Source organism: Epinephelus lanceolatus, chromosome 8, assembly GCF_041903045.1.
Source record: "Epinephelus lanceolatus isolate andai-2023 chromosome 8, ASM4190304v1, whole genome shotgun sequence".
Taxonomy (NCBI): domain Eukaryota; kingdom Metazoa; phylum Chordata; class Actinopteri; order Perciformes; family Serranidae; genus Epinephelus; species Epinephelus lanceolatus.
This window is the reverse complement of record NC_135741.1, coordinates 39,081,364-39,195,000: the sequence shown is the minus strand read 5'-3', so window position 1 is coordinate 39,195,000 and position 113,637 is coordinate 39,081,364. Positions and strand designations below refer to the sequence as shown.

General features: G+C 42.5%; 4 protein-coding genes across 8 annotated transcripts in view; all 4 read right to left on the bottom strand.

The window, feature by feature from the left end:
* bcl2l1 (BCL2 like 1) overlaps window positions 1-13,371 on the bottom strand; it is a 38,959-nt gene extending 25,588 nt beyond the window's left edge. The window contains exons 1-2 of one of the 2 annotated variants that reach the window (XM_033628939.2): window positions 13,236-13,371; window positions 6,944-7,696 (exon numbers count right to left, since the gene is read on the bottom strand). In XM_033628939.2, the coding sequence (XP_033484830.1) occupies window positions 6,944-7,498 (555 nt within the window). In that variant the 5' untranslated portion in view covers window positions 7,499-7,696; window positions 13,236-13,371. Of the gene's footprint in view, window positions 1-6,943; window positions 7,697-12,093; window positions 12,259-13,235 lie in introns of those variants that run through there. The other variant, XM_078170278.1, reaches the window with a different exon arrangement.
* Window positions 13,372-15,788: 2,417 nt separating this feature from the next.
* On the bottom strand, window positions 15,789-55,564 carry arfgef2 (ADP-ribosylation factor guanine nucleotide-exchange factor 2 (brefeldin A-inhibited)). Of its 3 annotated transcripts, XM_033629032.2 has the most exons (39): window positions 55,099-55,558; window positions 53,142-53,172; window positions 52,544-52,667; window positions 51,064-51,210; window positions 49,962-50,141; window positions 48,067-48,379; window positions 47,775-47,906; window positions 47,500-47,621; window positions 46,550-46,683; window positions 45,219-45,453; window positions 44,924-45,023; window positions 38,134-38,273; window positions 37,172-37,280; window positions 36,892-37,081; window positions 36,649-36,760; window positions 36,349-36,554; window positions 36,092-36,176; window positions 34,120-34,291; window positions 33,814-33,965; window positions 33,563-33,691; window positions 33,254-33,412; window positions 31,049-31,196; window positions 30,795-30,891; window positions 30,633-30,673; window positions 30,371-30,540; window positions 29,272-29,423; window positions 27,958-28,130; window positions 27,554-27,714; window positions 27,274-27,404; window positions 25,259-25,388; window positions 24,999-25,134; window positions 24,211-24,349; window positions 22,493-22,550; window positions 22,191-22,299; window positions 21,922-22,061; window positions 21,437-21,614; window positions 20,175-20,313; window positions 19,225-19,342; window positions 15,789-17,541 (listed from the first exon to the last, which is right to left on the bottom strand). In XM_033629032.2, the coding sequence occupies exons 1-39, from the start codon at window positions 55,283-55,285 to the stop codon at window positions 17,377-17,379; spliced, it is 5,544 nt and encodes a 1,847-aa protein (XP_033484923.1). In that variant the 5' UTR covers window positions 55,286-55,558; the 3' UTR covers window positions 15,789-17,376. The 3 variants fall into 3 exon arrangements, with proteins under 3 accessions (XP_033484923.1, XP_033484922.1, XP_033484921.1); XM_033629031.2 differs by having other exon boundaries at window positions 21,922-22,299; window positions 47,775-47,891; window positions 55,099-55,564; XM_033629030.2 differs by having other exon boundaries at window positions 21,922-22,299; window positions 55,099-55,562.
* A 5,102-nt stretch (window positions 55,565-60,666) lies between these two features.
* pard6b (par-6 partitioning defective 6 homolog beta (C. elegans)) lies at window positions 60,667-85,178 on the bottom strand. Its single transcript, XM_033629425.2, has 3 exons — window positions 84,850-85,178; window positions 83,209-83,431; window positions 60,667-63,577 (listed from the first exon to the last, which is right to left on the bottom strand). Exons 1-3 carry the CDS (start codon window positions 84,910-84,912, stop codon window positions 62,637-62,639), a joined length of 1,227 nt encoding a protein of 408 aa, XP_033485316.1. The 5' UTR covers window positions 84,913-85,178; the 3' UTR covers window positions 60,667-62,636.
* Window positions 85,179-100,736: 15,558 nt separating this feature from the next.
* adnpb (activity-dependent neuroprotector homeobox b) lies at window positions 100,737-113,437 on the bottom strand. Of its 2 annotated transcripts, none has more exons than XM_033629588.2 (4): window positions 113,313-113,437; window positions 107,394-107,510; window positions 106,145-106,237; window positions 100,737-104,823 (listed from the first exon to the last, which is right to left on the bottom strand). In XM_033629588.2, the coding sequence occupies exons 2-4, from the start codon at window positions 107,499-107,501 to the stop codon at window positions 101,830-101,832; spliced, it is 3,195 nt and encodes a 1,064-aa protein (XP_033485479.1). In that variant the 5' UTR covers window positions 107,502-107,510; window positions 113,313-113,437; the 3' UTR covers window positions 100,737-101,829. The 2 variants fall into 2 exon arrangements, with proteins under 2 accessions (XP_033485479.1, XP_033485478.1); XM_033629587.2 differs by lacking the exon at window positions 113,313-113,437 and adding an exon at window positions 112,703-113,171.
* Window positions 113,438-113,637: the final 200 nt, after the last annotated feature.

The following is a 113,637-nucleotide window of genomic DNA, read 5'->3' as shown; positions in this document are numbered from 1 at the left end:
AAAAAAAACACATAAACTTTCTAGTAAACAAACACAACGTGTGACGCTCTTCCCCCCTCACACCTTTCCTGAAATTTGATCACCTTTGAGTCGCCAGTGCTCAGCTCAGCAGTAAACTGCACACAGCCTGTCAGATACCAGTGGCTTTATTAGTACTTTAACTTTTTTTTTATTCAACAAGCAATTTATGGTATTTTTGCAGCAGTCTTGGCTGAAAGTAGCAGAAGGACAGAACTGAGTACACTTTAATACCTGTTTAGTTATCGTAAATAATATTGTTATCGCAATATTCAATATTATCGCATATTTTCTTGATATCATGCAAACCTAGTAATTCCCTGAAACAGCCAGGCACTGTTGTGTCTAGTAAACATCACTGAAAAAAAAGTTTAGTATATCATTAAAGAGCAAAACAGCATGTACTGTATGCAGCCATAAGTGGCAGAGGTGATTAAAAAAAAAAAAAGCGAAGAAATATAGGCAGTAGGCTATAGACAGACTTTACTGCTAGAGGACATTTTTCTTGTAGTTAACTTTTCCTTGACCTTACCGAGACCATCGACAGCACAAAGCAGAACAACTGGGATAATGGTTTGTTTTTTTCACTCGTTTCTCTACTGGAACCCCCCCCCCCAATCCCCATCCAGCTCCAGCCAAGCATCCCCAGACCGTGGCAGTGTGGTTCTTTTAAATGAGTTTAGCCTTTATTAGTCTGTCAGAGGGAAAAAAAAACATTGTTTCCCCCAGTAGCAGGTCGAGATATTATTCATCTATAATTGGTAATAACCCCGTACCCCCACCCCGAGGCGGCTCAATCTCCACTGAGTAATCACTGCCATCGCCTGCTCTGCTGGAAACAGCATTATTAGGTCGATGGCACTGTCTCTACCTCTGCTGCCTGCCAAGGTTTATTATCTGACAATATATGGCTTATACTCCTGCGCTTCTTTTAACACCACAGGCTGTGGCGAGAGAATCTGGCTGAGCGTATTTATCTCACATCCTGAGCTGCTATCAAATATCTCAGCATCCTGGACAGCGGAGGCTCCAAAATAAGCTCTGGCGGGATCATTTAGGCTGAGGCTCTATCAGTTTTTCTGACAGCGAGGTTTGCTCTGTTGTGCAAAACACCTTTCACTTTTCAATATGCAACTGTCGCCTCAACTATTTCACCAGTTCAAGAGACTGTTTCACTGTTTCTTTGTAATTCTGCATTGAAAATTGATGTGAAAAGGCAGAATCTGGGCTACAAGTTATGGTTACTTTCAATTTTTATCTATGAAATGTTAGAAAATATTAAAAAAAATGTTCATAAAATTTTCCCACAGCCTAGGCCTAAACTGTTCTGAAAAATATCTAATAGCAATTATTTTGACTGAGACTGCAATAGCAAAATGATTTGACATATTAAAGGGAAAGATTATTTTTACATCATTATTCTCATTTTCATTAAAAAACATATTGATATGGTTATGGTGTGATTTTTGCGGGGATCTGTACTGTAGAAAATGATGTCTAAGCCAGGACATCTATGCCGCATGACAATATTCAATTGTATTTTGACACAAGTTTTGCCTTTAATAAATATTAATATAATTCAATAAAATTTCAATTAATTGTTCAGCCCTAATGGAGATGTATTTACTGTAAATAGCTTGTTTATCTGACCAAATACCCAAAGAGGTGGCGTTTACTATCATATATGACAAAGACAAACATCAAATCTTCACATCTGAGAAGCTAACACCAAGAAAATGTTTGCCAATTTGCTTTATCTACTCATCAATTAATCACCTAATTGTCTCAGCTCTAAACAGAATGGGGCACTCATCTGCAGTATTATTAAGAAAAAATATATCTTCTCTAATAACAGGGTTCCTGGAGCTTGATGCAAGTTAAATTTAACATTTTTACGGAGGAATGTGATTTAAGACCAATTTTACAATAACCAAATTATAAAAAAGAAAAAATCAAATAAAAATAAAACCACCATCAGGAACAATTTTGGCCAAATGTTTTTGGTAACATAAAACATGATTTTTTTTTTTGCAGATTGCCTGGTGTTTGTTGGTGGGGTTTCTGTAGGATTCCACTGCCTTAACTCTCGTTATCATCCTGAGTTTGAAAGACTTTTTGCATAAACACACTGAGTGTCGTATGCATTGCCTTGTAGCAGTGTAAGCCATACCCCAAAATCTTGGTTGTGTTGAATTTACACATCCTCAATTGATCTGGGGTACAGTAACAGCTAGCTTACAGAAAGTGAATCCTCTCTGGGCATCCCAGCTGGAAACAAAATTTGAGTGTTGTTGGCTCTGCTATCCTAATCTGTGTGACGTTTATGTAAAGAGGCACTGGTATCAATTTTTCTGATGTTTTACAATGCAATGTCAAAAAGATAAAATCCTACTTCCCATGTCGTCGCATTTTCAAGACTTTTGAAAAATTAACTTGAGACATTTTAATACCAATTAAGGCCTTATTTTTGGATTAAGAAGTTCAATGCATTTTAAGACTTGGATCTGTAGGAAACCTGAATAAAGTGTTGGCTTGTGAATGTAATGCTGTCTGTGAGTCTATTCTCAAATGTCAGATTATGGAGTTTAGATGACCACAAAAACAGTAAATTCACAACTTTTTGGAAACACTCCTGAACTGAAATAACCAAATTATGCAAACACTACAAAACACTACTGCATTACTTTACCTTAAGATTGACTCCAAAAGACTGATTTATATCATCCATTTACATCATATTTTCTATTGTGTGAGCATCACCTACACACAAACTGTACATTTCCTCTCATTTTTTTCCCCTCTACTTTCTCTATCACAATCCTTGCAAACAGGAAATATTAAGAGATTTGATAGGCAACAATAAAATTATGAGACAGAGTGATTGAGCAACTGAGTGAAAGTGACCTTGCGCCTGCTTAGAGCAGACTAATATTTCATCAGCTAACACTCAGGGCACACCTGCCTCACAGCTATACTCAGGTTCCCACATCTGCCAACGGCTTCGTGCTTCATCCCTGTGAGGAGGTGTCAGGGGATTGAAGGGAGGAAGAAAGAGGGAAATAAAAGACAGAAAGAAAGAAAAACAAAGTCTCACGTGGGTTTACTCTGAGACTGGTACATTTCAGGGAAAGTGTAGGTTGACTTTGAACAGACAAACCACAAAAAGAGAACGCAATGAAATTGTGACAAAGAGTGAAAAAGCTATAGAGTGATTAGAAGAAATGATATGACTGTGACGGTAAACCACCCACTGAATTGTGTATTTTCGTTCGCCAGTGCAGCTTGGGACTATCCCTGAGGCAAGTGTATCTACTTGTGAATAACTAACATGGGACACATATCAAGCCAACGCTCTCTCCCCAGCACCAGACAATAAAAAAACAGAATAAAAGTGAATTATGCACAGCTAAGACGGGAAGGAAGTGGCATCATGTGTTTGAGACAATGTTATCCGGCAGCAGGAGAAGTGAAACCATACCAGTGGATACTCTCAACACAACGTTCCATTCAGCATTTCAGATGAAGTCATTCACTTCTCTAAGTCAAGGTTAAAGTGACATGTTGCAAGTCAGCTACGGCATGCAGCTAAAGCAAACTGATGTCATTAGTTACACTTGTTGCCCAGCAAACTGTCTTGTATGAATTGTGTTTATGTGTTTGAGTGAGTGTGTGTGGGTGCTTGGATGATTTTGACTACATGAGATCATAGAGACCAACCACAGATGACAGATGTGTCGATTACACTGTGCTGACGACAGCGGTGGTGAAAATATTTATGAGTAATGAGGAGGAAAAACTAGATAAGCCATTAGACCAAACTCTTCATGGTTGATCTATTTTCATCCTGAGTGTGCCTCTAGTTTGTGAGTGCTTACTGTAACTCTACAAACAGCTGTTTAGGTATCAGAACAAAGGATAACAACACAATAATAATCAAATCAACAAATAATTATTTTTTTGCCATACTGACTGTCTCCTGGGAACCTGCCATCATACACAGAACCAACAAGACTGGAAGTCTACAGCTGCTCTGTGAGGCTGTACTGAAGCACTGCGGTGCTTTGAGCATTCTCACAATTCAATGCTAACATGAGGATAGTAAGCCCGTGATGTTCATTGTGGTCACCATCTCTGTTTAGCGTGTTAGCATGCAACATTTGCCAGTTAGCAAGTACAGCTGAGGCTTTGTGTTTGGTCATAAACCAAAGTAAAGGACAGTTAATATTTTGAAGTTGTGGTGCTGCAAGACGAAAAGTCAGGGCTCATGAATGTGACTATAATTCACCCTGAAAGGGATATGAATGCATGTACAAACTACCATTGCAAACCACCCAATAGTTGTCGCAACATTTTTCTCTGAACCAAAGATGTCAACTTGATGATGTTGCTAGAAGAAAAGTCAAGGGATCACCAAAGTCATAGGATTCATCCTCAGGGGAACATAGGCGTTTGCTCAAAATTTAATGACAATCCATCCTGGAGCTGATGAGATATTTCAGTCTGAAGTAAAGTGGTGGATTGACAGACCTACCCCTTCTCCACCAAATTAGCTCTGGTTCTCGAACTGGTTTCATTTATGGGTCCTGGAACCTTGGTGCTATCTGGCAAAACAACCTGCGTTTTCACCAGTTCTGAGCAGAACTACTGTAATCAATGCAGGGCGCTGCAAAATGCATAGCAGAAGTAAACAGTAGAAACAAAATCGCCAATTACATTGGTTACCTGCAAACTTTTGCTTTATTACAAACTTTTGTTTTTACCCCGCCAAAATCACCTCATGAACAAAGACCATTGCACTCTTTTTTTCTGATGATTTCTCACTCAACTTCTCCATCGTTGACTTCTCCATCCTCTCTTTCCTCTAGACACACCCACTTTTCAGGTTCTGAACCAATTAATTTTTGGTCAAAATGCTCTGAATGGTTCAAAATTAAGTGCGGTAACCAGTACAGAACTGGTTCCATGTCGGTGGAAAGGGGTAACTGACAGCACAACATTAAAGAAACCCTTAAAAAGCTGTTAGCGTGGCTAAAAACATGAGCAACAGTAGTGGGGTAGTTGTACATTTATGTGAGCAGACCTCTGGGAGCTGCTATGGAGGATGCTGCAGAACCTCTTCAACAAAGGAACAATTACCACTAGTATGTTGCAAAGCTTTAGCCTTTACTTTCACATATGTCACCTGTTTCCATATCATCAGGCTCATCCTTGCTATCCCCCTTACCTATGTTATATCTAGTCCAACACTGAAATAAATAAAGACATTCTGGGTCTGCAGTGCAAAGAACAGCAAAGCCACTGTCTGCCCAATGGGATTTTCTTCTAGGTACGCTGATGTCAGTTTCCATAGGATCGACCTTCAACCTGGAGTTCTACAGCGCTGGAGTAAATATAAACAGCCCCTCCCCTCACCCCGCTCTCCTTCATACCATCAAATGGCCGGCACAAAGGAAAAGACTGGGATGTTCACCACACACACACAAACACAAACACTGAGATTTTCAGTACCGGGACAACACTACTTTCCATCTAACCCCAGAAAAAACAAGCTTTCATCTGCATGCAGCTGTCTTGCTGAAGAACATAAGAGAAGAGAGGACAGGGCAGGGGAGAAAAATGAACAGATAGTGGAAGAAGAAAGAAAAAAAAACAAAGCACAGAGCCAATCAACTGACCGGAGTAAAACAAAGGGCTATCTGTAAAAGCCCTGGACTTCATCCCACCCTGTGATGAGAGAACTTCGATCCCAAGGCAGAGAGGCTGCAGAGAGCTACAAAGCCCTGATGTAGCCTGTTAAGCTCCCACTTCGATTCAGCTCATTGAGCCCCGTGCTGCTGATCAATTAGAGAACAGCTGAACCAGCTGCTGACCACACAAACATTCTGTTTTTACTGTTTTTAAGCACAGATGGGTTTTTATACCTTGAGTGCTGCCTGTTGTTTTGGTCTTGTCTGTTTTATCTAATCTTAAGTCTTTTCTTCTGCAATGGCCGCAGAGTCAACCCCACCCCTGTGCCATGTCACAATCTCATGGAGGCTCAATGTTCTGGTTTGTCTTTCTCAGCTCACCCCAATAATATATTCTCACTGAAGGTCAGGCCAGGCAGATTAAACACACAGCTGACCAACTGGCAAATGATGCATACAACACACTTAATCCTGTCCTTTAAATATTTAACAGAGAGCCACATGTGAAACAGCACATACACCCCAAATGCTTTCATTTTAAAGGTGTACTCTGGAGGATTGTTATTTACTGTTTGTAAACACACGTGCCAGTGAAAGTAAAAGTGAAAGCCAACCCTAGATTCACTCATTTGGCGTTTTGCCACACCATATTTGTTTTTCTGGGCGCTGTGTCTTTTGGATGCCTGCTGCTCCCTACCTTTTTATAGACCCCCGACCTCACATGAGTGCTGTGAGGATACACGCCCATACATGAGCAAACACAGCAAAATAATAAGAAATCAAGAAAATACAGGCAGAGGACAGAGTCTCTCCAGAAAATATATACCACCACATACTTCTTGTAGGTGATAAGATATGATTGTGAGGGATTACTTCTGTATGAGTCTATGTTTTTTAGGAAAATTCTTCACAGTGTATCTTCAACAAAAGCCATTGGCTTCAATACATATTTTCCAGGGCTAGTTGGAAAAAATAAGGACATGATTTATCCTTATTTATTTCCCAACTGACTGCTATTCTCCAGTGTTGCTGCCAGCAGTGGTGTGTCGAAAAAGTGTCAACATGGACTCTTTCCATACAGGCGACCTCAGCTTACCTTATCCATATAATTGTAGCCAGTTATGTTGAAGAGTATGAAAGAGGCTACACAGTACAAGCACACAGGGTCATACCACAAGCTCCTAAACAGACTTGTCTCTGTGTATGTTTTTGTGATTCTGTGTGTGTGAGAGACTCACCCATCCTCCTTGGCTCTGGATCCAGGGCTGAATGTGGTTGTCCAGATAGACCGTCATCCACTCTATGATCCTGCCCACCAACGGACTCATCTCCTTCTCGACGCACTCCACGCACAGCGCCCCGCCGAAAGCGAAAAGCCCTACGATGCGGCCCCAGTTGACTCCGTCCCGGAACACCTCATCCATCACGTTCTCGAAGCTTTGGTAGGCTGTGGCCGGCGTGATGTGCAGCTGGTGGTGCAGATCGCTGAAGGCGCGGGCGTATCGCAGCTCAAACTCGTTGGCTGAGTCCCGGAGGGCCTCTTTCACCGCGTCCAGGCTCGTCGTTGATGGCAACTGTTGCTGCCGCAGCGGGGATGCTGGCGGGGTCCCGGGACTCATGCCGTTAAAAGTCCCGTTGGCGTGTGTCGCTACCCGCTGCTCCTCACCTAACCCTGCCTCCCCCCCATCAGTCCTGTTTGGAGGCTCTATGAGTGCCATGTGGTTGAGAGGATAGTTTCTCTGGGTGAGTTTATAGTTTATGTAGAAAACCACCAGTTCTCTGTTTTGAGACATGTTGTGTTTAAATATGCTTTTTCTCTTTGCTCCTGTCCGTCTCCTCTCCTGCTCCTCTCTCGGTCGAGCCTTGCCGTGTTAGAGTGAACACACACTGTGCCAGGCTTTCCTCTGTTCAGACCACCATGGTCAGCTGATATCCAGAGGACACTGGAGTGAAAACCAAACCTATACAAGACTGACAAATCAGCTCAGGCCCTGTAGAGAGATAAAAATGAAAGGTCAAAGTCTGGATAGCCTATAAGCATGCTGCGATTATATGTGTTTGTGTGTGTGAGGAAAGAGGAGTGTGCGGGGATGGCTGTAGACTTTCAAATTAAATGTGGACAGGTAGGGTCAAAGTGCATCTCTCTAATTGGCCTGTTACATATGGAGCAGATGGCAATGATATTAATGAGACAATAGTAGAGCGAATGTGTGTATGTGTGTGAGTGTGAGAGCGAGAGGACGAGAGATAGTGAAAGAGACAAAGGGAGGGGGTGGTGTGAGGAGGGTGAGCTTTAGGTGAGGAGAGATCAGAGGAACACAGTCTGGCTTGAGGGTCTACGGAGACAGTCGCCATCTCTTAATCAGTGACCTCCAACCTTCAGACTGAGCTTTTAGGCACTTTGTTTGTCTCAGCTCCAGACTATCTGCTACGTACATGCTGATCTGCATACTGTCACACTTACGCATGCCCTTGAATCTCCATACAACTTTACCCCGATACATCCAGCGTCCAACAAGTCATTACCTCATTATCAGCGCTGGATGTTGGTCTGAATGCATAAAGAGACATCATCCATGCTGGCTTTATATCACTGCTTCTTCTGCTCTGGGTTTAATACCAGCCTGACACCACTCTGCTTTAGTATGAAAGCACAGGTGTCTGAAATACAACACACATTATAAGATTACGTTAACAGTAGAGGCTGGCTGCCACTGATGGCATTCTTAACTATAAATGTACCTGACTGTATAACAAGTTGTTGAATTATGTTTCCATTACCAAATAAAATAATCCAGTTAAGTTAAACTGTTTTCCTTACAATATCATTGGATTTCCAGTGAGCGCAATGAGGTCCACTCTGAATGAACTCAAAGTCGGGAACTCTATTAGCAAACATATTTTACAATATCCTGAGTAAACCTGTGTGTTTACCATTGATGTACGAAACTACAATTGCACTCATGCGTTAAGAGTAAAATACAGGAATTAACACTGTGTGTCTGTAAAATACAGGTTGAGCAAGTGTTTGGTACTATTGTTAAACATATGGGAGCTCCTCTACTGATAATGTAAATAAAATCACAGTTATACTACAACTGTTCAAATGTAAAAGCATTACAAAATATGTGGCTTAACAACAGGTGAGTTATGATGGTAAAAATGCTTAAAGGGACAATTCACCCCAAAATCCACAGTACATACCCCCTACCTGAAGTGCTATTTATCAATCTAGATTGTTTTGGTGTGAGTTGCCCAGTGTTGGAGATATTGGCCATAAAGATGTCTGTCCTCTCTCCAGTGTAATGAAGCTAGATGGTACTTGGCTTGTGGTGCTCAAGGCACACGCACACACACACACACACACACACACACACACAAAAACAATTTGAAAAACTCAAGCACAATGTCTCTTTATAGAAATCATAATCCAGTTACTCAAGCTAATCATCAGCCCTTGTTGTGAGCAGTTTCATGTAGGAACTATTTTCTTCCTTGCGAACTACACCTGCCAACTGCATCACCACGCAGAGGGAAGCATACATCTCCTGCTAGCTCACCTAGCACCACTAAGTGAGCTAATGTTACAGCTCATGTGAAGAAGACGCCATTAATGTTTACATGTAGCACTGTCATGATTACCAGCCTCTTGTCTATAAGTAGATGCAGCTTCGTTCTGCGTAGTGATACACTTGGCAGGTGTAGTTGAGCCGAAAGAAAACAGTTCCTAGATGAAACTGCTCGCAACAAGGTCTGAGGATTATCCTGAATAATGGGGTCATGATTTCTGGAATGAGACATTGCTGTTGAGTTTTTCAAATGTATTTTTTGGCACACCACAAGCAGAGTGAGATCAAGTTCCATATACTGGAGAGAAGGTAGACATCTCTACAGCCGATACCTCCAACACTTGGCGACTCACAACAAAACAATTTGGGCAGATAAACAGCACTACAAGTAAGAGGAAAAATATGTTTTTTTGATTTTGAGATGAATTGTCCTCTTCATTGCTATATATACACACACAAATTTATATTAGGGCTGCAATGATTAATCGATTAATTGCTTGTTGATTGACAGAAAATTAAATTGGCAACTAGCCTGATTTCTGATTAACTGTGTCAGTCATTTCTCACACAAAAATGACAAACATTCTCTGGTTCCAGCTTTTCAGCTGTGAGCATTTGATGCTTTTCTTTGTCATATATGCACAGGTGTAGATTTCTATAGGGATGCAGGGAACACATCTCCCTCAGTATTAAGAACATGTGCATTTGTCCCACCCAATGAAAACATTAAGTAGCTGAGGACTTTTATTTTGGTGAAATTAAAGACATTTCCACAACAAATTGACACTGAAAAGGCAAAAATTGGTGGATAAATAATTCACCAGAATGCAGGAAATAAGTTGTTTGATGCTCAATCTTTAATCGGGGAGGACCTCAAAGCCCCAGCTGACACAAAATCTATACCCTTGCATATATAATATTGAAGTGAATGTCCTTGGGGTTTGAAATGTTGGTCAAATAAAACAAGAAATCTGAATATATCTTCTTGCGATGGGGAGAACTATGACAGGCATTTCTTTAAAACTATATTCAGGGATGAATGATAATATCAGCAAAGGCATAACACCTTTAAAATGAAATATCAGCCTGAAATAAACATTTGAGCCAATATCACAGGGCGATAAGATGGCCTTTTAATTCTGCAACTGTAGTTAGTCGAAGTAGGTCAAATTTGGCCTGGTTTTGGCTAATGTCTAAGGGAGAGTGTCATCCAAGCCTGTGAAAGTAGGATGAATTTTTTTTGCAGTTTGTTTAAAAATGTAAACATAAAATATATCTGGCAAGCTTAACATGTAACCTAAATTGAAGTATTTTTCTTTTTTTTTTGCCCAAAGAATGTGTACATTCTGAAAAGCATTATGTTTTATGTCTACGTCTGCCACAAGTGGGCCATCACAATAATATGTTAATTCCACTACAGGAGAGACTTGATGTTCTCTGCAATTAGGTGGAAAAACACATGTGCATATATTAGTGTCATCCAAAATGAGCACTGGCATGTCGTACATCGGCAAGAATCCAATATCGTGCATCCCTAACTATTTTCTGACAGTTGTGACAAAACATTTAATCAAGAAAATAATCTTTATAGATTAATTGAATATGAACAGAACTGTGAGTTGCAGCCCTGGTTCATATGTTAAAAAGAGACAGGCAGAAAATTACAAACAGCATATGTATATTACTGAGGAGTCACATGGACACGTGTCCGTCAACACAATGCTCCCGCCTGCCTTCTGACACTGTCACAAATATCCTGTTGTTGAGTCCAGTGTTACAGTTATTGATAAAAACTCGGTGCACTATTGTTAGCTTTGGTTACGGTGCTATAAAACGTATTTTCACACAGCCTAATATTACTGATAGGGTGTATAGAAATTTATGTCAATATCCTGCAGCCAGTAAATTGAGTCTAAGTGCTCCTATATCCCTGAAACAAAAGACAATCTAGCCGTTCCCTCATCTTCTGCTGTCGCTATCCTATTAACTGGTGTATACAGGCACACAAAAAGATGTGGGAGGAACGTGACCTCCTGATGATCCCAAACGGCTGCTGCTTATCATGTGGGAACCTGACCTTTCTCATAACAATATTGACATTTTAGCTGGTAAGTGTTTGGACCTAATAACTACTGTATGAGGCGGATGGAAGGGGAGCTCCATGCAAATAATGCTGGTGACATTACATAATACATAAGCTACTCTACTCTTCCTACCAGCACAATGGAAGCCCGACACAGTCTCTACTGGTTCATGGCCAAACAGGCAAAGTGCTGTGGTTTAATCAAGCCCCAAAACTCCAACTTCTCACAAACACACGTCCAGCAGACTGTTTGGGCCCTAATTAGTAGTCAAAGAAACAGAAACAGCCTGTTAACGCAGATAAAGAGGCACAAGGCAGCAGTGTTTACAACGGCCACATGGTCCCAAGCTACCAGCAGCACGTGGCTCGGGTTTTAATAGTCCAGCACTGATGTAAACACCAAGCAGCTCCTACAGGAATACCAACGAGTAGAAGCGAAATGTTGCACCTGAATGCAACATTTGTGATGACAATCGCTTACATATTAACTCACATAAAGCAAACCGGAGGCTGAGTCCGTGTTTATTACGGTGGAATCTGGACTGTAACTTACAGATAAACCCACCAGGACATGTTAGCGATACTGTTCTGCCTCTGTAGGCTGCGTGTGCTTGTTGTGCGAGCCCCGTGTGTGTTTCGATGTAAATGTCCAGATTAAACATTAATTCATATTTCGATCGCAGTCTCAGATATGAAGACCTCATATAAGATACATAGACTAACATTAGCGTCTTACCAGCAGTAGTGAATCAAATTGAGTTATCCTCGGTTCGTTGCGTGTTTCTCTCTGTCAAAACGTCCCGACTCTGTCAGTCAGTCTGTCTGTACAAAAGCTGTCAAAATCCAAGAATGTAAAAATGCCACTGCGAGGGAGCGTGTGTGTTTGCACGCATCCTCCCACGACTCCCCCTCCACTCTCTATATGCCCAGCCCTCCTCTATTACGTAACACGACGCCTTCAGAGATGTCTGAATATCTGGATCACGATCATGCCGAGAATAGTCGTTTATAATGGCCTTTACACCCAAGAATACTCATATGATAAAACCTCATATGTCTCGTATGTCACTCGCCGTTAATGTTTTATCTGCTAAAGCTTATTGTGTTAATTGTATTAACTGAAATATAAATGACGAGACTAATGCACTTCTCTTTTCTAGCTCTCTGGTCACTGCAGATAAAGTGAACTACATATTATTGCGTTGTTCAACAAATATTTTGGTGTTTCCAATTAAAGGCACACTTTTAAAACTGATTTTACTGACGGATGACCAGGTTTAGTGGGAGTCCCTGAAGGCATCACAGGCCATTCCATTCTCCCGTCATAAACACTGGGCTTGGACCTTTAATCGCAACACATAAAAATGCCTCTTTGCGACACCAATCTCTGTCCCAGCTCTAAATAGACTTCACCACACCAGCAATCATTACAAAACTAATTCTTAAGCAAAGCATTACAGACATACACACACACACACACACACACACACACACACACAGCTCCGCCTGTACTAACGATACTGTAGGCAGCTACTGAACATGTAGGCTACTGAAGATGGCTGTCACTGTCATATACACAGTCTTGGTGTAGTCGCGCATTCGTAGACCGTAAACCCAAAATGTGTATTTACAGTGATAAATCGTTCACCACAGTTTGCAAGTATACTTTGCATTCAACTGAATGAGATTTGACGGGAAAAGCTAGCAGGAAACAAAATGATGGTTACGCATTCTTCTAAATCTGTCGACCTCCTTCCTCTAAGTAGCTGCATTCAGAGAGGAAAATCCACCCTCTTTACTGGGCTTTCCTTCATAATTTCCCCATACAACTACCGCAGTCGTTAAAATTACATTTGTCGCTTGTGTAGAAACTCTTACTTGTAGGGTGGTCTCCATAAAATCATGTCTGGTGGCTCACAATCCAGACCCCGGCAGGAGTAATCCTATCCGTCATTGCTAGCCCGTCTGGCTAACGTCGCCGACGGAGATCTCGTAGCCAGCTACTGGTCATCACAGATCCGCCCACAGCTACGCTCTCTACGTAACTTCATGCCAGCCTGCCTCTGTTCAATCCAGCCAGGTAGTGGCAGCTTCATCTCAAGAGAATGCAACAATTGCATTAGGATGCAAAATGTACTCCTCTCAACGGAGAGTGGTATTTACGAGTCACTTTCCCGACTTTACGTGAGGGCTAGCTGAACCGTCTAGCAGCAAGAAAGTCCTAGCTAGCGTTAGCACCAACTAGCTAAAGCTGTGCTAGTTTATGTTCGTTGGGGTGTCTGACCCCTACGTGAGTTATGAAACTTGATAGTTGGGCGCAACACTCCTCATTGTTTGCCTCTCTAGTTACTGGTTTAAGAATAAATAACATGAGGGTTTCCTTAGTAGGGCTCCATGTAGCAGCTGTTAGGTAGCTTTCCGCTTTCCTTGCTAAAACAAAGGATGTGACAGGTCTCCATGGTAACCTTTGTTACCCCAAAATGTAGCGCACTTCAGGCCGACTACCAGTTTGAGCACAGTGCCACCCTGTGGACATCTTTATACAGAAACGCTGGAAATCCCTGTCCGTGCTTTCAACTCTCATAAAATTAACTAAAACTAACTTAATGACTTATCAAGCAAACATGCAGGGCTAAAACTGAAACTTCAGTGCCCTTGAGCAAATCATATTTAGTCTCCTCATAGCAGGAAAACACAGGTCTAACTACTAACATTAATGACAGCTCCATTCTGTTCAGTTAGAGGAATACTTCACCCACAATATGACCATTTGTAGATCAATTGGTCATGCCGTGTTTCCTTGAATTCTGAAGACAAGTTTTTCTCACATGCCTCCAGGAAGACAGCACACATATTGATTTAGTGATTGGGGACCAAGTTTAAAGCAAAACTGTATCAAACATCTGTTTACAAGCTCTTACACAACTCATGCAGTATAATCTAAGTCTCATTTATCCAGTCATATGCTCAGTACATCTCAAACACATGCATTTTGTCTGGCTTTGAAGAGAGCATAGATATGTTTTACATTCAGTTCAGTTTTAAATACTATGGTTTTTTTTGAAAATACATGTGTTTGGGAAGTAAAGAACAATGTTTTGAATGTGAATTCAAGGAAACAGCATGAAAAACTGATTTACAAATAGTTTTGTGGGTGTATTCCTTGAAGCTATACCAGCCAGCAGAGGTGTGGACTCGATTCACAAATGAATTCGAGTCAGACTTGAGTCACAAATTTCATGACTTTAGACTCGACTTGACAAAACCAAGTAAGACTTGCAACACGATTAGACCTTAAACACAAATGAGTCCTGACTTCACTTGGACTTGGGCGTTTTGACTTGAAAATACTTGAAACCTTCCGCCAAACCAACCTAGGGAGAAAAAGTTAAATACACCTCTCCAATATGAGATAAGTTAAATACAGCAAGACAGGACAGAAACAGATGCAATTCGGTCTGTTGAGTTATTGGTTAATGATGCTATATGAAAGTGCATTGGCCCTTTTTTCAGAGTAGCTTCAGGTGTACTTGTTTAACAAATAAATACAATTTTTTAAACACATTCTATTTTTTGTGTTGTAAATTTAATCTTATTACTTAATTGAATGACATTTAATTGGGCAAAGAGTGTGTAATGGCTTGTTTAGGACTTGAAACTCAAAGTTAAGGACTTGGGACTTGACTCGGAACCTTTCTTGACCCGGGACTTGAGTGCAAAGACTTGACTGACTTGTGACTTGCAAAATAGTGACTTGGTCGCACCTCTGCCAGCCAGTATGCAAATTACCACAGCCCTAGAACCAGCCAACCTTTATATCTTGTTAGTATCAGCTTTGTCTGAAAAGTCAGCGTTATTCCTTCTCACTCAACAAGGAACAGGTTCCGTTTCAGTTCCCACATCCAATTTTAATCCATTCTGAGTATTGTGACCAAAAATAAATTGGTTCAGGACCTGAAAAGTTGGTTCCCAGGTGGAACCAAAAACGAGCAGGTTTTCCTTCACCTGAAGCCGAACCGTGACGACATCAGTGGGCACATCATATTCTACAGGTTGGATGGAGAGGATGGAAAAGGCAATAATTAAGAAATCGAGTGAGAAATCATCAGAAAAAGAGCTTGCAGTGGTCTCATTAATAGGCAGTCCATTTTATTTTTGGTTAAAAACAAATATCTATAATTGCAGAACAAAAGTTCACGGGCAATCTATGTGATCTGCCATCTTGCTACTACTGTTTGCATCCATTGTGCATTGTGCAACGCCCTCCACTGATGACAAATCCTTGATTACAATGGCTCTGATCTGCTTCGCTGGAGAGCACCAAGTTTCCAAGAGGCCTGAACACAACCGGTTCAAGATTCAGAGCTGATTTGGTGGAAAAGGTTTATGTGAGAAAGCTCTAAAGCACTTTCAAACTGAATCAATAGTCACTAGAGTGGATCAGAATTCGGGTTTATTGATTACTTCACCAAATGTTTGGAAGATTACATCACAATATTATGTATAGAACCGTATAGCACTTTCATTTCTATGTATCTTACATTGAAAACTTTACAGTCTGCTTTTTTTCATTTACTGTATATATATATATTTATATATTCCCTAGCATTAGGGAAGAAAAGTAGACATCCATAGTTGCGAGGGAAGGAATGCTTCTCAAAAAATATTTAAATGCACTTTAAATAATTACATACATCCTTCTTTTTTAAAAAAGGCATGGAATAACCTATGAGGGATCCAGAGTTACAGAGATTCCTGTGTCTCTGTAGATGTGTGTTTTGGTTTCGCTCTGTTCCTGAACCTTTCTGTGGTTAAACTCTACTGTTGAATGTGACAACACTGACAGGCGTTCCAACCATCCAGAGCAAGGTGATGCACTGGCTGGTATTAATACATGAGAAAACTGTCGGCAACGGATGTGCAAAAGACTGTGGGAAATGGACAACCACTGTGTCACCTTACAGGGCCAACTGATGGATTAGTGGGGGGTTTTATGAGCCAGCTATAATTCTAAAGCCAAGAGGAGTTGACTCCATGTTAAGTCCTTCAGTGTAAGGCTTACTGGGTCAACACAGAGGAATGCATGGTAGAGGGAAGTAGCAAGTCTTTCAACCAACCTTTCATTGTAAACCAGCAATCATGCTGAAAAATAATCATAAAACAAATTAAAGCAAGTGAGCAAAATAAATAAGTAAAATCTCTTTAACAGGCAAGGAATTATAAAGATGACAGGACGGTTGTGTCACAGAGAGGGGACGCGTCACAAACAAAGCCGCATTACATCTCCCATAGTGTTGTAAGAGATGCAGATTGTTTTCTCCCGCAGCTGAGAGTTTCAGCCTCTCGAGCCCACTACCAAACAATGCAGACATAAAAAGGAACATAAACATTAAAGTGGCAAACACTACTTTGTGATGGGCATCAACATGTGAGATATCACAAGATATTTTGATTAGATCACCAAACTCACTATGAGGGCGAAACTGATGATGTTATAATTTTATAACAGGCACAGGCGGCCAAGAGATTTTTCACAAAGGGTAAATGTAAGGTTCCTCAAATTCAATGCTTCCGTTCATTTGCTTTCAGCATGTAGACACACTTTTTTTGTTAAAAAAAAAACAAAAAAAAACAACAGAAAAAACAAACCATCAAAATCAGGTACAATATCAATAAATTATTTGTTTACAGTTCTTGGGGGATGATGAATGACAACAGTCAGCAGAGAGTGCCGGTCACAGTGCTGTTCATCCCCGAGAGAAAAAAGGGAGGAAGGACAGGGTGAAACTTTTCTGCAAGCTGAGTGCAGTAGAAAAGCCGAACACTTTAATGCAAACTCCTGAACTGAGACAGAAAAGCTACAGTCTTGGTTGTCTCCCTCCTGCCGTTACAGCCCCTCCGTAATCTGTTCCAGTCCAGAAGAGGGGGAAAGTCTCTTATGTGTCCACCTGTGATCTACTCATCAGTGTCATCTCCGTTTCTCCATCCGTCCCTCCACCCAACCCTGCACCCACTCATTCTAGGATGTGGGAGTTCTGGCGGGTGCCACCTCGGGAGCAGCGATGTGGAAGACGAGGCCGATGCGCAGGAAGAAGCGCCTGAGGACTGCTCGCAGCTCGGGGATCAGGTCAAACTGCATCATTTCACACAGTTGGGGGTAGTAGCAGGAGGCATGGGGCTTGAACTGAAAAAGAAGAACAAAGTGAGAAAATATTAATTAGCACCACGATTCAACCAAGTGACATTCTGTATGTGCTTTAAATCCCCGCTAACCAAAGGAATTACCAAAGACGTACCCAGGGCTATCCCCCTGGCTTGGGGCAGTATTAAGCTATTAAGGTATAATGGGGTACTTAGAAATCCCGGGAATATGATTAGCAATACAGTAAAAAAAATAACAGACACTCCTGTTTCCGATTTAACTGGTGGAACAGTTTGCTGAGAAAAATGGCGACTGTGAGTGGTGGGGATAATGTTACAGGACTTAAAATAAAAAGAAATGTGTCTCTGTCCCTGTTTGGGAGTATTTTCGATTTAGTTCCAATGATAAAGGTGAGCCAGCAAACATGGACAAAGCTGTGTGCAATATTTGTCCCGAGACAGTTGTGGTTTAAGTATGTCAAATCTCCCCTCCAGCAAAAATCTAAGAAAGAAGGGCACTTATTTTCTTTCTGTTAAAACCTGAACTGAACATGACGCAGCACACACAAATTAGATGCAGCACTGACGGATAGGGATGCACCGATCTGATATCTGGATCGAATATTGGCCCTGAAGAGATGGATTGGGTATCGGAAAATGCAACCTATACCTGAGGCGATCCTTTCCCTATAAATCTATTGCGACGCGAGCTACGTCATACGTCATGGAGCGAAGGAGAGAATCTGCTGTGTGGAGGTATTTCACACTATTTCAACTGCTGTTGCACAATTGTTTATTTTTGTTTGTTGAATAATATTCTTAAATAAAACAAAACAAAAATATCCAAATCCCAAACTTGAAAACTGAATACCTCCCCAACGAACAGGTATCCAAATAGTTGAGTATTTGGGTCCAGCCATACACACTGACAGTGTATTTGGAAGTCTTTAGAATATCCACAGCAGAGAGAGGAAGGGCGGTTGCCCTGTGTTGTGTGGGCACTGCTGGGAGGCCACAGAGTTCACAGCAGGGCATTGAATTAATATGCTGAGAGGCCATTTCTGTCTTCGCTGATGCATGTTTTTGCTGTACTTTGCTTCTTTTAATGGCAATTTCACTGAATTACGAAATAACATTCAGGCAAATAAACACAATATTTAGTACTAAGATTTGTTTTACCAACTTAAAATTCACAGCAGGCCTTGCACAAGAGGCCGGTGCCAGCCAGTCCACTTTAACAATACTGTAGTATTTTTTGTTGATGCAGTGGTTTGTGTGGTATTGGCTTTTTTTCTTCCAAAGTTGGCTGCATGGCGCCAACATTTCTTGCTGCTTGGAGATGCATGATAGGTTGTTTTCATAAGTAAAAACTGATATAGTTTGGGTCTAAAATGCCCTGAAAAGACACCCTGAGTCATGGGCTCCCGTGAGTCATCAGTGAATCATGCACTCACACTGAGAGTGCATGATTCATAGGTGACAACTCACAAAAGTGTTTATAATCACAAAAATATGAAATAAATAAAAAAGGTAATATAAAAGGAGTCATGCACATTATTGGTTTCTATCCTTTTTCACTAATGGATGTTATAAGTATCTTTGACCCCGGCCTGTCTTCAATTTCTGATCCTGGTTCAGATTTAGAGCTCCATAATGTTTGCAAAAATAGGTTTAGATTTGGAAGTTTGCTCTGTGCATGTGTGTGTTTGGGTGTTTGTGTTCCTGCCTTGTCATCGGGCAGCCGTAGTGTCCTGGTGAGCAGTAACATCAGCAGGCTGTTCCAAGCCTCTCTGTGGCTCTCTGAGGTCAGACTGATGAAGTAGGCCAGAGCTTCACTACACACGCTGAGACAGACAATGCAACATATATATAGAGGATTATAACCAACACAACACTGATGTAGTGCATCTCTAACTACCAGAACTACTACAGTACAATTATTATTTTTTTTTATTATTGTTATCATAGGAGAGCAGACCAACACTACTAAAGCACAAAAAACAGTTATTAAATGAATATCACCACACATACGTATTCTTGATGTAATACATGAGTCAACTGCTCTGGTGCAGCTGCTCAGTGAAAAACAAAAGGTGATTTGTACCAGGCTCTAGCACGCCAATATATTCTACAAAATCCACACACAGCGTACAGTTCATAAATATATTATGAGGTATGAGCCATGTGTCAAAACAGCTTACACAACAAGTAACAAACATCAGTGCTGCACTTTTCTGCAAGTGACACAGATTATGGGGCGTCGGTGGCTTAGTGGATAGAGCAGGCGCCCCATGTACAAGGCTGCGGCTCGGGTTCGAGTCCAGCCTGTGGCCCTTTGCTGCGTGTCTCTCCCTCTCTCTCTCCCCCCTCTCACACTTCACTGTCCTATCAATTAAAGGCAAAAAATGCCCTAAAAAATAATTTAAAAAAAAAAAAAAAAAAAATTACACAGATTATTTATCTACACTTCAACGTTTAACCAGGCAACAACAACCTGGTGACTTGCTGAAGGAGTGGGCATCAAATGTATTTTCTTAAATGCATTTTCAGTCTATTAGATTGGAAAAAAAAGGAAAATATAAAAAAAATTTAAGGACAAGTCTGGTGATGCTGTGTTGTTTTATTGTCAACAATTCCCACAAAAGGACTGACGCTATTGTCGTCAGTTGTACTCACAGCAGCAGGCGTGTCTGGATGTCAGGCCAGGAGTCCTGCAGCTGCAGGTCAGAGTACATCCTGAACAAGATCCTCAGGCTGCAGGCAAGACTGCTGGTCTCCTGCTTCAACAAGTTGGGCTTAGATTTCCCTTTAAAGCCTGAGGGCAAGACAGAGACAATCACTGGTTAAAAAACATCACCAGAGGGATTTGCAGGGCCTAGTGGTTAGGACATAATGCAACATCCCTTGTTAAAATCTGGCCTTTGTTGGATGTCATATCTCTCTCCTTTAATGTCCTCTCTGTATCTCTAATGTCCATTAAATAAAGGCCTGTCTGGCCTTAGGGTTTAAGGCCCTGGCAAAGAATGACAATGTCTCTGGTCCAAGTTTGGCCCGGGACCTTGGTTACATATCATTCTCTCTGCCTCTCCTTAAGACATTGTCATATCTCTGTCATCAACTCTCTAATAAAGGCAGAAAAAGCCCCCAAGAGGTAACAAGAAGTCCGTAGGTTTCTGGTAAGCAGGAAAACTTTCAAAATATTTTCAGCGTGGCCTTAATACTCAAAGCACAAAGAAATCATTCTCTCAGCAGAGAGGTCATCCAACAATATAAAGTTTACAGGTTCATCTGAGGCAAAAACACAGCATTCTCCTGAATGTTTATGAATCAGACTTTGCACTGGCTATAAAGTTTAACATTACTTTGTAAACTGTAAAAACCTGTAAAAACATGTTATGCTTCATTTGAGACTTTTTAAAGGGACAGTTCACCCCAAAATCAAAAATACATATTTATTCTCTTACCTGTAGTGCTTTTTATCAGTTTAGATTGTTTTGGTGTGAGTTGATGAGTGCTGGAAATTTTAGCCATCGAGATGTCTACACCTGCCAACTGTATCACCATGCAGAAGGAGCTAGCTATCGTTACAGCTAAGCTGAGGAGGACACCATTAATGTTTACATCTTTCACTGTCACGAGCCTCTCAGCCATGACTAGATGCATGCTTCCTTCTGTGCAGTAAAATGATTGGTGGGTGTAGAGTAACCACGTAATGATCGCCAAAATTTTTGATTTTGGGGATGAACTGCCTCTTTAAGGCAAGGAGGTTAGAAAATATATTTAAGACATCGTCTTATAACAGACGGACTTTCCATGACATGTTTCAAAGACATTCTACTCTAAGTCACACTAAACAGAAGAAGTGCAAAGGATAAGGATACAATTTTATGAATTTTGTCATAAATTAATATCATGGAGGACTTTTGCTTTCTATTCACCTGCCCTCCAGAGTGCTGTCCTCTGTTCGTTGTTGGAGTTGAAGTCCTTGGCGAAGGTGTGCGACTCAAGCAGACAATCCAGCAGCTTGAAGAGGTGCGCAGAGGTCATGTGTCTGTACATACCCTGTTCTGAGCCTGCGTAGACTCCCTCAGCCTCCGACTCTTCCAGAGCATCTCGCTAAGGAGAGGACAGTTTGAGACTTTAACAAAATATATCTGACAATTTAAGATCACACAGGGTTGTACTATTAAGATTTTTTTGTGTACGTAGGTCTGATCTGACAGTTGATCACTTCCCCCTATAGTTCAGATTAGTGCGCAGCATTTCATAGAAGGTCAGGAGTAATATATGAGCTTTCACAACCCTTTCTTCCTCTCTTTCACCATTTCAACTGCAACAGTTTCCTCAAATATATTAAAAAAAGTGATGACAAAAGGGCAATGTTGGGGTAAAATCTATCCATATGGTAGCTGTTGTAACGTACTTGTGCAGCAGCCATGTTCTCAGCATCCTCCTTCTTGCTGGTTGCTGGGTAAAAGACAATGTTGTCTATTGTCTGGATTAGTTCAAGCTGTACCACGCATTTGATCAGCAGGCCTGCAAACAGCTTCTGGTCTGAAACTCCTGGAGAACAGAAAAAAACAAGTGGTGTAGAGATGTGAGCATTTATGAGGGACAAGACTGACAATGGCAGTCCAATGTTACAGTGACAGTCAGCGACAGGGTACGACTGTGTGAATGCTGTGTACTCACTAGCATTGGACTTGCTCTTCCAGGTGTCGTCACTGGACATCTGGCTGTGTCCTCTCTCAGATAGAGCTCTGTCGTAGCTGCTCTGGGACAGGCTGTCAAAATCAGCATCCTGGAATTGGACAAAAACAAAAATCATGGACATCACAGGTTAGTGTCACACTTCTGATGTGACGGGAAGGTTAGAAGGAAATATAACAGTACAGGTACTCATCATGTTTCAGACCAAGTATAAAGCATCTGCTGTTTTAAACACTGTAAATGTTTTTAAGTTATATGAGTGTAATTGGGTTTTTTTTGCTTACAAAATGCTTGCCATCTGTGGTTTCTTCTTCTTGTCCAGCCGGTCGCCAAGTCAACAAACTGAAAAGAAAACAAAATGACAGATCAGAAATCATTGTGATAACATCCTGTCACAGAAGCACAATAATGTTTTTAAGGCTGGCCCACGCTAAAAGACTTTTCATATCTTAACAGATGTTGAAATTGTGAGACCCCACACATAAGAACATGTAATAATCGATGTAGTAGTTTTGTTGCTATACTGTGTGGAGGGCAACAATTTGGCCAAAACAGCCACACACTAACAGATTCCATTCACAAACAATCAGAGTCCCGACTTTCAAAACCGCAAATTTCATAAATCTCTTGCAATCAAACGTGACCTTAGGGTAAACAAACATGGCGGGCAACAGATGAGGTCGTTTTTGCACTGCCATTTCTAGAAATTTCATCAAGAAAAAAGAAAGAAACATAGACAAAGTCATGGGGACAGCATAAACATGGACTATACATATCCCAGTGCAAGCTGAGTTAAATTCCATTTCATATTGTGTTAACACTGAAGTTTGTCATTTTTATTAAATAATTTTTGTCGTATTTGCCGAAACTGTCACTATATCCACATAGTAGTACATGAGACAGATAGTCTGTGGAAAAAAATCATGTTCCTCTGCCTCCTCGTAGTGCTTCTAATGGCATTTGCAAGAATCCACCGTGGCTGAACGAAAACCAATCAGAGCCAAGGAGTCTCTAACACAGCTGTCAATCATGTCAGTCACTGCTTGTGACCTGGGAACAAACAGTCACACTAGGCAACACTGATCAAATATGAAACAAGATTCTGTTACTGTATTGTCTATTTCTCACCTCAAGTGTTTTTTTTTTTGTTCTGTTTTTTGGTGCTTTGTTTTGGCTCATCTGTTTTAAATATGGCGACTGGGGATACAAACTTTTACACCTAAAGAGAAACTAAAATATATTTCTGAAAATGTCTGAGATGAGACATTGCCAATACAGTAACAGAATCTTGATTCATATTTGATGAGCGCTGCCTAATTTGACCGCTGTGATTAACATGATTGACAACTGCATTAGAGACTCCTTGACTCTGATTGGTTATTTTCCTTCAGCCACAGTAGACTCTAGCAAATGTAATTAGAAGCACTTGGAGGAAGAGGAGGAACGTGACTTTTTAACGGACTATTGGTCTCCTGTACTCACACTGTGTGGATGGAGTGACAGTTTCAGCAAATGTGACAAAAAAAGTTATTTTCATAAACATTACCAACTACAGCTATAACACCCTCTGACACCTTCAGGACCACAGGTGATCCTCAGGGGTCCCCCCTCATAACAGGATATCAGATTGTAGATGCTGAACATGTTGAATATTTGTGATGTGAAATCGGTGGATGATCTTTAAAACCATCAAAAAAATCAGGGCTTTGCTGACAAATGTTGTGAGGGGGAAATCTGACCCAAAATCAGCTTAATTATTGTGCAGTGTGTACCTGGCATTAACCCCATTTGCCCCAGTCTTAATGTGACTAGTAACTACCTCCTGGAGTGCTTTATTTGACTGGACAGCTGTGTTTTTTGTCTTCAAAACCGTTAATTAACTAACTGTATCAACACTACTATCAAGGAGTTCATGTGCAGTTTCATCAACATTTCTCAGCTGAGTGAACTGAAACTAAATATACTTGATCTCTGGCTGAAAGTGCAGTGGTTCAGGACTTACGCATGAGGGCTGGTGTTTTGGAAGATCTCCAGCATACAGGAGCAGGTGATGTTCCAGACCTCAGGGCTGAACTTCTCCCCATTAAGAATCACCAGGTTCTCCAGACAGTTTGTCCCTGACCGAGCCAGCTGCTCGTTGTCTGTAGAAGGAAGGTAATGACTTCAGAGCACATCTGACACATACAAATGTTATTAACTTCACTGAGGTTTCACCTGTCAGGGACTGAAAGCTTTGGATGAAAGAATCTTGTTACAGTTGCTGACTGTTTGGATAAAGGTCTAGTGCGTAGGATTTAGTGGTATCTAGTGGTGAGGTTGCAAATTGCACCCAACTGAAACTTCCCCTGTGTGCAAAGTGTGCTGGAGAACCAAAAAATAGTTATGAATGTTAGATTCCATTTATGCCAATCGATGCCCGTAAATCCTATGCACTGGACCTTTAAATTATTCATAAGCTTCTCCTTACTTGTAGTCAATTGTAGCAATTCAGTGTTTTTGTTTTTGTTTTGTTTTGTAAAGTTGAAACATGTTTCAGCCCCCCTTCTTTCCCCAGTAATTTTTGTTAGTCCCTCACTGATGTCCCTAACTAGAAGCTAGCTGTTCAGCCTAAATAGCTGGCCAATAGCAGGCTTATAGCTACAGTCTACATCTAGTGAGTCAGACTGGCACAGCACCAAAACATCTAATCTGTAAAATATTACAAAGCACAGTGAGTGTTGACCTCTCGGCCTCATGATGAGAAGTGATGAGTGTTCTGCTTTACCTGTCTACATGAATTTGAACACCCACCTTGCCTGACACACCACTGTAGCTGTGTGAAAATGTCAGCCAGCAGGATTTCACTGAGAGGCTCATAAAACTGGGTGAACACGTCACAGATGGCATACAGAGCGTGGTTACATGTTGTCGTCATCCACTCGGTTTTCTGGGGGCAAAGCAGACGTAACAGGTTTTAAGGTCTTCTGCCTCTCCAAAACACTAAAGAGGACATCCATGTTAAAACATAAACAGCCATGGGACTTGACGGCCTGCTGGCAGTGACCTCTGACCTCTGTCTGCTGCTCGGGGAGCTTCATGTTGTCAAAGATGCGGAAGACGATTCTGAAGAGGTCGTGCCACCAGTGCTTCTCGAAGGTGTGACCGTAGCTCTTCATGATCTCAAACATGACTGTGAGACCTCTGCGAGAAGGAAAGACAAAGAGCTGACATGTCAGTCTTGTTGCAACCAGCAAGAAGGAGGGGACAATGTGCAATCACGAGCACAACAACGTGAGTGAGAGGCTTTAGTCCTGCTTCTCTCCACTGTCCTGATGTCTATTAGTCCTCCATGCTTGTTTAAACACTAATAAAGGGTTAGAATACCTACAATTATTAACTCTGCATGTCAACTTTCACTAAAATCTGTAATGTAGCAAATGCTCAGGTGTATTTATGATAATAATAATGTTAATAACATTTTTATATAGCATTTATCAACATCAGCATTACAAAGGGCTTTACAATTACCATCTAAAACACAACAATAAAATAAAAGGTAATGTTTTACCACAAGGCAGGTACCAGGAAAACAGAGGAAAAAATAAAAACACCAGATGATAAAAAAAGATCATATAACACTGAGGAAAAAAATCAAAACACAATTGGTGAATGAATTAAAACTTGAGATAGAGCAGCGCATTGCATAAGTGCAACATCAAGAATAAAGTGCAGTCTATCTCAATAATTAAGAATAGAAATAATGCTAAAAATTAAAGGAGAAATGATAAGAAAGCCTTTTTATAAAGATAACTGTAACCTTTCCTATTAAAGCCAAAAAGCCAAATGTTACTGAGTGTTAGTAGAAAATGTTACATTTGGTACTTTGTTTTATACCTGTCACTTATTCAGTCTCTTTCAAAATCAATGCAGACTAATTTAAACAATGTTCTGAGCGTCTCTTGGATGGAGACGGGTGGTTTTGGTGGTGGTGCACTGCGCCGCAAAAGGGTGAAAATTAGTGCGTCCAATCAGGTGTCATGCTTCCATCACTGCCATTGGTGCTGCAGCCAATATATACCTGTGACCACCATAGAGTTATTTGTCCAGGGAATGAATGCCAATTGTAACTTTTCCCATTAAATACAAAATGCTCAGCCCCGTTTAGTCTTTAAGTGTGAGGTGGGAACAGTCAGCAGCTTCCTGCTTGAGGATGTCAGGTTGCCCACTGGTTGGTAAAGGGACAGCAGGTCAGATATATATTCTGGGGCCAGGCCAAGAAGAACTTTATATGTAAAACACTTGTAAGGTCATTAAAACTGGTTTTTGGTAGGAGTCTCGCTGCCGCATTTTGCACAATTTTCAGTCTAGTAATCAATTTCTGATTTATACCTTTTAAGAGCTCATTAAATTAGTCCAACTGTGAGGAAATAAAAGCATGAATGATGGTATGAGAGTCATTAAATTCAGCATTGATCCTCACCTAGCAATATTTTTCAGATGGTAGCAACATGACTGGATGACCTTGCGTGTGTTTCTGAAAAGTGAAGGTGAGTTTCAAAGAGCTACAGTAATGACTGGGGCAGCCAGGACCACTATGGAAATTAGTCCTGTTTAACGTTCAGTGCTTTTATCCAGTCATGCTTTGACACTTTGTGTTGGATCCTATGATGTTTGTTTACTTCTATTTCTTTTTCTATCAGGGTGTCTAGAGGTATCTGACATTGACATTTAATGCTTCTTAAGATCCTTTCAAAAAGATTTTTAACCAAATGTAAGACTGATTTTTGGACCAATTATATTTTTCTTAGTCATGAAATAAGTTCAAATTAAGACTTCACAAAATCAAATTTAAGGCTATCTAATAATTTAAAGGCCTAATAAATAAAGATTTGACTGTAAGACATTTTGAGGACCTGTAGACACCCTGTATATTTTTTTGTCTTTGCAACAACTAGGGGAAGGCCAAGCACCAGGGGCGACAACAAGTTTTGGAAGACACATTGCTGAAGCTTAATGATGTAGTTAAAAGTGTGCTACAAGTTGAACCATGTCCCTAGAGTGAAATGACGAGGAGCTGTTTGTCTACCTGGTCCGGACGTCCAGCTTGCAGCGGTTGATAATACAAGAGAGCTCAAAGAGAATGGGAAACCAGCCACGAACCCACACCCGATCTCCAGGGGCAACATTCATGTCATCACTGGTGTATTCCCTCAGGGCCTGGAGAGAGACACACCAAGTTAAACATTACATAATTCATTTTGAAGAAACCACATAGTGCTATTTACACATGATAAAAAATATCACTACTTTGTCACACAATAACCTTTCTTATTAAAGCGGTATAGTCACGACTCAGTTGTTCCCACCTGTGGCCTTTCTGAGACATATTTAGCGCAGTGTCGTATGAGTCTGATAGCCTCCATGCTGGTGTCAGGAAAAGCTGCGTTGCACACAAACTCCGACAGGCACTTCACTGCATCTTGGAACGAATCAATAGCAGCTGCAAAGTGCTGCTGGAAGGTGTTCACTAAAGGAAGAGGGATGAAGACAGGGAAAGAAAATTAAAAAACAAGAATAACTTGATTTGTTTATGAGATCTTAAATCGTTCCTGTCATTAATTCTCAATCTTATAAAAGCTGATTCAGGACTGAGGATCTGTCTCACTGTCAGCTGAGCGGTTTGACACAACACAACCTCTGTCACTTATTTATTTTGAAATCACCTGAGCCAAAATGGCCGCCCTGAGCAAAGAGCTGCAGTCATACTTACTGACAATGTGCCCAGTGGTCTGGAAGGCAAGCTCCACTATGGTCTCATCGTGGTCGGAGGCTGCCTGATGAAACACTGAGAAGATGTTCTTCCAACCTGAACGAATGTTGGCCGCCTGAGAGTTCACCATCTGAGCCACACACCTGATCACCATGTCTCTGATAGTTGGGGACCTGGGGGGAGGGGAGGGGGTTACTATGGTGCAATACTGGGTTGCTTTAAGACTTAAAATATCATCAAACACATAAAACACCCTATATATACACTGCATCTGATATTTTACTGTGAAAAAGTATCTATCAACTCTACATAACCTATCTGTGCCACAGTAGTGAATCAGTGATGTCAATGTGTTAGTAAATATATGTATGTCTGTGTTTATGTGCATGTGTTTGTGAATGTTCCGTAAGAAAAAAAAAATTAACAGCAATTAACAAGTAATGATAGCTGGGATGAAAATTCGGTGGATGTGTTAATGACTATATGTATGTTTGTGTGCATGTGTGTGTGTTTGTAAATGGAGTGTATGAGAAGTCGAGGAAAAAAAACCAAAACGCTGTTTACTTTTCTGTCTTCAGAACACACGATGTAATATTACTTTTCTCTGATCTGTATATATTTATCTATACATGTATAGATGCCTGGATCATGCCAGCTGTTTGATCGAGGCTGAGGTTTAGTTGGAGATGATGGTCTGATGCTGCTATGCTGTCTGACTGCACTCCAACAGATTCCCACTTAAGCTAACCTTAACCTGTCCATCAGTAATAATTGTAACCAGGAGCATTTAAATATTTATCACACTGTCTGTGAATATTCTGCATCTTATGTGCCTCAAATCTCAGTGTGAAAGCCTAAGCGTTTGGCTAATACGCTACACAGAAGCTTTTCAGTATTTTCTTGTTCCTCTCTTAATGTGACAGCGCATTTCTTTCCCCAAAAGGGTGTACACACCCTTTTGCCAAGTGTCATTGTCATTGTCATTGTCATTTCCAAGGCTACAGCCTTGGAAATGACAAAATGTCGGTCTGTGTCATGTGATACTGGTGACATTTCGACGGTTATGCAATGCAGCACTAGATTTTAAGATAGTATTAAGAGGAACAGAATCTGTGTAACGTTAGATATGTTTTGGGATTTTTATGAACATATTTTTACCAACAGCCAAAACATTATACATACAGTATATTCAAAACCTTTCCAAAACACTGTTAATTCCAAACCATTTCTAGGCCTGTAAAGCAGTTTTTCTAATTTCAATACTCTTCCAGGAATTTCATAACCATGGAAACCTAGTATAACAATATCCTCTACCTGTTCTTCTTCATGATGTGCTCAAAAGGCCTGAGGAAGTCTTTCTGGAAGCGGAAGTTGGCCAGCTCTCCTTTCTCCAAGAACTTCATGGAGAGCTGCCTCAGTGAGTCCACAGCAAAGATGGCTACATCCTCATTGGGGTTACAGCCCACCTAGAGGAAGACACAACAGTCATCAGTGGAGCTCAGAAGTGAATCTAGTTTCCTCTGGTTTATTAAAAAAAAATCATGATGAATTGTTTCTTTAGTCTGAAATGTGTATTGTATACTCAAACTTAATTTAATTAATTAACATTTATTGATTTATTTTTTATCCACTTGCGGGCAATGCAGCCAGCTTTAAACATGACGATGACATATTATCACTTTCTCAGAATCAGCTGTCATAGTCAAGTATGCAAACAAGTAAAAGGAATTGGATGGTTTCGTACTCAATGTACTCAAAATACACAGACATATGCATAACAGCTAAGAACTAGGACAACAAAGCTGGACAAGGTAAGAAATAGACAAGACTATTATTAACTCAAGTACGTGAATGAATATGTGTATATATATATATAGGCACCAATGACCAACAACAAAAATTAAAAAAAAAAAAAGGAGTCATATTTTAAGTTGCAAACTATACAAATAGTGCAAAGAAATAAATAATGAATGAATATACATGGACTGGATGATTGTGCACTGTATGTGCATACATATATCCGAGAGCATGAAGGATTTATCTTGACAGTACACGTTGATGCGTACATGTTAAAAAACGGTGCATTTTAAACTGTTTAGTTGATATGGCAAACAGTTGCTTATTTACTTAACCAGCAGAACATAAACATTCATTTAGAGTTGTGTTTCTGGCAACTTGGCAAATGCAAGTCCAATATTCACTCTGATTTGATAAAATAATCATATAGTGACAGCTCTAAAATGGCTTTACTGATCCACTGTTGCACCCATTATAACCAAAGGAACACTGTGTCATCTCACTGCTGCCTGCCACACATGTGCCACACACAGGAGCTCATACCTCTTATTAACAGGAGCTTATATTCTTTAGGTGACACATTTTTAGAACTTTGCAAAACCTTTAATCCACTGACCTTGTTGAAGTGGTCTCCTATGACCTGCCAAATGCGAGACCACTGAAGCCTGATGCGGTTCATGTTATAGTATGAGATTTCCACAATCTTTTGCAAGCTGAACATCCTCGGCTGGTGTGCTGAGGCCAGCTCGTCCATGGACACCGCGCACAGCCACCGCACAAAGTCCACTGGAAATGATTAAAACAGCATCACACGATGAATGAATACCTTCTCTTTCTTTGTAACGACCACAAACAGAGATACTGTACAGAACACTCACCAATGGCATTTCCATCTAGTCTGGTGGAACCAGTGAAGATCCTGCAAAAATATAAGCAGCATTCATATTTGTGGGGAAACTAAATCATCATAAAGGACTGATATAGATTATTACGTCATTAATATCCTGTATCTGAGTACTTTTATGGGTATTTTGTCTTACCTGTCCACAGCTACCACAACACTCTGAGAGCTGGTCTCTCCTACTGACTCCTGGATGTGAGCCATCTGTCTCTTGTCCTGACTTCCCACCAAGTTACCTGCAACAGCAAACACATTATACACAAGCTAAAGTATACAGTCGGGCATCAGACACAGACAGCAAATGTATGTGACTTTTCAAAGCAAAGAGGAAAAAATGCACGATTTATGTGTGCTATTATATGTAATTAAGACGCCTTATTGTGTGTGTCATACCCAGCCCCAGGGGCATGAACTCCTCTGTTCCGGAGGGTAAGCCCTTGATGCTGACGTCCCTGTCCCGGACCACCCCCGAGATGTAGCGTGTCTTTACCCCTGTGCCGATCAACTGAGCAAGCTCCAGCTGACTGATACACCTCAGGATCTATAACACACATACACAACAAGTAACTTGTAACTGTTGTTTGTTTTATTCATTTTAGAATAGCTATGATGAGCTGGGGACAGTTTGGATCCAGTATATAAATGAAAAATATATCCTTGGTAATCATAACAAATAATTTTAAAACAGTTGAGGGAATATTCCTTGGGTGGCAAGAACATAATTTACCAGGGATCCTATGAATGAGTCATTTCAGGATCTGTCCTAGAAATTGCACTAAAAGTTCACCAAAGATTAAAAGTTCTCCAACTTCAGGATAGGTATTCAAAGTAACTTACAATGCTTCATACATTCCCGACTACTCCTAGGAGAGAGTGTGACATCATTATTTTCAGACACTCAGCAGCAAAGTAGAAATCCCGGTCATGTTCTGTAGTTCTCTGTCCTTGGCATTTTGAAATATTTAGTGGTAAAAAAAACAACTATGCTCTCTAGGTTATGTATATGATAAAATAAGACAAAATAAATCAGTATTTTCAGGTCATTATCATATTTGCCAATAATCCATTTGCAGTAGGCTGTAAGCAATGTTGTAGTACTCTAATCGATCTTGGTCTCGACACCAATTCTTGTCTTGTTGCGGAAAAAGAGGCCTCAGGATTTATTGAGACCATACAAGACTACAACTGCAGGGATATCACTAAATTGCTGTGAAAAAAAGAAGTGTTGAAAAGACATGGTTAAATTGTTGTCAGCTCCTTGGTGTTTGTTTGCTCACAAAAATCAGAGGAAAATTACAAAATTCACCTCTGCAATGCCTTTAGATTTTTTTATCCAGACATTTCTCATGGCACACTTATGAATTCACACATATAGACAGTGTAACAGTAATGAAGAGGAATCTTCATTTGTTTTCAGAGGTTGTTTTTATGAGAATGTGGATCTTTCAGATCAATTTGAGGAGTGCCGGTGGTTTGCATGTTTCACATTTTAGATTAAGTGTGTCATACAGTGTGGGAGTCGCACTGGTCTGGTCGTGACTCAATCTCGTCTTGCCTTGGTCTTTGTCTTGACTTGGTCTTGACCCTTCTAAATCTTGTCTCTAATCTAAGTCTCCATTGAGGTGGTCCTGATTACAATACTGGCTCTAAGTTAACGCTTCAACAAAAAATATATATTTGAAGCATTGCGTTAGTTTATGCAGGACACCGAAGTCATACGCCCCAGCTGCAATCAGCTGACAGCTGCTGACTGAATCATGGTTTCTTGTCAGTCACACACCAATCAAAGCCCACTATCGAAACAAGGCAGTCCATTTAAATGACTCCCTCCTCACTGATCCCTGCTACATGCATGCTGCCGCTCTCACCGCTGCTGCTGCTGGCAAAGCTTTGTTCCGCCACAGCCTCCACCATTCTTTCTAGTTCATAGTATTAATATAGTTTAAAGGTTAAAATTACATTCAATGTCTTGATGTCCGTACCCACTCTTGTATAGCCATGGGGAATTTTCTCCATTGTGCTCCTTGTTTGGCTAACCTGCTGCTACGCTACTCCAGGGAGCATCTTAAGAGTGGAGCCATCAGTACCAAGCATAACTGTATTTCCATTTGTTGCAGAAAGTGGTTAAATATGCCTCTGTATGACGAGTGTTCCTGACTAAAACGTGAGAAGAAGCTATTGGTTCTGACAAACGAACCCAAATTGTCACTGTTACAAAGCTGTAGTCCGTGGTGCTGTTGAATTGTATTACATGACACTGAGATTATATTGAGTGTGTTTCTCATACCTTGTCTGTACAGTACAATTCAACTAAACTACTAACTACAGCCTTCAAAATGGCCTTACATTTAAACCAACACATCTTGAAAACTGTTTCAATTAAAAAGGGAACATCCATGAAGGCTGCAGGTTTTATTGTAGTGCTGTTGTATTAGACTGCACTGCATGTAGTATCTAGGTGTACCTAATAAACTGGCAACTGTGTGTATTTGCAATTTATCTGTATTCTATCAGTCTTTACAGAAGTAATTTCTGAGAATCAGTAACAGTTTATCTCTTTGCAACTATTCTTAATAAATCCTGTTGGTAGGGAGTCACCTCGTGCCAAGAGTTTCCCAGGTAGTTTCCGTCAGTGTGTGCCACTGTGATCAGGGTCTTGATGGTGTCAATGTTCTTCTGCTTCATCTCTGTGATACTGGAACTGGCTGTCAGCAGGGTGAATCTGGCCAAGGCTTGGACATAAGCGTCTCGCTCCAACTACGGACAGGAAGGCCAGTTACTACACAGTTACAGTTGAAGAAGACAGAGCCACTTTTAAAATAAAACATTACTGACAGGTAATGTGACCAGCTGAAAAAAATCCCCCATAAATATTTGGCTCAATGTGTGTGTCAAAGATCAGCAGACCTGCATGTTGAAGATGCAGGCGATCCTGATGGCGCATCGAATGCCCTCCAGACACAGTGACGCCACCTCTGGGTCGTCACAGTCCTGCAGGCCCACACTGAACGCTGCCAGCAAGGGCGTCCAAGCCAGCTGCAACATACAGCGTACATTTCTACTGTGTTCACAAACTGTTGTATTGGTGTAACATCCCACTGTTTAAAGATGTGGTTCAATCTAATCTGGAATGTTAAATTAAAAAAGAGAGGTAATACCTTGAACATGGGTCTCACATGCTCCAGGTGTGTAGCGCTGAAGAAAGGGGCCTGAGCGTGGCTCACAGCCTCCATCAGAGCTTTGGCAGTCTTCGCCATCTGCTCCATCTCCATGTTGTACAGCAGACGCCGCTGCTTTTCACTGGCTACACCTGAACGGAGGAGGACAGAAATCTTTCTCTTGTTTTTTAGCAAACAGTAAATAGTGTCAGGGAGATCCTGAACGTAGATGACACTATATTGATACATCACTAGTCTGTTGTCTTTTTGTCACATGCTGGCTGGTAAAAAAACTTTCAGACTCACTCTGCTTGGTGGACTTTGGAGTGATTGAGAACTCTTTGCTCTCCTTCATGGCGATCTTCTTGCCTGCAATCTCATCGTATATGGAGGATAAATACTCTTCAGGCAGGTCCTTACTGTCATTAATACCACGATTCATCTTGATGTACTGCTCCTTTGTCATCTTGTTTTTCACCTACATCAACGAAAAAGATCAAGAGAGGCAGCTGGAGTGATTAAAATGGAGGAAATCCACAGTTCTTCTGCTTTGCTGTTTTGATGTGCACTGCACATCTGCAAAGTTAGGGAGCTAAAACAAAGTGTAATGTGGTGGACTGTGGTTTGTAACTCCTTTGACTTGATTATTTCTGTGGACATCAACATTAAAATATATGAGGCCAACACTGGTCTGGATCAGTTATTAGGTCAAGTTGTATGTCTCTGCGAACCAGTGAAGTTGCAGTTACAGTTCACATGCATGTCTGCCCAGACTCATGTGTAGCCATCACAGCTGACAATGCTTCAAATGTTGCCGCAACAAAGCAAGCTACAAATTCTAAAAGGTGGATGCCTCACAAACATCTTCAACCCAGCATCTCAGAAGATCTATACAATCAGCACAGTTTCAAGATGGACACCAGAGATTAGTGTCGTCAGTTCAGTATCTGACCAAATGTCTTCCTTTCTGTTCCTAAGATATGACATTTAGTTATGGCCAGAGATGTGTTTATGCAGAGCATTATGATGTCATTGTGAAGATGACCTTTGACCACCAAATTCTATTAAGTTTATTCTGGAGTCCAAGGTACCGTTTGTGCCAATTTTGAACAGACTCCCTCAAGTCGTTCCTGAGGTAACAGAATTATGAGAACGGGACCGACAACCCCAAAACATAATGCCTCCCACCCTTGGTTGTCACCGACACGTGGCACCATGGCTTAAAAACATATTCAAGCAGAAAGACACTGAGACAAACAGTAAGGTAAAATTGCAGGAGATAAAAACAGTGTTGTTGCTGCTGGTTTGTGATGTGCTATATAGAGAATACTTGAACTTTTAATTTACTGCAGCGGTCTTAACTGTGTTCAATAAAGTGATTTCATTGTCTGACATTGTCTCATCGTCTCTCTCTTTTCCCCCCTGGCTATAGTCTTTCTGTGTTTGGGTGTGTTTGTCACAGTGTGCCATAATTCACACCTGCTTTTCTCAGACTTTAAATTTCAGATGAAATTTCCTCTGTCACGGTGGTGTGTCTGCAGCAATAAATCAGGTGCAGCAGCTATTTGTAGAAGGCCGCGCTGCCACAGATATATGGGCCCTGGACTCTGGTGAATAAACGCAGGGTCGTCCAGCAAAAACGTTGAGCCTTTTTGGGCTTTTGCCAGAATTGAACACAAAGTCAGGCAGCAAGGCGCCGCTTTGTCCAATCTAATACATGCGAGCTAGATTACTTTGTGCCTTGTTTATCTTGCAGTTGGAGTGCCAAAAAATGAAACAATTGCCACTGTGATAATCATCCTGAGTGTTGTGAACTAATGCAATGAATTTTGGTGTCTGATAAGCCTTCAGGCTCATGGACCTGTTACTTAAACTGGACTTCATTTCCTTTGAGTCACCAAAACAACACAGCCCTACCAAAGCACTCCCTTTTAGTTTTTTTAAACACAGGGCGTCTCACATACAAAGGCTATGTTCTTGCCGCAGCGGCTGCAGGTTCCATTCCAACCTTCCTGTGATCCCTTCTCTTTCTTCCCCTTTCACGCAAAAGCTGTTCTGTCCAATAAAGGCTGAATGCTTGCAAATACAAATTGCACCTTGGTGTAATTTTTCAGTAAATAACAACAAACGCATTGTGAGCCTGAAGAAAAGCCACCAATCCTTAATAAATATTCCATAGAGAGTGGCGACACAGTTGCGTCCAGGGTGAATAAAAGGCCTACATACGGAGATCATGGTGATGATAGTGACAAGACATAAAACAATCTACAGTTCTCACCTGAGGACTGTGCAGGTCAGTGGTGAGCATAATGATTGAGTATGCCAGCACGTAGGCAGTGTCTGCACTGGCAAACAGAGTCTGTCTGCAAAAGAGGACACATATCAGCGCAACAGTTAGTACTTTGTATTTGTTTTATTCAAATATGAACTCTTGTGACTAAAAATATATATTCAAAAAATTCACTTTGGTGCAATGTGACGCGCACAAATATTTTAGTCTTTACATTTTAATGGGAAATCTAAGGTGGGCCTTACCCCTGGTTGCACTCTAAGTATCGAGCAGCAAACTTTTCCATCAGCCTGTCAATCTTCTGGGCCTCACCAGGCAGCCTGAAGCCTTCCAGGAATGCTCTTAGTGCTGAGACAAAGTCCCGCCCACAAAAGTCCAGCTGGTCCACGTAGCAGTACATCACCTCTTTGTTGAACTTGATGTTCTCGCCCAGGAATTCTCCCACCTGGGTCTGTGGATACAGAAATATAGCAGTTGGGGGGCAATTACTAACTTGAATAAACAGCTTTGTTGTTTGAGAATACAACAAGTGTGTAATGTCTCACAGTGTCCAGTCTATCCTCCTGGTGTAGGAACTGGGCGATGTCCTCAGCTGTGGAACCCAGCATGCCCTGGTCCTGCAGGTACTGGATGCCTCGCTTTGGCTTCTTGTTGAAACTGGGAAGAGAACGGAGGAAAACATCATCACTCATCTTCTCTAAACAAGAACAAAAAGTATAAAGGTTAAAATATTCCACACACTGTAATCTTAATGTAAATCCCAAAAAGGTTGAGAAACAAGGACTCACAGTTCGATGCCGTGCTCAATAATGTCCTTCTGCTGTTTGATGACCTCATACTGCTCCGGATGGTCCGCCTGGGAAACCGTGACGCTGGAGGAGACAGTGGAGTCTAGAGAGCTGATACTGTCTCGACGTCCCACCAGCTGCTCTGGGAGCTTCAGCTCTCCTCCCTCACTGTCAGATGGATGCTCCTGGCCTGCACACGCGCACACACAACAATTATATGTTTTGGTCCCACTCTCCCTCTGTGCAGTGTTTAGATATTCACTGTAGACTACAAACTTACCCAGGTTAGCTTGAAGGTTTGGGTTGACATACATATCTTTGCTCCACTCCACCATACATTTAAGGATGGACACCAGACACTCCAAACCCTTCTTTCGTAGGCTCAGCTCCTGTGGATATCATAGAGCCACCAAAGGTCATTTACACACTCACACATGCTAAAAAATAATATCTTGATATTTTTAGGGTATGTTGCATAATGCAATTTATTTCTTGTTTGTTTTTCATATTTTCTCTACATTTACGTATCAGTTTGATTTAAACCTTTGATTTATATGATCATACCACTGTGAACATTCAAGTAAACTAATCTGAATTTTGAGGAAACACAAAGGGCTTTAATTTTGAAATTCCACAACAGAATGTCCAGTTATTGTCTGAGTGACACACAGAGGTGGTCTATCATTCTGAAGTCTAGGTCTTTGGAAATCTATTGTTTATTGTTAAGTTTTACCAATTATTCACACAATTAAAATTCTATTTTTTTTCTAAAATATAGTTTGCAGGCAGTAATTGTCCTTTTAAATGATCATTCAATTAATTTATGTTTATTAATTGTGTTTATTTATTATGTATACATGTATGCATTAGTATTTTTTTATTTCTTTTTATTATTGATAGATAGACTGACTGACTTATTGACTGAATGTGAAATTACCTAACATGTTCACCAGAAAGTGGCTTTTATTTTGAAGTCTGTTCTTAAACTCTCTCACTGTAATGCCTTGTATATTAACGTACCACAAAACAAGGTCGAGGCTGGTTTGAGTTTTACATCTGCCCTCCTAAACCGAACCACCTCAAGATGATAGACCCTGCTGGACAATCTTTCTCCATTTTTGATGTGAACTCAATACAATGATGGATGTTTAACTGGTGGGCATGGTTGATCAGTTTGGGGTGTTTGTTTGTGTGCCTGCTTTTAATGCATTAATAGATAATAGATAATAGATAATAGTGTACCTGCAGTGGAGTCATCCCGAGCTCCTGACCACTTCTGCCCTGAGCGATCTTAGACAGGTCATTGACAAGGCGCTCAAAGATGTTGGCTGCATTCAAGTCACAGTCATAGTTCACGTAAATGTCAACCACGCACTGGGCATCTGCAGGGGAAAGAAATGTTTTACAAAAACTTTTAATTTATATCAATTAAATACCTTTCTTAAGAGACAACATGGAGATACTGCACTGTTGGCTGAAGTGATCAGTGAAAACTGTAATGACTGGAATGCTGGGCCCCTTTAACCAAAACCTGACAATAAATTTTATTTCAAGGTCTTTGTGTTAAGTGCATCTTTGCCAAATGAGGTAACAGCAGAATCACTCTAGAGCTGCATGAGAAGAAAAGATGACAACATTGGATGATGCTCACAAACAACTACCAACACTGCTGTGCTGGTGGTGTGAATATGGCTCATGCTACCCAAGCACAAGAATTTTTAATCAATTCTAGCAATGACGACAAATCGACAAAGTCATGGGATGATATGAGAAGCAGTCACAACCAGGAGGGTCAAGACCCTGTCAGTCATGCACCTTGTTATGTAAATGGAATGGCAATTTAACATGTTACATGTCTGCATAAGTGCCCAAGTCACTTCAATGTTAAAGATCCAACAGCACTTGAAGTATGTCTGTCCTGTAATTCCGCTAAGACTTCAACTACCATTAAGTCTGAATCTAATGCTGTCTGATTCACATAAAAGCTGAAGTAGAACAAGTTTATAGAATTAGATTAAATGCATACCTTGTTCTACCATAAGAAACTGGCATAAAATTCTTACATAACTATCATCTCCTTTGCTGAAAGAAAACAAAATCTGTTTAATTAAGTATTAAAAACAACCAAACGAGCAAATTTTAAGCTGTTGAGATTATGTTCATGTCAGATCAGTGTATAAAAAGAGTCATTAACTCCTGCCATGTAAGGGGGGGAATGTTAAAAATAGCACTTGTGTACAACCACAGTAATCATCAGACCAGATGTCTCCCCCCTCATGTTTACAACTTGGACTCATGCAAATTGCATGGATGAATAAATGAGTCCCAGCGTCACAGTATTCTAAATGTGTGCGCTGTCGGACATTATAACACAGGCAGCAGATTTCTCTATCTACAGTACGTAATGATTAAACTGACATGAAACATTTTTTGATTCACAGAAGAGGCAAGCTTAAAAACAAAATCAGCTTTCTTGCATCACATCACAAAATTTCGACTCCTCTCGCACACCAGGGGCCTCCTTAGAGAAACTTCTTAAGTCAGAAATCCTATTTCATCTTAGTTTAGAATGACATTGAGGATTTTTGGTATTACGGAAACATGTATCCGAACTGTATTTAGAAAAAGAAATCCTACCTTAGCATAAGGATTTAGCTATTACAGAACCATTCTAACTTAGTTATTTACCAAGGTAGGAATCCTCAGTTAGGATATAGGGTATGGACCCCGTCAATAATTCAAAATAACTGACAAAAATGTGTATCTACAGCAATGACAATGACTACGGGGAACAACATGAACATCAAAATTTAATGACTGAAAGGCTGCTGAAATCGTGTGATGATGCTTTAAAGGGCCAGTGTGTAATATTTGGCATGGTTTATTGTCAATCTGAATCTGAATCTGAATATTCTACCCATTAATATGTTTATACAAGTGTATGATCGCTATAAAATAAAATTTGTTTGGTTTTCGTAGCCTTATAATTATGCTTTTATATATATATATAGCAAGGGCCTTGCTTTAGAGAGGTCGCCATCTTGCGCCGCCATGTATGTACGGCAGACCGAGTGGACAATCCAGCCAGCCAGAGAACGCGTTTCGCGTGTATAAATGAACCAACGAAGACAGCGGAAGGAAGGAAGAAGGAGGAGGAAACAGCAGAGTGTTAGTAGTTCGTCGATAGAGAGTAGTGACAAGTTTTTTTTAGTTATAAAGTTTGCGAATGGACCACACTTACCACGCAACAGGAGAGAATGAACCCGAACCGTCATCTGTGAGGAAAAGAAGACGCAACTTCACTCCTTGTGATGCACTCTCTGGCGCTTTTCCTCCTGGTGATATATCTCCCCAACAATGGCAGCAGTAGCACCGAATCCCATTCTGTGCATTCAGCCTCTCTTTTCACCCACTCAGCATCAAACACGTGGAGTTCCTCATCTGTGTGCTCCGGCTCAAACAGGTATGGCTCTGGGTCTGTGTCCGCTACAAGAAACTCTTCAAAATCGCGTTCAAAGTCGTCCATAGCTCCATAGCTACTACAGTCCGGAGATATTGCTAGGCTAAATAAACAGCTGAGCACTGTTTACCGGCTACGCTGTCAGTCAGTGTGCGGGCTGGAGATTGGCGGAGCAGAGAGGGGAGGGGGGTCCCCACTTAGTATGGTAAACGAGTATGTGTGTAAAGTTATGAAGTGTGTCTGTTATGCCAGAAGAGTCAGAGTTTGGGACGGAGTGGAGTGTTACCGGAGTTTCTGAAGTGCTCAAATAAACGGGCCTTTTTCCCGAACGCTCCTCTGGTCTCCTGCTCGTGAGGGATTCATTACAATATCGTAACATGGTTTAGATTTCTAAATAAACATTCACCTCGTCGCTAGATAGACCTACTCCTGAAAAACTCGTGCGCAAGGCTTTTTGTCCCTACGAGGCCACCGTCATTTACCCAACGGGAGGGGTGAGCGAGTGAGCCCTGCAATCTAGAATTTGACCACTGATGTCACTGTTTCCAACGGTTTTCAACCCATTTTACCTTTAAATTTCAATAAAAATTTCAAATTAATTGACTAATTAATTAATTTGAATTAATACGTAATTCAAATAATTTTGAAGAAAACCTCCCTAAAAAGGTGAGGTTTCTGCTACTTCACTGGCACAATTAGTGCCTCCAACTCAAAGCTAAAACTGAATGCCTGTCTCTTGTGTACCACGACGCAAGCTAGCTTGCCAGTGATAAGTGAGAGCCATGTTGACCTCTAATAGCTGACCAGTATATTATAATCAAATGTACAGGCACTCCTCTGAGAACTGTCACCTTATCGTGGTGGAGGAGTTTGAGTGCCCTAATGACCCTAGGAGCTATGCTGTCGGGGGCATTTTGCCCCTGGTAGGGTTTCCCATGGCAGATTGGTTCTGGGTGAAGGGTCAGACGAAGAACGGTTCAAAAGACCCTTCATGATGGATAAAAACAAGGATTCGTGTACCCAGCCCGGAGGGTTACCGGGACCCCGCCCTGGAGCCAGGCCTGGGGTTGGGGCCTGTGGGCGAGCGCCTGGTGGCCAGGCCTTCACCCATGGGGTCCGGCCGGGCCCAGCCCGAACTGGCTACATGGGCTCATCCCCCTGCAGGCCCACCACCAACAGAGGGATGCAGAAGGGTTCGGTGCTATGTGGATTAGGCAGCAGACCAAGGCGGGGGCCTTGGCGGTCCGATCCTCGGCTACAGAAGTTGGCTCTTGGGACATGTCACCTCTCTGGCGGGGAAGGAGCCGGAGCTTGTGAAAAAGGTTGAGCGCTACCGGCTAGATATAGTTGGCCTCACCTCGACACATAGTTCCGGCTCTGGAACCCAAGTCCTTGAGAGGGGTTGGACTCTCTCCTTCGCTGGAGTTGCTCCGGGTGAGAGGCAGAGGGCCGGGGTGGGCTTTCTGATAGCCCCCAGACTCTCTGTCTGTATGTTGGGGTTTACCCCGGTGGACGAAAGGGTTGCTTCCCTGCGCCTTCGGGTCGGGGAACGGGTCCTGACTGTTGTCTGCGCTTATGCACCCAACAACAGTTCAGAGTACCCGCCCTTTTTGGAGTCCCTGGGACGGGTGCTGGACAGTGCCCCGACCGGGGACTCCATTGTTCTGCTGGGGGACTTCAACGCTCACGTGGGCAATGACAGCGGGACCTGGAGGGGCGTGATTGGGAGGAACGGCCTGCCCGATCTGAACCCGAGTGGTGTTCAGTTACTGGACTTCTGTGCGGGTCGCAGTTTGGCCATAACTAACACCATGTTCAAACATAAGGATGTCCATCAGTGCACGTGGCACCAGGACAGCCTAGGTCGCAGGTCAATGATTGACTTTGTAGTCGTATCATTTGACCTGCGGCCATATGTTCTGGACACTCGGGTGAAGAGAGGAGCAGAGCTGTCAACTGAGTTGGATCAGATGACGGGGGAAGACACCGCGCAGACCTGGCAGGCCCAAACAAACAGTGAGGGTCTGCTGGGAACGCCTGGCGGAAGAACCTGTCCAGATGATCTTCAACTCCCACCTCTGGGAGAGCGTCGACCGCGTCCCGAGGGCAGAGGGAGACATTGAGTCCGAATGGGCCTTGTTCCTCTCTGCCATTGTCGAGGCGGTGGTTGCGAGCTGTGGTCGCAAGGCCGCTGGGGCCAGTCGTGGCGGTAATCCCTGAACCCGCTGGTGGACACCAGAGGTGAGGGGAGCCATCAGGCTGAAGAAGGAGGCCTACAGGGCATGGTTGGCCTGTGGGTCTCCGGAAGCAGCTGATGGGTACCGGCGGGCCAAGCGGAGCGCAGTGGCGGTAGTCGTGGAGGCAAAAACTCGGGCGTGGGAGGAGTTCGGTGAGGCCACGGAGGAAGACTATCGATCGGCTCCAAAGAGGTTCTGGCAAACCGTCCGGTGCCTCAGGGGGGGAAGGCGGCAACTTGCTCACACTCTTTACAGTGGGAGCGGGGAGCTGCTGACGTCAACTGGGGACATTGTCGGGCCGTGGAAGGAATACTTTGAGGAGCTCCTCAATCCCACCAACACGTATTCCAGTGAGAAAACAGAGATGGGGGTCTCGGGGGCGAGTCGTCCACCCCGGGGGTGGATGAGATTCATCCTGGATATCTCAAGGCTCTGGATGTTGTAGGGCCGTCCTGGCTGACACGCCTCTGCAACATTGCGTGGACATCAGGGGCAGTGCCTCTGGAGTGGCAGACCGGGGTGGTGGTCCCCATTTTCAAGAAAGGGGATCAGAGGGTGTGTTCCAACTACAGGGGGATCACACTCCTCAGCCTACCCGGTAAGGTCTACTCCAGGGTGCTGGAGAAGAGGGTCCGGTCGATAGCTGAACCTCAGATTGAGGAGGAGCAATGTGGTTTTCGTCCCAGATGCAGAACCGTGGACCAGCTCTTTACCCTCGCCAGGGTGCTGGAGGGGGCATGGGAGTTTGCCCAACCAGTCCACATGTGTTTTGTGGATTTGGAGAAGGCTTACGACCGTGTCCCCAGGGGCATCCTGTGGGGGGTGCTCCGGGAGTATGGGGTTGGTGGCCCCTTGCTAAGGGCCATCCAGTTCCTGTACCGAAGGAGCATGAGTCTGGTTCACGTGGCTGGCAGTAAGTCGGACCTATTTCCGGTGAGGGCTGGACTCCGCCAGGGCTGCCCTTTGTCACCGGTTCTGTTCATAACTTTTATGGACAGAATTTCTAGGCGCAGCCGAGTGGTGGAGGGTGTCAGGTTCGGTGACGGGAGGATCTCGTCCCTGCTTTCTGCGGATGACGTGGTCCTCCTAGCTCCATCGAACAGTGACCTCCAGCTCTTGCTGGGACGGTTCGCAGCCGAGTGTGAAGCGGCTGGGATGAGAATCAGCACCTCCAAGTCTGAGGCCATGGTCCTCAGCCGGAAAAGGGTGGACTGCCCTCTCCAGGTCGGGGGGGAGGTCGTTCCTCAGGTGGAGGAGTTTAAGTATCTCGGGATCTTGTTCACGAGTGAGAGTAAGATGGAGCGGGATATTGACAGGCGGAGTGGGGCGGCGTCAGCAGTGATGCAGGCGCTTAACCGGTCCGTTGTGGTGAAGAGGGAGCTTAGCCAAAAAGCTAAGCTCTCGATTTACCAGTCGATCTACGTTCCAACCCTCACTTATGGTCACGAGCTCTGGGTAGTGACCGAAAGAATGAGATCGCGAGTACAAGCGGCCGAAATGAGTTTCCTCTGCAGGGTGGCTGGGCTCAGCCTTAGGGATAGGGTGAGGAGCTCAGACATCCGGGAGGGAGTAGAGCCGCTGCTCCTCCACATCGAGAGGAGCCAGTTGAGGTGGTTCGGGCATCTGGTAAGGATGCCTTCCAGACGCCTACCTTGGGAGGTGTTTCGGGCATGTCCAACCGGGAGGAGACCTCGGGGCCGCCCCAGGACACGCTGGAGGGACTACATCACCCGGCTGGCCTGGGAACACCTCTGGGTTCCCGCGGAAGAGCTGACGGAAGTGGCTGGGGAGAGGACTGTCTGGGCTTCTTTGCTGAGGCTGCTGCCCCCGCGACCCGTACCCGGATAAACGGAGGACGACGAGTACGAGTACGAGATGTACAGGCGGTCTGTGTACGTTCTAAACATAGATACAGGCATGACAGGATGAGTGCCAATTGAAGAATTTACAGTTATAGTGAGGATTTCTTAAGTTCAAATAAGATAGGAGATCTGAGATGGGACAGGACTTAGCCATAAGTTAAGGAATTGCTTCTATTATGGGAAGATAGGATTTCTTTCTATCTTTGAAATTTAAGTTAAAATAGGACAAGCAGTGAGGATATTTTTCTGTAATGAGGCCCCTGATGCCAAATATCACACAAGCATTTGGCTTTTTCCATAAATGTCATGTCTAAATAAGGCCATAAGTAACATTAAGTCACCTATGTGTGAATGGCACAAACTCATCACTTTAACAGCTTGATGTCTGACATGTCTGAGGGGGGTTTAGATTAACTGTGTGTGTCTATTTTTTGGTTACAGGATGAGAAAAGCTTGTGTCAGTGGATTTGCACCTGCACAGATGCGTGTTAGTGTCTGGATAACCATCCACTTGTGCTCGAAGGAGCTGGTCGATGTCTCCAGGATGGTCAGGAAAATCTCCCGGAAAAACACCTGAGGCAACGTGGACAAGAGAAGACAGAAGTCAGGAGAGTAAGCGTCAGTGTGACTCTGTGATCAAACAAGCTGCACCAACATGAAAGTTAAAAAGTTTAATATAACAACAGGTACATTTCACTCCTCAATCTAAGGCATGCCAGACAAGCTAACGCGGCACAGATGTCTATTACTGTCACGCTGCAACGGTACCTCAATCTGCATCTTCAGGTGGACCTTGAAGTGGGAGAGCAAGGTGAGGAAGATTGCCAGTGAAAGCTCAAAGACCTCAGGCACAGAGGAGACGCCATTTTTGGACAGTGCCACACACAGATACTGTTTGATAGCGTTGACGAACATCTCGTGAGTGCGGAACACGGGCCCGGCGCCCTGCAGCACAGAGAGCAGCAGCTGCAGGGAGACGATCTTGGACCGCAACTCATGGGACCTGCAGCGGAGAGGGAGTGTTATACTGTATTCTTTAAGTTTACATATTAAGGAAACAGACACAGACACTGAAAAGACACATAGAGCAACCTGCTCAGTAGACACAGATGTGCTTTTATGTCCCATCAATAAATGGTGTTCCATTTTACTCCAAATTGAAGGTAACACAAGATACTGAGATATAATAGTGTTTCATCACAGTATTTATTAAATGTAGGCCAGACTGACTTCTTTGTGAGTTCCTTCCAGGCTCAGTTTACTCAGGCCTATTCACACTGACTGACTCAGGGTCTAATGTTACAGTAACTAGAGATGGCAGGGCCACACAAGGATGGAAAAGGGCAAGTTAACCTGTGGAGACTGAGATGAAGCGGTGCGTGGAAGCCGAAGGCATCAATATTCATTTGGCAAACTGTATCATGACAAAAAAAAGTTGCCACATAAAAGACTTAAAAGATTTAAACACACTGTATGTAATTTCTGCCACTAGGGCTTTCTCTATCAAAACAATAACAAAAGACAGACTTTGACGTTGTAAGGTGAGATTATTCATTGTTAAATAACCACCACTGCTGAAATCTATCTGACGTGAATATCACTGGAAACATTCAGGATAAACTAAGAACTCAACTTGACAAACTAGGTCTAGTTATTTTAGACATTTTAATGTTGAAATATTATTGCATCTTTAAGATGCATGTTCAGTGTTACCACAGAGGTAGTCGTCATATGAAATTATTCTAAATCAGGATGTTACTTAAAATGTATAAAAGACATGTTCATGTTGTGACATAAATAGAAATGTAGCCAACTGAGACAAGTTAAGACTTAGGACGCTGACACACCAAGCTGACTGTCTCCTCACACAAAAGCACAGCATGTATATGCTAGCTGGCCAGTAGCTGTAGTCTTTGATGTGTGTTCAAGTGCAACTTTTTGGCCAAGACAAAGGCCACTTCAGGTGTTGCAACAGTCGGTTTTTGTCACCACTAGTTCTTTGTGGTCGGTTTGGTGTGTCTGGGCCTTTAAGGAGACTGGTTATACCAGTTTTATGTTTTTAGAGGTTAGGAATCATCATATAAAAAAAAAACACTGACTTTGGGTCTGGAGGTCCATCAGCAAGAGGCTTCATGGAGAGTTTGCACAGAGAGCGGAAAACCAGAAAGGCATCTTTCTGCAGGATGTGAGAGAATCGGGCTGCACTGTGGGGTCCCTGCAGAGCCTCAGCATCCTGAGACAGATAAAGAAAATCTGTTAACGCAAACAACACGTCTACATCAAAACAAAGGAAAGCAACAGCTCTGATCTGTGTCCTGAGGTTGGAGTCGAGAATCTTACCAACAGGGCAAACATGCTGCCTTAAAACATTTCTCATTTTACTTTTACTTATCAAATTCTGGTAGCTGTTCTGGCAGAGATACATTCCACTAGTTCTTTTCATCATATTCACAGAACTGGAGTTGGCATTCTCTCAAACCATTACAAATATTCATCTTGCACAAGTGTGACTGATGAGAGGAACTAAAGTGCTGCTGCTGCTCCATTTTGCTTGATAAAAATCAAAGGAGTAAAACATTTTTAAATAGAGGAAGTACATTTTCTGGCAATATCTCACATGTGCGAGACACACTTTCTGTAGGCGGGTCTGCATGCATACAACATACAAGCATAAAACACTCCCAATCCTGAGTCATATTCCTCAACTTTACCCTGAAAGTGGATATCATTGCAGCAGTTTAGGATAAACAATATGATCAGTATGATTCTGAGACTTGGCCCCTACGTCATCACTTTGCTGTGGCTAACTACTTTTTTTTTTCCTCACTCTTTTAGCTGAGGTGAAGGCATGACACAGTCACATCAGGGCGCTAATGTAGAAATGCCATACACACGTTTAACCATCAAATAAACAATTTATTTACAACAGCAGAACAAATAATCCACACTCACTTCAAGATGAACTTAATCTTTTTAGAGGTTGTTACTTTTAATGTGTTTCCTCTCAGCACACTACTGATTAATAACTAAGTGTATTAACACTGCTCACCAGCATATCTGTGGAGGAAACAGAAGAGCGGTCCTCAATGATGCCGTTCATCTGCTGACCTTCTGTTCTGACTCTGGGGGGAGCCACTTCAGTCTGCTCATCAACAGGGTGGTGCTCACCTCCTGGAAGAGAGGCCCAAATGGACATTTTCAGGTCATGACCAGGAAGGAAAAACACTGTCTCCGACAAGTGTATCGACATTTATCAAGAACAAAGGAAACATAAGACATAAAAGAGGGGATAACCAAAATAAAAATAGCACAGTAAGTTCTGACCTGTTCCTTGTTGTTCTCCCTCCTCCCCTTCAGTTGCTGCCAGATTTGGATTGCTCTCTGGTTTGTCCCCTTCCTCAGCTGGCTCAGCTGCTGTAGGAGGTGTCTCTACACCTTCATCTTCAAAAACAGAATCTGATGTGAACAAATAACAAAGAGTATGAAGAGTCATGAGGATTAAGGTAAACAGTATAGAAAAGCTGCAGATTTTCCTAAAAGAGGTAAAGGAAAAACAACTACAAATATTTTCAAACTTCAAATGAATTGAAACTTCAAACTGAAAGCTGAAACACACCTCTTGATGGTGTGATCTGTTCCTCTCCTCCATTCATCGGAGCGTTGCCGCCCTCAGGTTCTCCATTGATTGATGGTGTGTCTGGCGCTTGGTCCTGGTCCACGTCAGGGGCTGGAGGTGGGGGCGTGGAGCTGGTGGTGTTGGTGGTAGTGAGGTCTGGAGAACTGGCTGCTGGGGACGGGGAGTTCTGGGGTTCCGGAGTGGGTGTCCGGTCAGACCGGGGAGAGCCGGACCTCCGATTACCTGGGACTGGGGACGGGTTCTGCTGAGGCAGACGAAGCCGTTCCTTCTCCTGCTCCTGAGCCTCCAGAGCCTGTGGAGGCAGTGGAAGGAGGAGAGGAGCCATGTTAGGGAATTGTTTAATACAAGGGAATGTGGATGTGACCATTACTAACACAAATGAGGCAGGATTTAAATCACTGTTGGATTAAAAAAAAAATAAGAAACGCAAATTATTGAACAGATTATTGCTTAGGTGTGACCAGCTGATTCACATCAAAACCAGCCTGTGATTCCACAACATTTTAATTAAAAACTTGCGTGCGTTGGTATTTACATGAGTCATAATGTTGTGCTGAGGTGATGGCTGAAAATACATCATGGTCACGGAAGGTTCTCCGCCACAGGTCTGAATCCTTGCACCTTATTTTTAAAGGACAGTTCAAATTTTTTGAACTGGGGTTGTATGAGGTACTTATAGTCAGTGTAATACATACAGTCAATGTTAGTCGGCAAAGCCAACATTTATGGTTGTGGGTGGGTTATTAACAAAATGTATTTTAGCCACCTAAAAAGAATGAATTTCAGTTTAAGTGTACGCTATACTAAGAGTATTCTCATTGCTTTACCTTATTGTCAGACAGTGATTTCCAATAGGAAACTGAAGCCGTTATATCGTTCTCTTTAAAGCCAGACTCCATTAAGAAAAACAGTGACTTAACATTGCTGAACACAGGAGCTGCTGCTCTACCGCTGCCTTGATCAGTTAGCTGGAATGTGTAACTTTGTGGTTTTGATGCTTTAAAGGGTTAGTTCGGATTCACCAAAGTCACACAACAACACAAAGTAACAAACTGATTGAGGTGGCAGTAAACCAGCAGCTCCCGTGCTCAGCAAGGTAAAATTACTGTTTTCGTCAATTGAGTCTGGTGGCTTTGACAAGAGCATAGATGGGGAACTGAAGCCGTTAATGGCTTCCCTGTTGGAACGGGCTGTTTAACGGTAAGGTAAAGCCATAAATATATCCTCAATTTAGAGTACACATAAACTGATAATGTTTTTTTGTTTTCTACGTGAGACTTTTGTTTAGGTGGCTACGATATACTTTGTTGCTGCCCCCGTCCACAGCAGTACATTGCTCAGCTTCCGTGTTGGTACTTCTGCCACTTTTCCAAACTGAGGGTGTGCCGACTGCCATTGACTGTGGATATGTACCCATACAACTCCACTTCAAAAAATCTGAACTATCCCTTTAAGATGATTTGCAAAGGCTGAGTTGAGCATTGTGGAGAACTGTAGTGTAAACTGTAACACATCCGTCATATCTGATAGCAGCCCCAAAGGCACTTTCCTGGTAAATGTTACTATCTTAGGTGGTGTTAAGAGCAGCCAGCCAGTTACAGTCACATCCACAGCAGTAACGACAGCTACAGTCAATGCCTGGCCCTCCTCCTCATGTTGTTGCTGCTTCTATGCAACTAAGATATCTCTTTGTTTTGGTTACAAGAAATGCTGTTTTTTTAAATCACTTTAAACAAAGTTCTAATGCACTTGAATCCCTTTTTACAGTGTCATTTTAAAAAGAGAGTGCAAAGGAGAAAACAATAATTTTCCCATGTGTTGCCAAAAAGTGTCATCAGTTGTATGGACTGAGTAAACGTGTTAAATGCACTCACAGCCTGGTTTTCCATGCGTGTGAAGATAACATTGAGCATCTGTGTGAGTGTGGCCTTAGCGGTGGTCTGGTTGATGAGGTTGCGGCTGGCCAGGTAGATGTTGTAGCAGGTTCTGACGGTAAGGAGCACGGTACCCTCGTGAATCTCTATGTGCGGGGAGGTCACTGCCGTCAGCAGGGCCTGGACGCAGAAAAAAGGAAGTGAAGAGTTATCAGACAGGATATCTTGTTCAGAAGATGCTGCTGTTACACCTGCTGAATCACCACTTGACTTCCCTACTTGTGTAGCATGTTAAAACCACATAGTTGTCATAGTTGTCAAGAGATACTTTTTTTAAAATCTAGAAAACATATTCAAGCTTGTTTTAGTCCATCTAGATAGACTGCACTGACACTCAGGTCTCATTCAGTGGTGAATTTAAGCCAAACGGTTACGGATAATCTGCTGTAAATCTTTTGTCAACAGTGATTAAACTGTGTGCTTCTTACAACAGGAGAGACTTTGCCCTTTCCAAACAACCAGGATGTGTATTTCATTCACTAGGAGGAAACTTCAGTCAGTGGCAGTTATGAATCATACCTACTGCACAAACACAAGGCAGGTTACCAAGCCAAAGCAGGGACAAGCAAATGAAAATAAATGTGATAAAAAGTCTGACAAAGATGGCAAAGTATGCACTAATTAGGATGTATCACAACACAACATTACAAACTAAACTTTGGTCCCTTCTCACAAATCCAAAAATGACAACAGTGGATGTTGAACACTTAAAAACAGAGTAACCTGTTCAGAAACTTCGAGGAAGAGTTAAATAAACACACGCAGCAGTTCTGCTCTTCAGATTCATTTAAAGGTATAACAAATGAAGGTTGTCGGTCTATAAACCCTTCAAATCTATTCTAAGGAAAATACTGCAACATGAAACTCTTTGATTGGATTTGTTGTGTGATTACAGGAAACAAGTATTAATGATTAAACTCTTTAGAATGGAGGACTTAAGTGCCTCAGTCCTGACAGCTTTGACTGGGTCTCAAATAAACAACAACAGTGACAGCTGGAGGATCTGAAGGCTGCCAGATGTGCAGAGAAGCTCTGGGTATACCTTAATGATCTGTAGCTGGACTCCCTCATCGGTCTGCGGGCCCTGGAAGCAGTTGCAGACGGTTTCCATCAGCCGGTCGATCAGCCTCTTGCCTGGGGTTCGGCTGTCCGGGGCATTGCCTGTGATGTGGCCGTACGCGATCAGCTTCTACAGTGTGGTAACAGTGCACGGGTTAGGTTAGGAGTAACTTGGTGTCTCTGTGTTATTCAAAAGTGATTTTGTGGGGTATGCTGCACAAAATTTCCTGCAAGCGTGTGACTCTGCATTTGTACTGAGGTGTACGTGTGTGAGTTTAGTGTTTATTTTAGTGGCACTTGTATGTTTGTTTTGCTCAACTGTGAGCTTGTGAGAAACAGAGAAATTCAGGGTTCATTTTTGTGTGTCTTTGGTCTTATAGGGATAGTTTGGATCTTTTGAAGTGGGGTTGCATGAGGTACCTATCCACAGTCAGTGTATTACATACAGTTGATGCCCAGCTGATGCAGTAAGTTGCCCCCAGTGTGGAGAGGCAGCAGGATTGCTGACAGGAGCTAAGCAATGTACTGCTGTGACAGGGGGCAGCAACAAAATGAATTTCAGCCACCTGAAAGAAGTTCCACCTACAAAAATCAACATCAGTTCAAACAAACACTATATTAAGAACACTTTAGAATAGTTTATCTTACCTTCAGACAGTCTAACAGAGAAGCTGTTAAACGCCTTAGTTCCTCATCTATGCTCTTCTCAAAGACACTGGACTCCATTGATAAAAACAGCAATTTTGGCTAGCTGAACTCCAGAGGTCTAATGGTCTACTGTTGCTTCTATCAGTTAACTAGTTCCTATTACTGGGGAATTCAAACTGACATTTTTAAACACCAAAGTACCACATAAAAATAAACAAACTAACTGATCGAAGCAGCAGCAGAGCAGCAATTCCTGTGTTCGGTGATGTTAAATTACTGTTTTTCTCAATGGAGACTGGCTTTGAAGAGAGTGATATTAGTTTCAGTTCCATATCAAAAAAACGTGATTGATGGCAAGGTAAAGCAGTGAAAAATAATATAATATAGCATACACTTAAACTAAAATTATTTTTTTTAGGTGCACAGCAGTACATTGCTGATCCTCTAGCATCCTTCACTAGATGCTCCCTGCCTGGTACTATAAATGCCCACGTCTTTCAAACTCATATGCAGAAAAAAACCCCATAAATACACAGAGTGTAGCTACAATGAAAAGCTAGCACACATTAAAGGATGGATTGTGTGCTTGTATGAAATGTGGAATGTAGAGCCATTGTTCCAAGTGAACGGCAGAGGTATAAAACAGGTGGAACAAGATTTCACCCCCCTGCAGCCACCAGATGGGTAATACAACCAATAAATACCTGCTGTGAGAAAGTGAAAGAGTCAAGAAGGGAGCAGAAATGTTTAACTGTATTCATGTGCACAGGCCAGTGTGTGTGTGTGTGTGTGTGTGTGTGGCAGTGAATATTAACCTGCAGACAGTCCAAAGAGGTGCTAACTATCCGGGGGGACTTTGACTGACAGGCCAACTCAAAGGGCAGGACATATTTGTCAGCCTCGATGTAGTTGGCTCTGGGTGGAACCACTGTGCCATCCCTACAGGGAAGAGGACAGCAAACAGCAGTGTGAGCTACAAACACAGTCCCACTGACACTTAATGGCACCTTCTGTAGATGATGTGAACAGATAAAGTGCGGTGTAAAACATTAAACTGTACATTTATACTTTCATGGTGTAGAATTTTGCAGAGCATTTAAACCTCTAAAAAAAGCATAACGGCATATTGTTAAATAACGGCTTGCCTTTAGCAGCGGATAAATTACCTGAAGGCTGTCTGAAGTGCTGCTGATATACTCCAAAGTAGCAGTTAGAAAAGCAGCAAATTACCTTAGTCACAAATCACAGTGAGCAGTGGGGTTTACTGCAGACTGCTTCAGGGCAAACCTTCACTCGACTTCTTCTTGTCTCACGTGACAAGAAGGAAAAGAAAAGAGCCCACTGCTGCTGTGCTTTCATTCATTCATTCATTCATTCATTCATTTAGGGAGAAGGATGCATAACGATACTTACTTTTGTTTTTCAAGCTCTGCCTTGATTTCATCTGTGGAGGGAGACACAGGAGATTAAATGTTACTAATGTCTCAACTTTGACCCTTTGAGCGTCACATCTCGATCTGGGGGTCACTGAGCCAGTCACAAATCTGACTGCAGCAGGGCACATTTTGTTTTGTTGCATATTAACTGGTAGACAACAAATGTGTTTGGTCAAAATACACTATTGTGTATTGAGCAGGATTTAATTTGAGAATGCCCCTATATTTTACTGCCAATCACATTTGATTCAACTGACCAGCCTCTATCAGATCTTTGGTCTTTCTCTTAACCCTTGCATCACCATCTGTTGCTATCCTCTCTCCTTAAATCCATTTTCTCTTCCTCATACTTTTACAGACGCATTACACACACATTACTCAGCTACAGGGCTACAACTAATTATTAATTTCATTGCTGACTTATCTGTCAATTATTTTCTAAATTAACTGATTAGTTGTTTGATCTTAAAGATATCAGAAAATGGTGAAAATTGTCGATTAGTGTTTCCCAAAGCACAAGATGACTTTCTCCTCAAATGTCTTGTTTTGCCCACAACCCACAGTTATTCAGTTTACAAACTCACAAACCTACACAAAGGAAGTTAGCTCGAGCAACACTCACCACAAATGTCACAGTCATTGCTGTGGTAAAGATATTTTTCAATTAACTACCAGGAATGCATGACCTGTCATTTCATGTGATAAAAATGGGAGCTCAGCCCCTTTCTCCATGGCGTACAAATTAGTGCTGGACCTAAATATAGACAAGTTATTCGTAACACTCACACTCTTTTTATTTAGTCATCTGGCTGAGCTCTGGTGTTTCACTTAAAAACAGCCATTAACAACTAATCTCTCTTTCTGCAGTACACCTATTTAATCATGGAAGCAATAGATGCAAAGGCCTGCAATCCACAGCATTACAACTTCGATAGTTAAACAGAAGAGCATTGGAAGAGATAATATGTTTGTGATGCTTGCACAGAGTTCACCAAAACACCAAACAGTCAGAATGACCAAGCAACACAGCCGACATCAGCAGTGTGAGGAGTCCAGTAGGTGTGTTGTATCATGAATAATGAGAGAGTGTCACAGGCAGACAGGGACAGAGAGCAGACAAAGCACCTCAAACACACCAACCTGTTTGCCCACCTCTCAGTGACATTTATTTCTTTGCAGTCAACCCTGTGGTGCTGCACAGTACCTTCCTGTAAACTACTTATTGCATGCAACCACCTGCACTGAGCCCATGAGAAGCACTGGGCAAAAACAACCCTGAAATACAAAGTAATTGTATCTGTTCGGTACCAGTCCACTGTCTGAGAATCACAAGCTTTGTACCAATTATCTTGAGTTGTCACAACAACACTATGACAGGGAGGTGGGTGCAGTTTGAGCTGAGATAAAAACAGCAATATCACAATGAAGTAAGGAGCCTGCTGTGTGTAACACTATCCGTGATTGTGTTGAATGGAAAAGCACGGGCGTCAGAGGATCCTGGAGTTAGGTAGCCTGTGTGTCTGGGTGCAGAGCAGGACTGGGCTGTCTGGCTGGGTGACAGTGCTACGTACAACACAGGGATTGGTCTGTTTAGCTAGCTAACCTAGCTTCAACTAGCTAACCACAGCTACCTAATTAGCTTGTTTACCTGCCGACGTTGACAGTGGTGATGGTGCAGCGTGAAGGCAGAATGTTAACTGAATTAACAATATGATGTGAAAGCGACGCCAACACACAATTAACTGACGCTACCTCTAAACGTCAACCGACAGCTGAAAAGACGATGAAGGCCATTCAGATGCTAACGCTAGCGCTAGCTAACTGGGTAGCTCCCCCTGTCACTCAAATTAGCCAGACACGACCGAAATGTTTCAGTGAAGCACTGCATAAAACACGGGGCAAGGCAAACCAGTACACAAAACAAACCCACGTACCGAGCGCCACCTGACAGGCTTTGCGCAGCTGGCTGTTCTGGCTCCTCTTCACCTCCTTATCCGAGAGGATTTTCTCCAGCGCCCTGGACAGAAACATGCTCTTGGTTTTACTGTTTTCTGCCTTCGACTGTGAGTGCTGCTGCTGCTGCTGCTGCTGTGGTGGCCGCTGTTGTTGTTGCTGCTGCATCTCTTGGTCTTGTTATAGCTTCTCTCTCAGGCCGTCATTTTCGGCCTGGCCCTGCGAGTGAGCAGGTGACAAGGAAAGCTAACGAAAGCCAGGCTATCGGTGTCAGTCCAGTCGAGTCGCTACCTCAGCTCAGCGCCGCCATGCTGCCGACACGTCATGTCACGTGATTCTCAGCTGTCTGGGGTTTGACAACAGCAGCCCGAGCAGTGGGTTACCTCCAAATTGGGGTTCAAGGGTCCCGCAGTGAACTCATGGAAAATGTATGCACCGTCTCAACCCAACATTGTAAAAACGTGTCCGCTTAAATATAGCGTAGAAGTGCGCAAACGTGCCCACGTTACGTGAGTTGAGCAAAAGTTCGCAGTTTTCACCGCTGTGGCAAATCAAGCGCTCCCTAAGAAGAGAAACGCTGTCCCTGAAATGTCCTGCAGGTGGCACTAAAACACCACAATGAAGTTACAGGAACAACTGGCCAGTTTATCTACCACGTCTGTAGGGGAGAACAGGGTTGGTTGTGACATTCATTAAAGCTCACTTCCTAGAGGATACTGTTGAAAAATGTTGGTACTGAAATTTTCAAAAGTGGCGTCAGAGGTCACCTACAGGATCATTTCAGGAGTAGGACACATGACATTGAGGTGAGAGGACTTATAGGGTGCATTTCGCATCCCATACTTTTTTACTTTCAGTAGGTGCTGCAGCTACCCTATGTACACACACAATCTGGACATACTTATTTCTCATAACATTACACCCTGAACTTCTTGCCCTCTTGCTTTTATATCCATTACCTTGGAGATAAAACAAATGCCACTTACTGAGTGAGAGAGAGAGAGATGGAGATGAACCAGGAGAGCTCTGCTGTTGTTACCTTGCAATTTATGTAGTTTAACTTTAAAGTTAGAACTGCATAGACTGTAGATTCTAACATGTGGAACAGCTCTTTGCAGCTCAGTGGATGTGATGCATCATCTGTTGTGCAGAGGATTGTGGGTCAGAATAGCCAGAAAAGCATGCTGGCTTGCATACTCCAAAATCAGACCAGATGTTCTACTACATCCAGTCTGATTTTGGTATTTTTGATATACTTCATATAACATACTATGTATTGGGTCATATTAAGTCTTTTTCTGGGATACTATATAGTATGGTAGTATGGGTGTTGAAACAAATATCTTAAGTGTTTTTATGTCAAAATGGTAATATCTAGCTCCTCTGTGTTTCTCCTCTAGGCTTTTACACAATGGGTTTATCATAAAATAATCATTACCATTAAACAATACGAAGGGAGAGCTCTAATTTCTTAGGCTACAACATGTGGTTGTTAGCTTAGCTGCTGGCAAAAAAAAAATCACAGGTAGGGGTGCTTGTCATAATTTCTCTTCAGCATTGGTCGTCACATGTATTGTTTCTTGTTTCATTTGTTATTAATGCGGAATGACAAATGCACTTATAGGGGTGATTTTCTTGCTAATGTCTCCTGATGCATGAGTTGGTTAGATTGCTGCAATGCAATATAACATTTTGACAAAATAAAATTCTTAAATTCGTTTTAAAGACTAGATAATGTCACAAGTGTACAAGACATATTTGACAGTTCATATATTTTAATCAGAATAAGCTTTTAAGGAGAAAAAGGTCACTCCACTCCCACCTGAGGGGTTCAAATAAAAATAAAGAGCTTGACGACCAACCCCGTTTTTCCTGTAATACTTCATGTGCTACCGAAGAGCAGGTTCAGCACTGACATTTTCATTCTCAGCTGTTTCTATACATTGACAGACAACAAATAATGAAGATTGCTACATATTAGTTTATTTTATCCAGCTCTTCCAATCAGCAATTACAGGTTTACATCTATTTACTCATACATCTCCAGTTGAATCTTAAAACATTTTTCATTAAATGTGATAAAAATGTACATCATATATAGCATCGATATGAAAATACTGACAATCTTCATTACAAATCTATACGATAAGATTTATCTGGCAAGCAAAAATCATTGCTCGATCACTTAAAAAAAATCAGACTCAAAGCAAAGTAGCATGTTTTGAGGTTGTGCCAACACAACTGTTCCTCTTTCACAAAATAATATTGATAATTCACAGTATGAAAAAAAAAAAAATAGTGTCACGTCTTGCACAGATTCTCCTGTTGCTTCAGCCAGAACAGTAAAATCACTGAAATCATCTCCTATTGGGCAAAAACATCTACCATGAGATTTAGGACCAAAACAACAATCACGGATAAACAAAAACATATCAGTTATAAAAAATAAAGTCATAAAATGTGTACAAAGGAAGAAAATATGCAGACACATGATTAGAGAATAAATAATGTCGCTGTGGTTACAATCCCAGTGTCCTGTGGTAAAGTTAGAAATTAAGAAAATAAATTAACATTGATTTCTAAAAGTCTTCCATTCAGAGTACCATTCATTACTGTTCCATGTTGGGAATGAAAGACGACAGGATCCCACCAGCACTCTGTGTACCATAAAAGGCCAAAAAGACAGTACCTTATACATAGAGCTTGAAATACAACAGTGGATGTACACACATGACCTGTGTGTTGGTTTCCAGTCATAGATATTCACTGCCTGATAGGCTCATCAGATATTCAAACAAATAGAACTACAAAGGATGAACATTAGTGTGATGGTGAGCTGTATGAATGTACTGTATTTCAAAACAAGTGCACGTAGGTTCCGATGAAGCCATTAGACATTACTGAGAGTGCCTTTGTGTGTGTGTGTGTGTGTGTGTGTGTGTGTGTGTGTCCACCATGTTTTCGCCAGTGAGATAAAATCTGTGCTGAAGTCAGTGGTATCACTTTTAGCAAGAGAGCAAATGCTGAAAATCAATAAGAGAAATAACAGACATGTGCTCTCACTTCAGGGAGGTGGTTAGCAGCAGCATGTACATACTTCGAATAAATGTTATGGATCCGCTTCAAGAACAGGTACTGAAAGTACCAGATTTACTTCTTTCTGTGGACAGAGTTTTCATGGCATGTGATCAGAGCACACCTTTCTGAGGGATTTCATCAGCAAATTAATTGGATTTAAGTGCAAAAACCCTCAACTACAATTTAAAGCTGCACTATGAAAATTTGTTGGTGAATTCAGATCAAATGAAAACTTTATTTTTGAACCTGGACCTTATTTTCCCATGTTTTTGTGTCTAAAGCCATAATTGCATGGGACTAGTATTACCTGGGGACCGCATGAGATTTAGAGATTACACCCCCCTACATCCGTGTTTGGTGTGGGGCATTCGCACAGGAATAACAGCATCACATGACCTCTGTGTTTGGCAAAATATGGTAGATAATTTGCAGTGGAATTTTTACTTGACAATTTACAGACATGGCAGATTCACACGGGATTTCAGATAACCTCCGCAATTATTAGAAGTTAGCAGAAGTCCCCAGGTAATACTAGTCCCAGGGGAACAGGGCTTAAATGACTAATGGAAACAACTATTTTTCAAAATTGGTGCAGTATTGAGAGACACAGCTGCAGCCACAGCAGCTAAACAGGCTGCAATGTAATCCCTACAGACATTTGTGCACCATCAATTTAAGTCCATCAACAGTGCTTGTTTTGCCACTGACAGGATGTGACTGTTATTATTAGAGAGGAATGAAATGTTTTTCTTTGCCTTTCAATGATTCGGTCTGTTTGTTGGCGTGCATTACCAAGTCTCGCTCAAGAATTCTTGTTCTGAAATCTCAGGGATTTTTTCATGTTGTCCAGTCAAATATTCAGCCATGACATTGAACATCTTGTAGATAATACTAAGCTACACTTTCTGTACTCCAACACAAGAAACTGCTGTTTCTCTCCAGCTCTCACTAACATTTCCACTGTTGTGTTTCTTGCAAAACGCCACCTCTCTTAAGATTACAGAACAAGGAATCTTCTTGAGCAAGACTTGGTCACAATACGTGCGTTTACATGGAGCCATGTATTCCTTTTGCATTCGGGTTGGAAGCTCTACCCGAATAGAAATGCTCCTTGTAAACACCTCAACCCGAATGAAAACATCAAACCCTAAAGAAAATCTAATCGGGTGCACAGGGGTGGAATATTCCTTTTCAGAACCCGAATGGAAGAATTTTTCTGTCTTGTATACACCTCCTACCCGATTCCGGCCATTCCATTCTGTCTGCGCATGCTCGTTTCCTTGCCCTTGTGGCGCAATGACGTATACAGCATGCATAGCAACGGGCTGAGATAGAGCAGTCGGACTCGTTGCATTCACCGGTTTCCATTCACCACAGCATGGTCCTCTATCTCCCTTCCTCGACCTTCTACCTCTCTTCTCCTCCTTAACAAACTAAGTATTAGCAGAACATGGTTGTTGTCGTACTGCTGCTTCAAGAACATAAGCAAAACAAGCCCGAAAAAGGCACTAAGAATGGCGGCGTCAAGCATCTTGTTATCCGGAGCAAGGACTACAGTGTTTTCTTCCGGTACAAGTAACATCCGCCCCGCCCCTATCCAATCAGAAACCTTCCCTGCCCCAAACCTTGTGCAGACCCAAATGAAGGCGATTAAACTGATCTCCCATGTAAACCCTCATTCCGAATGGATATTTCCCATGTAAACTACCTTGAAAAACTTTATTTCCGAATGAGAAGCCATCACGTAACCGCACCCACTAACACACAGACCGGCAAAAGGACTTGTAAGGACTTTCCCGTAATGTTGTCAGACACTTATTATAACAGTCTGAACCTGTCAGTGCCAAAAACAAGCACTTTAATCGATGTAAATTGAGCACACAATTGCCCATAGGAATTACACTGCAGCCTGTTTTGCTGCTGTGACTGGAGCGGTCTCTCTCGATAGTCATGGGTGTAACTTCTGCAAAAAGTCACTGTTATTAACTTTGCATTTCTTGTCAAATGGCTTGGTCATTCAATAACAGAGCCCCAAAAGTCCCAAAAATGATGAAGGAATAGTCTATACATTTACTTGAAAAATGTCACAAGAAAAAAAACCCATCATGATACATTTCAAGTGAGTGTAAATCCCTGCAGTTCATCAAAAGGACTTGGACTTTGCAGGGACAAACAACAGCATGTTGTTCCTGCCTGGGGGGGTGTAGGGGGGCCTTTTACATGTCCAGGCCCAGGGGCCCATTGTGTCATAATCCGCCCATGTTGACAATTTAAAAACACAAACGTGGGAAAAAAGGGTCCAGGCTGACTAGGTCCACGGCCAAAAAATCATTTAAGCAAAGTCAATAATATTTATACTGCCCAGAGTCACAAATAAGTGTCAAAAGGCTTGTGAGGGTTTTTTTTTCTTAAGTGCAGCTTTCAAGACAACATAAAAATGGATATTTGAATTTTCAAATTTAGGCCTAATCGTTTTTTTTTTTTTTTTTCTTGCTCAGGGGAACAGCTGCAATGGAAATGCCAACATACTGTACATAACACAGACCTGCCTCACCTTTATTAAATACACTACGTGAATCAGTTTGTGCCCAGTGTACCTGCAATGTGTGTTTGTTTAAATATGACTCAATCTAACCAGGGCTTATTTTTGAGATATGGGTGGTTTCTCTCTCGTAACTGTATGTATCACTCATTTAAACTCTTTTTTGCAGCTCTACTTGCTAACAGTGTTACAGTCCAGCTATCAATCTGCCATTTAGGCCCAAAAGTCAAAGTCATTTGGTAGCATTCTTAACACAGTTGTTGCATTATATTCTCTCCTAGTACGCCATTAATTTAATTCAATGAGAATGAAGATACAAAAAAGTTAATGGTGTAGAAATACTGGAGAGAACACTTTTCATATGTGAATGTCTCAGGACACATCCAAGTGAACTTCTGGCTAGAAAACTACAGACATACAGAATATATTGTACAGCACTGAGATACGATATATTGAGTCACGGTCCAGAAAGAATGAAGAGGGAGAAAACAAACAAACAAAACATATTAAATCACATTCACATTTTGTCATTTGTACACATGCAGCAGGGGAAATAGCCCTTGTCGTGGAAGGGAGAGGGAGTGCAATATGAAGGAAATACGAAATTAATTCTAGTATGTTTCATTTCCTGTTAGGAGCAATTTTTCTGGAGTGACTCGAAACCTCCAATAGGTCAGATGGAAACTGGTCATACAGTCATCTGCAAGGTACAAGTACTGTTAAAAAAAGAAACAGAAACATTCAAATAATATAAAACACAGGCCTGGTGGTAAAGGGATATTTAAAACTTGCTCCCAAAAATTACCAAATTCATCAATCTTTCATTATCAGTCATTAACACAGCAGGTAAAAAGAAGAAGAACCGCTAACAACCATGGTTAAAAGCATCTGAGTCAACACAAAGAACCCAGACTTGTTTTTTCGGTGGTTTCTCCTCAATTAAAAAAAAAATACAGTATTATTGCAGATCTCAGCACTTGGTCGACTGTTGCAGTACTGAATTGTGTGGAAAGTACCGCAACCATTTACTAAAAGAATGCTGTGGTCACCTGGGGAAAGGGAGGCGGTCAGAGTGTGGTGCAGGGGTGGGGTGACGAGGCAAAAAACAACCACAGATTGTCAACAAATGCTTGAGCTTCAATGTCTGTTTGTAATGGTGGGGTGGACTCAGTGGCACCCCCAGAAATTTTTCATAGGGCCGGCCAGATGGGGCCACTGAAAATATTGGGGTGGCAAACTAAAACCAAAAGCCTGAAAGTCAGAAATTCAATTATGCTGTTGAAGTATACTGGCTCTTTGCCTACAAGATAGTACTACCTTCACGCAGCTTCCACAGCTTCTTTAAGACAGTAGTGTCGGCCTCCAATTATTTTCGCAGGAGGGCCAGTGAGAGGGAGGAGCAACTATACTGGGGGGCCATGGCCCCCCTTGAGGACGCCACTGGGTGGAATTAACTTGTTCACAGGACTTCAGTCTTCATCTATTCATGGGACTGATGATTGGGAGTCTCATCTCTGCTCTCTTGTGGAAGCTCAGCGTAAAAACATTTTCCAGGTTTAAAACAGGTGCATGTAGTGGTTTAGAGATGAAGTGGAGGGCATAAAAATCATACTACACTTTCTGTGTACTGGCGAGGTGGGAGGGGGGCATCACCACTATGGCACACACACATGGTCATTGGCATGTAAAGTATGGAGTGCAGTGTTTGATGGGTAAATGTTAGGATGTACATTGTGATTTAATATGTACACTTTTCATTGTGCTTCTCAGGTACAGTCGCTGTATGATGGTGCAGGATATTCCCGTGTTTGATCAGCTGATCCATGACTCCCACAAGTGTGAATAAAAGTATGAGTTTTTTTGTCTCTCTCTGGTTTCCAGTGTTTAGCGTGTGAATGCCTACAGAGTTATAACAGTGCCCTCCTCCTCAAGACTCCGCCTCTCATTTGCTCTGTCTGGGGACGGTGTGGTCGAAGTGGCATTGGCGTTGCTTAGTGATCCGCTGCTGCCGCTGGCTGGCAGGGTTCCATTGGCGTTGAAAGAGAGGGCAGAGGCTGAGGTGGCGGCAGTGCGGAGGTTGAGGTGCGGCTCGTAGCGAGGCAGCGAGGGCATGCTATAGTTGGAGGGGGCGCGTCTGATGGGCTCAGCCTCACCCCCTGCCTCGATCACCAGGTCCTCGTCGTCCTCGTCGCTCTCCAACTCCCCAACTGGGAAGTTCTGGATGATGTGTGATGGCATGGAGGCCGCAGCACCAACCCCACTGTGCGATGAGTAGCCGTAGTAGCTGGCACCGCTGTCTGACGAGCGTCCCGAGCTACCGGACGCCGTGCCTCCTCCTCCTCCTCCTCCACTGCGAACAACATTGTTCCGCTGGTTGGCAGGCTTGACGGTGATGATGAGGTTGTGACTGTTAGCGATCATCATGTCCGTCACCTGGTCCAAAGATTTTCCAGCTACCTCGATACCGTTAACTTCCAGCACCTCATCGTTGACTGCCAATAGGCCAGTGCTCTCCGCCAGCCCACCAGGCACCATGCGAGAGATGAATATGCCTGGGACCTTCTCCAGGCCCTGTGGAGTGACCCGCACACTGGAGCCATCACGGATGTAGAAGCCCAACGGTTTTTCCTGACCATGTTTGTACAGGCGAACGCGTCGGTGTGTCTCAGGAAGGATGTCCACATCGATGATGGAGGAGACGGGGCGGAAGTCCCTTGGCAGGCTGATGATCACTGGTGGTTTTTTCCTGTTGGTGTCAGGCCGTAGAAGAACCGCTGAAAGCACTGTGTTCTTCTTCCTGGTCAGCGAGTCCGTACCAAACGTTGTGTAATCAGCTTCCTCTGCAAAACAAAAGATAGAGGAAGTGGAGACAGAGAAGTACAGAGGAGGAAGATGTGGCATGGAGAAGAAAGAAAGGGAAGAGAGAAACAAAGAGGACAAACATTAACAAAATCTGATTAATTTTCCATTATCATCATACTACGCTAATTACACATCAGGGTATTCAGGCTGACACTCTGTTGCATCATGTAGCTTCAGGAGTGAATAATGCTTTGCAACAGAGCAGCTCTTAGCCTGAGGCACCGCTGCAGGGTGTCTGTGCTGAACACACACAAGACGCTGATCCTCAGAACTCCCCTCAGGTCTTACTGATGCAAAATGCCACAGCAGCCAGACGGATGCTCAGTCTTACTCACAGCCCTTCATCAGCACTTTTTGACAAATAACTAACATATGGTAATGTGTTAGTTGAGAGGACAGAAGAGGAGGGAGTTAGACTAACTGTTTCCTTGTTTCAGTCCTTATGCTAAGCTAAGCTAACCATCTCCCGGCTGTAGCTTTATATCTAACAGACAGATGTGAGAGTGGTACTGATCTTCTCATCTAATGCTCAGCTAGAAGGCAAATTTGCATATTTCTCAAAAAGTCAAACTTCCTGTTAAGTTCTTTTGGCATTTCTGTTTCACGTAAGAAACAGAGTAGGTTTGAAATATCAAAAAAAGGTCACATGATGAACCAGTCCATGGTTTAATGCATCGTACCCAGAATTTGGAAAAAACTACCTTGAACATGTAAAAGTGAAACGGAGCTGTCATTCAAGTCGGAAACTCGGGCAAGGTCCATCTAACCAGAGTTCATTGGCATAAACACACCTGATGTCATGGCAACATGGCAGCACACTCAGTGAACTGAGCAGTATGTCAGTTTCATCAGTTATTGCTGTAACATCGTTGAAGCCATTTCCACTTCCATTCAGTTGATTTGTGCTTGATCGAAGTCTTTGCAAGCATGTGTATATCTGTCTCCGAACACACAAAAGGTATGCACACTACAACTTTATGCTACTGGTTGTGGTGGTTAACACTATTATGCTCGGCACCCGTTGACACAATTTTGAGTTGTTGTATGTTATTTGAATGAGAATTTGAATGAAATGCACTGGGATGCATTTAGATCAGAAGTCGGGAATACTCAGTTGGAATGATCAACTTCTGACTTGCAATTGATTGAAGCATATAATGGTCACATTTTAGGTGCATGAGTCACCAGGATGCCTTGAAACCCGGCCTTTTTTATGTACATTTTTTGGAGGAAGTGTGTACACTGCTATAGACTTTAACCTGACATGGCGGATTGTAACACTAGAGACCAAGGGCTGGCCAGGTAAGGGAGGGAAAAACTAGACCTTGGCTCCCTAATAGTTAACCAGCATAATACAAACAGCTAAACATTAACATCTTTGTGACCTTCATTCTCTTTCTTGTCAGTCCCTTATCCAGGTTTTTGTCTATTTGCGGTGTTATTTTCCAACATCTTTCTTTTGAATATGTCTTCAACTTTTTCACCTTTATTGCATTCCTCACTTTCTGATGTTTTTACAGCACTTTGTAAAACTCTGTTTTTAGATGAAAGTGCTCTATAAATAAAGCGCTGGCATTGTTACACTGAATACTTCTCCCCTGCCTGTGTGTCTCTTTCTTTGAGTATGTGTGTGTGTGTGTGTGTGTGTGTGAGTAATCTGGGCAAATATCCATTCAGGTGGCTGATAAAGATTCAGGCTCTCAGGTTCTGACAGGTACGCACCCCACCACTCCCCTCTCCATCTCTAAAACCAAAACAAAGGATCAACTGTCTCGAGAAAGAGCGGCAGTCTCGCGTTTCAGTTCCCATGAGGCACGAGTCTAGTGTATACACACTTTCTCTATCTTTGCCAGCTCTGAATTTAGGGGCCAACTCCCAATGAGAAAATCTAATCAACAATAGCTTTAGTAAGAGTCTGTGAGGTCAAAATGCCTACAAAAGTTTCAGAATCTGTTCATGTTCAAACAGCACTTTCTGAATGCTTTGCTCCTCCCAAGCACATAAACACTGTCATAAAGAGGAACATTATGCAAAAAGGGCATACAGGTGGATGTTTCAAAGCACTTTCTCACACACACACACACACACAGACACACACACACACACACACACACGTCTGCCTCTATTGTTGACACAAGGGTTGTTCTTGCAGTGCAGCCTCGCATAGGAGGAGGCGATGCTCTACATCTTATTTCACTCTTTCTAGACCTCTTTTCACCTAAACCATCCCTCCATCTCCAGCATATGAAAGGCCAGACACGACAACCGAGTTATAGTTGAGCAAAGAGAACAAGACGGTCCCTCAGGGCCACTCACAGGCGCACACACACCACAAAGAGATGCTGTTCTGGTGGCAAATGGTATAAGCATGCAGCTTCCTGACCACAGCGTTTACGAGCCCACTCAGCAAAACAACATATGTAAGCACACAGGAGCAGGTGTTCATTTACACACAAATTACAAATGCATCTATAAGGATTATCCATGGTTAGTGATGATGCCTAAGTTAGTATGAAATTAGTTCATACTAATGAACAGCAGCACTGTGAGACCCAATACCCAGAAAAACCCTAGCTACATTATAGCTCATTAGAGCACAGACGCACAGCTCTCTATCTCTCTCGTCTAATTGGCTACAGAGGCCTATAGGCAAGGCACAATATAAATACTCAATGTTTCTCATTTGTTAAAGAACAAATGACCTGATTTTGTTTCCACTGTTTTATTTACACACAGAGCTGAGGATAATACTTTCCCAGTTGTCCCAGTGACACTAAAAATAAAATGCTGGATGATATAACAAACTCTCAAACTTTTGTTTGCATAAAGACAACTAAATGAGCAGTAAATGGCTGTACATGGCACACACTGAAGCACTGAAGTAATTAATGGTATTAATTGCTGACTGATATAATCCATACAAAGCTCCAAAACATGTTGTGTGAAAATCTACCATCAAATGTTTCAAATTTCTAATTTAACATTATATTAAGAAGGGAAAGCCACCAAAAACCATCAACAGTAAACTTCGGAGTCATGTAACTGACCTCCATCCATTCTCTCAGCTGCTTACCCTGTTAATCTTTGCAGTCAAATAACCATAACACTTAATTTCATATAAATCTATTTTTGGAAATATGATGGTGGTCACCTACATTATCATTTTGCATGTGTCTCCACTCACTTGTTCCTTTTTTTTTTTAAAATTTACTTCAAATATATATATATGTACATACAGTAAATGGGTAAGCTATATATGTTTGTTTTTATTCAGTCACTATCCACAGCCACTTATCCTATTCAGGGTCGCAGAGGTGTTGGAGCCTATCCCAGTTCACTTTGGACGAGGGTTGGGGCACACCCTGGAAAGGATGTCTGACTATCACAAGACTGACATGCACAATGGAAGAAAAAAAAAAACATCGCAGACACAGGGAGAACACCAATACTCCACGTAGAAGTTTGCCGGCAGGATTGAAATTGCTGTTAGGCGACAGTGCAAACAACGATGGCACTTATTATTTATAAAAATAATAAGTGCCATCTTATTATTTATAAAAATAATAAGTGCTATCTTATTATTTATAAAAATGTAATTGTTCTAAATTTCTAAAATCCAAATATTTTTATCCAGTTTGGTCCAATTATATTTCACATTATTGTACTGATACATACACAACTGCTTGACCTCCGCTGCATTATAGGAATATCTGAGCACCATCAGTGGTCTATCAATAAAGCCAACAGTGCAATAATCACAGTTGGCTAGCACAGAATGGCGCTTGTGGTCGATTATAGCAAACGGGCAACAACCCGCTACCAGACTTTGGAATGTGGGTTTTAACTAGACAACCCTGATCTTAGCAAGCCAACATATCTGAACATGAGCCACTGAGAAAGCTGTTTGGCTAATGTCATTATTTAGGCAGTTGAAAGGTTGCATCTGTACTGCACATATAACTTCACCTTTAATCCCTTGTGTTCTGTAAATACATGAGGCATGACTGAGGTATGCTGCAGGTATGCAGCTGGTTTAGCTAATGATTAATTAAATGAAATCAGAGACCAACTATGAGGGTTTCATAATGCTAAGATTTGAGAGGGCTGTTTATGGACAAGTTTGCAACAAATCATTGCAGGCATGAAGAACTTGTTATAGTGTCCTCTTTCACCATGCACTAGTTCCACTTTTCCTTAGCAAACAAAGATGCCATTTCTCTGTCCAATAAAGGGGTACTCCACCCATTTAAGAGATACAGATCAGTTGACCATTTGTTTAGCTCCACCCACCCTTAGTTACTGTTGCTTCACCTGCAAAGCTCCCCATTCTCACTTGCCATATACAGGTTATAATAATAACAAAGGCAAATAAAAAAATACATATTTTTTTTAAATAATTGGTGCTTGATTTCAAACAAAAGTAAACAAAAGCAGGCTTCTTATTTCTAGCTTGCAACCATTGGTTTGATCACTGAAATTACAACTGTCACGAACATATTTTACCTGCTGTGGTTAGCTAGCTTATTAACCTAACATCAGCTGACTGATTGAGTGACTCTTTAATTCTTCTTTTAAGTCACCCTAGACTCTGATATAGTAGCATCCAAGCTTTGACACAGTGTGCAAATACACAGTGGATGTGCTATTATGGCAGGATTTTTTATGTAGCCTGTACTCAAGTATTATGATGTAGTATAAATGCTTGTTGGCTTTGTAAGTAACACTGGGTGAGGTGACTACTGTAGGAGGTAAACTGTGCTATGCTACTGTTTGCAGCCCTGTGGCGTTGGAGGAGCTCTGTCGAGTCTGAGAAAATAACCCGATTATGTCACAGTGATGACCTCTGCTTAAACTCAGTTTGGGCTTGGAGACTAGAAAATTTCACGCAAAGTGTGTGATATAAACTGGGGGCATGCTACCTGAAAGGCATGGGAGTTTTACCATACAAAGAGTGTCTGATAAAAAGATGGGGGAAATGTAGGATTTAGTGTTTTTAGAGTTGACCCATACTGCAAAGTCTGTGTATCTCAGCCTCTGCTGCCTTGATTTTGGTCTTTTTTGTTTTAATCCATCTCTTGTGAGTCCCCCAGCTTTGATGAAGGGCAATGCTAAAATCACTGGAGTACCCCTTTCACTACTGCAGATTAACTGCAGGTCACCAACCCACGTTAAATATGCCTTAAAGTAGTTCTGTTAGTTACCTCTGTCAAAGCTTATCTCCTCAGACCATAACTATGATAGAAGGTACAGCTGCAGTGTATCAGTCAGCATCATACTTAAGGCATGATTCACAAACCCTGAATAAAAACATAATCCCCAGCCCTGCGCTTGCCATGGCTCGGCACAGGTTAGGTATTCCAACTATGCAGGGGCTGCTTTGATTTCCCACACTTTGAATGGAGTCAGTGAGGAGCAAAGGAAGCAAAGCAATGGAGGAGAAAATGACAACCCAACACACACCGTCACAAGCGAGGACACATGCAGTGATGCTTAGTCATTCCTCTCTGTAGTATGTAACGAACACACACGCACAAGCACACACAGAGTGAACAACTAATGCATCTCTATCCTGACATTGAAGAGACTGCGACAACTCAGCCTAAGGAGAGGAAAGCACTTGTGCAAACTGGCATTCATTGGTTGAACGCGTCATCTTCCTCAGTGCTTTATTCTTCACACTCTCTGGATGCATCATGCTTAACTCTAGACTGGTTTTAAAGGAGCCAACGTAAATGGCTCAGAATAAGTGGTATTTGCAGCCATTCGGAACACGCCACAGCTAACCACACTATTATCTCTGTCTGTGACACTAACTACCTATCTTGAACAAGAAAATATTACAGACATGTTTTCTTACTCATAAGAATAATTTGTGTATGCTTTAAAAATCAAATATATAACATGGCACAAGTGTGCATCTTTAGAGCCACACTTTTTTCAGTGGACATCAGTTCCTTCTCTAGAACCACTCATGCATGCACCTGCTCTTACACTCTCATTACACCCACTTCTTCAGTGACAGCTACATTCATGGTTACCTAGCATTACAATTACAATGATGCAGGATGACAAGGCCCTGGCTTTCCTCGTAACATAATCTTCCTGATGACAACAGTGACACCAACAACCCATTACTTCCTGGTACTTGTCGCCCGGCGCTGCGTCAGGGAAACCTGATACCGTGTCCAGATGAGACAACACAATCAGGAAGGAGCTACATGACAGGCATTAGGTACTACCACCATCACTACTACGAATGCTACTAGTTCTCTGACTCCACATTTATATTTCAGGTACTTATGCAGTGGCTCTTGGGAGAGATATAATGCATGTGAAAGTAGTACAACCTTTCATTTTATGGCACATAACTCACCACTACTGTAGTTATTATTAAACCTGTATAATAAACAATAGTGCTTGTGGAGCACTACGAACAAGGTCTCAGCACATACTGATACATTCATCTCTGAAATAAATGGTTTAATATTTTGACCAGAGACATGCATAAATAGGGCTGGGTACTCGGTACTTGATACCACTAAGGTATCGACCAACATAACCCAGTACCAAGTAGTGTCGAAACTTCTCCAGTCAAACAATATGGGAAGCCCTTTGGACATTTAATCAGTAGTGACAGTAGCAATTGTACATATCAACAATTGCTTTTAGACAAGAAGAATTAGAATTAGAATTTCAAGCCTATACATCCATAATTTTATTCAGACTAGCAGCAATTCTAATGAAAGATATCTACAATTCATATCTCACTTGTCAAAATGGTAATTCTTGATATCAACAATTCAGTTCTTACAAGTGGAAATGTTCTTTGTAGATATCTGTAACTTAATTACACTTTTTCAACTTTAACCACTGACAAACTCAATTACAGATATGTATGATTTAATTTTGACATGTTATAATTTCAAGTTCACATATCCATAATGTCATTTTGACTAGTTGCAGTTCTAATTAATGATATCTCAACTCAATTCTCACTGGTGGAAATGTCAATTGTTGATATCAACAATTTAATTCTTACTTGTGGCAATGTTCTTACATTTAAGATATTATACATGGAATTATAGTTACCTAAAATGAAATTCTGACTAAGCAAAATCAAATCATTGATATGTGGGCATAGAACTGAAACTAGTAAGAATGTATCTAGAATTGCATTTGAGAAATCTGAAATACAATTTTAACCACTGAAAATGATATTAATACTAGTTAAAATTAAATTTGAGGTTCCTTTTATTATTAGTCAGAATTGAATTTCAGATATCAAAACAGGAATTCCCACCTGTCAAAATGTCATTGTAGAGATCGTCAGTGACGTACGTACATCCAAAATGAATATGCTAATTTGATATCTGAAATGGGAAATCTACTTTTCCAATAGCCCCAATCCTTTTTCAACACGTGGAAATTTAATTGAAGATATCTGTAATCATTATTGCTACCTATAATTAAATCAAATATCTATAAATCAGATTTGACCAGTCGAAATGTAACTTCTACAGAATTTGTATGGTTTTGCTCGCAGCCAATCACTGCAGGCCTTCTTTCATTTAATGTGACGAGTGGTTGCCCACTGCAGCAGCAGCTACAGTTCATACAGTCTGTCGTGTGGTGAAGTTGAGTGCAGTGTATTTAACGGCTGGCGGTTCAGCATGCCGAGATGCAACCAAAACATTTGAAATAAATTAAAGTAATTAAAGTAGTTGACTGAATTCTTCCATTCACATGATGGGTACCGAATGAAGTAGAAAAAAAAGGTATCAAATGAAGTACGCTATTGGTATCACTTTAAGAGTACAGATATTGGTAGTGGTATTGTAATTTTAAAATGCTACACAGCCCTATGCATAACTTATACTCTAGATAGAAGCAAAGGACGAGTCTTTATCTGTTTAAAATGAATAAGTGCTGTCCATGAAACCCATCTTCTGTATCCAAACATAACACATATCTCAAGAATCTCAGAATGTAAAACACAGAGAAAACATCAAGCCGTTGAAGGTTGTGCTGTGCTGGAAACAGTCAGGTTTGTTGATGACAAGCCTGGACGTTCACCACACAGCCGGTGCCACGGTGTTCCTGACACAGAACGATACAAGAGGAGGAGGAGGAGGAGGAGGGGGAGTGTACGTGTGTGTCAAAGTGAACTTGTGTTGAAGAGAAAAACCAGGGGTGGTGTAAAACAGAAGACTGAAAACAGGCAGGAGAGAGAAATACAGCAAATACACACTGCAGAAAGAGAGAGAGAGAAAGAGAGAGAGAGAGAGAGAGAGAGAGAGAGAGAGAGAGAGAAGAAAGGAAAAGAGGAGGAGGAGGAGGTGATAAGAAACTTTCAAAGGAGTAAATTCCCGGAGGGTTACTATTCCTGGTGCGGTGAGCATACCTCCCTGGCACAGCCCAGATAAAAGTGCCTTAATGCTGCTGATAAGACAGAGAGAAAGAAATAGAAGGAGGCAGGTCAAAGGGAGAGTGCTGAGAGGAAAGGACGCAACAGTAACAGGCAAGGAAACAGAGAAGAAGACTACACAGACATGTCGAGGTGTTTGGGGAAGAAAGATGCTGTCGAGTCCTGCAGAGGTGTGAGGCAAGCTGGAGCGAAGACTTGATATGTAATTAAGCTGACAGTTTGAGGAATTACTTATTAAATCCATAATTCAAAAGACTTCAGTCATGAACATTAGCCTGCTTCTAGGCCTCCTCATATAATCTAACTCATGAATTCTCTATTACGCTCATCAGCACTGCTTTATTCCTGTCTTGACAGCAGCCATTTATCAAAACATACCGAAACTAAAATCTACACTGTAGAAGGAAACCAGCTTTAATGTAGCAGTTTGCTGTTTACAAAACACAGCTTACGATTGGGGTTGATGCAGAATTAATACATTTTATTTGCCAGTCTACACTCATGTACAGCACTTTTCTGTGTGTGTGTGTGTGTGTGTGTTTGCTTCTCGTCTGCATTATGAAGCAATTCCATCAATTTCTTTTGTGCTGACATAGACACCTCTTTCCTTCCCGCAGTGCCTCCTCTCCTCTTCACCCTCCCACTTTTCTCCCCTGTGTCCTTCACTCAATCTGTCCCTCAGTCTGTGTTGTCCATCTCTTAGGAGCCTTTTTCTGTCTCTCCAACTCTGTCCATCCCTCTTGGTCTTGCAGATTCTCCTCTTTCTGCCTCTGTTATCATTCCCTTTCTTTATAGCTGTCCAGCTGAAATCTTCTCTCTCTTAAAGCTGTCATTATTAAAGCTACTGCTGCTACTAATGATGGTATATCAAGCACAGGACTCAGTGACCCTTTGAGGCTAGTGTTGGGACAGTAGATGTAGCATCTGGACATGAGGGTTAGTCTAGGACTGTGGCTGGATGACCAGGACTGGTAGGACAAGTATGGATTTGATGAGGGACTGAGACATGCTAGGAGTCAGCGTGGGGCATGTAGACTGAAGCAGGGATGTGCCGTGGGCTGAGGCTGTATTTGAGCTTTGGACAGGGTGGGGTCGAGGTCAGGGGCAGGTCACTTTGTGGTGTATGTTTCAGAACCGTGTTACAGGGAGGGGGGTGAGTCTCGGATGAGGTGGCTAGATCTCTGTCTGATAAACCCAGCCTTCTACGCAGTCCAGCTATATGTCGCCTCCAGGAGGACAAGGGAGAGGAAGGACTAGATGTTGGGGAGGATAGAGGAGAGGACGGGATGGAGGAGCAGGCACGTGGGCAGGGGGGATCCAAGTCTAGTCTCAGAACCCTGTTGCTCAATTGTCTAAATAGGGACTTTACAGGGGAGGGACAAGCAGGCGGACTGTGTGCTTCTGGCTCTGTCCTGCCTCCAACATCTGGCTCTGCAAGACAACACAGCCAACCTGCAGTTAGATCAGGCCACTGAGGCAGATCCCTCAGTGCCCAGATAAACTTTGAGCCGCACTGTAGCTAAAGCGATGTTGCGCATTTGAGAAAATACACCAGTGTAAAAAACCATACGAACAGTTTTAATATAAAATGGTAAACGAGCAAATAAACTCCAAACAGTGACAGTAGTTAGGCAGCAGTGTTTGGGAGCTGCATGTCAGAGCCTGCTGACTGTGGTGCTCAGCTAGCCAGGACAAATATGCTGGAATGGTGTGCTGAAAGAAATTCACAGATAAGCATATCAGTTATCTCGCTTCATATCAATATCGCTGTAGCACCAAGCCCAGGAGACAGAAAGAACGCTTTTTAATTAAAAATCAGGAAGAAATACGTCTGCCTGCTCGCAAGCCAAAATGAAAAGATATCTCTAATTACTGATGTATATCTAATGCAACTTCACGTGTGGGTGGAAACCACCACCAGTCTCTGGTGATTTTCATTTGTATGAACACCTTTCAGTCTATACCTTCAGGATTTTCATTTTAAATACAAATACAGAACTGCTTTCTTTGTTCAGAAAAATCTACCATCCTTGTTCTTGCACAGCAATTTCAAACCCAGTGACATAAACTAAAATGGCCAAAATTAAGGCTCTTTGTTTCAGCTATGAGACAGTATAAGGAGAAATATATTGGCTGGCATTTATGACAGAGGCCCAAGCTGACAAAGTTCAACAATCTCTGTAACAGCACGTCACACATTCACCTGACACAATCAGTATCAAGGCAACCAACTCTTCAGTTGGTCACACCAGCACTTGATTTGGTCGCAGCCCTTTTTGGTACAATATGACTTGACTTAGTATTTGTAAATAATTCAATCTACGTTTCATGTTTTTTCTGCCATGAGCAGTGGCTGACATAATAGGTTATGTTCTATTATATAATTTTTTAAAAGAAAACATAACTATAGACCATCTTGCAACAGTAATCAGCAACTTAAAACAAAAGTGGGCTAGGGGGCAATAGTCCCTTCTCTACTTCCAGCCCCCTTGCTCAGACCACACCCACTTTCAAACTTGACTTTCACTTTGATCTCAACCACACACCTGTAATGTTTCGTGACTGTATTTGGCACGGTTGCAACTCAAAATCTTGACAAATTCTGTCCACAGACAGACCAACAGACAGGCATATTAACACCAGGCAAAATACTCTAAACGGTTTCCATGGTAGTTCCCGCTACAATAGCTGCCACAAGAACCACATTGTCACATGATGTCATACACATGCACACACACGCAGATACACTAAATAAAAACAAGTTAGTCGTGTGACACTGTCGCGGCTGGTTAATCCATATCTAATGAAAGCAAAAGCAGCAGCATTCCTTCACCCCCTGCAATGCAAAGCAGAGGGGCCAGCGCTTAAATTTGGGACCCCTGGCCCTCTTTCCCTGGAAGAGCCACAGCTCAACATCCTGCCTTGCATCATAGTTCATCAGCTCTGTCCCTCAGCACTGATTTGAATGAGGTCCTCCACAGTATCAGTGTGCAGAGCTGTCCTAACATCCCAACCCTCGTACCACAACCATGTTTAGCCACTGTGGTTGACATTGATCATTTTTCTTCTTCACTGGCTCAGTCAGTCTCTCCCTGCCTGCAGTGGCATCTGAATCAGAACTTGATGTTGTCTCTCCCTTTTCACCAGCTTTCTCCTTTCTTGCTTCTTAAAGTTCGCCACCACCATGTACATGCACATCACACACTGTGCACAGGACGCAAAGTGCCAGAGGGGCACCAATGATAATGATGATCATGCACTTGCATGAAGCCAACCACATGAAATTTTAACAGGTCCTAGCCTGGAGCCCGGGGTATACACTCCTTCCTGTTCCATAGCTGCATTTGTACAGCTCACTCCCTACCTTTCCCACCCTCCATCCCCCCACCGTCTTTCTTGTTTTTCAGTCTCTCTCTTATGGTGCTATGTAGTGGTTAAGGGTCCACTTTCTTTCTTGCTTACATTTTGCCAGTTTGCCCACTGCCTCACCCTCACCCTCCCTTTCACCTCTCCCTGTCTCTTACCGCATTGGTCCAAAGTCCTGCTTCTCCTTCCTTTCTCATCCAGTCTGAGGCTGCCCCTGTTTCCTTCCCTCCATCTATTCATTCATCTTCCCTTACCAACTCTGAGCTGAGAAATTCTGACAGTCTCTATAACAGAGAGCCTGGGCTCCCATTGTCTCCCCCCTCTTCTTCCATCTCAGCCACCCTCCCTCCATCGTCTTGCAGCCTGCATAAAGTCTCATCCAGCCATGTTTCAAAGGGTACAGAGTAAGGTTTTAGCGTGCCAGGCTGTGCGCTCTCTCTTGTTTCAAAATGTTCTCTGGCTCTCCGCTTTCTTTCCCTCATTCTCCTTCGACTGTTCACCATCTCTTTCTCTGTCCATCTTTACCCCCTGTTGACGGAGCCAGGCTCTGGAGCCGAGGGTCCAGTCTGGCCTCCTGTCCTGACTAATCTAGCCAGCAGACGTGATCAGAGGCTGGCCACATTCCACCCAAAATGCCCCCCTCCCTCCCTTCTTTCTTCCTCCATCTCTCTCCCTCTTTATTTCTTTCTCTCTCTCCCACCCTCCCCAGCTTGGGCCTCACTCTGCATTCCTCCCTCACTAATACTATTCCCACTATCCTCCTCTCTCTCTCCCTCTTGCTGCATTCCTATCACACTTACACTACTCCCTCTCATTTCCCCACATCTCTAATTACATGCCTTGCCTAAACAATGCCTTATATATTACTCCCTCTTTAATACTGTTTACTCTGTCTCCCTTTCATCCTTCCATCTCTCTTATTAGGTCTAAGATATGTCCCTCCTCCACGCATTCCTCCTCCAGTGAATCCATCATTCCCTCACTCATTACATGCAGCATCCTGGGGAATAATTAATGCTCTGTGGCAAACTTGAGATCTAAAGCAGGGGTGGCTGATTTCTATTATTTTTTACAGCTGCCCCTCTCCTGTGTTTTATCCATTACACCTGCCAGCACTTTGTCTCTCTCACTTTAATCCTTTCATCTCAAGCTCACAGTATAACTCTCTCCCTCCTTACATGCTGTGGCGTCTTCACTTACTCTGACTTTTTATGCTATGTCTCTTTCGCCCAAATCGTTTTCTCCACCACACTGTCTTCCTTGTTCTATCTGGCTCTGTGTGACTGTCACATTCTCGCCCCATCTCTTCCACCATGCACCTACAGCGTCATGCACAAAGTGGAGAGATGTCAGAGTGAGGGGGCTGCCTTGGTCAGGCACCCAGGGCGGTTATGGGGTTCGGTGCCTTGCTCAAGGGCACCTCGGCAGTGCCCAGGAGGTGAACTGGCAGGAGCCACCAGTCCACACTCCATATCTGGTCCGGACGGGGACTGGAACAGGCGACCCTCCGGTTCCCAACCCAAATCCCTGGACTGAGCTACTGCGGCTCACATACTAGACTCGGTGCATTGCTTATCACACTCAGAGCTGCTGTTGTTATCCTGCTATAACGCTTGCTTTGCAGGGTGGGTAGACTTTGTCCGTGTTGTACTTTCACACTGTACATTTCCTTTTCACTGGCGGGATGATTCATGGGCCACTGGTTACTAATTGCTAAGGCAGTCCCAGCTGGGATATGCAAATACAAGCATTCCTGTCCCCCTTCATACATTTGTCCTCTACCTTACTGGATAAGAGTTACAGGCCATTCAGGACTGAAACTGTGTGAGTTATGAGCAACGTCATCAAACAAACCCACGCCCTTAAAGGGATACCTGCTCCCACTACAATGATGACAACCTAGAAACGCTGTGTATGTTGTGTGTGTGCAAACGTTCTGGATGACTGATACCAGCAAACATGGCGTCACTCAATCTCTTCTGACTACCATGAGTACAGCCAATCAACATAAACCTGGATGTGACTCACAGTTTCTCCAGTGTCAGTTTTGCTTGGATCATAAACTATAACTATTTGTGTTTGGTTTTCATTAACATATATACAGCTGCAGCTAACAATTATTCTGTTTATCGATTAATCTATTCATTATTTTCTTGATGAATCTTTTGGTCAATACATTGTCACAAATTAGTGAAACATGCCCTGTGTAATTTCCTAAAACCCACAGTGACATCTTCAAATGATATGTTTTATCCAACATACAGTCCAAAAATCCAAAGCTACATGTCTGTCAAAGAAAAGTATCAAATCTTCACAATTAAGAAGCATGAAACCAGCAAATGTTTGGCTTTATTTGTTTACTAAAACAATCGATTAAAAGTTGCCAATTTTTTGCTTAAAGTGTCACTACATCCACACAGTATTGTATGAGGTAAATAGTGTGTGGAAAAAAAACATGCCGATCCTCCTCTTCATATTTCTTCTAATGGCATCTGATATAATCTACCATGGCTCACAGAGATGAACCAATCAGAGCCAAGGTTCTAACGCAGTTGTCAATCATGTCAATCACTGCCCATAAATTGCGGTCAAACTGTCAAACTGGGCAGCCCTGATCAAACATTAATCAAGATTTTGTTACTGCATTGTATGTTTCTCACCTCAAACATTTTCACAAACATATTTTAGTGCACTGATTAGCTGTAAAAGGAGAATATTTGCTCTGGCTGGTGGGCCAGTTTGTTTTAAACATAGCAGCTGGGTCACAAACTTTTTCATTTTACAGCTAAACAGTACACTAAAATATGCTTGTGTGTCCCCAAACCACCTAGCACCTGCTTATGGATGAATGACCTTATGCTTCATTTAAGCCTAGAAAAGATCAAATACACACTTAGAGGGTCGAGAGACCACTTCTATTCCACCTGGAACCCAGTAATGTCTTTTATTAACAAACTTCCAACCCTCCCTGACAACTCATAAATTCTTGATTACTAGATCCTGAGGGATGTTGTATGATGTCGCACAGCAAACACAGCCTCCTCATTTATTCTCAAGCTTTATTATCGAACTAGCTATCTCCACTTTATCTTTATTTTTCTCTTTGTTTAACTATTTGTAACTGTTGAATGATATCTTAACCTATCAATATCATAACTTTTATTTATTCATTTAGTTACTAACTTTATTTCCTTAGATTGGGATGCACTGGATGTTGTAGGGTGGGTGGGTGGAAGGGGGGTTATTTTTTTATGTGTTCTGTGAAAAATCAAAAAAATATTATCTTTTTGTATAACTGTCTACATATACCTTGCTCTCAATAAAAATATTGTTAAAAAAAAAAAATATGTTTGTGAAAACATCTGAGGCGAGAAATAGACAATGCAGTGACAGAATCTTGATTCATATTTGATCAGTGCTGTCTAGTTTGACCACAGTTGACGAGCAGTGATTGACATGATTGACAGCTGCATTAGAGACTCCTCGGCTCTGGTTGGTTGTTTTCATTCATGTGTAGTAAGGTCATAAGAAGTAGTTCAAGAGGGCAAAGGAACATGATTTTTTCACAGATCATCTATCATGTAGTTCTGTGTGACATTACAAATATTACAAAAAGCAATTTATAAAACTATCAGCCACAGCTTCATTTACCTTATCGTTGCAGCTCTCGACAAGGATTTCTGACAAACATCAACTGACAGACTGACTGAGGGCTTGCAAATAAACAGATGTGAAACAGCCTCGTCTCCAAAGCTGGCAAAAGCTGCTGTTTGTCAGCACCTAAAACAACAGCCACTGATATGACAACAAGCACAAAAAATATTACTATGTTATACGTATTACTGAGTGGACTGTTTTGTCTTCAACATGACTAAATGACCACAACACTGCCCATTTACACAGAGCTTATAGAGACTCAAGCTCTGTTAATCCACCTATGAACGGGCCTCTTCATCGCTGCCATGACAACCGGTAAACAGTGGACACCTCACTGCCAGCTCAGTAATCATCAACACATTGTTCAGGGATAGGGGGCGGGGTGTAGGGGATCCCTGGTGCTGTTGAGTTAATATTGGTGTGTGTTGAAGCAGTTTTAAAAATGACCGGCATAGACAAGAGTCCAGTCGTCCACACACAGGCACAAACACTTAGCCCATTTTTCAGCAGTGAAACAATACGACGTTAATGGCTGGTCAGTGATGTAGCGTTGATGCATAAACAACAACAATGTGAGCATTATTCAAGAACCAGACCACAACAATACAACAACAGACACTCACAGCCTAACATCCGCCCCTCTATCCATCCATTGAACCATCTGCCCATCAATGAATGAACAACACTCAGAGCACCTAGCCTTGGATACACGTAGGATTTAGTCTTCCAGACAAATAAAACACTCCGCCAAAAATAAACTCAAATGACACACATGGTCTGAACTGTGCCGCGACAAGACACTTTTTATTAGAAGACACACACAAATTATGTCAACGGAAATTGTCTGTCGGAAACCTGTTTACAATCAATGAGACAGGAGATTAAGTGTTGTTTTTATTAGCTGTGAACATATTTCTCAGATATCTGTTATAAGCTTTCACTGCTGTATTCCATGAAGGCCAAGTTGTGACAAACTTTAGCTCACATACTGCTGCCTTGTCTGAAGTCCTGCTCTTATGCAATAATGACCAATCACATCACGTCTGACCACTGACCATCTAAGACATTTACATAATCGCTCAGTCACAGTTTCAAAGGACAAAGTAGCAGTCGAATGGCATTATAAGCCACTTTGTGACTGTATGACTAAAACTTTTTCAGTTTAAAACAGCACTTTAAATAAAACAATCTCCTCACACTTGAGCATTTTAGCATGTTTCAGAAATAATCTCCATCCATACTAACACTGCAAATGCATACCACATGACCATTCACTTACAGTGGGCATGTGTGTGCCGGTGTAAACAGGAAGCAGATTGTCTACTCTGTGGTTGGGTGCTTAGTTACAAAAAAATAGGAAGAACAGCAATGACAAAAAGTAAGACGAGAGATTTCTTTGCTTGGACCCACAATAGTGTGGAGCTGTTACTGAAAGTCACACATAAGTCAAAGGCAGTCAAGGCGGCAGAAAATAGATTGGCAGTCGTTGCAAAGCAAATTGGGCGAGATATTAGAGTGGTACCGGGGGCATTATCCATCATAGATAAAATCCCGAAAGGTATATGATGTTAAGCCTAGCTCTAATGTTTTTTCTTGACACATTGTGACTGATGAGACCCAATCAGAAGCGAACATGGGTGTCTGCATTATTATTTTCAAAAGTCTTGCTTTCTACCCATCCAACTGAAAAAAGCAAACCCCAAATTTTCCCACTACAACTGGTTCAGCAGCATTTTCAAAGGTCTCCTTTTGAGAGTTTTTGAAAAGTCAGAGTTGTGTGGACACTAGGCTTGCATGGTGAATGTCACTCGTCGACAGAGGTCATTCTCCACAGGTGGGACATTCAGTCACCGAGCAACAACAGAGAGAGACCGTGGGGAAAAACAGCATATCATCACATCTAACTCTGATGGTTGGTGATTGTTGAATCATTGGACTAACTAACTAAAGGACAAACAAGAAAACAGAGGGCTTTGGTGAGTTTAATTTTGTTTCTGGCGAGTTTAAATATTGTCTGGTTTATGATAAGTTAACAAGTCACTTATGTTAACATTGGTCTTCAGTTCAGTTCAGTTTAAGAGAGAAACTTGTATTCAGAAGGTGCATGGTTATATCTCTCTGAAACTGGTGTAAGGGTATAACCGTTCTCAACATTTTGTGAGTTTATATTGTTTATTTATTAATGGGAGGGTAGCGCCACACACAAATACCATTATATACTGGATACTCAGGTGAAATTTCAGGAAGGTATGAAAAAACAGATACCGCTGAAGCCTAGTGGACACTAAGTGTAAAGGTGACAAAAGTCATGTGTTTAAAACGAAAACATATAAGTGTGGATGCAGCCTAAGTGTGACCCTCCCACTATGACCCCATGTACTTGCACTATGACCTTCCACCTGTGCTGCTGATAACATTAAAGAGTTTGGACTTGACTCGCCTCATTAAAGGAGGATCTTAGAAAAGGATCACCTCCTTCAGGTGTGGGGTCATTTGTGCTGATACCACCATAACAACATACAGGACCATGAAGGACTCATTATCATTAAAACAATTTCTCAAAAACTCCAAAAATCCTTTGTCATTCTCTGTCAGTTTGGCATCATGTTGCCAAGAGAGCAGCTTTCAAAGATGTGAGATACTTCCACATAAACAAACAGGGCACAGCATTCAGTGTTTAAAAGGTTCTGAGTTGGCCCTTGGCCTGACATACCTCTCCTCCTCAACACTGAGAAGTCTATACTCACTGTAGAGCCATCACTAGAGATAATAACTACTGTCTGCAGATATATAATAAATGATCTATATCTGGAAATTTGCTGCATCCGCACACTGCAGAGCCTTTTAAGCTGGAACCAACTGGTGCTTAGCAGTAAGGTGAAGGGGGGTAGACAAAATTAGGAGGGAAACCCGGGGTCTACAGGGGGTTGTGGCTGCATTAGTGTGTCTTAGCCTTGTCTTTTTTTCAAGGCAGTGTGCGCGTTTGAGTGCATGACTGATGCGTGATGCCTGCTTGCCTGCATGACTGTGTTTTCCTGTGTTTTTGTGTGTGTGAGCAGCAGTGAGCTCAGCGTGGGGCTAGTGTCTGGAGCATGTAATTGAAACACAGTCCCATGCAGCGCTACACAGTGACCCCACTAATCTCCTCCTGACAAAGTGGCTTAGCTTCTATAGGGTCATATGGCACAGCGAGACAGCTTAAACACAACAGAGCGCGCGGCCCGACCTACCCCGGCCCACAGACCCCGGGGTTCCTCCCTGCATGCAACAGGTCACACTCAGCTACTCATTAGCAAGGATGCACTTTAAAAATTAATCCAATCAAGATTTTATACATGTCGTCTGACAAAAACTGCTTTATGCTAATTCATAGACATGTGCAAACTACATTCATGAGCAAACATTACAGAAACTTCTCTGAGCTACAACTAACTACTTCCCCCAGCATCTGAAAACACAAAGGAATTGCCTGTGATACGCTATAGCCTACTGTATTAACAGGACAAGAATTATAATAGTTATTGGTAGTGGTTACACCAGAGCCAGCGAGGAAGTAATAATCAGCAGCAGTATTGTAGACAAAAAGTGTTTGTGTTGAACTTGTCAGCCGTCACACACAGTAAAAACACACTGTGAACGTGTGACTGCCGTGCCAAAGAAACAGGATATCCTAATCGAACAAGTAACCCCTGGGCAGTTTGACAGATGATGGTTTGAGAGAAGTGGAAAAAACAGCAAATAATCTACCCTTCATTGCTCTTTATGTTGACCTTTTTTTTAGCTTTGTTCAGCCCTTGCAGACAGATTGCCTTTGGGAACACACTGCTTCTCAGCAAGGTCACTGACCTTTAGCTATGTGGGTCAGAAAGGGACACTAAAGGACATAGCTCGAGAACAAGGGAGTTGAGTTGTTTGCTTGAACTGACAGTTCAATCAGGACAAATACTTAAGCACCATACAGCCGGAGAAACTGACAAGGTAAGGTGATACTGTTGTCTGTTATAACTGTCTGTTTCTGTTCAACAGTATATCCCATATTTCTAATATTTAGAGCTCTCACATTGTGTTTGTATTTCCATAGGAAAGATGGACTCCGAAGATATGACCCAACAAACAGGTGGAAACTGAGACTCTTTGATCAAACACTTCTTCTGTGCTTACCTTTCCTCTGCAGGAACAGTCTGAGTAGAGGGCTGGCAGTGGAGATGGCTTTGTGGTAGTTATCATCATTGTTGATGGGCAGTAGGTCGCCGTGAATGTCAGCATAGCCCACCAACAACTCCACATTGGGGATGCGATGTACGTGCTGCAGGAGGCCATAGAACTCATCAAAGCGGCCCGGCTTCGACCGATCCAGTGAGAATCGACGAAACTCTGCACCAAACTGGGATGGAGCAGACAGGAACATGAACACAATTGTACAAACACACATGCGAGAGATTGAGGAACTGATTAATTAAGGGGCAGATAAACAGGAAGATAGCTGAAATCTAAAATGTTAGCAACCATTTCCTTTAAGGGTCTGAGATTTGGGGCTGTGTCTGATAAGCACACACTGTTCTGGTAGCCTAGCTTATTTCAAAACCACCGTAGGCTGTATGCAAGAGTCTGTTATCCATGTGGATATGCTAACACACCACATGTGATGAATTATTAATGTGGACTCTGATGTGTGCATATCTCTGTGTATCTGTGTTTATGTATGCAGTATATTCAAGACTGCCCGTCTAGTCAAGCCATCTGACAGAAGATGGCTGCAGATGCCTGATCTTAAGGCAACTGTTTGGCTGAGATACAGTCCAATGTCCCATCGGTGGTGTTGATGAGAGGTACCAAGTGTTGTGGTTACTGTTGCCCAGCGCTGACAAAAGATGATCTAAAAGTCACTGCCAATCTGGACACTTGTCATCTTATGCATCAGCAGAATTATATTAACTATAGGCTGGGAGATTAAACAGGTCCCAGGCCTGTTTCTGGTAAGTAGCCACATTAGTATAACAGTAGACAAAACATTTTAATTGACCCTGGACTCCTCGCTTTGGGAAGGAGCTGAAAAAAGTATTTTATTACTTTGTGTAGCTACGTGGGGAAACGTACTTTGTTATTGTTAACTATACAGGTAGTGACACACACAAATAGTTCACAGTCTGTGTCAACATACGCAGTTCCTAAAAACTAGTTTTGAGCAGTAAAAAGCGCCCTGAGGTCCCATTCCTCTGCATGTGTGTGCCATCATGCCACAGGCTGGAGGACTGAGGACACTGACTGTCGCGAAAGGAGCAATGAGCCTGTCGCAGGCCGTATGACACCTATACGCACAGGTGAATGACATAACAACCAGATATTAGCATTTCATACCGGGCTAATTTCACATAAACGTCTTGCAACTTGTGTAAACTTCCCATGGGGTTATTCTGAAACGAAAACTTGCCTCAAACTTTGAGTCAATATTTGGTACATGAGCAGGAAGGAGCGGCGGAGGAGGCTGTGACAGGTGACACTGGCTCACTGCGGCGTCAGGTGACGATAACCTCCACCTTCAAACTTACTCAAATTAACTTACAATCAAACTGCGACACGGTTAACGTCACATTTTTATGTATAGCGAGCTAGTCAGAGTGATAAAACCTGTGTTGGCGAGTTTAGCTTTAGCTTCTATCTGTGTAATTTGAGCGACATCATAACTTGCTATCAAGCCACTTAACGTTAGCAGGCTAGCGTAAATTAGCCTCAGTAATCACGAAGAGAGCTAAGAGTACAAATAGCGGGTAAACAAACAGACAGAGGAGTCTCCATTTGTACCTTGCTCTTCACCTCCACGGCACTCAGAGAACGGTTGCTCGGCACTCGGTGGTTTTTGTTCATGTTTCGCTAGCAGCGGGACCGCCGCCAAAGCACTCACACACTCGCCCTGCTCCTGCTGCCGCCGCCGCTGCTCTCCGTCCAAAAACCGTATGTATCCACCACTTATTGTTCCAGTTACACGGACTGTCCCACGACTCTTCGACGTCCCACGGTTCGTGTTGTTCCTCCAAGAATGCGACAAAGGCTGCCAACCAGCCTAGCTCAACCTGTAAACTTATCTCCTCTCATAGTTGCTGCTGCCAATGTAGCTACACCACTATTATACACTGTGTCTATGGGGCTACCTCAGCCTAATGACTACCTCTTTCTATGTGTGTGTGTGTGTGTGTGTGCCTGGAGAGCTGGAGACATGAGACTTCAAAATAAAAGACCGTCTCTCGCTCAACCTTGACTTCACAATAAGAGCCCTCTATTGTCCTGGCACAGGGTCTCCACCTAGCTTCAGATTACCAGATCAGCACCAGGAAACCCTCATTTAAATGTTTTATATTAATAATAATTTATCCAGCAAACCTCATCTGAGTGGGAAATAATAATACCTCCATCAGTGATATGTTGTCCCTGTGCTGAAGGTCCCGTGTGTAGGATTTAGGGGCATCTCTTGGCAGAAATGGAATATAATATTCAGATCTATGTTTTCATTAGTCTATAATCACCTGAAAATAGGAATCGTGGTATTTTCATTATCTTAGAATGAGCTGTTTCTACATATGGAGCAGGTCTTCTCCCATGGACTACTGTCCTACAGTAGGCCAGAACAGACAAACCAGACACTGGCTCTGAATACGGCCATTGGCATTTTTTGCGTCTCATTCACCGTAGTTCTCCTACACACTTGGTACACGAGAGAACACAAGCTTCAGTTCCGCAACCTCACAGCTAGATGCCAGTAATTCTGCGCACTGGACCTTTAAGCGTTAGCAATATGAAAACTGAGCAATTCCTGTTTTACTGGAGAATCTGAAGACCCCTTTTGATGTCCCCTGTAGAAAACATTCCCCAAACAGTTAAAGTATTACCCTTTGGGTGTCCTCAAGCTCACCTAGTAGAGTGTGTGCACCAAATGCGTTGCAGCAGCTGGGGCTCGAGTCCGACCTGTGGCCCTTTGCTGTATATGAACCCCCTCTCTCTCAGACCTCTTCCTTCTGTCTTAAGCTGTACAATCAATAAAGGGAAAATATCCCAAAAATAATAATTATAATAATAAAAATTATTACCTCCTGGGCTGCGATTAAAAATATATATCAGTAAGAAAATGTGTGTGTGTGTGTGGGCATGTGTAAATACTATGATCTCCCCCAGAAATTTGTTTGGGCTCACAACTTTACTATAGCAGTAGTTGTGTAAAAAAAAAATTAACACTGCAACAAAAATTAATATGGTATTATATTATACCCTGTGTGGTATCCATTAATCTTTATGATGTAAGATACAGAAATAATATTTATGAGGTAGTAAATGTTATAGATGACTGCAATGTATTTCTTATTGTATAGTGACATCTTCTGGCCAACAGCCATACAGGCCGACTGCTGCTATAGCTGCACAGACTCATACTGAATATACACAATAACATTACTTGTACACTAGCCTATGTCCCAGCATTATATTAAGTGATACAGTGGCGCACCTAAAGATGTTTTAGATATGTCCTCCAGTCAGTGGTCATCAAAAAACACCAGTATCAATAAAAATCAGTTCAGTGGATGAATGTCTTATTTTCCCTCAACAAAATACCACAGTAAATTAGACCAGTGTTTCATATCTTACTGTAAAATGACTTAGATTGATGCCAGCTAGTCAAAAGCAGGTGAATAAGTTTATGGTTAAAACAAGATGATTATCATAACCTATTTATTTTGGCAGCCAGCGTTCCCAAAAGTCATGTCAGGGCCAGTAACATTATGAGGATGACACTCCAGCCAACTCCTCGTAATTCATTCTCGTCTGCTCTGTTTTCCCCTGCCACATACAAACTCTCCTCTCATTTCAGACCCAGCCACTCCCTCCTGCCCTGCAGTAACCCCTTTCCCCTGACCTTCGTCTCACCTGTCCCACTTTCCCCCACCAGCCCTGCAGTATATACACCAGCCCATTTTCACTCATTCTCTGACAGATTGCTTTCCAGCCTTTTGTTCTTCCTACCTGTCCCTTGGACTCGTGCCTCTCTGCCTGACCCCTTTTCAGAGAAATTTGCCTGTTTAGATCTGCCTGCCTGGTTTTGACTTTGTATTGTTATTGACCACATCAACCTTTACATCACATGCTTGTCTCTGAGTCGTCCAGCTGGGTTCAAATCTGGTTATCTACTGAACACAGCCTAATTTGTAATATTTCATCGAGTGTGATACTCAGGCAAAGAGACATATGATGAAAGGCTATTCTTGTTTTATTAGGCAACATTGTAGGAATTAAAATATTAGTGAATTAAGAGTCAACCCACAGTTCTTTTCACTTATCTGCCTGATTAGACCTCAAACTGTGCTTGACTGACATCTCCCTCGCTGTCTTCTTTTATCAGTTTTATCTGTAAAACCTAATATTGAGAACTAAAAAAGAAAATAAAATATTGAATACAGTATAGAAAAGATAACAAGAGCTTGACATTACAGTAATCCAGGAATTACAATGAAAGGACATACAGTTGATCAGAGAGAGACAGAGATAGAGGAAAAAAAAAACAGAATAAACATATATAGAAAATAATTATTAAAAATACTACGTTGTAATTTAAAGAAAAGGTAAAAGAAGCATTTATGAAACTAAAAATGTGGGAAGCAAGCCCTTGTCAGAACATCTGTACCACATACAGAACTAAGCAAATGAAGTCTTTGCTGATTACAGTAGGCTAAATGTAAAAATCAGTGTCCACGCGACCAAGGGTCCACACACTCAGCATTTTTACAATATGTCTTAGTAGTGAGTGAGACCCAGGAACAACTTTGGTTTGATTCTAACAAAGGTCACGTCCAAATGTATTGCTGTATTTCCTATGGGTTAGGTGAACACTTCCTTAAATTGGTTTAGTGAACATGTCTCTTTAAATCAAAGATAGGATTCAACAAGGTACAACAAACCACTTAAATTCTCTAAAAGAAATGGATAATTCAAATGTGTATGTATTGATATGTGCATATAGATAACCTGAATCATAACATTACAAAAATATGCAAAATGTCAGTCAAATGAACACCTACCAACCAGGAAGAGACTCAAAATGACGACAAAGACATGCAAAGCTGCAAAGAGAACTACAAAAGGGGCTAAACAACCACACGAAGACATAAAACTACCAAAAAGAGAAAGAAAACCTCAAAAATGCATAACTAAAAAGAGATGCAAAACAACAACAAAAAGATGCAAAACTACCACAAATCTGCATGTCTTGCTCCTTTGTAGAGGAGGTGGTGAGGCCTTCTGCATAACTGTGCCCAGGTCTCCATTGTCTCATAATGCACCCATGCGCACACACTGATGGTGGCAGAGCTGCCATGCAAGGTGCAAGCCTGCCCATCTGGAGCAACTTGAAGCTCAGTGTCTTGTTTTGCTGATGATCAAGCCAACCTCGTGATTAATGGATGACCTAATCTACCTCCTGAGTCACAGCCACTCCTTTATTTTTACTTATTATGAACTGTGTTATTAGCATTGTTCCACAGTGGAAAGAAACCATTAACATGGTGGATCCTCCAAGCTAACAGAGCTTGTTGTTAAGTGACAACTTAATAACAGGTCATATACTTGGCGAAAAGCTGAAACCAACAGTTTTGTGAAAAAACAACAAGTTCTTGATGGAGTTAGTGCACCGTTTCTGTAATATTTGCTCCAACTGAATCACCAGGAGTCATAGACTGTTTTCACAGAGGGCATTTTGACTTGCTCCAGTACAACAAAATAAATGTAATAAAATTAAATTACCAATGGCTGAGTTCCATTGAGTTGCTTTGATTTAAGGCTCCTGGTGTTGTGCAGGCTGGCTCGCTGTTACATTGTCATGGCTTACTGGGACACTTGAAGAACAGAGCCATTGTTAATGTTGTTAGTAACAACTGTGCTTTTCATACGATGACAAGACAAAATGGCTGCTGTGAAAAAGGTCTGTCTCTGGCCTATTGAACTCCTCCACCAGAAATGTTTTAATTTCCTTTTTTAGTCACTCAAAAAGGTAAGGGTCTGAGATGAATATATTATATATTTCATGAGACACACGGTCAAGAGAGCAGCATTAAAACACTGTTACAGCAATAACTAAACAGGCTAAGAGAAAGAAGGGCAGCAGATTAAAAAAAAGTTGCTAAATCCACTCGGGGTAGCAATACCTGTATAACAATGTAAGGATGCAGGGCATATTGGTCTTGATTTCCACATATATATATGTACACTGGTAAGGAGGAGCCAGCCCAAGGGAGATTCACATGTGAAGGTCAATCAGTGGGTACATCTGTGCTGGCCTCTCTGCAGTAGCATACAAAGTACAGTGATGTCTTCCAGTTTGTGTCCACCATCTCCTCTGAGCCACCTAAAAATAAAGTACACATGGTTTCACCACGTAACACAACATTTTACAAATATCACCGCAAAACTACTTCTAAAAGATTGGTTAACACAGAAGATAAAACAATCAATAACTCACTATCAAATGCCACATTAAGTCTGAGCAAAGCTGCATGGTAATTATAGTCACTTTTTTAGGACAATGAAAGGCCAGGTAGGTAATATTATTAGAAAGCCAAATCATACATATTTAATAATATCCATTTAGGACTCTGGAAGAGTATTAGAGAGGATTAAGGGTTCCTCAGTAAAAAGAGCAGGAAGAGAATGGTTTTCAGGGTCATATGATTCTCTGAAGTCTTAATCCTACCCAGATTTCGGTCGCATGTGCTAATAAAGCATGCTAGCAGAAAACAATGCTATATTAAGACTAGCACAGAAACAGTGAAAAATGCTATTTCCATTAACAGATGACTATTTAACCTTTGTTTCTGTAGCTGCAAGTGGACATTACAAGATAATGGCACACTGAATTTTGCCTTAATTTCCCAAGATTCTCTTGAGTCAGCTGCTCTAGATCACAAGTGGGTCCAGTGTGTATGATTTAGGGGGATATATTGGCAGAAATGCAATATAATTTAATAGGTATATTTTCTTTGGTATATAATCAGAGTGTAGAATTGTTGTGTTTTTGTTACCATAGAATGAGCTGTTCATATCTACATAGGGAGTGGGTCCTTGTCTGTGGACATCACTATTTTGCACCACCATGTTTCTACAGTAGCCCAGAATGGACAAACCAAACACTGGCTCTAAATAGGGTCATTTGTGTTTTCACATCGGTCGCCGTAGTTAGAAACCCCTACGCAACAATATGTGTCCAAAAAACACTGTTTTTTTTGTTTTTTGTTTTTTTTTACATGAAACTGCTGTTTTCAGTGTTTTTACCAGAGTTTAAAGAGGAAGAGGCCTCTGTGGATAATTTGGCTCCCAGTAAAAACCTCCTGAACAACAAACACTGAGGGAATTTTAACTGGGAAAAGTTTCAGCTGGTTGCAATCTGCAGTTCTCACTGCTAGATGCCACTAAATCCCCCCAATCTTACACACTGTTCTATACCTTCACTAACACACACTTTTTTTGGCCACTTGGGGGCAGCAGAAACAAGCTGTGAAAAAAACAAAGACACACAATTAATCTCACTTTTTAGGCTGATATGGAAAACTTAGCATAGCAAACAATTTCTAATTTACACATCCAGCAGAGCGGGAGCAACATTAGCATTCCAGCAACTCTTTCACTGCTAAATGCTCCGCTTTCTTCACCAGCTAGTTTCCACCTGTGTCTGCTGTTTGGTGCTAAACAGGTAGCATGCAATGGGGTTTTCACTTTCTGCTGCCTGCTGCTGCCAAAGACAATAATATGAAAGCGGTGAGAGTGAACCAAAATAGTAACGTTGCACACCGGAAAACCAAAACAATGAGCTGTAAGTCTGGTTTAAAGCAAAAATAATTTTGCAGGAGAGCAAAGTAATATTCTTTTGTTCTTCCAAATGTGACTTCAAATCCATCACAACCTTGTACTCGCTGCATTAGATCACTCTCAACTACATTCTAAAGCACATCATATAGTTTATTTTATTTTACTTCTGAATAAGATTTTTTGTTGTTGTTGTTCCCAGACAACAGACACAGCTTTCCATAAATATGTGAATCAAATTGCAAAGCCCTGAAGCCTAGAGGCTCTTAAGATTCAAATGTTGCTTGAGATCCAACACAGAAAACATCACGTCTGCTTTAATTCTTGTCAAAGTTGCATTATACTGTAGTAATTTAGTGTGTACTTTGCGAACATTTGGAATACAAATCACTAAATGTATAAATATCACAAAGTACAGGCTGTTCAGGAGTTTGAGACTGTGATACAGAATTCCCAGTTACCCTGAAAGAGCTCAGGAAACAAAACCAAGGGCAAAGAACAGATTCCTTTTGTACTAAAAATATATTTTCATAGCTCATAGCAGCAGGGTCATATGATGACTAAGGATGCTTTCCTTAAGCTGGACAGGACAGGCTCAGGTGCAATAGTTGCAGACATTTATCTACCTGAAATATTCTTGAAGAAGACTCTGCACTCAAGCTGCTGTTTTGTATCAAAACATGACCTCTGACTGCTGGTACTTTTTAAAATCCATGTATTTAAACTACAGTAAATACATGTTTTTTTTATCAAGCCAAAAAATGAATGTCTAATCTTTACAATTCCAGAAAAACTTTTATTTTTTTATATTCACCAACTAATGATGGACACATCACTTCCTACACACTCACCAGTAGTTGTTGTTATTTACCACATTCCTTCTCACCCCCCTCATTTTTGGTCTCCCTCTCCCCCACCTGCTGTGTAAACAGCTCTATAGATAAAATGTCTGACCTCCCAGCGGACTTCCTCCCTCCCCTGCGTCTCACTCCCTCCCACCAACCCCTCTGCAATATGTGAGATGCGATGCAGCAACTGTCCTCTTTCCACCTACAAGGGGTGCCAGTAGCTGCCTTGTCCTCTCCATGGAAATATTACTGTAGGTCCCCCATTGAGACACACGCACACACACACTTATTCTGGACATATTCTTACTCTCTTTCCTCCTCCTACCTTCAGTGCACTCACTGTTGCAGAGGCCCTCAGTCTCTTTGGATCGCTCTCTGTCTCTCTCTCTCCAGTGAGATGATGATGATGTCACCAGCTGAGTTTCTGCAGCTCTATTCATGCAGCATCCTGGAAAGTTTGATTCACATTTTGAAAGGCAAATTGAAATCTACTTGCAACATGTGTTGGCTCTTAGTTAAGGTAAGAAAAAAATAGCCACCCTAATCTGCCCAGCTGCCTACAGCAGAGCATTTCCTCCATCCCTGATATGGAGAAAAAATCATTCACTCTGATCAAGTCACATTGAACTAACTGGGCTGGAAGTTTATCTGCAGAGCTGTCTGCAGTTCTGATGCAGGATATGTGTGTGATTGTAATGTAACATTGCGGCTACTTTTTTAGGTTGGAGGATCTAGATGGATCCAATGTAAAATAAGTTTTTAGTCTTTTGTGTTCTCCATCATGAGTGAAAAAGTGTAACCTTTGGGCACAGTTTTCACTATGCACTGTGAACTGGTTTCATCTTTATAAAATGACTGTGATGATGTAGATCAGTGGGTCCATACCTAGGTGTTGGGACCCCCCATGAGGTCTCAAGATAAAACTGCGAGGTCAAAATATGATGAAAGGGATAAAGAAAAAATATTTTACAGAAGTACAACTTGTCTGTTTTGTGAATGGTGTGATGCCCCTCCCACTGTCTTGGACAATGTTCCAGCCAGCCTCATCGGGAAGTTGGCTGACATGGAAGGGTCGTTGCCTTGATTATGCTCATCCTGGCTTCCAGGCTATAAAAGCTGCCTCCTCTGTTCACTTGGTCTCTCCCTTCCTTCAGCTGACATCCACTTAGCATCATTGGTTTTGGTTTGCACCTTCAACACCTCCACAGCGCACCTGACACACACCCATGCATGGCTTTAATAACTGACTTTGCTGACCTACACAGTCCATCGATCATTTAGGTTCATTTTAGTTTAATAAATTTGGCTTGTTTTAAGTAAGTCTTTTGTGTGGACCCCCTTCTTGTCACATTCACTGAGCCAGTTTGTGACAGTGGTTACCGTTGCCACCTCCATTTTTTTCAATCTAACCAAGGCATCAGCTTCAAAGATTGATTATCCAGTTCAGGCTAATACCGTAGTTAGCAAAACTTGCTGTGCAGAGGCCAGGGGGCAGCCGCTCACTGTCTGAAAACATGTTTTTAGGTGCTGGCTGGCAGAACTAGGTTGCATTTTCCAGCTTTTCTAGCTGTTTCCACCTGCTTCCAGTCTTTGTCCTAAGCTAAGTTAACCAGCTGCTGGTGGTAGCTTCATATGTGTAGCAAATGTTTCTCATTTAACGCTCAGCGAGAAAGTGAATAACCATGTTTCTTAAAATGTCAAACTATTCTTTTAAAGGGGCTCTATGAGAAATTCAGCACATATGAGTTGTCTGAACATGGTTTTCAACATGGAGGTGGCTGACCAGATGGCTAGCAACTAACGGTGCTAATGGTGTGTTCCATTTGCACTGGGAAGTCGAAATTTCCGAGTTTCCAGTTGGAAATTTTAACTGGAACACCCCCTTGAAGTCGGACTCTGAAACCCCTGACCTCAAAATCCACCATGTCTGCACCACACATCACCAGCAGTGAGAGTTGCCATAATATACTATTAATTAGCACTTTAATGTGTCCAACTTCAATCTGTGGACATGCTGCCACATTGCAGCACATTGACATAACTGGTATTGCTAACAATGGTAGCCTGGCTTGGTTTTCAAAGTTGTTGTGCTGGAAAGCGATCAACTCAGATGTGATGCCATTCCCAGCAATGACCTCCAACTTCTGAGGTAAATGTAACGCAGCTTAAATCCAAAAACAGCACTAAACAATGACAAGTGCTAACAGAGATAACAGTGTTAACCACAGACTGTATAAAAAAGATGGATAACATAACAGCTCCCCTGGTGGCTGGCTGCAGTATAGGCCATAAACCCCCACCCCCTCCATGTTTGTGGATGGGACTTGGGCCAATTAAAAACTCAAAGCACACCTCAAATTATTTTTCTCAGACTCTGACTCCAAATGAGAGCAAGATGACAGCTGCTGTATCTGGGATATCATGGCTTCATTTTTGTACAGTGGGATTAAGTGGAGATGCGTCAGCCATCTTTATATATAGTCTGTGGTGTTCACCCTGGAACTAAAGGGTCAGCACTAGGCTTCTGGGATGACGCCATCGTGATATCAGCAGTAATGGCCATATGAGTGCAGTGGAAAGCGGGGGCAATGAGCTAGCCAGTGGGATACACATGCATGGACTCACATGCCCTAACATGCATAAGCGGCCGGACCAGCGACCACAACAAAGAACAGAGAGCCTTGGATTACAACTCGTAGAGGTAGAGTGACTTCATTCTCTGCTCAGGATGCCATTACTCCATATACCAAATACTGGTTTGCTGCTATATTAATGCTCTAAATGTCACATACAGAACCTTTGAAATAAGTGATACTGGGTACTTTAACCTCTAAATGTCCTTGACCACACCAGTCTATAACCTGTAGTGAAGTGTCACAAGTGGCTATCGCCTCATTTTTAGGTGTCACAAGCCAAAACATTTGGGCGGCCCAGTGGTACAGTGGTTAGCAGTTGCCTCATGGTCCTTCTATGAGAAATTTGCATGCTGTGTGGGTCCTCCCACAGTCCAAACACATGCAATTGCCTGTCCAGGGTCCCCCCTCTTGCCCGATGTCAGCTGGAATTGGCTCCCATGACCCTCTCTCTTAGGATAAGCGGTTATAGATGATGGATGGATGGTGTTAATCAGAGTTAACTTCAGAGGGTGCAAGTAATCACTCCAAACTGATTGTTCTGACCCCCAACCCTGACCTCTCTCTCCCTTTTGTGACTTCCTCTCCTCCTTCATGTCTCATCCTTATGCTTGAGCCATCTCACCTCTCGTCTTCTTGTCTTGACCCCCTGTCTCACCGCCATCACAAATTCTCTTTTACAATTGGCCACAGGTTTTTGCTCTTTTTCTCCTTTTCCCCCCTTTCTTTTCAGTGCCTTGCTTTTCACTGCCCACTGAATCATTCAGTTTCATCATATGCATCCCATGAATCATTTGCAGCGTGCATGTGTGTAGCAAGGCCATTCTAACTGCAGGAGGCGCTAGTGGTGGCATAGGTCTGCAACCATCTCTCTGTTCTCAGTCTCCCTCTCAAGTCCACCCCTCTCAATCCTCCCCCTCTGCTGTGGCTGTGCCCCCCCCCAGCCCCCACTCCATCACCCAGCACTGCAGAAGAGGCCTCTTGTCTCCCCCGCAGTCTGCAAGGCCTTTCTTTAGCCCCCCCTCCACCTCCACCTCCTTCTCCTCTCCTCCACCCTCTCTCTCCTCCTCTGTCTCCTCTTTCTGTCTGTGTGCTGGTGTCATTGTCCTGGTTTGTGTGGAACCTTGATCCACATGACCTCTAGCAACATGCAATATTCAGAGGATGTGAAGTACATGATGAAATTTTGAAGCCACAACATCGCAAGTGTTGCAGGCACTGGCCACTGGCACACACTTGTACAACAAATTTGTTATTATTTACCCCCACACCCACCCATGCTAAAAGGAATCTCAGGCTGGCTCGTCAGTTTCCTACAGGGGGCGCCATCAGTGACTCCACCACAGCCGTGACCCCCTCTACATGTCCCTTCTCCTCCCTGCTCCTTTCTCACCTCCTCTAATCTGTGTTCTTGTCTCTCCACCTATTCTCCCCCCTCCCCTCGTGTCCTGATCATCATGCGACCTCAGCTCAGGTGGATGTGGGCTGCAGGTCAGGTGGGGGCAAATGTTAAACTGACCTGTGGCGAGTTCAACCAATTAGCCTCCCTCCTGTTAAGTACAAGGACTGTTTTGTCTCGGCAGCCCGCACCCCTTTGTGTCTGACAACGTGCACACACACACACACACACACACACACACACACACACACACATACACGCCAGGGCCTCACTGTGTCTCTCCTCCAGCTACAGGGGGCGCCAGTCTCTACACCACCACCATCACCTCCCCTCCCCCCACTCCTCCTTCCTCTCCCTTCTTTCCATCTCTCCTCCTCCTTTTCCCTCCCCCCCACACCCCTCCTCTATCTGCCCCCTCCACTTCCTCCCCTCTTTCTACCTACTTCTCCTCCCTCGTACTCCCATCCCTCTCTGGCTCCCCCTTTTCCTCTCTCTCCCTCCCTCCCCCCAGCTCCGTTCCCCACCCCTTCCTCTCCCTCTCCCTCCCCTGCCCTCCCCTTCCCCCTTTGAAAGGCTGTTAAGCGCTCCTTCTGCACACAGCACTGCAGATGAGGCCTCCGCCTCCCCCACAGTCTGCCAGGCCTCTCTTGCTCTCTCTCTCCTTCAGCCTCCCCCACCACTCCCTCCCTCCCTACCTCCCTCTCCTCTCTCTCTCTCTCTCTCGCTCCTTACAACAGCATAGCAACACTGACTAGCCAGCCAAGGAGAGTCTTGCCTCTCTCACTCTCTCCCTCTTGCACTGGGGTAATTTCCCTCCATTTTAGATTCCTGATCCCAGGGTGGCAAAGGATGGGATTTTAATTACTCAGAGGTAAAAATAAATAAAGTGAATGTACGCATCTGACCTCGCTCAATTTACCTGGGTTGGTAGAACAGTGTGACTCACACGATCTAACACTGATTGGGAGAGTGCCATTCATCCAATGGTGCACCTCAGCAAAGGGTTAATAATGTAGCATTGTAGCCAAGGCTTTTCTACATCTAATCACTGGTAACATGCAGACAGGTTCCATTTGCTATAGCTGTATATCCAGACCACAGGACATATTGTAGCTCTCTGACAAACACATAAAAGATTCTGTTTCATGTTGTCTTAAAACACCTCATTGTGCACCCAGTGAGGGGAACGATCAAACAGGGTTTACTTGAAATGTGCAGCTTGTCACAGACTTCAGGCAACCAACTGGTTATGGAAACTGGACAGCAGTGGTATACACAATACAGTGCATGAGGTTTTATACAGATGCTGTATTGTATTTTGAGGACGACCACATTAAAGGCACAATTCATAAAAAAGCAATCAGCATTCAAAACACAAGACTGGACTCTTTGCTATTCTTTCACAAATGTTTGAAGTTATTATGATGATGTCATATGATAACTCTTTCCCCTTAATTTCAATAGTCAAAGTGACAAGGCTTTATCGAACAGTGAAGTCATTATTCTGCACAGTTAATGCCAGCTAACCCTCAATCTCAATTACCCCAGAATACTGCTCTGATGTTGTGAGGCTAAATTGGTGGGGAAATTAATTTTGGTTACCAAGCAATGCTGCATATTACTGGAGCTATTTTTGGCCACTCCTGCTTACAAGATCTAACTTCACATCTTTACTGTGATGGTTAAAAATCGCTATCCTTCAAATTAAGATGTGCTGATGGATATGGATATGTTAGGATGTGTCAGACCTGATTGGTGAGTGAAATATTCAATTTGCTCATTTTGACTAAAATAAGATTCAGTTGATTTTGGGGGAAAGGATCATTTTCATACCTTCTTTACCTTAGTAGCTCAGTGAATCTACATACTTTAGATTTATATTTGATTAAAAAAAATTAAATGTCATTTTCTTGTGTTTTTGTGCCAAATTCTTGCTTTACTTCATGTCATGGTGAAGCTAGGCGTTTGTTGAAGTCATGCGGCTTTTCCCATTTGTCTACTTTGTGCCTCCTCTCTCTTCCTTCCTCCTGCTTCTGACCCGGAAATCGATCTTAGCGCACCATCTTGAAGGATGTTTCAATTCCTAATATGCATCTCGAGAAAAGAGGCTTGCCGGAGGAGCTATGAGCAAAGATGCACAGGTGTTTCCTTTCTCTTTGGAACCCGTGATCTAAAAAAGAAGTGTGACACACAGCTGATAATGAAGCTGTGCCACATGTCATGTTTAGGCCCTGTCTACACATACAAATATTTTTGTAATTTTCCTCCACGTTTTGGTCTCTCATCCACATGCATTTTACGTCACTAAAACAGATTTTTTTTTAATGGCTTGTAAGGTGCAGATTTTTTCCAAACTGCGGTTACTGTTTATCTGTGTGGACATGTAAGGGGCCGTACACATGCCGCAGTTTTTGTGCCCTCAAATGAATTGTTTTCAATGAAGACACAAGGCATTCCCGAGTGCAATGTGGGATGGCTGCACCCCTAGATAAACTGAGTTCAACTTTTGGAATGCAGCAGCGCGCACCATGTCATGTGATAAAGAACAACCAGTCATTGCTGACAGATATCTTTCCCTTCTGTGGTAAATATGGAAAGGTTGATCATTTTGGTGCAGGGCTACCCAGAGCTTTGCATCTGTCCGCAGACAATATTTTTGGCCCAATAAACACTTGAAAAACAGCGCCTGGCAGAAGATCAGCTCTGCATTCAGGATTTCAGGTAAATAGGCTATGATACATTGTTTGTTAAGGTTGCTTTGCAACCTCAATTCAACCTGCTGCCACGCTCTTGAAAGCTGGCTAAGAAAAGGCACAAAAGTAGTGTCCAGCGCCTGACCTTAAGTTTTCCTGGCAGTTAAAGATGCGGCATCTGTATGGAGTCTTAAACTCAGAAATGATGACTCAATTTGTGCATGCGCATTGTTGCTTTATGTAATGAGCATACGCTACCAAGAACAATAATGGCGCAAAATGATGTCTGCTGCACCCAGTGTTTGTGTCCATGGTTTTAAGTGTGCCAAAAACAATGGTTTTGAGTAGACAGAAATATTTTGTGAAACAGTTCGTCTGAGCAGGAACATTTTATAAAATGGACGGAAAAATTATCCATTTTCAAAAACATCTGTGTATGTATAGACAGGGCCTTAACTCACGTCGCTTTAAAATGACAGCTCCAAGAGTGGATGTCTTATTTTATTTAAATGCCTGTTACCTCAACTCCTCTCTCTTCATGTCTCTTCCATGCCTCCACGACTCACATCTTAGGAGGGAGGGGCAAAGAAGAGGAGGCAAGGAAAGCGATCCAGGATATACAAATTGAGAAATGAGTGAAGCCCATTGTTTATCAGTAGGCATTTTGATCAGCCTTGTCCCTCTTATGTCTGATTAGTTTATATGTTTGAATGAGCCCCCTCATTCAATAACCACAAAAAGAAAAAAAACAACAACATGGGCTGGCTTCCAGTGTTTTTCTAGTTGTGCTGTGTTTCAACAGTGAGCAGTGTTTTGCAGTGGAGGTTTTAATATTTGGTTTTTCTTCTGGAGATTAAAACCTCTCAAACCTTTTTGACTTATGACCCCTAGAAACATAGCAAAATCAACTTGTGACCCCTCATCACATGTTATGGCCTTCGGGTGGTCATGGGCTGTGAGCAGTGATGTTTTTCCATCTAGATTTTATTTTAAATGCATTTTGAGGACTGAAGAGGTCAAAGAATCCAGCCATCAATGCACCATAGAGTGCATTTTGCACCATTAGCCATACAACCTTTAGCATCCACTCACAAGTACTCCATTGTCCCTTTCAAACAAAAAGAGGGCACTTCATACTAGTTAACTAGTACATCAGTAAATGAACACTTTGCAACAGGACATTTACCCACTTGACAATGCTAACATTTTTTGTTATGGTCCCTTGACGGGGTTCTCATTCATTTTCATGGGCAACATTTTTAAACTCTGCCATGACTATTCAAAGACCCATAATAAATTTTCCATGACTATTTACAACGTATAACACCAACAGACATGTACAGTGTACTTCACTCTGAATGTGGTCTGAGGACACAGAGTAGTGGAGCTCTCAGAGTGGGGGAGTGACAGCTGACAGTTCAGTTGGCCTGTTGGTTGATTAGTTCATAAAAAAGACTGCTCCGTACCTTGGAACTACCATGCTCTACTTTCAGAGCAGTAAAAACCAAAGTGCACACTGGCACTCCAAATGAATCTCAATCTCTAAAATGCAGAACAATTTAAGAGTATTAGTGGGGCATAGTTATAGAAACTTTGGGACTGATGACCCTACATGTTAAATCCCTATGTCACAACATCATGTTTCTTGTCCGACTTGCCCAGCGTTATTCAAACATCAGATTCAAACTCATTTCAAACATAATTCCAGGTAGCTGGCATTTATGGAGGTAGAGACAGAACAAAGAGACAAAGAACTGTATGTGATGGTAAAAAAAAAAAAAAAGGTCACACAACAACACAAATTAGGGCTATGTTGCGTCAACAGCTACAGAAAAACAAATTTGCTGTTATGTTACATTATGTGGAAGGTTATCCACAGAAGATTACTAAAATAATTAATTTCATTACAGACAACAAAATTCCATGACTTTTCCAAAGCTTTTCAGGATTTTACAGATTCCTTGAGTTTTCCAGGCCTGAAAAACTGAAAAAGAGATTGTGGAATTCCATGTATTTTTCAAGGTTGTGCATGATCATGGAAACCCTGCTTAGTTTTGAATGTGAACATGTCTTAGCATAAAAGACATATTGCCGTTTTAAGAAGTAAGTTTAAGGAGAAAGTCTAGACAAAAGCTGATTTACAACCCTCATGATCTAAAACATAAAAGACATTCAAAGCTTTTCTAACTATTGCTGTTCATCAACAATCAGCAAGATTATTTTTGTGCACAATCCCTCTGTTCCTCCCTTTAAACAAAGAAGCTGGCATGGCCGTCAGTTCTGTGAGAAGCACAATTACAGCACTTTATTGTTCATAAATGCTTAAGTGAAAAATGAAAACATAAACAAATACACACAATTCAAAGAACACAAATTGAACACAACTCTCTTTTTTTTGAGAAAAAAAAAAATTGCTTTCATTTTTGTAGATGTCAGTATGGTGGTTACTGTCCAGTCTTGTGGGGCAAAGAAACATCAAGTTAAAATCGTGAAAACAGAAAGCAAGTACAGTACAGTCAAGGCTAATGAGCATAAGGCTGCAAAAGGTTGATGAAATGCTCCTTCCAACTGTAAGAGAATGTGAATAGCTCAGCGCCACTATCCTTTCAGAACAGAAAAAAAGAAACAGAAAAAGGAAATTAAAAAAATAAAATCTAATCAAGTTTAAAGCAAAAACAAATCAATTCTGTTATTTCGTTTATATATAGATATATTATTTTGCAAAAAAACTAGGTTTTTGTTAAAAAATAAACTTAAACATACGAGAAAATACCAGCCACCAAAGCGACAACTATCGTTAAGCATACCAATGTAGAACATATGAGGCTACCTTACACACGGGTAATAGCAAATATTTAAGAGTACATGTACGGCAATGTCCGTCCAAACATGTCTAAAAGACTGTACAAATTTACACCATCCATCTCAGTATAACCACATGAAAAATGATGGATTATCTGGTCATCTTAAAAGCGTTACCTTACAACTCATTTCAAGCCACGCTTACAATTTCAGTGGCTAAATCAATGTTAATAACTCCTTATGTCATTGTAATAAAGTATACAGAAGGCAAAAACTTTCTTTGTTTGGTGTGACTTCACTGTTGTCTTTGCACCCCCCCTCCAGCATGGGGAGGAAACATTAAAACTTTGTTCACAAATCTTTACATCAATCCTAGCTGCTCGTTGAGTCCTGCCTTTAAAGTCATTGGATGGCTTGTTTTGAGTTTTCACTTGAGTTCTTTCTTTGACGCTCCTTCACAGACACCCAATGTAAGCGGGCAGTGTCCTTCAGTTCAGGCGAGGCAGATTAGTTGGCGTTGATCAAATCTAACGTGTCTCTGACTGTGTGAGTCTTTTTGATTTCATCAGTCAGACCTGCTGTTTGCCCAGCTGGGCTCCGTCTCTCCCGCTTCTTGCAGATGATGGTACAAACTTGGGAATAATGATGGGTAGAGTGTCTCTTCCTTTAGCAGCCTGTCCTCCTGTGGGCCCGAAGCCATTCTCTACATGTGCATCTTCACCCTCATCGTCGTCGTCATCATCATCATCATCGTCGTCATCCTCGTCATCATCATCATCTTCATCCGACATATCGTCTAGATCCGAAACGATCTTGGCCCCTGTCCTTGGCTCTGTTGTCTCTTTAGCTCCAGTAAGCACTTTGTCACCATGGTGATGTACCTCTCCTTCTCGTTCCTTGTTATCCTTCTGCTGCTCTTCCTCATCGCTGTCAGAGTCGATGGCGATAGGCTCTGAAAGGTCTAGAGGTATTTTCTGTGGTAAGGTGCTGTTGATTGTCTTGGTTTGGTCTCTGCTGGCACTGCTGGATTTGGGGGCAGGTGGTGCTGCTTTAGTAACTTCCACAGTCCCGGTTGGCTTTCCTTTCTGTGGCGGGGCAACACCACCGTTAGCAGCTACAAGCTCCCTTTGTCTCCGCAAAGCCTGCTCTGACACCCCTATACGTGTCCTGGATGTCCGCCTTTTGCTATGTCTGCCCTCATACACGCCATCATGGGGAAGCGCCAGTTCGTGACTCACTTTGCTGAGCTCCTGCATACTGAACCCGAGCAACACGCTGGCGTTCTGGGTTTCGCATTCCTGGACGCATTTCCTCCTTTTGTTGACAAAGTGGCTTGAGATGTCCGACTTCCACAGCCAAAGACTGCCGGCCAGTTTCTCAACCTCCCCACGTGTGGGATATGGCGCTTTATTAAAGTACTGCGTAAGAAATGCCTTCCTGGATTCGTATGACTCGTTTTCGTGTCCTTTGGGGTCAAGAGCCAGAACTACAGGTTCATCAGGATTTTCTACATATGTAGATGGACCGTTGCTGTCCCGTGGGTGGGCCCTTTCCCCAGGGGGCTTCCTTCGTTTTGGTGCACTAGTGTCAGAGCTATCAAAGCTGGGCCGTTTGAGAGTGCTGCTCTGGGCCTGGCTGACCCGAGAAGAATGAGCTGCCCGGCTGTCCTGGCCATTTTGGGATTTCCCTACACCCCGACAGTGCACCAGGTGTAGAGTGATGGTTGAGGCTGTCATGTTACTAGTATAAACCCCCAAACAGTGAATACACTTGTAGGTCAGTTTCTTTTCTACAGGGTGGACTGTCTGAATGACCTGATGCCTCTCTCTGAGGTGATGGGCCAGTGAGTCTGAGATTGGGCCTTTGAGGATAGAGAAGCAAAGAGGACACAGTGTCTTGCCCACGTCCCTCTTGTAGGGCACAGATGCCTGCGGAGCACTCTTGGTTGGTGCACTGTCAGCAGCCCCTGAAGGTGTTTTGGGCAGGTGCTGGGGCATTAATCTCTTGCCTGACAGTAGCGAGGCAGACAAGGCTGATGATACAGAGGTGTTGTTGTTTTGAGCGTGAAATGCCACTGACTCCTCAGGGGCGTCTTTCATGTTGTAAGTAGTGACAATCAACTGAACATTCTTGGGATTGCCCTGCTGCAGAGTGAGGTCAAAGGTCAAGGGAGAATCTGTGCGTGGGCCAACGCTCTCATCTGGGTGCGACAGCCGCATGTGAGCCACCATCTTTTCTACGTCGTTGAAGGTTGCACGGCAGTGTGGGCAAGACAGGCCGTGGATCAACATGTGGTTTAATAATGTGTCACTAGGAAGATAGCGGTTGCAGTAGAGACACTTGCTGGTGAAGTTGTGGATCTTCATGATGTAGTTGGCTACAGCAGGCACCTTCTCCGCTTTGTGCTCCTTCTCAAAATGAGAACTGTACACGTTCTCAGGGAAGAGCTCATTGCAGATAGTGCAGATTTTCCATTTCTGGGTGTAGGATGTGCCGAGGACTGAGGAGCCGCTTTTCTTGGCCGTGACAGAGGCTACAGTAGTAGCTGCCGCCTGGACACGTGAGCCCAGAGGGTTGGATTTGAGTGAAGAGGAGGCACTGACCACAACTGGACTCCGCAGGCTGCCACCAGAAATAAGCTGCTTCGCTGCATGTGACTGCTGGGGCATAGAAACCTGGGCGTTCCCGGGCAAAGTAACCCTCACCTGCTGGCTGCCTAAAGAGAATGGCTGGGTGGTCCCAGCCTTTAACCTTACTCCATCATGTTTCATTCCAGACAGAAGGCTTTGAGAGTTGAAGCCTTGTTTTGATGAGATGATAACGCGACCCAGCTGTTGTGAGCCCGGAGACCTGGTAGTGGCCATTACTGCACCTTTAGGGCCCATCCCAATGATGGTCTTGTCTCCCTGGGTTTTAGGGGGGATCATGATGATGGGTTTGGGGCGGGGGACTATCACACTGGTGTGGCCAATCATGGCAGTCACCTGGTAGCCAATTCGCTCGTGATCCTCAATGACGTGTTGAACAAGTGCCTCATAGTACCTCGGAACAAACAGACACTTCTTGCAGTGAATCTGGTTACTGTTAACATTGTTTGTGTTATTACTTTCTGTATTCCCTGCTGTGCCACCATTCTGAGCATTTGTCTTGTCTCCTGGTTTCACAATATAGGGCTGGGCCACTTGCTGGAAGTGTTCCCGGTAGATGTGCTTTCGCACCACATTGTACAAAGGGTCCCTGTAGGTGCACTTCTTGCAGTAGTACACTGCTTGTTCCACATTGTCCCCAGTCCTTTTCAGCATCCCGTCCTTCATCATGATACCGCCGGCTCCCGCCACCATTCCACCAGGGCCCTGTCGCACAGTGCTGTTGGGCATGTGGAACAGTTTGATGTGCGTTTCCAGAGTCTTTTTGTTACCATTGTAAGTGCAGTAGGGGCAGTTGAGCAGAATGTTGTTCTCAAAGTCCTCGCTGTGGACATTGCGGAAATGGCTCTTGTATGCAGAGAAGTACTTGGATGAAAAGAGGCAGCCAGAGCAGCAGAAGGGCTTTGATCTGTAGTCCTGGAGACACAGAGGTGGCAAAAAGCTTAGACTTCACAAATTCTTTGTCTAAGAAAATAAACATTACTGTATTGTACATTTATACATTTTGTTTGTTTTTGTGGCGTGAACAAGACAATGTCAATAATTAAGAGTTGCTCCAACTGCAATTTTCTTGGCCAATTCCAATTTCTGATTTGTTAAAAGTCTGACCTACTGATTCCAATTTTGGCAGATTTTGATTTTCTCTCTTTCTAAGAACTATAATTGACAGCATTCACGAACATATTTGAAACTTTTCTTTAAAGCCACTGGAAACTTGGCTTGAAATAGTAAAAGTGTACTTGATATCAAAGATGAGTATCTCATTAAGCATCCACAAAAATCTGAGTGAAAATAAATTCATAACTGTTAAAAACGTAGGTTTAAAAACAGCTCAGTTGGCTGCTCAGACTATTTCCCAGCATGGTGGGGATCTGATCAGATCACCCTTGATTTGACAGCTCACTTTCAGCTCAAAAAACATTACTATTCAATTTCCCTTTCAATGACTAGCAGTCAAGCGTTTTGCTGCCATGTAATAAAAAACAAATCTATCAAATGAACCCCACTTGATAAGGAACCTAATTAGTCTAGTTAGGTTTAGACAAGTTTAGGCCACTTAACTCTGTGTTTTTATTGAACTATAACATAATAATATATATATTATACACATAATATGGCGCTTATCACATTGGCATTTTCCATTTACTTACAGGAAACACTTAGCCTTAACTTTTCTATGTCAAACTTTAGAGCTTATTATCAACTACCCCCATAGTCTGTTAGTTATCTGGACTAACTGGTTAACTAGCACCCACATTTTGGTTTTTGTTGAGTTATACCCCCCAAACTATGAAGCTATGTGTTTTAGCATCTTCCCTCCACTTACATGAAATGGTTATAATTAGCTTTGCTATGCTACATTTTTGAGCTCCATAATTAATACAAATGTGAGTGGTATACCCCAGTCTGATAGTTAGCTTAACACAGTAGTTTTCAATGAAATGTGCAGCATGCCTGAGAATGAATTACAAATTTTGAGAACAGGTTGAAGTAGCTCTGACAATTACTGTCTGTGCTGCTGTTTGCGGTGTGAACCATGCATGTAAATTTGATCTGAACGGGATTGGCTATATCCGAGACTGACTGGCTGGTCATAGCTGATGAAGCTGAAAATCAGTTGATTCCGGTCACCAGTTGAGCGATCAGTGCATTACTGATAATAATTCAAAACAATAGATTCAAATGTCATTGTTGCAAAAAAACAGAAAATGTATGTGTATCTGAGTGCGTCACATACCTGGACTTTGGTATGTGATGGTTCCCACATGCACACATCGTCCCAGGTAGTGTGCTTTATATATACCTCTGGAGGAGTAAAGTCTTTATAGTCCTAAAAAACAAGGAAATAAGGAAATTAAGATTAATACTTGATTATGCTGAAACAAACGCACAATCAGTAAGGAAAATATATATTTGAAACATTAACAAGGCAAAGACTGTCTGGATGCATGAGATACAAGATTCTTCTTTTGGGTGATGCCAAACTGAAACATACTTCAGTGATGATGCATGTTTACACAGGGACAAAAACAAGGGGTTTCTGGGTAACTGTGGGCAACAGATTTGTTGACATGCACAAATCCAAATTCTGCCTCTGCTGTCTTGTGTGTCAAACAAAAGTGGATTCAATACGCACAAAACAAAGGGCAGAGAAAGAGAGAGATTATTTCAAGTTTTTCCCCTATTATTCAGAAATATTTCACAGGGTAAAAAATGTACTTCTGTCCCCAGCTTTCTTTTTTCCTCAGGGACACATTTACCATATATTAGGGCTGGAAAATAAGTCAATATTTTCATATATGGTCTCTATAATCTTATTGTGCAAATACAGATTCTGGCTCATAGTTCACACACATAAGTAATGACTATGCATTTTTTTTCACTGCCAAACATGAGAAATGGTGACAGATTCTATCCATTTAACCCCACCAAATCTGTATAATTCTTCACGTTTGTGCCGAGGCCTTGATGCTGAATTATGTAAAGTCTGGTTTCTGCTTTTAAGCGCGAGGAGCATATTGCTTCTACATTAGGAAAGATGTAACAGAATGAGGACAGGGTCTCAATGAGGGCAATAACATTATTCTGTATGCGTTATGTTGTGAGTCCAGGTCATAGATTCTTATCATCATACATTCTCTGTGTTTCTGCAGCAGAGCTAGACACTTTAATGCTGAACCTTTACTTCCCACACTGATCCAAATGGAAGAGCAATCTCAGCTCCAAAACTGACCTTATTAATTAACCAAAACAAATTAACCATGTGTACATTGATGCAACATGTTTCCAAACAAGAACCATTCCTAAACCTCAGCAAGGCATAAAAATGATGCTAAGGGTTCTGAACTTGAAGACAAAGTTGTAATTGGCAAACCTGAAGAAACTTTGAAGAATGCATACACTGTTTTCTTATTAAGACAAAGCTGTCAACACAAAGGGACAGCAGAATGCTGTCATCATTATAAAAATGCCAAAGTCGGACTCACCTCTAGGTGATCTCTGCAGAACTCCAAGCCGATGTCTCCCAGGACCTTCTTGACATTTTTCCTCGCTTTCCGTAGACTGCCCAGGTTATTGACAGGGAGCTGGAACATTCTGCCCACCTGAACAGAAAAGACACATACAGCATGTTATCATCCACTGTAGGGTACAATTTGGACAGGTGTCTGTTGACTGAACTCCAAGTCAGGAAAGAAACAGTTTGCTGAAAAAAAACTTTTGTTGGACTTATAGAAGTATTTCACTGCTGGAAAGATAGTCTTTTGATAAAATTAGTCTGTTTATCCAGTAGAAAGATGCAAATAATTTTGAGGTTGGTGCTACATGACCAGAGAAAACTGAGAAAAGGGGCTGTGGAGTTTGCTTTTGCTCAAGAGTTAGAAAACCTACAGCTGAGCTACACCGGAGCAATAAACACTCCCTCTGGTGGGTGACATAATGTGGCAGTTTTTCCACAGGAAACAATATGGCTGCCAGCTGGTAACAAAGAATCTCAAGTTATAGTTAAATAGTAAGCTAAAATATGTTTCTGAAAACATTTCAGGTAAGAAATAGACAATGCAGTAACAGAATCTTTGTTGCCTTTGTTCATATTTGATCATTCGCTTGATTCGCTTCTATAATCTTTGTGTTGTGATGCAGAGGTACAATCTGTAGTTTAAGCAACATCCCTAGAGCCAGCACAAATCCACCAGATGATACAGAATGTGTTATCTGGCAGATTTGAGTTGGGAGATCTGGGCGCTGGTAAAATGGAGGGAAGTTTATCATATTTCATTCACACATACTACCCACATTGTTACGATACAAAGCTGGTTAAAATAGGCGATGTATCCCTTTAACATTCCTAGAATAATGCCTACAAGGAAAGCCTTGATCAGAACCCCTTTCAGACATAAAATATACAACATTGATGGCTTCAGCTTCAGTAAAAGTAATTGCTTTTTGGCATTTAGACATAGTTGTCTGTTACTTAAATGTTTTACTTAGATAGGACAACAGATGTGATTATTAGCTATTGTCACATGTGTATATGACTAATGATGTTCCCCAACAGATTATCAAGTCAAAGTGCACCCTCTCAGCAGGTATGTGGAGCTGCCTTAGTGCACATGGGGCTGTGTTGTTGGGAGCATGTTGTTCAGGATACAACTGAGACAATTAAAAATGATCCAGGAAGTTCAATTTGAGTAACAGATTGGTGTTTGAAGGCTTATGAGATGCCTAAACACTGCACAACAGTTTGTGATGCTCACACACAGGATTTTGCAAATCTGTAATGCACAGCAGCACCATGTGCACAAGGACCCACATGTGCTCAGGTGACATGGTACACGTCCTACTGAGATACAAAGCAGTGTGCCTGCAACGGTAGGATAGCAAAATATTACTAGCTTATAAACATGGATTTAAACAATGCACATTTCAAATAATTTTTAAGAAATCACCTAGGATGGAAATGCACTAAGTATGGATTGGAGCTCGAGGATACAAACAAGTTTTGGTGAGAACCACTGAATTCAGCCTATCCAGGGTTTCACTGGGTGAGAGGCGGAGTACCCTGGACAGATCGCCAAACTATCACAGGGCTGACAAAGAGGTGAAATTTAGAGTCACCTAACCTAACCTGCATTTCTTCTGACTGTGGGAGGAAGCCGGAGGAAGCCGGAGGAAGCCGGAGAAAACCTACGCTGACATAGCAGAACATGCCAACTCCACACAGATGGGTCCGAATTGCTGAATCCTCTTGCTGTACAGAGACAGTGCTAACCACTGCACCACCATGCTCCCCGAAACACTCAATGTAAAATTTAAGTCTTTAACAACAGCCATTTGTGTAAAAGAAAACTCCAGGACATCTATTAGGGACAGTTCAACCCAAAATCAAAAATACATATTTTTCCTTTTGCTTGAAGTGCTATTTATCAATCCAGATTGTTTTGGTGCGAGTTGCTGAGTGTTGGAGATATCAGCCATAGAGATGTCTGCCTTCTGTCAAATACAATGGAACACGGCTTGTGGTGCTCAAAAGACCAAAAAAAAACAAACAAACAAACAGAAAAGACAAGAATATAAACATTTCATACTCTTGGTTACTCAAGATAAGTCACAGACGTTGTTGTGAGCAGTTTCATGTAGGAACTATTTTCTGTCTACCAAACTACATCCACCAACTGTATCACCGTGCAGAAGGAAGAGTGCATATACGCATGAAGAGTCTCTTGCTCGCAAGATGTAAACATTAATGGCGTCTTCCTCATCTGAGCTGTAACGTTAGCTAGCTCAGTGGTGCTAGGTGACCTAGCAGTAGATGCTCACTTCCATTTGCGCAGTGATACGATTGGTGGGTGTAGCTCAATAGAAAGAAAGTCCTTTCTACATGAAAATGCTCACAACAAGGACTTTGGATTATCTTGATTATCATGATTTTGGGAAAGAGACATTGCTGTTGAGTTTTTCAAATGTATTTATTTTGCCGCTATGTAGCTGCTGTGTAGCTGCACCACCTAGTTCCATCATACTGGAGACAAGGCAGACATCCCTACAGCTGATATCTCCAACACTCTGCAACTCACACCAAAACAATTCATACTGATAAATAGTACCTAAAAGTTAAGAAAAAAAATGTAGTTTTGATTATGGGCCGAACTTCCCCTTTAGCTACAGCGGTGCAAGGCAGTGCTTCTTGGTTTATCTATGTCACTAAAGCCAAAAAAGCTGATGACAACATGATGTTTTTTTGTGACAGCCTACTAAAGTTTTGACCTGGCCAAACCTTACTTCGCCGTCTGGAGTAGAAAGACAGGTTGCTCCCATAAAGACAAACCCACAGGTTCCATGTAAAATACAATTAAACCTCCATCCACCCATTCATTACGGGTTATTATCACAAACAATCAATTTAGTTTCAGTAGAGACACCTTTTGCCAGATGATCTAAGGGTTGTTGAATTCACTGTCCAAAGTGGCTAGTTGAATGTCTATTCAAATCAGAGCTCCATGTAGTGAGGTCAAAGGTCACTGATGCACCATGACATAAAAGCAGCTCAGTGACAACAAACAGTACAGTGCCAAACAATTCCTGTGAACACCTCAGCTTATTTCCCTTCTGGAAAACACATAACTGAGAGGGGGAACCATGTGTGTGCGGTTCCAACAACTGTTGGCCTCGCAAAGAGCCAAGAGAACCAGTTACATTTCTGACTGTCTGCCTGTACGTCTCAATGTCTGGTCTGTCTGTCTAACACTCAGAGATGTGCAAGTGCTGAAGTGAGTGAAAGACACACATACCCTTGCCCACTTCCCCTCTCTGTCTCTCTTTCCTGCTTCCTCCCATTACTTGCAGATGGCGCTAGAGAGGAGCTCCATTATGTAAGCCTCCCTATACTCTGCCTGCCCCCTTTTTCTCCCTGCCTCGCAATACCATCACAGAATGGCGCCTCCTATTGAGTCAGCAGCAGCCTCTACAATATGTCTGCAGTGGAGGGGGAAGGGAGGGGAGGGAGGGAAGGGAGAGGAGAGGAGGGATGTTGGAAGGGAGGAAGGGGAGGGACAGAAGGAGCTAGAGAGATCAGTGAAGGGGGGAGGGTGAGTGTGAGAGAGGATGAGGTGGGGTGGGGTGGGGTGGGGGGTGAGGGAGGGAGCTGGGAGGAAGAGGAGGGAGGGAGAGAGGGGAGGGGGTGAGTGAGCGAGGGTAGAAGGAGTGTGAGGGGAGAGATGAGAGGAAAGGAGAGAGGACAGAGAGTGAGCGACGGAAGTGGAGGGGGAAGGGAGGGGATGGGGAGGCAGGGAGGTTGGACAGACAGGCTCAGAGGAGAGGGAAGGGAAGGGAGGGGAGGGTGAGGGTAGGAGGGGGGGCTGGGGGGTGAGACAGAAAATGGAAGAGGGTGAGAGAAAGAGGGGGCGATGGATAGGCAGGGAGCGGAGGGGGGTGGGAGGAAGAAAAGGAGAGAGAGAGAAAAAAAGCCAAGGAGAGGCTGAGTAGGAGGGAAGGGAGGGAGAGAAGGAAGAGGAGAGGGAGGAGAGGCGATAGGAGGCTGCTCTGCTCTGCTCTGCTGAGGGCTGCTGGCAGAAAACAGGTTTCCCCCTTCGACTGTGTTGTGAAAAAGACAAAAAAAGAGGCCTACAAACCTTCAACCACTGATTTCCTCACGCTCACTCAGTCCTCCTCTGGGACATGATAACCTATGTTCTGGCTGACTACTGCTGTTTACACTTCTCCATCAATGTGCAGATGTTTACTGAGGGGAGAAGCTTCTGGTGACATCCATATTCACACTGATATCAGAAAAGTTTGGGATGCTTAAAATGCACTGAGGTTAGTTGTGTCAAGTAGGTCCAACACCTGACTGTAACCCTTATCAGTAAAGATGAAGGGGCTGTCTATATGTCAGGTTTTGTGTGTGGGGTTGATGGTAATAACCATGATCATAGTCTGACACTGACCAAGTGTCAGCCCTCCTCCTCCTCCTCCTCCTCCTCCTCCTCCTCCACCTCCACCACCACCACCTCCTCCTCCTCCTCCTCCTCCTCCTCCTCCTCCTCCTGGATCAGACACGAGGTATGAGTACATCACAACCCCGGTGTCACCTGGCTCATCATGTTCTGATCACCTTTGAGGATTTGGTCATTCAAAGGAAAACTAACACAATTTAACAAAAGACTGTGTGGATTCTACACCACAGCCTGTCTGTAGCTGTGAATATGTATCGTGTGTCCCCAATACAAAACTCTCTGTACAGTAGTGTAGCTGACAGACTTTTAATATTCATAGCATTTCTCGCATCGAAGACGTTAACTCGTTAAGATCTCTCGTGGTAGCTTTAGCTGTGGACATAACCAACCACACTGTGCGGTGAGATAACGTTGGTGTCACTGAATCTCATCTCTGATCAACATCTGGCAGTATCCAGATCGATTGGTTTGGCAGGGAGCTGCTGCCGCTGACAAAGAATGGGGACACACCGCGCTGAGTTAGCATGCTAAGCTAGCCAACTCGCATCAACAACACGGGCTGTTCAGAACTAATGCTACCATTTCTGTCCTTAAATTTCCACCAATGGTATTTGCTTGCCTTTTTTTACCTGACCGGTTATAAACAAGCCTACTGGGAAAGTAAATAAACTTCAGGTTATGTTGAAACCCCTTGACTTGAAACATAACGTTAGCTAAATCGACAGCCAAGTTACCTTAGCTGTAGTTCACCGCCACCCACCGCATCACCGCAGGTAGCCGCGGCTAACGGCAAACTATCTAGCTTTGACGGCTGTGGCTAACATTATGACAGACAAGTTTACCTGCTTTCACATCCAGTGCTCCCGTCTGAGTGAAATGTGTCACCTCAGGATGGCTGAGGCGATGTATGGACACTCTCACTTTTCCCCACCAGATATCTCGGTAACGTTAATATCCTTTCAGGTAATCACTATCTTCGTGGGGGGAGAACCAGCCCACCCGGCCGTCGGTCTACCCTCCAAAGCCGACTCTCCCTCCCCGAACAGGGCTCTCCTCTTCCCTCTGGTCGGCAAACGGGAACAGAAAGCCTCCGAGCCTCATTAGACAATTAAAACCTCCATTCCCTGGAATAGTAAGGGCGGACACATGTCCTATTGTTGGCAACAACCACCGGCGGAGCCCCTCTTTCAAATATATTGCCTAAAGTCTGCCTATGATTGCCTGGCAGCCGATAGCGCTTTGCCCATTCTTTTCTCTGACAGACAATACATACCCAGACTAGAAACTGCCCTCCAAAATGGCGCAAATAAAAGGGGCGGAAGTGACATCTACTTGATTAGCATAAATAATCTCATTGTCAGACCCTCGCGAGCCCGGCTCATTAAAATACTTGATTGGTCTGTCAATCAATTTGGCCAATTAAGCAAACGTCACATAAAAAAAAACACCTACCTCGTCCCTCACGAACTGCGGCGGGCCTTTGGTTTCTGTGTTCGAGGCTGTGGGGTAAACAACCCGGCGCAGTAGTTGCGGGATCTGGCCGACAGCGGGCGTCCTTCTGGAGTGGATTTCTCCGATTTAAACACATGCGCAGTTTGGCTACATCTGGCGTCCCGTCCCCCCCCCCATCCCCTGCGGAGGGTCGGATGTACACAGTGCCTCAGCACTCAGCTGGAGTTGTATTAACGGTTGGGCCGACGGTAGGTGGCGCTGTACTACACTACTGTTAGTAACTGCCCAATTCTACCAAACTGACCGGGACTACTTTCCTACACGT

Bases quoted from the DNA above. Each gene is read 5' to 3' on its own strand.
- arfgef2 (XM_033629030.2), bottom strand. From the start codon at position 55,285: ATGCAGCAGCAACAACAACAGCGGCCACCACAGCAGCAGCAGCAGCAG. The intron at 37,082-37,171 runs GTAAGTTTGTAG...GCGCGTGTGCAG, and splicing joins AAACCTTCAAGCTAACCTGG to GCCAGGAGCATCCATCTGAC. The intron at 31,197-33,253 runs GTGACTCCCTAC...TGTGTGTTATAG, and splicing joins TGGGAAACTCTTGGCACGAG to ATCCTGAGGTGTATCAGTCA.
- pard6b (XM_033629425.2), bottom strand. From the start codon at position 84,912: ATGAACAAAAACCACCGAGTGCCGAGCAACCGTTCTCTGAGTGCCGTG. The intron at 83,432-84,849 runs GTACAAATGGAG...GCTCCATCCCAG, and splicing joins CCGTGGAGGTGAAGAGCAAG to TTTGGTGCAGAGTTTCGTCG. The intron at 63,578-83,208 runs GTAAGCACAGAA...TTTGTTTTGCAG, and splicing joins ACTGTTCCTGCAGAGGAAAG to AGGAAGCTGATTACACAACG.
- adnpb (XM_033629588.2), bottom strand. From the start codon at position 107,501: ATGTTCCAGCTCCCTGTCAATAACCTGGGCAGTCTACGGAAAGCGAGG. The intron at 106,238-107,393 runs GTGAGTCCGACT...CTTGTTTTTTAG, and splicing joins TCTGCAGAGATCACCTAGAG to GACTATAAAGACTTTACTCC. The intron at 104,824-106,144 runs GTATGTGACGCA...CTGTGTCTCCAG, and splicing joins CATCACATACCAAAGTCCAG to GACTACAGATCAAAGCCCTT.